The sequence below is a fragment of the Pinus tabuliformis genome, chromosome 1_2 (genome assembly GCF_031772625.1).
Source record: "Pinus tabuliformis cultivar Carrire ecotype Pingquan chromosome 1_2, CPIR1, whole genome shotgun sequence".
In the NCBI taxonomy this organism is placed as follows: Eukaryota; Viridiplantae; Streptophyta; class Pinopsida; order Pinales; family Pinaceae; genus Pinus; species Pinus tabuliformis.
In genome coordinates, this window is record NC_142298.1 from 816,552,638 (window position 1) to 816,696,816 (window position 144,179).

General features: G+C 38.5%; 1 protein-coding gene across 1 annotated transcript; it reads right to left on the reverse strand.

Annotated features, from left to right (window-relative positions):
* Positions 1-85,129: 85,129 nt before the first annotated feature.
* On the reverse strand, positions 85,130-85,660 carry LOC149208409 (uncharacterized). The gene has a single exon (XM_089398332.1). The coding sequence runs from the start codon at positions 85,658-85,660 to the stop codon at positions 85,130-85,132; it is 531 nt and encodes a 176-aa protein (XP_089254458.1).
* Between the last annotated feature and the right edge of the window lie 58,519 nt (positions 85,661-144,179).

Genomic DNA, 144,179 nt, shown 5'->3' on the forward strand with positions numbered 1-144,179 from the left:
TAACAACCGTGTAGAAGATCTTGCGCATAGGTTTGTGGTGGCCAATGTTGCATAAGGATTCTAAGGCTTATTGTCGAGCATGTGATTCTTGTCAGAGGACAGGAAAGTCATCGCAAAGGGATGAACTGCCCTTAAACCCATATATTTCTTTACAGGTGCTTGAAAAATGGGCGATCGACTTTGTGGGTCTGATATAGCCACTAGGGTAAAACACAGGCATGCGAACATTATTACTGCAACCGAGTACTTGACGTGATGGGTAGAAGCATAGTCGGTCAAAGATTGTAGGGCTACTACAACTACGAAGTTCCTTTTCAAGTTTTTCTTAACTCAGTTCAGTTGCCCAAAGATATTAATGAGCGACAGGGGTACACATTTCTTGAATGAAACTATTGTTGTGATACTGGACAAATTCCAAGTTTATCACCAGAAGAGCACACCCTATCATACTCAAGCTAATGGTATGGTTGAAGTGTTCAATAAGATCTTGGAAAGTGCATTGGCAATGGTCTGTAACGTGAAAAGGAATGATTGGGATGTATGCATACCAATAGTTTTATGGGCATATAGGACAATGTGTAAAAAGTTGACAGACCAAACTCCCTTCAGGTTGGTCTATGGGATAGAGGTTTTTATGCCCATGGAGTATATTGTACCGAGTATGTGGATTGTAACACTCACTAATATGCTTGATCGCGACACGATGGAGGAGCGTCTCGCGCAACTAGTAGAATTAGAGGAAGATAGGTTTTTGGCAGGATTTCACCAACAAGTGCAAAAGTTGCATGAAAAGGCCTGGCACAATCAACATATTAAGTAGTGCACCTTCCAAGTAAATGATTTAGTGTTACTTTATGATAGCAAATTCACGAAGTTTCCTGGAAAATTTCAAATGCATTGGTTGGGGTTGTATGTCATCAAAGAAATTATAGATGGTGGCACAGTTCAGCTCGCGAAGATGAATGGAGAATTGTTTCCAAGAAGAATCAATGGAAGTCGATTGAAGTTATACAAGGGTGATCCTACCCCTTCGCAATGACTATAAAATACACTGCCCAAGAATTAGGAAGACAAAGTAAGGGAGTTGTGCATAGGAAGCAAGAAGGGCGCCAGCAAGAGCTATGCCATGGAGGATGGTGCTACATAGCCAAGTCCAAAAGTAGTCGTTGGAGGCACTATAGATGATTGGATGGAAAAATTTCCATTAAAAGGAGTGAGGAGGCCGCATTTATGGGGAAAATATTTGGAAACCTACCACCAAAGATGCATTAAAGATCGGAAATTGGAGGGAACAGTCAAATTCAAATTTGAAATCACCTATAAATTTGGCATGCCACCCTGTATTAGAACACTTTTCTCTCTGAAAATTAATTATGAGCTTTCTCACCTTGTGTTGCGCCAAGAGTTGAATTCTATGTCTGAGCCTGATTGGGAAGAAATTTTCTCACATCTAGGATTAGCTAATGTGTCTGAAAATTTTTGTAAGGCCTTCTTGGACAAAATGGCTGAAACTTGCCCCACAAAAGTCGTCAGTTCTGAAGTTGCAACCCCTAAAGTCGCACCGACAATGGAAGCAACACCCTATGTACCTATGGTGCCGAGGTCGCCTAGGCCTAAGTTGTCTTCCACTGAGAAGAAACAAAAGAAGCCACAACAAGTTATGATGAGACAGTCACCGTGGAAAAACCCCACTGAGGTTCGCCAAAAGGGGAAAATGGATAAGTCACAGCAACCACCAAATTCATGGTTTCTACACCACTACTACTAGAAAAGGTGGTGTTTGAAGGCACGCTATTCGGGCGCATTCACTCGCTCAAGCTAGAGGATTAGGATATGGAACACCATGAGAAGTTCCCACAGCTTGCACTGAATAAGTATTTGGCGAAGATTTATTATAAAGAGACCAGGGTAACATGACTGGAGCCAATGAAGTGGGTCGCGGGGGTTGAGAAAGTAGACCTGTTGAACATGCTTTGCAACATCAACACAATTTGTGTTCAACAATTGTTCACATTGGTGCATGATGGGTGTCTCTAGTTTGGAGAACCCATTCCTATTACTGATACATTGATCCACCAGATCACTATGTTTCCCCATCAAGAGGTGGATCCAGCAAAGGCAATTGGAGGAAAAACTAAAGAAAATCAACTCATAGACCAAATGAAGAGTGAGTTCCGCTTGGTGAAGAAGTCGCGCAGATATTTAGTCTACTCAATTACAGACAAGGCAGTGCAGTTTGCCTCGCAGATTTTGGCCTGCAAGATTAGGAGGAAGTGTCGCGTGGATGAGTTTCCAGCGCTGGTAATTCCATTAGCTACCCAATGTGCTAAAGGTGTCTAGTACAACTGGGTGCATTACCTCTCCAAGGAAATTTTGGCCAACTATCGGGAACACAAGATGAGGGCAAGGCATTTCACTATGCTTGGCTATTGCTATTAATTGTGCTAGTCACATGGAGGCTGCATGAAGATAGTCAATTCCCTCCACAAGAACCTGATTTACCAGGAGTCATGAATTTCTCTTCGCTATGGGCGACAAAGGACCCTGCGCAGGTCATGGAGACTAAAATGTTTTGGGTGTTGGTTGAGATGGATCTCTACATGGTGATCAGCGAGAGGCCGAGGCTATCACTGACTCTATATGAACAACTGGAAGCTTATGCAGAGTTCAAGGCGGACTCTCGTAATGTGTCTATTCACTTGAGACGAGATCTGAAGAAAACGTGGTACAAGTTACCCTACCTGGTGAGTGAGGCTGATGTGCAGGAGGTCATGGGAAATGGCCAGGGGAGTGGTTACACCTCTCATATCTCGGTGCAGGTACAAGAAAGGATAGGTAAAGTTCCTCCGTGCACACCACAACAACACAAAAGCAAAAGGAGGTTGAGTTGGTTGCAGCTCGAGAGAAAGTTACGTAACAGAAAAAGGAAGCTACTGCCAAGGTAGTTGTTGAGAAAGAGTGGGTGGATAAGGAGACTACTATCGACATTGAGGAGTCTGCGTCTCAGCACACCAAGGACCAAGAAGAGTTTGATGTTGAAGGAGGCAAGGGCGTGGAGCAGGGCACCCCCTTTAGAGTACATAAGCACTCCAAGGAGACAACTTCAAGACCTAGGAAGAAGAAGAAGTCTGACAGGCATGCGCATGTCGATCCAATGGTCCTCATTAAGTGGGACTTAGATGAAATCGGGGATAAGGTCCGTGACACCATAACATAACTATGGACGCAATTCAAGCATCAATACCAGCAGGTGCTGGGAAATGTGCAGAAGGATCTGCATGATATGTAGATCCAAACGGGGTGAATGCAAGCGATCGTTGGCCAGGCGAGCGGGATTCAGGTGAGCCTGTAGCAAGCGAGCATGACCATCCTAGATACAAATTGGACTCTAAACCCAAGAGTCATTGAATTGTCGGATGGAGCCCTACACGCCCAGTCAGAGGAAGTAAACACCCAACTCTCACACCTTAAGGATCTGGGTGTCAATCTCATGGTAATCCCTATCTAGACCTTCCACGAACTGCACCAAGGAGTATCCGACGAGCTAAGTGTTAGGGAGCAGTGTGTGCTGCTGGTGATCAGTGAGGTCAATACAAGAAAAGAACAGATATTCGTAGAAAAGCTGCAAGCAGTTAGGAGAAGGAAGAAATGGCCACGCATAGCTAGAACTTGGAGGTAACAATTACATAGGCATGCAATGCACTGCCCGAGCTGAACATTCCCACAGAAATAGAGTCAGCAACAAAGATTCAGAAGTTGGCTACAATGGTCTAGGAATCAAAGGATGAAATTGGTCACGTCTGATTTGAACTTCAGCTGCAGATCTCAAAGTTGCATTTGAAGTTGCATCCGATCACTCCGACAGAAGTCTGGGAGCAACACGGAGTAGCAATTAAGGAGGGGATGGCCACATTAGACACAACAGTCAAGGACTGTACAGATTGATTGGAGCAGGCCATGGAACTATGGATGTCTTTGCAGGAGGACTCCACTCTGCAGAATATCGGTACTGATATTAGGGAAAAGTAGCAACAGTTTGATGAAATTGGGTCGACTGCGTGCACTTTGACGCCAGTCCAGCGCTTCGCATGACTATAGGAAGGAAAACAAGTGCAGATAGAAATTGAAGAATTGCATCGTAAAGAGGCCATCTTAAGGGCCAGAACACAACCATGGAAAAAGGAGGCAAGCCAACTCACTTTATTAGTTCAAGACAAGTTGAATACCATCCAGAAGACACAATGGACAATGGGCTTCATGCTGGAAGGCCCTACTATAGAGAAGCTGGTCGAAGAAGTACAGTAGGCCACAGTGCAGGGTACTGCTAATTTGTAGGTTTTGAAGATGGAGTTCCGTGAACTCCAAGATAAGATTGCAGTGCCAGTCAAGTGACTCGAGGGTGAGTCACCCAATTTGTGTTGGGGGCCTGTTGGGATAGGGTCCCTGGGGGTTAAGTTTTGGTCAAATTTTGTAAATATGTAAAGTCTCCATGAAATGTGGAAGTGGAGCGTGAAGATGGTATGAGTCAAAGGGGCTTTAGTCCCTTTGGTGGGTAAGTGATAGGGAAGTTTTGAGACCCGCCCACGGTCCGTGGACCATGGTATTGTAAGCAAAATGTTATATAGATGAGTCATAGCGAGTCTAGGGGGTATCTAACTAAGATAGAAGATCATTTTTTTGGGCAAGAAGCTAAGGCAGGAAAGGTATATTTCCTGTACTTAGGCGAAGGGGAAGGCTCCTGCAGCTGAGTGCGCAGAGACCTTGGTAAGTCCGCAGGCTGATTGTGTGGGCCCCTGCAGCTAAGTGCATAGGGAAAAGAAGTATGTACTTGAACGATTATACTTAATAAAGACAGTTTTGAGCCAATTCTAATACATCTGTATATTATTTCTTATTTCTGCAGTATCTATAATTTCACTCTATGTTGAACTTTATATGAATTAATTCTTATCGGGTGCGTGAAAATAGTATATCAGTACTATTTATTCATGTTATGAATGATTAAAAGTCTTCATGAATCTCTGGAAGTTGTTTAAGTACATTTAGAGTAATTGACTATTCGGAAGGGTTAAGGGTTCGTGAAGGTATATCTAAGCCCTAGGAACCACATGGACCTATCACACAGGCCTCTAGATGCAGAAACATAGTTCTGTCATCCCCCAATACTGCTTCGGGTGAGACTATAGCCTGTGCTATGTAGGTTGTTTCCAAAAGGGCTAGCAGTTAGGGTTTTTTTTGTTGGTGCAGATAACGCTGAACCTAGGTCAGGCCTGATCAAGCCAACACTCAACCTTCATTCGTACATCTAGATTGTATCTATTTTTTAATCTCTAGTGCATTTGGATATATGGTCTTGGAATATGTTTGAATGACACTTAGTATCATGATTAATTTCATGTGAATATTAGTTGGCTTAGTCACATAATGCAGAATAGATTCTTTGGTCACCTTGAAATCATCCTAGATGGTTGTCTATTTAATGTTATTCATGAAATATTATATCTCTTCTTCAATAATACTCCTACTCTTTAGCTTCGTAAATGTACCAACATATGGCATATTGTGAATCCTCACCAAGGAATCCAATCCATTATACAATCGATAATATGTTGTTAGGGTATTCATAGCTGAAGTATGGATTTTCTCACAGATCTGTATAAACATCCTGATTTCTACCCTATCCATTTCAACATCTTGCTTGCTTTTCTTGACCAACACTGCAGGTATATTGAGATATTTGGTGCCCTAAACCTAGATTACGTCTATGGATATATAAGTTGTCTTTAGGACCTTTACCATCTTTATTTACCCTTTCTTCACTTCATGCAAAAACACCACTACTTCATGAAGAGTGAACATCTCATCATATAGTTGTGTCATAGTGTCTTCCAAAGGCTTGATCTTTGCTAGTATTATTGCCTTCAATTCCATCCTATTAGCACTAATGGAAGACAACCTTTGATTGTTAGTTGTGATATGGTCAACATGTTTCCTTGCCAAGGCCAACTCTTTTTCCAATGTTACATTTTCTCTCATGGGATAATCAATGTTTTCCTTAGTGGATTCACTAAAGGTCACATTTGTTGCTGCAACTTCTCTTGGATTCTTGAATCCTAGTAATGAGAACAATCACCCTTTCTATATTGATGGAAACAGGGTGATGGGGATAATTTGGGAAATACCTTCTTCTCTCTTGTATTATCCTACTTTTTAGTTGGTCGAAAGTGAAGTTTGAAATGTCCATAGACCTCTCATCTGGTGGAGGAACTAGTCCCATCTCACTAAATGGGAGGTGGCCACTAGTAGGAGGATTTGGGGGATGATAGCTTGAATGTTCTGCAAATGGCATACTATTTAATCTTTTCTCATCCTCATCTTCTTCATCATCAATCTACTAGGCTTGTAAATCTTCCTATTTTCTCTTGCTTTCTTCTTCTTCTAACAAATTTTATCGTTCTTCTTCCTCCTTTTGATTTTGCATGGCTTCTTCCTGTTGTTTCTTCTCGGCTTCTTCTTCTTTTGTCCTTTTCACCTCTTCCTTTATTTTTTGTGCTTCTTCACTTTTCTTCCTCTCTTGTTCTTATTTATGTTTCCTTTCTTCCTCTCACTTGTGTTCCTCTTCCTATTTTGCTCTACTTTCTTATTTCTACTCCTTTTCCTGTCGCTTTATCCAAACTTCTTCAAATTCCTTTCTTTGTTTTTCTCCCTCAATTGTTCCTTTGGTGGTCATATTTTCTTTGATTTTTTTGCTCCGCTCGACTTCAAGATCATGTAAAATCTTCATCGTAGACTTGACAATACTATCCTAAGTAGGCAGTTCTTGTTGGTTCCCTTCTTGCACAATGTCTATTGTATGAGACGTGTTAGAAGGGCCTGCTTCATCACCCGATCTAGTTTCTCTAGAATAATTCTACCAATTCTTCATTTTTTCCTCATCTTTCAGAGACATGGAAACATAAGGCCAAGAAAAATGAAACTTCGCATAGTGATGTTTGCATAGTCCCCTAGGGTTATATCTATGAAAACTCATTTCACCAAATTTGAGGCAAGATAGTTCTTCAAATTTTTCTTTCATTTCCTTCAAAATCTTCAACTCATAAGGCCGCACTTGCAGGGGAAGGAGACGCCATGGTTTCTTCTTCTTCTTTTACAATAGCTATGAGAGCCTTGAGAAAATATGGTATGTAATTTCCTACATGATAACCTTATCAATTACATACTTTAGTAAGAGATGTGTTGGCTTTTGAGAACTAAATACCCTAATACAAATTCCCTTATGAGAAGCAAACCAATCTGCAACTTCAGTAATCACTTCTTTATCTTTCTCAAACACACAGAGTGCCTCTTTGTTAGGTTCCTATAATACTAGTGTATTCCCTTATTATTATTGTCATTGTAGCCCCTTATTGTTATTTTTGTGCCCATGTTGTCCCCATATTGTTATTATTGTGCCCTATAGAAGCCCACGATTGTTATTGTTATGCACTTACATTATTATTGCTGTTTCATCTCTGATTATATTGTAACCACTTAGAATCCTATATATAGAAAGGAGGTCTTGTCATTTGTATCATCCAATAATTGTTCATTTGTGTAATGTAAAGGAGGTTTCCCCCTCAAAGAGGATGATTTTGAAGTCGTTGATCTCTCTTTTCTTCTATTTTGTGAGTTGGTTGCATAACATTTGGTATCAGAGCTTTGGATTATAGGGTTTCACTGCTTCAAACAAGTCATCATGGCATGTTCTCTATAACTTCTTTTCTACGAAGTTGCAGAAGTGTGGTGCAGATAAATTCTAAGTGTGGACACAAACAATTCCTCTAGCCCAAGAGAGCGGGTCTAGCCACAAACAAACAATCTATGGAAAATCTCCTTAAGCTAGAATCAAATAAGAGGGCCTACCTCTTAGTACGCTATTCCACTTGCTGATGATCCTGCTTCCTTACTCCAGCTATCTTTTGTTTCCTTCCTTCGAATACTTGAAACAAGCAAACAACAACAAACAACAAATGTGATAACATACAAATTTCATTCAGCCTACTTAATAGGTCAAGGAACATTAAGCCATAAAGATGTAAGATAACACTTTCATGTAGGAAATCAATCAATAGTTGTATTCATATAAGTTCAGAAAGAGATTACAACCAATGCCTTGACGTTGCTGGTCTCCTCCAACGTATTTGGGTTCCCAAACTTCTGCTAGCATCTCATGGATAGACCCAACAATGGAAGTTTTAAGGCTTCTTCTCTTTAGTCTTCAAACCAAACCAAACACACAATTCTCCCTCAAACATAAACTAGAGAGCTACAAGCTATAGATGTCTTGCTGATTATTACTCCAAACTAAAAACTCCAACTACAAAACTAGTTCTTGCTTGGGAAAAAGAGAGGTTTATATAGCTTGGATGGATGGGAGATGGTTCCTCTTATCATGGGAGAAGGCCTTATATCTTGGGTTTGTTCCATCCTAATAGGGGAAAGGAGCCCAAACTAACTTCCTTGGCTCCATCTAGCCCAACCATTTACCAGACTTCCGTTACGAAGCTTCTAGACCTGGAAGCTTCGAATCCATATTTAAAAAACTTGCCAAAAGAGGATCGACATGACTAAAAAAGGGCTCAGTCACTCTGATTGGCACGAGGAAGACACAGGTCACTAGCATCAGTCTTGTAAACTGGGGTAAAAGGAATATTTTTTGGAAATGATGCAAAAGGGAAATGTTCTGCTCATGAAGAGGGACATAATGGGAGTTTCTTCATGATGGGAAAGCATGTAGGGTTCACTGTAAAGGTCCTCCAGGATCGTGGAACGGGGAGTACAGGGACAGTGACAAAATGTTGTGTAACAAGAAGAGGAAATTAAAGCCCATTTGATCTTAAATCATTATGAACCTCGGGTACGAATTTAAAATATTGTATTGCTATATTTGCAAAGATATGATCCAAGGAAGTTAGGGTGTTTGCAGGCTCCCGAAATATATCTCAAACAGGTGACCTGGGGAAAATCGTCATAAATTTCTCTCTGAGAATCAGATTGAAATTTCGTAAAAAGGTATAAAAATAATACGGACTGTATTTTTCTGTTTATCATTTCTAGGTCTGAAGGTCGAAACAGTGACACGTGGCACTTCATACAAGTTCGCTCTACTGAACCAGTCTATAATTAGGTCATTGTGGGAGATTTGGAATAACTCTTTCTTGGAGAATCCAATCTTGATCAGATTTGTGGGGTTCGAAAGAGCACTTAGAGGGCTACCGTAGGACGAAATGTTAGACCATTTAGATTTGAAATTAGAGAGATACGACAGAGTCAATATCAAGCTCCTACAAAGCGAAAAAATGTGTGTAGTCTTTTTAAAATTTTGCATAAGTTAGGTTTGAAAAATTAGTTTGAAGTAATTCAAAGGGCATAGTGAATCATAATTATCATTAATTGATGCCTCGAAGAAAGAAAATGGAAACACCTAGTAAGCAACCTGAAATCTCTAGCATGACTCATGAAGAAGAGGAAGAAATGCAACATGATATATGAAAATTACGAGACCCAGTGCAACAAATTTCACTCTCACAAAAAGTAACAGAAGCTAGATGGATGGTTTAAAGAAAGGCGTGGAAGCTAATATGAATGGTGTGGAATCTAAGATGGATGTCATGGAAGCTAAGATGGATGGTCTAGAAGTAAACATTGAAGATTTGAAGAAAGACATGGAACATTTGAAAGGAGGTTTGGAAAAGTTGCTACAAGAAATGCTTCCTAATGGCGAAAAGGTAGTAGAGGAAACTCATAATGGGAACAAAAGAAATTTTAGTCATGATTTCATAGACTCTAACATTGGATTGAAGACCCGCCATGTTACAAAGATCAATATGAGGAAGTCTGATGGAAATGATCCCGTAACATGGATACTACATATGGAGCAATATTTCGATCTCCATAATGTGCCAAACACACAAAAGGTATGCATTATGACTTTATATCTAGAACCCAATCAGTTTGTATACTATCGATGGATTTTCTCTCGTAAACAAATTGTCACTTGGGAAATTTTTTACGAAAGAAATGATAGCACATTATGAGGATACAAAAAGCAACACTTTTTTTAGCCAATTGATAAATCTCAAACAAAAAGGTTCAATGGTGGAGCACATTGAGGACTTCCACAAATTGAATATAAGGGTAAAAGATATTCTAGAGGAGCATAAGATTGATGTTTTCATAGGGACTTTAAAGGATAACATCCAACATGAGGTTCACCTTTGGGAACCTGATTCATTGGAGAAAGCATTCAGGTTGGCAAGAAAAATTGAAAGGAAAATTATGGAAACAATGAAGCCTACCAATCAAAACTATAAATATGTAAGTGTTGTTTCCCCTAGCCTTCCACAACCTACAAGGTTGACACCACAACAATTGGAAGAAAAAAGAATAAAATGGATTTGTTATAGTTATGATAACAAATACACTAAAGGTCATAAGTGTGCTGAGAAGAAATAATTTTACATAGATTTTGAAGAGGAAAAAGAAACATAAAAATAAGAGGATACACACCAAGAACAAAACCTAGAGAAAGAAGAAATGAATTCAACCATATCTTGTAATGCATTGGCCGCAATTACTACTTCTCAAACTATCAAGATAGAAGGACATATCAAGAAGAAAAAGGCAATAGTGTTGATTTATTCGGGCAATACCCATAATTTTATTCATTGTAAGATAGTGAAGGAATTGAATTTCTTCCTATGTCCAGCACCAGAGTGTTAAGTGATGGTTGCAAATGGAGGAACCATAAATTTCTCTACAAAGTGCCATAATATAAAGATATCCATGGGAGACTATGTGTTGAATAGTCCAATGCTTTCCATTCCAATGGGTGGTGTTGATGTTGTACTAGGAGTCCAATGGCTACAATATTTGGGTATGGTAGCTTTTAATTTTCAAGGACTTTTCTTGAAAAAAAAATTCAGAAGGAAATTAAGTTGAATTAAGGGGTATCGCAGAGAAACCGGGAAATATAATAAACTCTAACGGCATGACAAAGCTTCTAAAGAAAGAACAATGTGGCGTAATTGCACAATTATGTTCACTAAAGGTTCCCACATCGAAATCATCTATTTCTCCAGATATCCAAAAAGTCTTGGACAATCATTCCAAGGTATTTGTGACTCCCAAAGGCCTCCCACCTATTCGTGATCATGATCATGCTATTCATTTGATTCCAGGAAGTGTTCCTCCAAACATCAAGCCTTACAGATATCCCTATGCCCAAAAGAGTGAAATTTAATGTAAGGTTGCAGAAATCCTAGAGGCTAGTATAATTCAACCTAGTCAAAGTTATTTCTCTGCTCCAGTAGTATTGGTGCACAAGAAGGATGGATCATGGTGCATGTGTACGAACTATAGGGAGCTCAACAAGATCACTATTAAAGATAAATTTCCCATTCATGTCATTGATGAATTATTGGATGAATTGCATGGAGCAATTTACTTCACCAAGTTGGACCTTCATTCATGATATCGTCAAATCAGAATGAAGACTAAAGACATTCTAAAAACAACATTTAGAACTCATGAGGGTCATTATGAATTTTTTGTCATGCATTTTGGCCTTACCAATGCACCTTCTACATTTCAAGGTTTGATGAATTCCATTTTCAAAACCTTCCTTAGAAAATTTGTGTTAGTATTTTTTGATGATGTACTAATCTACAACAAGTCTTGGAAGGATCATGTTCAACATGTTGATATTGTGCTCAAACTATTGGAGGAGAAACAATTATAGGCAAAAACCTCCAAATGTTTCTTTGGAGTACAAGAGGTGGAATATTTGGGTCATATTATATCTCATGAAGGTGTTAAGGTAGACCCTAGAAAAATTAAAGCCATTAAGGAATGGAAAATCCCCACATCCATAAAGCGTCTGCAAGGATTTCTCGGGTTAACAGGGTATTATCACAGGTTTGTTAAGAATTATGGGAGAATAGCAGCACCTGTATAAACATTACTGAAGAAAGATGCATTTTCTTGGACTCCAGAAGCAACGAAAGCCTTTAAACATATTAAAGAGGCAATGTGCCAAGCACTGGTCTTAGCTATGCCAAACTTCACAAAAACCTTTATTGTGGAATGTGATGCCTCGGGAAATGGAATTGGTGTTGTTTTAATGCAAGAAGAAATACCCATTACTTTTGAAAGTCGTCCAATCAAAGGAAAGTATTTACACAAAGCTATTTATGAGAAGGAAATGTTGGAAATACTACATGCACTTAAGAAATGGTGACCTTACCCAATGGGAAGACACTTCAAGGTAAAAACAAATCATGATAGTATTAAATACTTTTTATAACAAAGATTATCTTCAGAAGAGCAACAAAAATGGGTCGCAAAGATGTTGGGTTCTGACTTTGAAATCATCTACAAAAAATGGAAGCAAAATGTTGTTGCAGATGCACTTTCAAGAAAGGATGAGGATGTGGAAGCATTGCTTTGTGCCATTTCTATTATCCAATCAGATTGGATAACCGAAGCAAGGGATGAATGGAAGAATGATGAAGAAGTGTGGGAACTCATTCAAAAGTTGCAGCAAGATCCTAGTACATCTGATACATTTAGCTGGAAAAATGATTCGTTATGGTACAAAGATTGCTTATACATCTGTAAGAATTCCCAACTCAAACAAAATATTCTTCTGGAATTGCACACTTGTCCCTTAGGAGGGAATTTAGGATTTTTTAAAACTTACCACAGGGTTAAGATGGAATTTTTTTGGGATGACCTTAAATCTAATATTCAAAAGTTTGTGGTGGAATGTTTGGTTTTCCAACAAAATAAAGTTGAGACAATTAAGACCCTAGGTCTATAACAACCTTTATCCATTCCAAGTCGACGTTGGGAGGAGGTTTCAATGGATTTTATCACAGGTTTACCCAAGTCTGAAGGAAAGAGTGTCATCATGGTGGTAGTTGATAGACTTACCAAGTATGAACACTTTTGTGCATTAGCTCATACATTTAAAGCCAGTACAATTGCTACTGTATTTATGGAAATAATTCAAAAGATACATGGAAACCCAAAGATTATTGTAAGCGACAGAGATCCTATTTTCACGGGCAATTTTTGGACGTAATTATTTTTTTGTCTTGGTACTCAGTTAACTCATAGCTCATCGTATCATCCTCAATCTGATGGGAAAACTAAGATAGTGAACAAATTTTTGGAAGGATATCTTCATTGCTTTGTATCTGATAAACAGACACAATGGGCCAAATGGTTGCCTATAGCAGAATGGTGGTATAACACTTCCTTCCATACTGTAGCAAAAATGACCTCATTTATGGCACTTTATGGATATCATCCACCATCCATCACATCAAATTTAAGAGAAAATTCTAAGGTTCAAGCAGTGGAAGATCACATCGAGCATCAACATAAATTTCTCCAACTCTTAAAGGATAACTTGCATTTAGCGCATAATAGAATGAAACAACAGGCAGATCAACACCGTAGTGGAAGAAGTATTGATGTAGGTGACTGGGTATTTCTACAACTACAACCATACAAACAAATGCCCCTCCAGCAAGCTAAGAAGGATAATAAATTATCACCAAAGTATTATGGTCCGTACAAGGTGTTGCAAAAGATTGTTACTATTGAATACAAATTGGAACTTCCTACATCTTCCTGAGTGCACCTAGTTTTCCATGTTTCATGCTTAAAGAAGGTTATAGGTGACAAGCTCCCAGTTCAAACAATATTTCCAAAACTTGTCGAGGAAGGAAAAATCATATTGGAACCTACAGTAGTCACTGAAACAAGGACTTGGCAGCTACGAAATCGACCAATTTCAGAGTATCTCATCAAGTGGAAGAACTTATCCACTGAAGATTCCACATGGAAGGATAAGACTCTTATACAGAGGCATTCAAAACTACTCAAGCGTTGAGGAAAACAATTTTTTGAAGGAGAGGGGCATGTTAGGTCCCTATAATACTAGTATATTCCCTTATTATTATTGTCATTATAGCTCCTTATTGTTATTGTTGTGCCCATGTTGTCCCCATATTGTTATTATTATGTCCCATAGAAGCCCAATATTGTTATTGTTGTGCCCTTACATTATTACTGTTATGTTAGCTTGACTATATTGTGACCCCTTAGACTCCTATATATAGAAACAAGGTCTTGTCATTTGTAGCATCCAAGAATTTTTCATTTGTATAATGTAAAGGAGGATTCCCCCTCGAAGAGGCTGATTTTGAAGTCGTTGCCCTATTTTTTCTTTTATTTTGTGAGCTGGTTGCATAGCAATTGGTATCAGAGCTTTCTAGTTTATTACTAGGTGTTTCCATTTTATTTATTTGGGGCATCAATTAATGATAATTATGCTTCACTATGTCCTTTGAATTCCTTCAAAATAAATTTTCAAACCAAGCTTATGCGAAATTTTAAAAAGACTACACACCCTTTTTGGCTTTGTAGGAGTTCGATTTTGAATTAGTTGTATCTCTGTAATTGAAGATCTCTAAGGTCTAATTGTGCCATGTGTTATCCCTAAAACAACCCTAACTTCCTTGGATCATATATCCGGAATTATAGAGAGACACGATATGAAATTCATGCCCATGGTTCATCAAGATTTCAGCTCAAATGGGTTTTAATTTTAGCTTTTGAAACATAATAGAAAAAACTTTATAGCGAAAATTCCACGATGACATGTTTGAAGTAGCGAAACCCTAGAATCCAAAGCTCTGATACCAATTGTTATGCAACCAGCTCACAAAATAGAAGAAAAGATAGAGAAACGACTTCAAAATCAGCCTATTCAAGGGGGTAACCTCCTTTACATTACACAAATGAACAATTCTTGGATGCTACAAATGACAATACCTCCTTTCTATATATAGGAGTCTAACGGGTCACAATATAGTCAAGCCGACATAGCAATAATAATGTAAGGGCACAACAATAACAATAGTGGGCTTCTATGGGGCACAATAATAAAAATATGGGGACAACATGGGCACAACATGGGCACAAAAATAAAAATAAGGGGCTACAATGACAATAATAATAAAGGAATACACTAGTATTATAGGGGCCTAACAAGTTTTGGTATCCATGGTACATCCATGTGTGTTTTTGGTTCTCTTGCTATTATTGGCATGGGTTTTACCAAGTGTGGCGATGGTTTTCAACCTTTCCTTGACATTTTCGGATAGCCATGGTGTGATGGGGTTTTCTTACTTGTTTGATCTGGATTGCTAGATGGTTTCGAACCAGAGTGGGGTGGTCTTGGAGAAAACACAAGGCCTACAAATCCCTGGACCAGTAAAGATGGGATTGTGGTAAAGCATTATTGTGTATGCTCTCGTTGCATCTAGGAATACTTTACTGATGAATGGAGGGATATATGGTAAATCCTAGAGGGTGGAGATGGAAAACTCATCACAATTTAGCTAGAGATATCTAGAGGCAATCATGCTTTGTAGTGGTGGGATTGCAGTAAAGCCTGGTAGTGTATGTTTCTTGTTTGGGCCTAGGAATCCCTTGGCGTGATTGCGGTAAAGCCTGGTTGCATAGATGAGGGTTTCGGGCCTAGGAATCCCTTTGCAGGATATATGGTAAATCTTGAGGAAGCCCTGTATGGTTTTGTTGTGAGATCCACATTCATGCTTAGAATATGGCACGAGGGTGATTAGCTGAAATAAGGATCTGGTTTAGCCTAATCTATGATCAGGTGGTACGTGGAATTCCATGACTTGGTTGGATTGTGCTTATGTTAATAAGAGTTCTTTTCCTCTAGTGTTCTATGTGTAAATGTATTGGTTATTATGAGTCTTTAACAGTTGTTCTATTATTGTTATTATGTTGGTTGTATGATGGTTATAAGCATGGTTTTTTGGAAATACTTAGTAATGGCTCTTATCATGTTTTGATTAATAAATGAATAAATAATGAATGTATGACCTAATAGATGACAATGAAGCTATTTTAAGAAGGCATCAATCCTTCTTGACGAATCTCAGATAAGTATGAGACCCCTATGTTCAGATTTGTTGTTATGACCTGTAGATTAATTGTTTATGATGTGTTCGACAAAATCCCTGTCATGGATGCTAGGGTCCAGGTCAAGTCCTTGTTCAAGTTGTGCATTAGTAGTCTTGTTTTAGATATTATTTATCATTTTTGGAAATTTCATGATGTTTTGGGTAGAGGCCTGAGTACCAGCCCTGAAAAAGTGGCTCATAATTTAGGGTCATTGGCATAGAAATTCCTAAAAAGGATTGTCGTCGCATGGTTAGCTTGTCATCAGAGTGACTTGAGGCTTTCACTCGCTTGGAGGCCTTGTCATGGAAGTGACCGGGGCTCTGGTTCATTGAAAATCTAAGCTGACTCAGGGATTGGGTACCTGGAGTGTTTGGTTGTCACTTGGGGGTCCAGTAACACCAGAGGGAGGTATGTAAAGTGTTAGTTCATCGGTTCCACTTCCTTAAAGTGATATAGGAGATCGAATCATATCACAATAACTCTTTGTCACATGTTTACCCTAGCAAGCTGGTAACTTGGGTAAATGTGGGAGGAGGGTGTTACAAAGTGGTATCAAGGCGAGTTTCATTCTCTTTGGGTGATGTATAGCTTCTGTTCTCTTTTGGGTGATATCTAATACCACAGAGTGGTATCAGATCATGGTTCACCCCTTGGTCTCGATGGGTGAAATTTGTTTGTCATGCATACATGTCGGTTGCATATGTGTTCATTATGCTTGTGGTCTATGTTCTTGTTGTGTATGCATGGTGCTCGTCATTGTTATAGTTGCATTGTCATGATGAAGTTGATGGTGTTTTGTTGGAATGTGGTCATCATGAGTGCATGTCGTCTATGAATTTGTTATGCATGTCAATGTTCATATGTTGTTATGCATGCATTTTCATGGTTATGGTTGTCGTGCATGGGGTCATGGTATGAAGTTGGTATGGTCATGGATGGTAACTAGATTATGGTTAAGATGATGTCTATATACTAATATGATTATGATTGTACATGTATTGTGATAATTTGGTTGATCTTGCAGATGAGACATCCTCCCCTGAACTATACTGATGTATGTTGGTTATGTTTTTGTTTTGTTTTATCTGACATATTATGTTTGTAGGAAGAAGATCAGAGATGACTAGCAACATGGTACACTACAGTTCACGAGATTCTCCCTATATATCAGATGAGCAGCATGGTTATGGAAAATATCCTGATGTAGCACACACATTAGGAAGTTTGAAGGTAGAAATAAGAATTTTCAAAGAAGATAATGAAAGAATCATTTAGTCACAGGAGAAATAAGTAGAGGTTAAGGCATTTATCCTTAAGAGTTTTTCAGATCTATAGAGACAAGGACCACTTAGGATCATCCATGGGTAGGAGGATAGGACCAATGGGGCATATGGCAATAGATCTCATTATGGGCACAGGTCAAATACAGATGACATGATCATAGGTGGAAGGTTCTTGGATACACTGGATAGGAGAGGTGATGGACACAGGTTCTATTCTAGTTCTGGTTATGACAGGTATCATGATCATCATCGTTATCATCCTTACAAGAGGAATGACAAGGGATATTTTACAAATGATTTCAAGAAATCTAAGCCACCTATATTTTATGGGGATTTGAATAATTCAGAAGATGGAGAGGCATAGTTACTTTGGATGAAGAATTTCTTTAAGTTGCATGATTACACAGAGAATATGAAGGCCAAAATAGTTATCTTCAACCTCAAAGGGAAAGAAGACATCTAGTTGGAAGATGTGAAGTGTGTCATAGACATCAGGACAAAGGAGTTGAGTTTGCATTAATTTAAGAGAATTTTCAGGAAGAAATATTTGTGAGAGAGGTACTAAGATAGTAAGGCCAAGGAGTTCTATGAGCTAAAGATGGGATCGATGATAGATGAGGAGTATATGACTAAGTTCTTGGAGTTATTGAGGTATGTATTGTATCTTAAGGATGAGAAGGCCATGTTCAAAGATTTTTTAGTGGATTTCCATTAGTATTTAAAGATCGGATTGAGTATGATGAGTCTTGGTCACTTGAAGAACGCATTGGGAAATTGAAGCACTGTTATGAAAAATCAAAGCATAAAATGGAATCTCAGCAAGTTTGGAAAGGGAAAGACAAAGCTAAAGGTAAATGGCAGCTGAAAAGAGAAAGACCCCAAGATGTAGGTGAGAAATAAAATGTTGGGCCTTACAAGAAGTTTAATGGACGCCAGGTTGGAGAACAACAAAATAGAGGTGATGGTAGGGGAGAATTGCAGTGTTGGACATGTGGTAAGGAGCATCTTAAGAGGGATTGTCTACAGAATCAGGGTGGTAGGCCTTGGATTTACATTGCACAGGAAGTGCAGACAGTTAGGGATGTTGGGCAGACCATTCCATGGATCTATGCAACATTAGATAACAGACAGACAGATCATGAGGAATTTATTATCAAGATGGATGGTAAGATTTGCGATCAATTTGTTTCTATTTTGATTGAACCTGGATCTAATTATAGTTATGTTAATCCTGATTTGATGGATAAGTGTTCTTTGAATAAAAATTTGCATGCAGATTCTTGGTTAGTATAGTTGGCTACAGGTACAAACAAGAGAGTTCATCATTGGGTAAAAGATTGTGCATTTGACTTGAATTGTATGACTACATTAGCACATTTGAATAAACTTCCATTGGGATCATATAGTATGCTTCTGGGTATGGACTAGTTGTATCTTCATAGGACCAAAGTGGATTATTATGACAAGGCCATTGAATTCTTGAATGACAATGGGGAACAGAGAATATTGCAGGGTAAGAAGAAGGCTACATCGATTAGAATGGTGAAAACTATGAATGCGAAGCGTAGTCACAGGAAAGGGTGTGTGTTATTCGTAGTGCATATCTCTAGTGATAAAGGTAAGGATGTTGAGGATGTGGAGGCATTGAGCAGGTACCCGGTTTTACACTAGTTTCAGGATGTATTTCCTGCATAGATTTCAGAGTTGTCACCTCACAGGGCAAGTGGAATTTTCCATTCAGTTGGTACCAAGGGAAACACCATCATCAAAGGCACCCTACGGGATGATCACATGATAGTTAGTGGAACTGAGGTTGCAATTGAAGGAAATGTTTGACAAGGGGTGCATTAGGACAAGTTTATCATCTTGGGGCACACCAGTATTGTTTGTGAAGAAGAAAGATGGTACTCTCAGGCTATGCATTGATTACAAGAAGTTGAACATGGTAACCATCAAGAACATGTATTCATTGTCGAGGATTGATGATTTGTTTGATCAATTGAAGGGAGTAGTAATGTTATCGAAGATTGATCTGAAATCAAGATACCACTAGGTACACATTAAATAAGGGGACATCTACAAGACTTATTTTTGGACCAGGTATGGCCATTATGAGTTTGTTGTAGTTCCATTTTGTTTGACTAATGCTCCAACTAATTTTATGTGCTTGATGAATAATATTTTTCATACTTTTCTTGACAAGTTTGTTATCATGTTCATTGATGATATATTGATATATTCTAAGAATGAGGAAGATCATGTCAAACATTTAGCAACAATGTTGAGATTGCTAAGAGAGCATCAATTGTATGCCAAACTTAGTAAATTATGTTTCTTTCAGACAAAGGTACATTACCTGGGGCATGTGGTTGCCAAGGAAGGCATAGAAATGGATCCAGAAGAGATAAGAGCTATCATGGAATGGGCATCTCCTAGAAATGTGGGTGAGGAAAGATCATTCATGGGACTAGAAGGTTTTTTTAGGAGGTTCATCTAGAAATTCTCTCAGATTTCCTATCCTATTGCGTCATTGCCAAGGAAAGGTAAGAAATTTGAATGGACAAAGGAATGTGCAACAAGTTTCGAGCAATTGAAGCAATTTCTTACAAATGATCCATTGCTAAAAATCACAGATCCAGACAAAGAGTTTTTAATGTGTATAGATTCTTGCAAGAGAGTACTTGGTGGAGCCTAAATGTAGGAAGGATAGGTAGTGTACTATGAGTCACAAAAACTAAATGAGATAGAGAAGAATTATATGACACATGATCTTGATTTGGCAGCGATCATCCATGCATTGAGGATTTCGAGGCACTATCTTCTTGGTAGGACATTTTTATTGATGAGTAATCATAGTGGATTGAGATACTTGTTTAACCAACCTAATTTGAATGTCAGGCAAGATATATGGTTGGCGATGATCAGTGAGATTGATTTCGAGATCAGGTAAATTAAGGGAAAGAAAAACAGAGTTGAAAATGCTCTTATAGAACAGTGCAGGTGAACCACATAGCCGCTATGAGTTCATATGCGACAGATCTACAAGGTCAAATCTTACAAGTTAGTCAGCAGGATGACATGCATAGCAAGCTTATGTGTAGGTTACAAAAGGGTCTAGGTGATCAGGATAAGGACTATCATCTCAAAGAAAATGGTTTGGTCTGATTTAGGATAGAATATATGTGTCAAACAACAGTGAGCTCAAGAAACTTATCTTAAGGGAATTTCATGTTAAGTCGTATTTAGGTCACACGGGATATCAGACGACATTGACAGTGGTGAAGAAGTTCTACTACTGGTTGAATCTGAAGAAAGAGGTGGAAGATTTTGTTGTGAGATGCTTGGCTTGTCAACAGGTAAAAGTAGTGTGTAAGCATCCAGGTGGATTACTACGACCGATTATGATTCCAGAGTGGAAATGGGAGTTCATTTCCATGGATTTCATTATAGGTTTGTCGAGGACATCCAGACAACATGATTCCATTATGGTTGTGGTTGACATGTTAACAAAGGTAGTGCACTTCATTCAGGTGAAGTCTACTTATTCAACTAATGATGTAGCATAGGTCTTCATCAAAGATGTAGTGAGGTTGCATGGTGTTCCTAAGATGATTGTGTCAGACAGGGATTCTATGTTCACTTCCAGGTTCTAGAAAGATTTGTTTGCAGGATTGGGTACAAAGTTAGCCTTCAATACAACTTATCATCCATAGATAGATGGACATATAGAGAGGGTCAATAGGATTTTGGAGGACATGTTGAGAATGTATGTGATGCATCAACAACGAAAGTGGGAAGAGTATCTTCCACTGGTTGAGTTTTCTTACAACAATGAATATCAGGAGTCACTAAGGATGAGTCTATTTGAGGCACTCTATGGTAACAATTGTAACACTCCCATCCGTTGGAGTGATCCAGTGAATAGGGTGTTGATAGGACCAAACATGTTGGAAGAAATGGAAAAGGAAATGTTGGTTATTAAGCAGAATCTAAAGGAAACATAGGATAGACAAAAGAGTTATGTAGATCAACACAGGGAGTTTAAGGAGTTTAAGGTTGGGGAATAGTTGTAATTGTGCATCAAGCCCATGAAGATCTCCTTGAGTATTGGATCATATGAGAAGATGGCACCTCATTTTTGTGGACCTTTCATGATTCTTGAGAGGATTTGACCAGTAGCCTATCGACCACCACTGCCTCCGACAGGGAAAGTCCATGACGTTTTCCATGTGTCATTTCTTAATAAGTATGTTAAATATGTTGATCATGTGATTAACTAGTCTATATTGTAGGTGGATCCAAAAGGAGAATTCCATCCAGAACCTCAGTGTATTTTGCTAATAAATATGCTCATGCCCCAAAACCAAGAAATCAAGCAAGTTAAAGTGCAGTGGAAGCACTTTGGCCCCAATGAAGCTACTTAGGAGATGGCTAATCAAATGTGGGCTATGTATCCTTCCCTATTCGATGGTTGAGTCAATGTGTTTTGATATATGATTTGGTGTGGTGTTTTCATATATGTATATATGTATATGGATGTAAATACTTTCATGAGTTGTGTTATAAATCTCCAATAAGAGGTATGATTTTCATTTTATTATGATTGTCATTTTTGTTTGATTTTCAGCTGGTTGATCATTGTAAATACTACATTGAGCTAAGTTATAAAGCTCCATGGGTAGTATGTTTTTCTTTTCAGCGGTCTTGCTGGTTATGGGTGTCATTGAACACAAAGGATGACGTTCCCCCAAGGGGAGGGTTTTGCAACAACCCTGGTAAAAAATCCATGTATTAAAGTTAATAAAAGAAAAATAATAGCCAATATCATGGGACACGTATTCCAAGTTGAATGTTGGGCAAAAACATCCTAGTGTGAGTGTTCATTTAGTTTATTATGGCTAAAGGAAATTGGAAAAGGTAATGGCAAAGGCTTTGGAAAGGCAAAGTGGCAATAACTGGCATTTTATTTATGAAAATAATGGAAAATGGGAGAAAAGGAAGGTGAAAGGTACCAGGTTTGATGTGAGGTGGAAAATGAAGGAAAAATAATGCAAATTGAAGAAAATAGAGGCCTCATTAATAAAAAGGCTTATGAGGATCAGTTCATAACCTTTTTTCAGTTCAGTTCTGGAGCTTTCTCTCTTAGTTCTCTCTACTCTCTCATACTCTTGTACACTTAGAGACTTATTGGAGAACTCTAGCATTGGAGGAAGGAAGGTAAAGGAAGAACAAGAAAGCAAAGGGAAGAAAATATCAAGCAAGGAAGAGCGGTATTAAGCAACTAGAATGGGATTACCTGTAGGTATCGAGTTGTACATATGATTTCCTTGCTAGTTTTGGCATGAATTGCACATGCATGTGTGTTTTTTGTTCTCTTCCTATGATTGGCATGGGTTTTTCTAGGTGTGACAGTGGTTTTGAGTCTTTCCTTGCCATTTCTAGATAGCCATGGTATGATGGGGTTTTTCTTACTTGGTTGAGCTAGATTTATGGATGGTTTCAAAACTGAGTGGGGTGGTTTTGGAGAAATCACAAGGCCTAGGAATCCTTGGGCCTATAAAGGTGGGATTGCGGTAAAGCCAAATTGTGTATGCTCTCATAGGGCCTAGGAATCCTCTATCGGTGAATGGAGTGATATACAGTAAAGCCTAGAGGGTGGTGATGATAAATTCCTCATGGCTTAGGTGGAGAGATATGGAGGCATCCATGCTTGTATAGGCCTAGTGATCCCTCGACTAGTATGTGGTGGGATTTCCATAAAGCCTAGTAGTGTATGTTTCTTGTTTGGGCCTAGGAATCCCTTGGCAGTATTGTGGTAAAGCCTAGTTGCATAGATGATGGTTTCAAGCATAGGAATCCCTTGGCAGGATATACGATAAAGCCTGAGGAATCCTGGTTGGTTTTGTTGTGAGCCCCACATTCATGCTTGGAATATGGCATGGGGGTGATTGGTTGAAAGAAAGATCTGGTTCATCACAATCTATGGTCATCACAATTTGCGATCGGCCGGTATGTGGAAGTCCTTGACTTGGTTGGATTTTTCCTATGTTAATAAGAACTCTTTTCCTCTTGTGTTATATGTGTAAATGGATGGTTTATTATGATTCTTTAATGGTTGTTCTATTATTTTTATTCTACTAGTTGTATGCTAGTTATAAGCATGGTTTTATGGTAGATCTTAGTCATGGATCTTATCATGTTTTGATTAATAAATCGATGAATGATGAATGTATGACCTAATATATGATAATGCAGCTATTGTGAGAAGGCATCAATCCTTCATTACAAATTGCAAATAAGTATGAGACCCCTATGTTCAGATCTGTTGTTATGACCTATAGATTACATGTTCATGATGTGTTTTACAAAATGACTGTCATGGCTGTTTTGAAGAATTTGGTATCTACGGATAAATAATAATTCCCTAGATAAGTAGCCATATTTAGAACAATAGTTTAAAGCACTTTAGCCTTTTCCTATAAGTAATAGATAAGACAAAGAGGATGAGAAGACCTACCTGTAGTTTCGCTTTCCTCTTGTCTCCTTTGTATTGATCTTGTCACTCCTTCCCATACCTAACATGCTTGAGAAGTACCTATAAACATCAACAGAATACAAAGAACTGATCAAAGAAAAATATTTATTGATTACAAGTAAATGGAATCAGATACATTCACACATATAAGCATCATATAACAAGATAAGCATATGTGAAAAAGGTTCAAATACTTTATTGAATAGAAGGAAGAATTACAACCATAAAGTCTGATTCGAAGTCACTCCTCCAGCTTTGATCCCATACACATCACATCAAAAGCATGAAACTCTGACAGCATAACAATACTTGTCTCAATGTCAATTCTCATAACAACATTATCTCCTTAAAATTCATCAAAGTCCATCCCTTGATCACTTAGATGAGTGCTCAATTTATAGGAAGATGGAGGAGGTTATGTCATAAATGGTGGTATTGAATGGCCTTCCATACTTAGAATTAATTCCATGGAGGAAGGGATGAGAGGATAGGATGCATCTTAACTCATTCCTCATCCATTTTCGAGCTCATAGGAGTTGATAAGTGAGGGAAACTGCTAGAATACTCCAAGAGATAAGAATATTCCCCAAACCCTATGTGAATTTCGTTCAATCTCGCCTAGCGTAGGTCAAAGAGGGCCTAAGTGCTCTGCAAAGTACCCTGGCATGGACTTAACTGCTCTGCAGCGCACCCTTACATGGGCCTACATGCGCTGGTCCCTTTAGAGATCATTTTAGGATGTCTTCAAGTCATGAAACTGTCTAGGAAGGTGGCATTCAAAAGGTTGACTTGTTTAGGGCATGTAGCAGCTTAAATTAGGGTTTGATGAGCCCTAAAACATTGATCTAGATGATGGTAGTGATATGCCCAAATGAATCTGTAACATCTCCCCCCTAAAGCATGAAGTCAAAAAATGTAAATGTTGAATGAAATGCTTTACAATGTAATGAGGAGGTTTCGAGGTGGAAGGTGACCTGCATCAATTAAAATACATATATCATGATATTTTGATTTTTTTCATGAATCAATGAGGGAAGTCTTACCCATGTTCAACATATAAACTTTCATTACATGTACATAGACAGTCGTCTACAGATATAGACCCATGAATGGATGACCATCAGTGTAAGGCCATTATACATATGATTTAGTACTCCTGAAATCGCAGCCTGGATGGATGAAACTAGATTTGGGGTCTTCTATCTCATTCAATCGTTTGCTCAAGTATAAGTCTAACCATGTGAATGTGTAATCTGAAGTTGAACATGGGAAGACACCATCTGATTACTAGCCAATGATGTAAATTGTTAACAAACGCGAGAGAAATCACCGATAATGATAATGATCCTCAAGGTACTGCAGTACATTCTGCATGGTGTGAATAGATGTTTTGATGTCGAACACCATACAAAGTATTTCAGTTGAAGGCCAGTGATGTCAACCTATCGCCAAAAGCGAGAAACTTTCCATTGATGTATGCAAGCCTCAAGGTACTAGAAGGGTGTTTATAAGTCAACTTCTTGGATAATGTGCTGATGTTGATAAAAAGCAACTCGTCGCAGGAGGGCCTTGATGTATCCCACGTCAACGACATGAAATGAGTTTATTGATTTCAGAGACAGAATTTGACTGACGACACAAGGTTTAGGAATGGCGGTCATGAAAATGAAGGTTTATAGTATTGCAAAGGATGAATTTTAACTGAATGACTTCTCTTGGACATCTCGGCGACACTGAAATGAATTGGTAGCATTGACCCAAAACAAAGTGATGGATGGTATGGTAGAACAACGGTATGATAACCATCAAGCTGATAACCCAATGCAAGTAGTCACAGTGATCAAGTAAAAGTGTCATGTTCAAGAGCGACCTACGACCATAAAGTGTTTTTACCTCTTTTTCCCATTTTCCCCAGTCATTGCTGACCAGTACCTCTTTATTTTTTATCAAGCTTGAGGAGGATAACATATGCTTGTTGTATAATTCCACCCTTCGGGTGAATCCATCGCTATGTGATGTTTTAACGAGTCTAGCGAAGGTGAAACTCAGTCTTGTCTAGATGGACAAGTTTGTCGCTATTTGATGTTTTAACGAGTTTAACGACAAAGATAACTCGGTCCTTTTCATGTTTAGAGAGTTTCAAAAGGGACAAAAAGAAAACTCCACAAGTTATTTTTTCGTAAATTTGTATCTCAAGTCTGAAAAAGCATAAAACAATATGAGAGAGAACCTATTGATCATGTTTGATCAACGTATTCCTTTTTCGTAGTTAATATATCTCAGCCCAAAAAAGGGTTAAACTTATACTGAGTAGATGTCGTTTCCAATCCGTTAATGAGCTGAAAAGGACAAGCGCTTGACAATCTTTTCATATTTAGAGAATCTGAAAAGAGCTCAAATAGGACTCCAAAGGGGTTCCTTTTATGTTATTTAATAGAGCTCAAAAAAGAGATAAAAGTATGTTGTGTGGTCAAAGGTACAATTTATAATCGAGCATGTCAAATTCTATAAGTCAACAGTAAAACCTACTTAAAACATCACCAAATGAATTAAAAATACCTGTTTCATAGGTAAAATTAGGTAAATACTAATGTTTACTTGATTAATGAACATTAAATAAACATAAAACAATATTTTACCATGTAATTTTTACCATTTGATACTTACCATTCAGTTTTGTGCTTTGGGCTACTTTTTCACCTCAAACTTCATTAGCTAATTGCGAGAGATTCTGTGGACCATTTCTCGTGCCATCTAGACTAGGTAGGAGATCTATCCCTCCTCTTTCTTTTCAGGTCATTCTTTTACTATTTCATGCAAGCTTTAGGGTTTTTTGGGGCCTTTGGGGTTTGATTTTTTTTTCCCTGGGATCAGCTCAAGCTTTCACATCGAAAACTGTGCTGAAGAGCACCCTGATAGAAGGTTTCCTGATCTACAACACACTGTCTTTGTGCCTAGGCTACGCTGGGTGAGTTTCACAAACTTGATTTATCTGTTTGCTCCAAAAATTGTCATGTTTTTTGCATGGAAATGATCCTAACTAAGCTTATGATTGGATTTCAGGATTTCATTGGATCAAAATGTTGATTACATGGAGAGAAAAGAAGCATGAAGAACAATACATGGTTGCCCTAAACAATATGGGTACAGTTGAGGCCCTAAAAAACTGTGGGTTACTCAAATACTTCAGGTTGTCCGGAATGAGGCAACAAATAGAACTATTGCAGTTCCTAGTTTATGCATGGGATCCGACAGATCAGACTTTTCACATAGGGGACAAAATGGTCCCTATCACTATTGATGATATTTACTTTCTTACCGGACTGTCGAGGCGAGGTGCCCCCATCTCACATTCTGGATTTTCCCGTGCAGGTGAATCAGCGAGGGATTACATTCAAAAGTTTTGTCGGCCAGGTACATAGCCTAGCAAGGATGGGAAAATAAAGATCAGATATGTAGGTGATTTTCCTTTGAGAATGATGCTCTTCACAATCACAAAGTTGGTTTGCAGTGTGACACTTCATCTAGCGAACAAATCATATATGCAGTATGCACTTGAGTGTCTAGAGCCAAAAATATTCAACTGGTGTGAGGTCGTACTTCCCTCATTGAAAGAACAACTAACCAAGGTAAAAAGTGGTAAGACAAAAAATTTCTACTATGGTTTGATCTTAATCACTTTTTCCTTAGAGAGAATTCCATTGATGCAACCACAGCATGTATCACTGGGTGTAGCTAGTCTTAGAGATCCACAGATGCAACGGTGGGTCGAATTGATGGCTAGACATTCGGGTCAGTCAACAATCATTTTTTCCACTGCATTCTTCAGTTGGCTTGATCGACAACACATTGTCATCGAGGAGCATCCATACTCAGGGATGGATTTTCGTGGAGATCCAGACTTGATTCTACCGGTTGGAGCACAATGGGGTGCTATAGGTAAATTGTTTGACCAAAGTGTTTTTTGATTTTCAAGTTTCTACATGTTTTTGTGTTTTTAATGTTTCCAAGACTAAACTAAAATCATTCTCATGCATGCAGATGTGGGTACTGTTCGACCTATGAGACACTAATAGGAGGTAGGTGGGCCAACGTGGAGAAATATTGGGAGAGCAGTTATCATGAGTATCACTAGGTCTACTTAGGATGTTTTTTGCATGCATTTTGAGTTTTTGGGTCAGATGACGAAACTTGTCTTGGACACAAATTTTGTAAAAACTTTTAAAACATCTATCTATTTTACTTTCATATTTTTCTATGGTTATGTGAAATCCTATTCAACCAATGATGTGAATTGAAAATGTTACTTTTACATGTGTCGCAAATGTTTGTTTAACACATAATTCGCTGGAGAATTAGTTAATGTATTAAAGTTTCCGGAAATATGTTGATATTGAATGTATTCAAAATGGCTTTCCAAAATACGAACTCTAAGGAACATACGAATACTTGTTGGGTTTCAGACGGTACACACACTTATAAGTTGTAGTACAACAAGTTGTGAGTCCAGCCTAATGATGATTCAGTGAATGCCAAGTGAAATGGCATCAGAGAGAAGTTTGATCAATGCATTATACTCAGTGATATTTTTCATTGAACGATCAATACAAATCCCTTGAAAACTCACTAACTCGCCACTTGGAGAGAAAATAGCCCATGCTGCAAAAGATAGGTTCAGCGTACTACAACTAGCACCATCGGTGTAACCAACAAATGGTTCTGAAGATTCCGACATTTGCAACAAATGCAAAATGGATTACTAACTAGATAAAAAAGCTCTAAAATACATACTAACACACACACGTGCAATGAAATCATATATACAATGAGTTTTACTACACTCAATTAAGAATAGTAATGTTTGAGGTACAACCCATTTCGAGGCTGTGACAATGGAATCCCATCATAATCCACTAACTCGTAGGCACCTTTTGCCAAAAAACGCTTAACAATGTAAGGACCCATCCATAGCGGTTCAAATTTCCCTGCTCCAAGTTTATCAAATTCCTGATCATAAAGTAAGACCAGGTCTCCTTCTAAGAAGATACGAGGCTTGACATTTCTATCATATTGCACCTTGATTCATTTCTTATGCACTTCGTTAGCCAATACGACATCACGATGGGTTTGATCCAGATGGATAAGTTCCAAGAAACGTGCTTCTTCTTCAAAAGTGTTGGGTAACAGGTCAATCGCGAGTTTGAGAGATAAAATTTCACATTGTATCGGTAAGATTTCTTCCAAACAATACACCAACTGAAAGGGTGTGAATCCAGTTTCATTTGTCACTGAGGTTTGATATGCCCACAAGGCAGAGTACAGGATTAAATGCTAGTTTCGTTTATGAACCCCTATCATTCTTTGAAGCATTCGCTTCAGGACTTTGTTGATGGCCTCAACTTGTCCATTCGCTTGCGGATAATAAGGGGTAGAACTATCATGTGACAATCCTAACTTAGCAGTCAACTCAGCCATCATGTGATTGCGAAAATGCAACCCATGATCTGTAACTATGGCCTGTGGTACACCAAACCAAGCAACTACATGGTTGAAAAAGAAAAGAGTAGTCGTTTTGCCACTATTGTTTAATGTTGGCATCGTCTCGGCCCATTTGGTAAAACAATCAACTGCGACTATAATATACCCATGCCCCCCAGCAGAGGCAGGGTTACATGTCATGAAGTCGATGCCCTATTTGGCGAATGGTCTAACAGAAACGACTGGATGCAATGGTGCAGGTGGTAATCTATCTTTGTGGTCATAGATCTAGCATGCATGACAGCTTCTGACGACAATAATACAATCTTTGAATATAGTTGGCCAGAAGTAACTGGCACAGAGAATTCTCTATGCGGTAGCATATCCAGATAAGTGTCCACCAAAAGCACCTGAATGGAAATCATTCAATGCTTTCTCAGCTTCCTCATGTGTGAGGCACCTCCGTAAAATTGTATCAATACCACAACAGTAAAGAGTGTCGCCAATGATCAGATAATCTTTGGCTTGGTATCGGATATGTCACTGTTGTGAGCGAGAGGTATTTGGCTGGAAAGTTTGGGTCTAGAGATAAATCAGTATATCTCCATACCATGGGTCAGATGACGATATCAGGAAAAGAGACTCATCCAAAATCAATGGTTCAGATGTTGAATCAATGGAGGTCAAGGGAAGGTCACAAAGTAGGTCAGCGAAAACAAGAGATTTCTTTGATTTGGACTTCATTAATTCCATATCAAACTCCTGCAAAATGACTATCCATTTTTAGTATTTCCCCCTAGTAATTGACGTGACAAAATATATGTCATAGGGTTGCAATCCGAAATGACAGTCGTCTTCTGGAGCAGGATGTAGTGGCGAAATCTCTGTACAGCTTGAACAGCTGCCAATGCTAACTTTTCGACATAAGAGTACTTACTTTCTGTATCATTGAGATTGCGCTCAAATAATATATAGGATGTTCTATCCCATCTTCCTCTTGGACTAAAACCATGCCAATGTTGGTATCGGCAACAACGAGATACAGGTAATAGTCATTTTGATAATTCAAAGAATACATTAATGATGCTCTAATCAAGGTATCTTTAAGAGCATCAAACGAAGCTTGCGCAACTTGATCCCAATGGAAGGGTATCCTGTTTTTCAAAAGACGTGTAAAACCTTTAGCCATTTTAGCATAATTGGGAATGAACCTCCTCATAAAGTTAGCCTTCCCTTGGAGTCTCTGTAACTGTAAAAGATTTGAAGGTGGAGGCAAGTCAAGAATTGCCTCAACCTTTAAAGGATCAATTCAAATTCCATCTCTAGAAACTACGAATCCAAGCAATCGACCAAAACCAACACAAAACACACATTTGTGTGGATTGAGTTGTATCTTGTAGTGTCGGAACCGTAAAAATATAGCTCTCAAATGTTGCGGGTGATCAGTTCGCTTTCGTGAATGAGCAGGTAAATCGTCAAGGTAAGGTTGAAAAATATGCTTGATGTCATGGAAGGCATAGTTCATTGCCCTCTAAAATGTGGACCTTGCATTCTTCAAGCCGAAAGGGAGTTTCCTATAAGCGAATGTGCCCCATGGACAAATAAAAGTTGTTTTAGATTGGTCCTGTGGGCGGATATTGATTTGATTGTAACCGGAAAAACCATCCATAAATGAGAAAATTTCGCATCCGGCACATTCATCAATAATCTGGTCGATAAAAGGAGTAGGATAATTGTCTTTTGGACAAGCCTGATTAACATCCCTATAATCGACACACACTCGAATTGTCCCTTGTTTTTCATGAACAAAAAAATGTTGGAAACCAAATCAATAAGAGGTACAGGGTAAATGAAACTAGCATGCAAAAGCTTTTCAACTTCTGCTTTAATGGGGGAATCTTTCTTGGGATGAATAGGTCGAAGCCATTGTCGTACTGGTTTGACATCAGGATACGTTTTGATTTCATGTTCAACAATACTAGAGTCAATGCCTGGCACCTCCTCATATGACGATGCAAATATATCTCCAAATTCATGAAAGAGAGTACGGTAAGTATCAAATTCTAATGGAGAACAATATTTGCCAACATGAATGTTTTCTAGAACATTAGGTTTGGTCGAAATATTAACAAAAATTGTTTCTTCAATATTTGACAGGTTTCGCTCGGAATCTACTGTATCTATGAAAACAAAATTCGAAAGGAAATCAACAACTGAAGGGTGGTTAAGTTCATTTGAATAATCTTCGATGTCATCTGGAAGATGGGAACGATGATGATAATCTTCCTAAGGTTCTTCTCCTATCATCATTGATTGGACAATTCCTTCATCCGTAGAAAATATACGTGAAAAAGGATCTGAAGAAGTACCATATTCTAATGAACGGTCTACCATACAATTGGTGAAAGTGGATTTGGGTTTGCCGCGCAAGCCAGAAAAATTGATTTCTATGCAAGTTCAATGGGGCTTAGCGGCATAACTTTAGTATTACTATCAACTTCAGAACCATTGGTAATCCTCCTTAAATCAGATGAGGTGGAGGAAATCATGTTGCAAGTCTCTACTCTTCCAACTTCCACCAAATCAGATGGTGACGATAGCATAAAAGTACACATTAGGGAAGGATATTTAAAGAGACCTACACCAACATTTTGAAGTGATAGCAGGGGCTCGTGTACCAACAGAATGCTTCTAGTAGCCTGCGAACTAGATGCAAAGAAGGCAAACTGATCGATAATTGTGATTCCACCTTTATGAGGGAATGCAATTGTATGAAAGTACATGGAAACCACAAAAGCCATAGCATATACCCATGTCCTTCCAAGTAAAATGTTGTAGTCGAGGGGTCTGTCAACTACCTCAACTTCAACAGTAACTGTTTTTCCCCCTAGTTCAATTTCCAGGTTACTCAAAATCCCACAAGGCGTATATGTGCATCCGTCGAAAGCTTTTAATGTTGTTGGTGATCATGACAATGACAGTGAACCAAGTTTTTATATCATCTCATTGACATAATTCAAGTAGATGCCCCCTCGTTAATAATAGTTTGGTGAACATTTTTATTGAGAGATTTTACTTGAATTAAGAAAGCTAATTGTGCCGGTAACTGTGGTGTATATCCCGCATGGTTGAAAACCACAAGATTGGAATCCGTAGGGTCTATTCCACCAATTTCTAACAGCAAAGCCTACTTCTAGGAGGTGTTAGTGTCAGTCTTTACAGCCTTCCTCCAGTGATCAAATGTGCTCTTACATAGTGATTTTGAAGTGTCAAGGTCAAATTTTGTCATTTCAGTGAGTCTTCAAGCAAAATTTGGTCACTAGGCATTAGGCCTAGGGTTTGCCCAAATGTCAGTCCATGTCATCATTCAGCTGAGCTTATCATCATTCAGAGGTTTGTCATCGTCATGTCAGTGTCTAATGGGTCATTTTACACCATGTTCATGCTTCAGTTGTGCCTAGGCAAGCTCATTTCCCTCTCCTAGGGTTTTGAAAGCCAATTTCTCTTGGGCGGCCAAATCATCGGCAAAACTTGTTTCCTGATGTTAATACACCTTCCCCTATCCTTCATGTACCTTATCAAACACTTCCCATCCCTTAGATCCGCCAAATTCCTCATTTTTGCACAAACCCTAGTTTCTAGCTACAACTTGGCAATTTTCTAGGTTTGGCCTGTGTTTTGCCCTTTTGGACCCCTTCCCCTCTCTCAATCTCTGAGATTCCACTTTCCCCTACTTCCTAACATCCCTCCCCATTCCCAAAAATTTCCCCAAGAATTTAGAAGCCCTCTGTCCCCTTCATTCCGCTTCATTTCGACAAAATTCCTTGTTTCACACATCGGGACAAGTTTCACTCAAAAGCTGTTTCAGAGCAATCAAAGATGAATTTTTCAAAACTGAGAGAGTTTTTTGTCCACAACATGCCAAGGAAGAAAAACCTCCTTCATTTTTTACACAGGTGTCATGGTTTGAGATAAATGTCAAGAATACCGTTGCCTCAGGAGAATCAAAGGCACCTCTGAAGTGACCTTGGAAAAATCAAGTTTTCTCCTAGCTTGGTTGGCCAAATGACTTTCTTGATGGGTAAATTGATAACTAGACATGAAGATCTTTCCAATGAGCTATCCTGCGCTCAATTTGGGGTTGAGGAAGGCATTCAAAAGTTGACTGCAACAGCACTCTTCCTTGAGGCAGCCTCATTGGACACTTTTTGACCAGTCTTGGGAGATTTGCTTTTTGATAGGTCAAATCAACTCCAAATTGAAAAATTCTGGTTGGGTTGGAAAGTAGACTCAAATACCTTTCCAACGAGCCATCCTGCGCCTGATTCGGATGCCGGGAAGGCCCTCAAACAAGGCTGTGAACGTGCGTGACCAAACGGAGGTGCGCGACCAAAAACAGGCCAACGCACTGTGTTAAATTACACAGGCGCGACCAAACGGAGGTGCGCGACCAAAAACTCTGTCTGCTGTAAAAACTCACTCAAACGCCAAATCTCCCTCAAATTTGCTCAATTTTGTTGAGGTATGTCTCTTCCACGTGTTGTGTGATGGTTTTGTGGTTGCAAAGGAAGGTAATGCTCATGATTTTATGCAAGGAATCAATAGAGAATAAGCTAAATGACTTGATGTTTTGCAAGCAATATGCATGGACAGTTTGTTTGTTTTCAAGGCAATTTTTCCCTTATGTCCCTCCTTTCATTTTCCCATGTAAATTACATATGTTAACATGTCATATTTATTGATCTCATTTGCAAATTAATCATACCAACCCTACCCCTAAATCCTATCAAACCCTAGTCCCCTCTAATCATTTCAAACCCTACCTTTTCCCCATGTTATATGCTCAAAACCTAAACACTAGTATACACAGCAAATTATATATCAAATGCACAGCAAAAGAATGAACAGAAAACATTGTAAAAAAACAAATAGAAAAGTGATGACAAGGCATACATTCAAGAATTGTAAAAAACAGTGAAAATTGCTACTTGCATAGCCTTAGAAAAAATAAAGAAAAATGTCATCTTGCTGTATGATGTCAAGGACTTGAAAGCTGAATAAAGTCATGACAAAATTCATTAAAGGTATCAGCTGCATAGCTATCAAAAAAGACCAGTTTTGCTGTGATTAGGGTTTTGCATTAACATGGTATTCTTCCCCATCCTTAAGACTCTGTTTTTCCCCACCTATTCCCTATATTAAAACCCTAATTCAATTGCATTTCCCTTCATTAAAACTCCTTATGCAATTGAATGTCCCTCCCTATGATCAAAGCACACAGTGAAACCCTAATTCCCCATGGTAAAAGCAAAATGAAATGAGCTGCCTGTTACTTGTACATAAGTGATGCTGCCCTATCCCCCTATGCCCATGACATCCTCCCCTCCATCATGAAGATTTTCATTGTCCTTTCCCTTGGTGCTTAAAAAACACAGTTTCCCTAAATAAAGTATTGATTTGCAAATGGTAAGAGATGGAATGACATGTTTAGTATTATGTGATGTTTTCCTTCAGAATTCCCTGCTTATATATATTTTTCCCTTTCCAATATGTAAATTCCCTCCCCTAACATGTCCCTCATGATGTTTCCCCTTGAAAACAGCATACTTCATAGCATTTTGCAGGCAGGGCAGCGGTCATTTTGACTTGTTTATTCCACCTTGCTCAATAACACCATGTCAACCACTGAGACTAATGAGCAAGGTGATGACCGGTCTTCTTCTACAGAGGATTGAGACACAGCAGAGGCCTCGTAAGGGTGGCAAAGGTGGTCATCATAGTGGTTACATGTTTGCAAGGCTAAAATGAAAATTCTCCAAAGGAAGCTGTCAGAGGCCCAGAAGAAGAAGAAAAGGACAAACCCACTCCGTATCTTGGCTGAGGCATCTCTCACTCATCATGGTACTGATCAGCCTTGATCTAGCATCAAAATGTGAAAATTTTGAGAATTTTGGAGCATTTTGCAAATTTTTGGTAAAATTACAGGTTTTGCCCACGGTTTGGTCTCACCCCGGGTGAGACCATTTTGGAGGACTGCTCGGAATTTTAAAAACTTGGCATTTTTGGAAAGGGCATGAAAAAAGAAAAATTACCAGTACTTGGGAGCAGCCTAATTTTGAGATTTGAGCCTCCAAAAGCTCAAAATACATCAAAAAAATGACTTTCTGCCCACTTTTTGAGTTGCAGAAAGTGACCTTGGGAGAATCAATTTTTGAGGGGTCAAATCAACACCAAATTCAGAAAGTCCACTTGAGATGGAAAGTAGACAGGCCAAGCTTTCCAATGAGCCATCTTGCACCTGATTTGGATCAGTGGAACCCACTCAAAAGTAGCTGCAAAGGGGCGCGACCAGAACTTCCAGATTTGCCAGTTTTTGACTAGTTCGGCCAGAAAAGCACTATTTTCACTTTGGTTGACTATTTGGGCATGTAAATGATGGATTATTGTGTAAATTTCATGGCATTTGATACTTTTACTCTTCTTTACCACTTCTAGAAGCTTCTTTGATGTAAATAGTGAATATTTAATGCATAGATAAGCTTCCTAAGTTTTAGAGGTAAGTTGTTGAGTTGGTCTATTATCTAGTGACTGATTTAGAATTAGTTGCGACAGCTCCTAGGAAGCTGAGCTCGACCCCTAGAGGTGGGGAAAGAGGTTTGACCTTCTATATTATGCCTTCTCTTTCTCATTTTGATGGTTGGACTCTAGAGGGAGAAGTGCTATTGTATTTTTGACTTGTATTTTCTGCAATTTGAGGAAAAGGAAGGCCAAGGTTTTGCAGACTTCATTGTGGATTCTTGTGGATTATTATGTTGATGGTGTGTCTCCTACTGTTATTGTAAGTGTGTTTATGTGTTCCATTTCTTAATCTCTTGCTGCTATTTAAACAAAAGAAGTGATAAAGTTTGAATTCATGCATGCCATGCTCAGCTTTCAATTTTGTTTAAAATTTATGTTTTCCACTGTCTAGAGAGGATTCGAATTCGTTGTTTGCCCTCTTTAGCCTCTCTTCTTTCTTCCCTGATCATCTCTTTCAGTTAAAGGCATAAGCATAGACTCCTACCTTGCCCCAAAGACCCACCTGCAAAAACTGAGCTCAATCCCCGCACCCTAAATTGCACTCCCTCCAATTGCCACCAAAACCCCCAAAAATCATTAAATCCAAACCCCCTATCAATTTACTAGCCTAAAACCCTTATTCTTAATTGGTCAGCCTAATCATATTGAAAGATCTATCGAATCTGACCCGAGAGAGCCTTCTCATACCTCGTAGGGCTAGCTACGAGGTGAAATGGTTTGATGTAGCCTTGAGAGTTTGTCTATCTCAGCCTAGGTGAATTCCAAGCGCTAACAGGAGGGACAATTTTGTAACACCTCAAGCGTTGACATAGCAGAAGGTGATTGAGCAAGGTCTTCTACTATGTTATAATTCTAAGCTACTCGAGCTCGAGGGTTAAATGTCGATTTATGTAAAACTCCCTTTGGTGGTTTTATTGTCAATTCTGGCGCAATAGGTGGTGGAATATTTTCAGATGAAGTCGAAGTCAAAGGATTAGGTTGAGCAGTGGCCTGATTATTCGACAATGACTGTGGATTTCCATAATCTTTATTTCGTGTTGACACCCTTTAGACCAACTCATGCCATAAAGCAACTATATTGTGAAGTTATAGCATGACAAGGGAATGTCATGGACATCAATTATGCATGGTCATGGATAGATTACTAACCAACATAGATCCATCTTAAGCACAGATCTAACATGAGCGGAGAGGGATCAAATTTCTTTAGGTGCAAACTTATTTTAGAGTGCAAAATATATTGTGTAATTTTTTATTGTTGAAATTGTATTTTTGAATGTTATAGAGATTACATAACATGTGCATTGAACCATTTTATCAGTGCACATTAAACTTGTTTTTTAATTCATAACTCACATTGGATATTTTATTCTATACAACATTAAAATATATCATTTTAACATTTTTTGTATATAGATATATATGAAGTTGTTATCACGTGTTAAAATATTTTTAAAAAGTTTAAGGTTTAAACATCTTACTCACATATTTTTTTACTTCTAATTACTTCAGATGAAATTATATTAGGTCATATGGACAACTAATTAAATATTCATAGCACTTTTTTTCTTTTTTTATTATAGCCAACATTGTTTTTCTATTTAGAGAATATTTTATTTTTATTTTTATTTTTATGTTAAGACGAATGGACATGTTTACACATCGCCTTCACACTGGGCTGAAGAATGAGCCTCACGACTCAATGATAAACACGCCTATTTTTTTTAATTTAATTATTTATATTCTTTACATATTTTTTTAAAATATTTTTTTCCTCTTATTTAATTTTATTAGTTATTTAAAAAGTTAGAAATTATATTTTTTGGTATTTTTTAAAGTTTTTATTTTAGAATATGTTTTTTAAAATTGTATTTTTGTTAGAAATTTAATCTCCATAAAATATATCAGAATATTTTTAATATTAGTAATAGATTAACTCTAAGTTAGTTATTTCTTTTCAATTATTTTATCTTACATTAATTAATTAAAAGAAATGTCATATCAATATGTGTCATATTGAGTATGTAATATTGATAAATCATAATATTGTAACAAAATGTTATGTACAAATTAGGATTTTTCATGGTAAAGTAGGGTTAAACCTCTATTGTTATATGTTTTTTAAAAAGTATATACATTTAATTCCTATGTCAATTTATTTTTTATAACTTTTCGCACCCCTCGTTACCCCTCTATACATCTCAACAAAGTTAAAATCAAAGGAAAGTGTTTTAATCTCATAATTAGTCATATACTTAGAATACACATTATTGGTTGCTCATGTATTCCTGGGTAATTATTCTTCCAGTGTCATAAGAATATTTTCCACCTGATTGAACTTAATACGAAATATTAACTTCATATTTTCCACTAGTAATGTTAGCCATCATATAATAGTATTGTCACCTCTTGTTGGGAACCTTCCAGAGACTATGTAGTATGTAGATTCCCACCACCTATCTTGATCTTTTCCTAGAGATGTGGGAGAGGATCTACGATGGAGAGTGGCTCGGATTGATTGAATGATCGGCTGAGGCAATAACAGTTACCAAGTAACTAACCCCTCTCTTTCCTGACGCTCACTCTGCGCATCCATCTTCTTGTCTCTGCAACCCTAAGGGACAACACCATTAACCGTACCTCTCTTGGTGGAGTTGGTCTTACCAGGTAAAACATTGCACTGGTGTACTCTTTTTCTGATCACCCAAAAATTCCCTTTGCTACCTTGACTATAATCTTGGTTGCCTTGATTTGTCAGCTACCCATTTAATGATGCTTTAATGCCTTCTCTAAGTGGGTGTTTCTCCTTATTTGTGAGGCACTTGGAACTTTGGCGTACATGCAGCCTCTGGTTATCAGCAAGGTACAAAATCTCCTGGTGGTTTTCTAACCTTAACACCTCCCTGTATTTCATTCTTACACTCAAATCTGAACTCTTTGACCTCTATGGCCAACAGGTTGGACATATGGGGACTCAATATCAATTTTTTAGGTTTCTTACTCGTTATTTCCTATTTCTACAATTAAGGAAACTGAAAAAATGAAAGAAACAATGGTGGGGGTCTACGTGGAATAGGTGGGTGGCCACCAATATCCACCTTGATCATTCCTTCCCCCTTAGGAAGCAATGGTCTCCATTGCATTGAGTTCCTCCATGAGATGAGGAAACTTCTGTTGAACTTGGTCCCTAGTGAGCCATTTTCCTTGGTGAGGGAGTTGGTCGGCTTTGACAACTCGATACAGTTGGATCTTCTGTTGGTGAGTGTTCTTGATCTGCATGTCCATGATCTAATCAGTTACAGCTTGTTCCATGCAGTATGGATTTAACTCTGTTGGTGTGAGTTGTTCTACAATGTTGGATGTGTCCAGTAATGGTGGAAAGTATGGCCGAAGGTGATCCACATTGAACACTGGGTGCAGGTAAAGGAATGGAGGAATGCTGAGCTTAAAAGCATTATCTCCCACAACCTTGGTGATGGTGTATGACCCATATTGAAGCGGGTGAATTTTGCGGTGGGGCCCAGCAAGGCACTCCTTCTGCAAATGTAGCCAAACTTTGTTGCCCACCTGGAACTTGTGTGGCACCCGATAATGATCATGCTGCTGCTTGTACTTAGCATTGGCTTTTTCCAATATGTCATGGACCTATTGGTGGATGTGTTGAATGTGCTCAATGAAGTTATTTTCCTTATCGGCTTCGGACTGGACATGAGCTGAATCTACCAGAGTTGCTGCAAATGGTATGGCCACATCAATGGGACATAGTGGTTGGAATCCCAAGCCCACTTGAAAAGGGTTGTGGCCAGTCAAGCTATGGAGAGCCCAGTTATAGTTGTGCTAGACATAGGGGAGGCTCTCATCCCATGTGCGTGGATGCTTTGAGGTGTACATGTGCATAATGTGTACGATCATGTTGTTTATGACCTCTGTCTGGCCATCAGTTTGGGGATGGAAAGTTGTGGACTTAGTGAGCTTGGTGTCCAGCATCGACCACAAACTGGACAAAAATGTACTAAGGAACCTGTTGTCCCAATCTAAGATGATAGACTGTGGGATCCCAAAGTGTACCCACACTCGTTCAAAGAAGAGTTTAGTAGTGGATTCTGTTGTGATACTCTTCTTGCAGGTTGCCATAATGGCCATCTTCGAGAATATGTCGACGACCAAAAAAACACAGTCATTGCCATGCTTAGTAGAAGGAAGGCCTGACATGTAATCCATGGAGATGGATTCCCAAGGTCGACTAGGGGTAGGCAGCGAAGTATAGAGATCTTTCTTCTTGATTGTCGGTTTGGCAATGGCGCAGGCAGTGTAGGATTTGATGTACTTCCCGACATCCTATCGAATATTCGGCCAATAGAAATAATTCTACAGTAATGCCACCTTTTTCTTGACCCCAAAATGCCCAACACCCAACTGTAGTGCGCTTCCCAAATCATCTTCGCATGCTTGCTTGAAGGAACACAAAGGTGTCCCAGGTGGAATAACAAAGCATCCTGGAGGTGAAAATATGGAACTTGCTGACCCTCCAAGAGCATATGGTATGTGTGGCTGAATTCTAGGTTGCTTTTGTAGAGAAGTGGCAAATTAGAAATCTCGTGCCCACAAGAGTTGAGCACGGTGGTTAACACCATGATCGGTGGTCGGCTCAGGTAGTCTGCAACAATATTTTTGTTGCCCTTCTTATACTCGATATTCAAATGGAACTGTTGCATTATGTGGACCACTTCTAATGGAAATCATTTTGCAACTTCCCTTGCGCCTATATGAACTGTAGGGGTCGGTGGTATGTGTGGATGATTGTTTTCTTCCCCAAAATGTAATTCTTCCATTGTCGGCAGGCCTGCACAATGGAATACATCTATTTTTCATAAGTGGGATACTTTCGGACTGTTTCTGAAAGTGTCTCACTGTGATATGCCACTAGATGCCCCTGTTGAGTAAGGACTGCCCCAATAGCATAGTCAGAGGCATCTATCTCGATCTCAAATGGTTGTTGCAAGTCTGGTAATGTGAGCACTGGTGCCGAGCAGAGGTGACATTTCAACTCTGCGAATGCCTTCTATGGAGATTTAGACCAAAAGAATTTTTATTTCACTCCTCCTCTGGTGACTGGACTCAAGGGCCAAGTAATATGAGAGAACCCCAACACGAACTTGCGGTAGAAATTGGCAAGACTGAGAAAGCTGCAGAGCTCTGTCAGAGTGGTTAGGGCTGGCCAATCCCGAATGACTTGGATCTTGGCTAGATCCACATGCAGCCCCCGTTCATCAATAATGTCTCCCAAATACTGAACCTAAGTCATGCCAAATGTGCATTTCTCCAAATTGGCACACAACTTGTGTTGTCGTAATGTTTGGAGAACTTGCCAGATGTGGTGAAGGTGCTCTTCCCAACTCTCGTTGAAGATCAAGATGTCATCCAAGTATACCACTATAAATGAGTTGGTGAATGGCTAGAAGATGTCATCCATAAGCCTCATGAAGGTTGCAGGAGCATTCGTCAACTCGAAAGGCATAACCAACCATTCAAAAAGTCCCTCCTTGGCTATGAAGGTAGTCTTCCAAACATCGGAGGGTTCGATTGGTACCTGGTGATATCCAGACTTCAAGTCGATCTTGCTCAAATATTCCCCCCCCTTGAGTTGGTCCAAAAGGTCATCAATCTGTAGGATTACGTACCTATTGCGGACATTGATCTTGTTCAACACCCAATAGTCAATACAAAGTCTCCAAGTCCCATCCTTCTTCTATACCAAGACGATCGAGCTCCCACATGGCGATGAACTCGGCTGAATGTGACCTTTTTGTAGCAGCTCCTGGATTTGCCTCCTTATTTCATCATTCTCCAGAAGGGAACACCGATAGATTGGTCCATTGGGTAATGACGCACCTGGGGTCAGATCAATGGAGTGCTTGACCTGGCAGTGTAGAGGCACCCCTACAGGGGAGGTGAAGATGTCCTCGTAATCGTCCACGACCTTATCCATCTATTGTTGTCGTGCAAAGGGGCCCTATCTGGAGGTCATGGCCATCGTCTTCTTCTTTCCTTAAGGGTGTATCATCAGGAAAACAAATTTCCTAGTTTTTTAAATGAGCTTACTACATTTTTTTGCAGTAACCAGAGAGATGGTAGTAGGCGGTGCTACCTCCAGTATCTTGTACAACTTATTTCCCAATGTAACAAACAACACGAGGCCTTGAATCATACACAACATGTCACTTCCACAAGTATGGTTGGCCTAATAATAAATCACAAACCTCAAGGGGAGAAATGTCACATAATACCTCATCCGTGAAGGGCTTGATGCTGTATGGAAGGTGACATTGTTGGCTCATGCGCAGATCCCGTCCTTGGTGAAGCCACCCGATGGTGTATGGTTGTGGGTGTGTTGTGGTCGGTAAGCCCAACCAATTCACAACCTCTACTGCAATGAGGTTCTTTTGGCTCCCGCTGTTGACAAAGAACTATAGCGGGGAATACTTTACCCACATCTAGGAGTGGAAGAGACGCTCCTCCTCCTCTGGATCTTCGTGTTCCTCCTTATGGATCTTTATGGTGGCGATGATGGAATTGAGCTCCACATAAATAATCTTCTTCCCTTTTTCATTCCCCTTATCAGGTTCTGACTCTGAGTCAGAACATACATCTGATTTTGAAGCCTTCAGGTCGGCCACCAATCACTGCTTGGCCCGACACTCACTTCTGTTGTGGGTGGAGCTCTTATGGAACTCACACCACTTTCCCATGTCCTTCTTAAGCTTTGCAGTGTTTTCCTCTGCTTATGGTCTTGGCAAGTTTTCCTAGGCCATCCCACCTTAGCTTTTTCCTTTATTCTGCAGTTCGGGGGCACATTTCCCTTGCTTTGGATTCATAGACCAAAGTCTCACTTCTTCTATTTAAACTTCTACTCGATCTTGATAGGGTATCATTACATCGTCCCGAGTGAGGAGATGTCAAGGAACTCCATCTCATCCTGGGTGTATCTATTGCGTTTGCATCTATTTGGCCCTCAAATATGGGAATGTCAAAGTTTACTTGTACCTTAAAAGGTGTGGAGCCTCCAGAGTGGCTGTTGGATGTGGATGCGCCACCGATGGGCAAATGTTGAAGGATCTGCGCAAAGTTACCCATCATTGCGTTCCTTTGTTTCTCGAGCACCTCCTCGAGCAATATTTTGATAGGATCTCCTGCTCCCTCATCTTATGAATTCCAAGTGGGAGCGGCTAAAAACAGTGAGGTCGTACTTTCATCCTTTTGCTCACAATAGGTTTCCCACCAGTCCTTGACATGGGGGGCGGCTTTGAGAAGAGCAAAAGTAATATTTTCTCGACTGGAAAAATCATGAACAAAAAAATATCCTTCTAGTAGATTCAACCATTTATCTACTACGTTTGCATCTATTTGGCCCTCAAATATGGGAATGTCAAAGTTTACTTGTACCTTAAAAGGTGTGGAGCCTCCAGAGTGGTTGTTGGATGTGGATGTGCCACCGGTGGGTAACCGTTGAAGGATCTACACAAAGTTACCCATCATTGCGTTCCTTTGTTTCTCGAGCGCCTCCTCGAGCAATATTTTGATAGGATCTCCTGCTCCCTCATCTTTCTTTTCTTCCCCCATGGGAGGCCATCGGGATTTCCGAGGTTGGTCTTGCAAAGGTTCGACCAGTTCGAGCCCTAACTCCTTATATCCTGATCTCGTTGGGGACATGCAAAGAAAAACAGAGAAAGAGCAGACCGCTCTGATACCACTGGTCCGAATTTAAACAAGAACACAAAAAATTATAGATATAACCATAAATATAGAGATGCAGCAGAAATAACACTATCTTTCATTAATATCAAATAATGAAATATGCTTACAAACAGAATGAAAATGAGACTAGCTTGGGTGATGGTAGCTTATCTTTGAGAAGAGATGTGGCGGCTACATGCCTCTGAACTAAGTTACAATGAGGCTCAAGGGCCTTTTTATTATTGAACAATAAGAGAAAACCCTAAACAACCAAAACTCCAACCTGAGGAGATGTAACACCAAGAGTTTATGGGCCCCGTTGGGGTTAGTTGGGCAACCAACTTCCTGGGGTCGTAACTTGGTCATATTATCTACGTTTGATGTGCATGATACCTCGTTGGAAATATCTCTCTGAGTACTACAACCGAAAATGTGATTTCAAAAAAATTGCTTGCAGGAATATTGCCAAAAAAACATCGTTTAGGGCCTCAAAACGGCTCCGAAAGTTCAGGACCCGAAAAACTGCCAAAAATAGTAAACTATGCTACAATTAAGGAAACTGAAAGAAACAATGGTGGGGGTCCATGTGGAATAGGCGAGTGGCCACCAATATCCACCTGGATCAATTCTTGTTTTAAAATGTAATTTATCTGTTCAAACATTTGTTGAATTGTTAAGTGCCAAGACTATGTATAGTTTTAGAGTCAAGGGTACTTCTTTCCAATGCATACAACCCCAAATACTTCAAGAGAATCATATTTCATAGACATTTTATTTATCTCCTAAATGACAGTTCTATTTTGATAGTTTTCTTATTTCTGTTGCATGAGTCCCATTTGGTCATGTCGGATACTACTCACCCAATACTCTTCCTGTCAGTTATTTTAAAGGTTCCCGACAATCCCTTCATGGGGCGAAATTATAATACCCTCTTAATTGCAGTTTAGGTTTCTAGTTCTTCTATTTTTCTTGCCATGTAATATTATTATTGATATGAATAATTCCAACATTTTCAGAAAGGTTCTGTAACTATTACCACCTGAAATTATTGCAATATATTTCTGTTACAATAATGGTCGAAGAGCATATGTTTGTAATAAGTTTAATTACCGTTCAATTCATATTCTAGAATTTTTGGGTCGGGTTAAGCTCTGGCCGAGACCTTCTTATGACACTTATCATTTAAACACGAATTCCATCCAGTCACCCTGCACAGTGTCTTTCTTAGAATTTTTGTGCATTTATGTTTTCAATTTGCATGCAAATGTTTATTCGGAAGGAATTGAAAGACAATAAACGGTTGGCAGTAATCTTACACTGTCAAGCTCTATTATTTGGGCTTAAGTCCTAACCCATAGTTCTTCTTTTTAGAAAACTAAGCAATGCTTATTTCTGTCATAGAATATCACTATGTATATATATACATATCCGTGTACACAGTTTCCTACCATAGCTATTATGAGACCATCAGGTATTTAGTTTTACACAGATATCTCATAATTTAGGGAATATCAGTCTACACAATTTATTGTTTCAACAAACATATCTACAATTCACTTGTCAGTTTACTTTGCTCTCTCGAAATTGATTAGAGGTGTTGCTACCATAAGGAAGGCCAATCCCCTTTCTTATTATTTTATTTCCATAATTGCAACAACAATGCATAGATGTATATTCATGAAATATTTTTCCTATACCAACAACAATTTCCTAACATGGAATAATTTATTTAAGTCCTAATTTTTGTTTTTAAGTATTATGATCGATCTTCCTTGCACTCATAAAGTGATAATATAAGTGTGTTTTTTTAATTAATTAATTTCTCTAAAGTTAGTGTAAAATTATGTTAGTTCATATGGACATCAAAATATTTTACTTGTGTCCTAGAATAAGAGTCAACTATTTTTACCACAACTCCTTCACAATGAGTTATAATGTCAAAGGCGAGAGAATTGAGGTTTTATATATTTTTAATTAAATCTAACGAAATTTGTATATTCATTTTTGTATTTTATTATAGTTGATATTACTTTTATTTATTTAGAGAATTTTATTTGTTATTTGAAAAATAACATGTGTTAACTCTAGGTTCATCACATAAGGATTTACACATCTCCTCCATACTTAGCTATGTAATACACCAACACAATAAAAATAAAAATAATAAAAATAACAATTCACCTCAATTCAATTTGTCATATTACAATTTTATTTTTACTAAAAAACCACACACACACACACATTAAATTCATAATATAATTCAATTTATTATATTACAAACTTTGTTTTTATTAAGAAAATTACAAATATTTTTTTATTTTTAAGTAATAATATACATATTACATTAAAAAAAAAATAGAGATGATTCATATATATATATATATATATATATATATATAGATATAGATATATAGATATATCCATTTTATCATTTTTTAGTGGGGTAAATTGTACTGCCTTCAAAACTGGAAATTACAAAATAAAATTGAAAGCCTAAGTCAATCTCTCACAAGGGAGACAAGACCAAATCAAAAAATTGACACTCCATAAAGAGGTGAGAGGTAACTAAGTGCTCAGAGAAACACAATTTATCATATGAAAATTGGGAGTCTAGCCTAAGTGGCGATGTAGAAAATCAATAGAAACACAAGAGCAATAGAGCATAGACATGAAATACCTAGGCATAATGGTTAGAGTTTTTGGCAATGACCTAGATGTTCTCTTCGTTCTCTTCGGAGGTTCCTACGGACGTGGGGGGGATACTAAAATGTTGTTCAATACACTCCATCCTCCGAACAAGTCCTTCATATGTTGATGAAAATGTTCAAGAAAATGAAGAATATCTACTCTATGCTCATGTCGGTCCAAGTCAGTGTGCCCCTGGAGGAACTTCATGTGCTAGTAGAGATAAAATATGTGCATATATTGATTAAATTATCGTCTAGTATGCCTTGTGTCTAGAATCCAATATGCTAGCTTAGTAGGAAACTATGTATCTCAGAAGAGAAGCCTATGAAGGGAAGCTTATCCCTCAACATTGGTTAGATATTCCTTAATGGGACCCATTGTGAAGTCATGAGACCGGGAGGTGGCTTCCTCCAAATGATGATGCATATGTGTACTACCCTTATGGGTCCACTCTTGGTAGTATTCAGTGCCCCTATGAACTTGAGATCGTTGATGAGGTGGAAGAGGAGTTAAAGGATAGAGAAGGTCCAAGAAAGAGATGGAAAAGAAGCAAGGATTCATAAAATCAGGAAGAGCACCACGTAACTCAGGCATCGAGAAGTGTAACAGCCCTAGTTAAAAATCCATGTAATAAAGTTAATAAAGGAAAAAATAATAATCAAGGTCATGGGACACATATTCCAAGTTGAATGTTGGGAAAAAACATAGTGATGGGAATCACTTGTGATTAGTTAATGGCTATGAAATTTGGCAAAGGCAATGGAAACAGAAAGTGGCATCAATTGGCATTTTATTTATGAAAATAATGGAAAATAAGAGAAAAGGAAGGTGAAAGGTAATAGGTTGCATGTGAGGAGGAAAATGAAGGAAAATAACAGAAAATGAAGAAAATAAATGCCTCAATGATAAAAAATCTTATGAGGATCAGTTCATAGATTTTGTTAGTTTAGTTTTGGATCTCTCTCTCTCTATTCTCTCTCTCTCTCTCTCTCTCTCTCTCTCTCATACTCTTGCACATGTATAGTTTTCTTGGAGCACTCTTGGAGGGTTTTGTGTGTAACACCCTCCTCCCACATACAACCAAGTAACCATGCCAACAGGGGAAAACATGAGACGAGAGGCTACTATGATCATATTCGACCTCCTAGGTGACATTAAGGAAGTGGAATCAATAGAACATCACACACAGTCATCCAACATCATCAACATAACCCTCAGGAGACAAGTCAGCCACTCAGATAACCTGACCCTGGGTCTCATTGTTATTTTGGACCTCTGAGGCCATATTCACTCTCATGCTATTGGGAAGGGAGCAACTAGAAACCCAAAGTCGCTCTCATAGGCCTACCTGCCAGTGACTGTGGACTAAAGTTGTCAGTTCTGTGCCAATGACCCCAGGATTTAAGCCACTTTTTCAGGCCCAGTGTTGTCGTTCTATATTTTTGAGGTTGAGGGAGTAAACACGTAAGACAACATCAAAACCACTTTGGAAGCTGGGATCTAGCTCTGCCAGCTTCAGAGAGGGATCTCTCTGTAAAATTTAGCTATGTTTTATGTGAATTTTAGGCTAGTTATTACTGTACTGATTATTTTTTATTGGATTTCTTGGTTGATTAAATTGTTATAATTCCATTGGGCTATGGAGTCTAAATATTAACTAGATCTACATCAAATTTTGAAGGAGTTTCATAGGGCAAGCTAGGTTGCACTAGTTGGATCTTTCAGAATTTTAAATGGATTATGAAACAGAAGAAATGTAAGATTCAGTAGAAACTAAGGAGCAATGAAAAATTCCTTAATTTGACTTCAGAAGAAACCATATAAATTATTAACAACCAGAATAGGGTGTTCTGTATAACATATCCTATTCATCACATATTCTATTATGTAATTAAGCTTTTCAAAAATAATACAGAAAAAAGACAATGATTAAACACATAAACTGAAGAAGAACATCACCATTTCGTACACCACATGAATCTTGTGAAAATGTCCTTGTATTATTGATGCTTCCAACAACTTTGAAAATTTACAATTTGTAGAGGAAAATTATATTCAACAATCAACCCTTAATACTTCAAACAGTGAAGTATTTATAAAAATAATTACAAAATAATCACAAAATCATTGTCTCAACTGACAGTGTATTATTAGCATTATCCTAAATAATAAAATCAATCTTTTGTAGAATGATAGGCAAGGTGGACAACTACTTGGAGAGGTGGCTATGTTTTGGAGGATTCGGTTGATGAATCAGCCTATAACTGTGTTGCGCTATCTTTTCTGATGGCTGATGTGTTGGCTGTTAGTTCTTATTGCATCTGAGTTACTTTAATCCAATAAATAACATAGTTCCTCCCACCTTTTTTCATCTGGAATGGTTAATTTAATTACCCTTCGGTAAATCTCATCAACCTCAGTATAATTTTCAAATGTTGGCTTTACTATGAAGACATGTTTTACCTCATTCTGGATGAAGAAGTCATTTCCCATTGTCTCCAAGAATGCTCTAGCTGTCATGCTTCCTTTTATACCACTAAATTTAACACTTCTTTTGGCCCCTTCCTTCATATTTAAAGAATAATCTTCATGAGTAATGAGTTTATCATTAATGACATATATGCTTGGAAATCCTTTTTGAATTGAAGCTTCAATCCTATTGAAAAAACTGTTCACTCCAAGCTCTATTGTTTCACACCTTTCCTCCAATTCATCAATGAGATTTCTTTTAGTCAAAACTTTCTTGACTTCCAAGATGGTGGCAATCCTGTCACTAATTCCTAACTCTTCAAGTTCATATTTAGTCTTTGAATTCAAGAATTTGATGATATTGGAGCCTTCTGTAGGCATGTATCCCAACTTCTCTCTTACTTGAACAATGGTTTCAGTGGCCTTTTGTATTAGTTCTTTCTGTTCAAAGATGATTTGGATGCATGGCCAAATCTCATTCATGGAATCCAGAATACCCATCCAAATGGTTTCCTCAGCTTGGGCCAAGGTCTGACCAATTGATGTATCCTTCTCCACCTTTTGTAATCTCTCTAGCAGCCTTTGTGACTTCTGCACTTCAACTAGACGAGAAGCTTTAGTTCTAACTTTCTGTTCTTCTAGAGCTTTGAGCTGCCCATGCAATGTATTAATTTCTTCTGACTGGATTTACATATTTTCCAGTGTCTTTGTCACTTGTTTAGCACTTGTAGTTTGAGTTGAAGAAGTTGTTGCAGTTGATGTTCCTGTAGCTGGGAGATGAGTGATGGGTATAGCATCTAGGGGGACTATGGCCATCCTTTGACTCTGTTCTTTCTCTTTAATCATTTTCTCCATTTCTGCCTCCATATGTCTGATATGAATATTCTTCTCTATGATCAGCTTCATCATGTCAGCCTTCTGTGTTTCATTTTATTCAATGTCTTTAGTTAAGGGATCCTCTATGGCTGGCAGTTTCAGTTGCTTTCTTAATGCTGCAATATCCAGATTTTTCTTCTTGGTGATCTTCTCTGCAACATTTATATCTTTAGGATCATATCCTATCTTGACTACCAAATCTTCCAAATATTTGATCTTGTTATATTTTGCTAAAGAAGATACCTTTTCCATTTTCAACTGGGACTGAATGTTTGCATATGAAACCTGCAACTTAGACAATGACATGGCAGTATTAGTTAATGTAGAGGAAATCATCTCACCAGTCTATTTATGCATCTCCATTTGATCAATGGGATGGATATCTTTGGTGATGAATTCAAATGATGTGCTCTTGTAGTCTGTTGGTGTCTTTGGATGTGGAATTTGGGCCTCAAGGAAGGCCATCTACATCTTTCCCTGCTTTGTGTCAAAAAATGATAATAATTTTCTCTGTGAGCTGGAAGTTTGCTTCCAAAACTGATTATAGGTTTTGTTCTTAATAATTTCATTCTTAAGTTTGATCTCTCGGTACCTATCAAAAACACTCTTTTCCTTTTCTCCTTGGACATATTGAGAAGATAAATTTGTTTCCTTTTGACCATGTGAAATCGAAGGTCCATTAGGATATGCAACAAACTTGCCTCTTGTAGGTGGTGAGTCTCCAATTATGATGGCAGCATGATCTTGTCTCCTTTTCTGCATCTGTTCTAGGAGTCATCTTTTGTCTTTTCATGTAATTGATCCTGAACTCCTTGGCCTCACTTCCTATTGTTGATGATGATCCCTCCTCTCTCTGTCTTTTACTTGTTTTCTCTTGAGGAGTGGGAGTCGGTAAATTCGAAGTAGAAAACAATTTTTCTTCAGCATCTTGCAATGTATTCTCTGCCCATTCTGACTGGTTCACATATTTTTCTATCTCAAACCTTGAGATATGAATATATGGAGTAGTTTTGTTTTCTACTCTCAACTTGGAAATGATACCCCAAGGGTCATAAGACCATGTAAAACTCAGGCTTAATTTCATCTCCTTAAGAATTTTGTCTGCTTCTTCTCCTGCTGACCTAGTGTTGCATATGAAAGGACCCACCTGTGTCTTTATCTGAAACTGGGACTTCTTCTTTGCCACCACAAAGTGAATATCATCTAAATTTAACATTTTTCTGAAGTATTCTAGGGAAACAATCCTCATGGGGAGGTATTTTAGGAGCTTATATGGTGGTAATTCACATCCATAAACTCTCATTTCTGTATAGTTTTGGTATAAATACCAATCTCCAGTCTTGGCCTGATTTGTCAAATGAAGAACCCTTTTGATGTCTTCACTGATTCTGGGTTGTGTTGAGTTGTTTAGGATGTTCATAGCTGGATGAAAAAACTCTTCAATGAACTGTTTGTATGATAATTCTTGCTACTCTTTCATTACTAAAGAAGTCCAAATAATCACAGGTTGCTAATTTCCCTCTTCATCTAGCTTCTGCATAAAAAAACTGAACTTGTCTGCTTGATAATAAAGAAACATATAAATTAAAATTGAAGTGTAACTAAACACTAGTTCTGTTGGAAATTTCAGAAACTGTTCATGGATGTTATCAGCCAAGAATTGACTGAAATTAAACAAAATGGATGCTTTGCTATCTATGGAAAATATGGAAAGGAAGCCTAGAATGGGTTCATCTACCCACTGATCAGAATAATAACCCAAAATGTATGAAATTATGGATAAAATCTATTTAGCTTGATCAGGGAAGATTGAGGAAGGGTATGGAGGATTCTTCTTTGGTAATTGGGCATTTTCTGGTAGAAAGATCTCAAAAATCTTGGCCCTGGTGGCGAAATCAAGCTTCTGATAGAGTTGGGTGAGGGATTTTAAGGAAAATGGGGTATTGTTTTCCAGAGGGGGTGCTAGCATCATCTGGTTTATGGATTGGATAGTAATTGTAAAAAGGATATCACCAGACGGGGTCATAATGGCTCTTTGGCTGGAAATATAGCGCCAAGCTTGGAATTTCCTGGTGAATTCAGGGGCATGGAAGATCAGAGGGAGAATATAATGAGGAATATTGGACTCCTAGAGTCAAATTTCATCCGTTTTATCAAAATGTTTGTCCTCCAACCAATAGTAGAGCTCTAAAAATTCAACGTCGCACTATGTTTCACTGATCTTATAATCCCTATCAGCTAAAGGAATTTGATCTAAGTCTATGGATGGAGGGATTAATGGATTAACAGGGTTCTCCTGGTTCTTTCTCTTTGGAGGCATTATTAGATCAATGAACAATTAATAGGGATTTAAGGGAAAGCTTACCAGGAACAATTTAAGGTTATGAGTTGTCAAGGGAAAGGAGGCAGCGCGCTGACAATTCCGATCTAGTTCAACAAATGTTTTGCAACTAGTCGCTTTGTAGAAAATTGTGAATTAAAGAGAATAAGCCAGTGAAAGGGATAAATAGGATGGTTCTAAAGCTTTTAAAGTCAGAAAGGAAATTTTCGTTGGAGGTTTAGTGCAGGACCGTTAAAGATTGAATGGTTACCCAGGAAGGCAAATTGAATGCCCAACGGTAATTTTGTCAGGAAAGAATTTAATTGGGCAACAACTATGAAATGTGGTTCGACATGAGTGGCGGAGGTGTCAGGGTAGGGACACGGTAAAGCAGATGAGGGGAAGACAATTTTCGGAGGGGGTAGAAGGTCGTAAGCGGTATCGGTAGGGGGGGTGCGAAATGAGGGGAAGGTGACACGTATGGATGGGGCCCGGTGCAGAATACTGCCTTTTCGGACCCCCAAGATAAGGGTCGTCGATCATGGAGATTAGAGGATCCTAAAGCTTTAAGTGTGAACCCCTTTAACCATATACGACAAAACAAATTTTTTCTATATGCGCCTTTGATTTCTTGCTTTTGAACTTAGGATAAAGTTTGAAATATAAAACATGTAAAAAAGAATTTATCCCCATCGTGCCTTTCTTTTACATAATCACTAAAACTTAGGGCAAAGGGCACATAAGTATATTTATAAAACCAACTATTTATGCCTACCTTAAAGCGGTGCATCTAGACTAGCAAACCCACAATTATTTTCTTTTATGAATGTCGTGGTTAACACTTGGTGTAGATCAAAATATTGCTCCATCTAGAATATCCATGTTATAGGATCTTTACCATTAAACATCCTCATATGGATCTTCGAAATTATGAAGTATTTTTTGAGTGCTAACTCAAATTCTTGATGATGTGGATCTTGGAGTGAAAAATCAGGTTATGGTTCTATGATTTAATATTTGTGCTCTTCAATTGTGATAAAATACTCCTCATATATGATTTCTTCCAAGAATAGTTGTTCTCCTTATTTTCATTCATCCATCTCTCTCTCTCTCTCTCTCTCTCTCTCTCTCTATCTCTCTCTCTCTATATATATATATATATATATATATATAGTATGGTCGAAATACATAGAAAAATATAATTATACACCATGTACAAAATTGTGAGTATAGAGCACAACTCTAATATTGATAAGAGAGCTAAGTTAAACAATAACTCCTTAACAAATAGGAGAACCTCCTAAACACACACACACACACATACACACACACACACTTATTCACACATTTCACATGTGGCCCCTTCATCCCTAGGTCAATCCTATTACATATACATTTACACATTACTAATATACATTCAACCCCATATATGCACTCCATCCACCCCACTTTGGGTCATACCATATACATTTAACCCAATATATGCCCCCATTGGGGCTATAACACTTTTCCATTTCATCCATCATTTTCCTTTTAAGGTTTTCCTAAAACCATGATAAATCCTCTTATTTCAACATACTACCATTCAATTCATCAACATTATTCTTTAATAGGGAGAACTTGTATTCTAAGTATTCACTTTCTTTATATTTCATGTTTGGGTTTTTATGAGAAGTACAAATAATATTTCTTAAATACCCCTTTTCCATATAAGAAAAAAATAATTCTCCTCTTTATCACAAATTTTCAATAACCAATAATCAAAAGTTATATGAATTGTAAGTTTCATATTTTTCAAGCCCTGATTTGAAGATTGTTTGGATGGATAATCTGTTCTTGACATAAATATGAAATTTGGTGCCTTATGAGTCTAAAATTACAATGTGTAGTACTTTGATATGTTTTCTCTACAATTCAATAGGTTTGATAAAGATTTGATGTGCCAAGTTGAAGTTATGATGAATTTCCCAAAGCTTGTTGATTTTTTTCCTCTTCCCAAGAGTGAACTTGTACAATGTGCCATGTGTTCAATTTTTCAAATATGATTATGAAATTTTTACTCGAGCTACTTTAGTATGTCTTTTTATATCCCTAATAATTCACATTCTGAAACTTCTCTAGGACAATGTTATAGTGAACCTAACAAGATGACTAGTTTAAAAAATTATTTTTGGACCAAGCATATGTGATCCGTAAATTGCAATGGATATTCCACTTAACAGTTCGTCACAACAGATCTGATAATAATATATTAAAATACTATATTTTTACACTATTACAGCTTTATTTAAATTCTAGATTTGTAGATTTTACTATAATTAGTGCATGCATGCGAATGGAAATTATGCAGAAAAGTAGAGAATGAAAAAATAAGTTCACACACACATAAGTGTATATTCTGGGTATATTTCTTCGCATATTTGGTATTCTGGTATCGTCTTGCATGTTAAGAGCATAACAAGTGGTATCAGAGCTCTTTCTAGGGCAGGTGGGATCTCCATTTCTTAGCGATTTTTTCTTTTTGGCTAGAGACGTGTTCCGGCGTCTTTAAACAACGGGATCTGTCGTTGAGCGCATAAACCTGTGGATTTGGGGAGGCATGCATGCAGGAAATACAAGAGGTGGTCACACTTGTTGGACTCCCTTGTAACCCCTGTGGGTACCCCTTCGAGTAGTAGCGCATTAGATAGAACCGTGCACGGACTATCTTCCAAGTACCCTCTGGGTATATCGAAAGCCCCTTAGCTCCTTTGAAACCTCGCCATAGATAAACCGTCGGCCGTCTTGCTGCTACAGTACACCGAGAATAGCACTCGGAGAGATTACTCGCCCGTACGATAGGGTAGTCGGGTTGTACAGCTAAGGGTACGGTTGATCCTCCTTAGTTAGAGCCCTGAAACATTGGGCCGAGTACTACTGTCAGACCCTTATGTATATTGTGATCTGTAGCACCTGACACTCCTCGAGACCATAGTTCCCTTTTCTATCTTGGGATCACGCATAATCTCTGCCAGATCAGATCTCGCAAGGGGGTTTGCAGCAGCAGCAGACATCAGTCTCGCAGTTCCGAGTTAGCAAACCAGCCATTCTGATCTATTAGATCCATTAGATCCGCAGCAGCAATCTGTTCCGCCGATCAGAGCTATCCGATTAGCCATTCAGATCTCTCAGTTCCACCAGATCTGAGTAGTTGTGTGGGGTTCCTATACCGGGGCATGATTTTCACAAAAACTTTTGGCAGCATTGACATTTTGAGGATTCTGCTACTGCAGTATTCCTAAGCAAGGAGTAAAACTCCGTTAGGAGTTAAAAAAACAAAAAACAAAAAAAAAAAAACTGAGACCCGCCGGGGTGCTTATTGGTGATCTATCCCATAAGAATCGGGACGACGAGCTGAGCAAGGTGGTACCATTCAATTGTTAGTGCAAAAAAACTCAGCCGGTCCCAAATTTCAAGTACACCGGGTCGGTGCATGGTAGCAACTAGAGCTCAAGCTATGGCCAATGAGAAGATCGACAAACTTGAACAATCCTTGCAAGCCATCCAAGCTCATCTTGACAAACTAATTGACGCACTCTCTAAGGGCAAGGAGGAAGCCCGCAAGGAGGCGTATATTGGCAATGGACATAGTGAGGGTGAGTCTAGCCACTCTCTTCACCTCTGGGGCACCCACCAACAATCCCGTCTGCGACCTCCCAAGCTGGATATGCGTAAATTTGATGGTTCTCACACGGCCGCATGGGTAGCACAAATGGAGCAGTATTTCAATCTGAATAACATCTTAGATAATGAGACTCAGCTTATGGTGGCGAGCATGTACTTGCACAATGAAAGATGGCAATGGTGGGAATGACATCAACGTGGCAATGGCAGTTTTTCGACTTGGGCCGCCTTCAAAAAAGCTCTTACAAAGCGTTTTGACCATGAATCTACTTTTTTGGGTCATCTCACTAAGCTCCGACATATTGGCACAGTGGATGAATATGTTACAGCCTTTGAAGCCTTAGCTTTCCGCACTAGGGATCTCCCAGATGTGTTCTACACGGAATGTTTTATCAGCGGTCTTAAAGAGGCCATACAAGCCCACGTCCGACTGCACCACCCTCCCACATGGTCGGAGGCTTGCAAGGTAGCTCGTAACGTGGAATGTGCGTTAGCGGCCCAGTCCATTCGCCCAAATTTCACCGCCAAGGGTCGCCCCCCACAGGCTCACAGCACGACTCAAACACTTAAGGTTCAAAAGGTGTCACCTGCAGAAATGGCCGAAAGAAGAAAGCAGGGATTATGTTACTACTGTGATGAAAAATACTCCCCTAGTCATAAATGCAAGGAGCCCAAATTTTTTCAAATTGATGCCACTGATTACAGCTCATCGGAGGAAGCCCCACCACTTGAGGAACCTGAGGAGGCAGAAGAGGACAACCAGAAGGACAATGTCCCTGACGAACCAGTTATTTCACTGCATGATTTGGCAGGGATTTCTTCATCTCAAACTCTCAAAATCAGAGGTTTTATTAAACATCGCCCAGTAGTAGTCTTGGTTGATAGTGGAAGCACACATAATTTCATCCATCAAAAAGTCGCAGAAGTAGTGCATTGTTTTGTACGAGCAGTTTCTAACTTCCAAGTCCAAATTGCGGATGGGGGAACAATGAAATGTGAAGGCTGTTGTGAAAATGTCAAACTTCAAATGGGGGATTATCAGTTGAAGACCCACATGTTTGCCATACACATGGGAGGGTGCGACATTGTCCTCGGTGCTGAATGGCTTCGCACTCTTGGGCCAATCACAATGGATTTCCAGGAGTTATATATGAGCTTTAAGCAGAACAACTCCACACATACCCTCCGCGGACTCCAGGCGGGAGCTCCCTCTATCATCAGCTCACATAGGATGGAAAATTTGCTAAAAAAGGGCCATCATGGAGTTATAGCTAAATTTAATGCCATCCAGGCCGTCGAATCCAATTCTCTGCCAATTCATCTTGAGATGCAACAGATTTTAAATAACCATCTGCCAGTCTTTGACAAGCCTCATGAGCTTCCACCCTCGAGAGGGGAACATGATCATAGCATCACCTTGGTTCCAGGGTCCCAACCACCAAATGTGCGCCCATACAGATATCCGTTCAACCAAAAGAATGAAATAGAAAAAATAATTAAGGAACTTTTGGAAGTAGGTGTCATTCGTCCCAGCATTAGTCCTTATTCATCACCGGTGGTCATGGTGCTCAAGAAAGATGGGGAATGGCGGATGTGTCCAGAATTCAGGGCCCTCAATAAGTTGACAGTCAAAGATAAGTTTCCCATCTTGGTTGTTGATGATTTGCTGGATGAACTCAATTCTTCACTAAGCTGGATCTTCACTCTGGCTACCACCAAATTCGCATGAAGGAAGTCGACATTCCAAAGACTGATTTCATAACTCATGAAGGCCATTATGAGTTCCTAGTCATGCCATTCGGTCTTTGCAATGCCCCCTCTACTTTTCAGAGCCTTATGAACCACCTTCTCAAACCATATCTCAGGAAATTTGTCCTTGTCTTCTTTGATGACATCCTCATCTATAGTTGCACTTGGGCCGCACATCTTCAACATGTAGATCTGCTCTTGCAACTGCTCCGCAAGCATAAATTATTTGTTAAGATTTCCAAGTGTTCTTTTGGCATGGAAGAAGTTAAGTATTTGGGCCACATTGTGGGGCGTGAAGGTGTCAAGGTGGACCCCAAAAAGATCCAGGCAATGCAGGAGTGGCCTCAACCTAAGACCTTGAAGAGCCTGAGAGGATTTTTGGGTCTCACAGGCTATTATCGCAAATTTGTCCACAATTATGGTCACATTGCGAAGCCCCTCACTCAACTCCTCAAGAAAAAATCATTCTTGTAGAATGATGACGCACAACAGGCATTTACAACTCTAAAAAATGCCATGTGTTCCACTCCAGTCTTAGCACTACCTGATTTCACCAAATCTTTTGTCATTGAATGTGATGCTTTGGGTACGGGTATTGGGGCGGTCTTAATGTAGGAAGGTCAACCCTTGGCCTTCACAAGCCAACAACTAAGTGGGAAGAATCTGGGACAATCTACCTATGAGAAGGAAATGATGGCTGTTATAGACATTTTTGTGCCTTACAACATTGAGCATGAAATCTCCATAATCTAAGGGATCCAAAGTCCCTAAACATGTTGTTCCTACTCCTAGAGGAACAAGGCTAACAAACCACAGCAATTCTCAGAGGTTCTCCATCAGAAACTGCTCAAAAACAAGTCAATTCAGGATCATGTCAAGAGCTCTACTAGCTGTCTGCGCTGAATGTCAAAGCCTACACTAGCTACCTGCACTACAACGCAGGTAGAAGCACTACCCAGGTGCGTTGAGCGAGAGATGCCAAATGGCAATGTCATCTAGCAAGGTGTCCAAGCACTGGAAGCTTCCAGAATCTTCCTCAATGACACTTGCCTCAGTGAATTCGACTATTGATGAGTAAGAGGCTCTTAGTCTCCAAGTGGAAGCAAGAACCTCCAAGTGGAATGAAGAACTGATAGAGGGAGAGGACACTAGTCAGATCTCAAGCTGACTCATCCTCTCTCCAAACATCTATATATGGATCTCTCCTCCATGAGATCTAGAGGCTGGAATTTTGTTATTGCAAAGAATTGTTGTTGGTTTGAGATTGGAATCATTGGGTGCTTAATGCTTTGAAGGGGGTCAAGATAGGAATTTCATTTGCTGGGAAGGAGATGCTGGATTGGAGCCCTTTGGGTTGTATCTCTTCCTGAACCTTGTTATTCATCAATAAAGCTATCTTGGTTCCTCCTATATGCTAATGTATTCTTGATGTATGATTGCATTAGTATGTTTAGTTTATTGCTAATCCATAACTATTTATGAATATGAATCCATGTCTTTGTAGTGTTCTCTTCTTGTGATCTTGCAGAAGCCTCTTGAAGCTGGGCGAGCGAGAAGGCAAGTAGCTGGGAACTCCCAAAGAGAAGAGAAACCGGATCGAGGGACAAACGGAAGACACCGGTGAGTCCATCCATCTCTCTTCATTCTTAATTCATAAAGGAAGAATACTAGAATAGCTGTCTCTGTTTGTTGCTAAGGCACTGTCACACCTTAGGTGGATAGGATCGTCCTGCATAGGCGTTTTTCCCCACAAAAATGGCCATCTTACATGCAGTAGATACCTGGCGACCTTACTTACTGGGGCGACGTTTCCAAATCTGCACAGACCATCACAGTCTTAAATATTTTTTGGAGCAATGCCTATCCTCCCCACAACAAAATAAATGGCTCACCAAAATGCTGGGATATGATTATGAGATCATTTACAAGAAAGGGCACGAAAATAGTGTAGCAGATGCATTATCTCGCCAATTTGAGGAGGAAAGTACCCTGCTCACAATTTCCCTTCCCATTCCAGAGTGGATTGAAGAGGCTCGCAGGGAATGGTTTTCACATCCCTGGCTCTCCCAACTCATGACTCAATTGCAGGCGGATCCAAATTCCACCAAGGGCTACTCATGGCAAGATGAGATTCTTCACTACAAGGACAGAGTTGTAATATCACCAACATCCACCCTAAAAAGCCGCATTTTGGCAGAATTGCACTCATCCCGCATTGTAGGACATTCAGGCTTTCAGAAGACGTATGCTCGCACTAGAAGATCATTTTTTTGGATAGGCATGAAAAAGGACATCCTTACTTTTGTAGCGGAATGCGATGTCTGTCAATGCCACAAAGGGGAGACAGTCAAAGCACCAGGCACATTACAACCGTTGCCCATCCCCGCATCAATATGGACGGAGGTTTCTATGGATTTCATTACAGGTCTTCCAAAGTTAGGAAACAAGTCAGTCATCATGGTGGTTGTGGACCGACTTTCTAGGTATGCTCGTTTTTGTGCCCTACCCCACCCATTTACACCCACTTTGGTCGCTCAATCTTTCATGGATCAGATCTTCAAATTGCTTGGCATTCCCACTTCTATTGTGTCTGATCGTGACCCGATCTTCACCAGTAATTTTTGGCAGGAACTCTTCAGGCTACAAGGCGCCCAACTAAAACTCAGTACTTCCTATCATCCATAAACAGATGGTCAAACTGAATCCGTCAACAAATGTCTGGAAACCTACCTTAGGTGTTTCACTTCAGAAAAGCAACATCTTTGGGTACAGTGGTTACCTCTAGCTGAATGGTGGTATAACACCAACTATCATGCCACCACCAAAGTGACTCCCTATGAAGCAGTTTATGGTCAACTCCCTCCTTCCCCTACTTCTTATATCAAGGGGTGCTCAAAGGTACAAGCAGTGGATCAACTCCTACAAAACCGCACAACCATGCTCACCCATCTTAGAGAGAATCTTCATCAAGCTCAAAACCGCATGAAGCAACAGGTAGATCAGCATCGCTCAGAGCGCCAATTTCAAGAAGGGGATCAGGTATTTTTGAGGCTGCAACCATATAAGCAAACATCACTCAAAGACAAGGGTTTTCAGAAACTATCTCCAAAATTCTACAGACCATATCAAGTACTTCAGCGCATTGGAGAAGTGGCCTACAAGCTAGCTTTGCCATCCACTGCAAAAATCCATCCAGTTTTCCATGTCTCATGCCTCAAGAAAGTGATTGGGAACAATTGCAAAATTCAAACCAGTCTACCTGAATTGGATGAAGAAGGGTCAATCGGGCTCCAACCTAAACAGGTCCTAGACACACGAGAACGGCACCTGCGTGGCCGCATGATCAAGGAAGTCCTCGTCAAGTGGAAAGACACCTCTCCGGAAGATGCAACCTGGGAACCAACCACTATTCTTCAGTAGTTTCAGCAGCATCAACCTTGAGGACAAGGCTATTCTTAAGGGGGAGGGCATGTTAGGGTCCCACCCTAACCCCCTTATTTATGTAGTAGGATCGAGTCATAGTAAAGAGTCAATAAAGCCCATATTAATAGTTGTAAGTGGTTAACCCGCATTTAATGACGGGGCCACAGTTAGTTGCAAATGGGCCATGGTATTAGATAGATGGTATTAATAAAAACCATGGTATTGATCCATGGTATTGCATGTATGAGTCATATATAAAGGATAGAGACTCCCTGCGAGGAGCATCGTGTCTTATTTTGTCATCGAGCTCTACTCTATTGGAGGTTTCCCCCTTGAAGAGGCAACCGAACATTGCTTTCTGAATAATAAAATACTTGCTATTTTTACTTGCTATTCTATGTTTTGGGTATATTTCTTCGCATATTTGGTATTCTGGTATCGTCTTGCAGGTTAAGAGCATAACATGTAGAATATCATGGAAAGGTGAAACACTAAAGTGGCAAAGTTTTACCCCCAAAAAACGTCGTTTGATGCCTCAAAACACTCATAGAAGGTTTCAGACCATGTTTTGCCAAACTGGGTTCAGCCAATAAAAATGGTATTATAAGCTTATTCCTCCACTTTTTCCACTCCAAATGCATCGATATGGATGAAAAACAATATAATGATCCAATTCAGATCAATATGCCTTAAATTTGGTAGGGTATATGTTAATTTTAGGTATGTTCTATGCTTAGAGCAATTTATTTCAATTTTCACAGTTAGCTCCATAACTTTTCCAGATTAGCAATCACATCAGCATTAAAGTAAACTACAGATAGAACATAAACATAAATCGTAGAAGACAAGTAGAGAGAGGAAGAGATCCCAAGTGTGTTGAAATGACTTGAAGGCCACCTCTATTTATATTAAAACGTTGAACACATGTGGGGTTTATTTGGTTGCTGGCCGACCTTAACAAATTGTCTTATAATGCAAATAAATTCATAACTCCATGAATACTTATGGGAATCAAATGATCTTTAGATCAATCCTACGCCTCTCGATAAGAGGGATCTAAGAAAAATATCAGCTGCCATAAATAAGATGACCCACATGGATTTTGGCCCTAGTTACCAATTTTAACACTCCCTCTCAACTAGGGGAACTCCATCCATTGATCCATATGTCTGATTGTACTATCTCTGCCATCAATGCCCTGCACTGCTCTGCTCTACTCTGCTCTACTTTGATTTGCTGAGATCTGCTCTACTGAGCTCTTCTCTGCTCTGCTTTTCTCTGCTCTGCTGAACCATGAAGAAGAAGAATTGATCAAGAATGTCTCATCTGACCTGAAGTTAGTTTCATCTGAAGAGAGTGTGTAACATCACTCTTACTGACCCGAAGTCAGTTTTATTGATCCTAGATCAATATCACAAGAGAGTGTCTCAAACTACTCATACTGATCCCAGATCAATGTCCCAAGAGAGTGTCTCAAACCACTCATACTGATCCCAGATCAGTTTCACTGATCCCAGATCAATGTCACAAGAGTGTGTCTCAAACCACTCATATTGATCCTAGATTAGTTTCATTGATCTCAAATCAATGTCACAAGAGAGTGTCTCAAACCACTCATACTGATCCTAGATCAGTTTCATTGATCCCGAATCAATGGAAGTCATCCTAGCATAGGGAGTACGGTAGATATAGAAATGCGTCCATAGATAGTACTACTATGGTCCCTATCCTCATTTCCCTGCTCATTGATCAGATGAGAGGTACTTCCCATGAGTCCCAAACTGCATGGGTAGGATGCCTCGACAAGAGAACTAATCATCCTGTCCACAGGAGAACGAATCATCCTATCAGTGGATACCACGGAGAACTAATCATCCTAGCCCACAAGAGAACTAATCATTCTATTCCATAGTTGCCAAGGAGAACAAATCATCTTGGCCCATAGGAGAACTAATGATCCCGTTCCATAGTCACCATGGAGAACAAATCATCCTGGCCCACAGGAGAGCTAATCATCCTATTCCACAGTCGCCAGGGGAGAACTAATCATCCCAGCCCACAGAAAAACTAATCATCCTGTTCATAGCGCACCACTAGGGGAGGGTGAGTCACCCTGTGGTCGTATGTTGCTCCAATAAGTACCCCAAGCCCCCCAAAGCTCCCAAAGCTCAATGCATGCAACATGTAGGACCCTTATTAGAAGGTCTCTCAATGACTCGAAGTCATTCAGGAAAGTCATAGATTTGACCTTTCCCCGAGGCTTTGACAAAATGTTTGCGACCTGTACATCAATCTCAATGCGATGGAACCTCCTCACCCTTTGACTTACCATATCACAGATAAGGCAGTATCTGATGTCTATCTACTGGAGCAATCATCGAATACGAGATTCCCAAATAATCGAATCCCCCCTCTAGTTGTCACAAAGAATCACAGTGGTATTCATCATGTGTACAAACAGCTCACTTAAGAGCTTCTGCAACCATGCAGCTTCACATGATATCATACTTGTAGCTATGTATTCGGTCTTGGAAGTGCTTATAGCAACTGAATTCTGCTTCTTGCTCATCCATGATATCGAAATAGAATCCAAAGAGAACCAGCACTGAGAAGTGCTCTAGTGATCCTCCACACTGCCTACCCAGTCAGCATTCAAATAATCATGCAGTTTCATAATTCCGACAGTGTATCTCAATCCATGAGAGATTGTGCCTTGAAGATATCTCAGAAGATTCTTGGCACTAATATAGTGAGGTGGTGGGCTCCAGTATTGCAGCAATAATGCTACAACTCCTAGGACTCCCTTCTTTACTTTTATCAACCCGGTAGTTCGTAACAAACTTGGAAGCAACGGTGCTGTATGCACAAGTACTAGCTCTTGCCATGGCTGTCACTTGGTCAGCTGGCACAAGTCCGCTAGGAGCTTAAGCCAACTTCTATGAGCTCTTAGAAGAAGCTTTTTAACTGATGGATGAAAGCTAACTCAAAGAAGGCTAATCTACTTGCAGAAAGAAACTGGAAAGCTGAAAGGAAACACAAACCCTAGCAAACCCTAATTTTACCAGTTAGCCCTACTGATGCAAGAAAGAGGATGCAAGCTACTGAAAGAGATGCCATTGACTTCTAGGAAGGTAAAATGCATGTGTCTAAGCTACTTCTACAGTAACATCTGAAAAAAACATCTTTTTGTATTTTTGAATAAGTTGTTAGAATTATCATGCATGCGATTTAACTGTTTTTTACTGTGCAGAGGTGGATTGGTGAGAGGAAATTCTTGGAGGAGGTTGGGAAGGTTCAGAGAGGGCCTAAGGGGTCCCTAACACCCTTCCAGAGAGTTTCACAGAGTTTGGCTATCAAGAAAGCTCATTCGTGAGCTTCTACAGGAAGTCTACAGGGGTTCTACAGGATGTTCTGGAATTTCTATAGGATATCTGTAATTTTCTACAGGATGTTCAGAAATGGGATTTTGGAGGGTGGATGGAGGGAGAAAGGTGAAGAAGTGAGTATGGAGGTAGGATAAGGGTGTGAGGGGGTCCAGGACTTGGTGGATGGAGCTGAGGAGAGATGAATATGGCTGGATTTGTTCAAGGAGGAGTGAAGCAATGTTGCACAAAAATTAGGGTTATGTGAGAAAATGTGGCAAACGTGAGGCAAGAATATGCGTTAGGGGATGGAGCAGATGGGATTGATGGAGTATGGGCAGATAGAGAAGTGGTACGGGTGCTCTGCAAGTTGTTTCTCCAACTGAACCAACGAAGACTTGGAAAATCAGAGACCTAGTTACGTTAACCTAATCTGATCTAGCTAACAGTAAAGAGAATGAACAGAAGTTTATTTGCAATGAAACCATGTATAATAACTATGCAATGAAGCAATCAAGAATCTGAACATGTAACCAACTTCTCCAAATAAAAATCGAACACTAATGATTGCATGGCAAGGCAAAGACAGTGTTTTTGGTGGCAGCAATGTCACCTTTGTCCCAGTTCACGATCCCACTGAGGGAGAGGTGAGATCAGAGATGCTTGATGGCCTTTTTCTTAAGATATTCCCTGTTATTAAACTATCAACTAAATCTGAACATGAAAAGCCTATCTAATTATCAACCATGACCTATGTAACCAGCAAGATGTTAATCTACTTAACAGAATTTATTTTGCAAAGACATAAAAAGAAAATAATAGTACATAAAGGAAGCCTTGGCACTTGGGTTGGGCCCAACCCCAAGAGCTACAGGCTCCTATAAAGAACTCAGAGTTGATGCCAAATAGAGTTGCTTTTCATTACCCAAAAATAATCATGTCACAAGAAAGTTATACAGCAGTAGCTACAAAAAACGAGCTGAGACAATGAGAGCACTATAGTGCAAAACCCAACAGTTCCAAAAGTAAACTACGAAGGCTGAAGCCCTCCTATTTATGCACTACGAGGGTCCTAGCAGCCCTCCTTAACTCAAGGGACTCGGCTGTTCAAACTGCTAGTGAACAATCACTCTTCACAAAGCTGCTCGGTTGCCTTTAGGATTCGTTTTGGTGGCCTATTGAGCTCCGAGTTGAGGGTGGAGATTTCAAGGAAGGGCCATTTAATGCAAGAGACAACCTCCCTACGAATCCTCACCCCTGTTCCTTCATGCTTGGCTATCATCTGGCTCATAATTGCTTGGCTTTGTTCCAAAATTTGTCCAAAAAACCTGAAATAACCACGTATTAGCCATCTTGGTAAAGTGACCACCCTCATTCGTTCAACTAACATAAACATACTCAAAAAACATGCATAAACTATGAAAAATGGTGGATTGATCAAGAACAATTAGGCAAAATGAGCCCAATATGTTACCCAATTCGGGACTCATCATGAGGCTCAACCAAATATGAACTCACCATGCTAACTGCAAAACATATGTCCAAACGAAAGTTCACCAAGAACATCAATGCGAATGAGTTTATGAGACAGAGGCATTTCCCAAATCTGGTCCGACATCACTACCATATAACTTCTGAAAGTTAAGATCCTCGAGGTAGTCACAGGCTTGTAGTTTATCATTCCACATCCGGAATCCAACTCCCTCTTACTTCTGCAAATGAGAGGGTCTGCACCTGTCAGAAATAAGTCGCCCTCATAAGGTGTCGGTATGAGAGGTATATCATCCACAACATTCGGGTAATGGTTTAGATCGGTTTCACTCCTAGTGAATCTCGGCTTCATCAGACAGTTATCAATCCTCTCATACTGTGTTTGGGGTGTTTTGCTTCAAGCCATAAAGGGCTTTCTTCCACCTGTATACATGAGATTCTTGATCATGAATCTCAAACTCCTCGGGTTGGTCCAAACCCGTGGACCTGCTGCATGAGGGGAATGGTCCCCTTATAAGATTTTCCTTCGGTACATCTCAGACATGTACCTTCATGCTCTACTTGAATTCAGACATCCCTATCACCATTTGACTCACATCAGGTAGGGCCCCATAGGTAGACCTTCGGTGTTATAGATGCGATATGTCAATTTACATGATCCCCAATGGACCATCCTGCAACTTGATACAAATTGCCAACCCTGAACCCATGAGAAAAAGCATCTTTGAAAATTCTATTTTTTAACACGTACCTTTCCATCGATGAATGCCACCCTGAAACCTTTGACTTCCATTTCCGAGATGGACACCAGGTTCTTCTTGTGATTAGATACATAAAAGAGATTCTTGTAAATGAATAGAGTTACGCTCATTCAATTGAGGGGTAACATTCCCTACACCCTTTCCGAGATTGGTGGCATTGACTCCAAGTATAATCCCATGATTTTTTCCATCTCTACCAAATTAGAGAGTGCACCCATCTATCTGATGAAGTGCCTTGAAGCACTACAATCTATAAGACAGATTCCCAAAGAATCTAAAGGAGAGGGCCAATACAAGATAACGCTTCTTTATCTTATCAGAAACAACATTTAATTCTTCATACCTTTGATAATTGAAGATGTCCGTGGAATTATTGTTATCTTCATCAAGAGATGTGTCTCTGCCATTCGGACACTCCTTCGCATAATAGCCGAACTTATTGCAGCCAAGGCATCTTCCTTTCCTTCCACCCTTAGATCTGGACTTCCCAATGAAGTGATCTTTAGGTAGGTCATCAGAAACTTTCGCTACACCATTCTGATAATATTCTCTGCTTCGACTTCACCCTCGGTGAGTTTGAAGAGGGATGAGGAATCCATTTATCCTTTTTTTCCTTTCCCAACTGTCTTCAGTGATTGCTCTTTCACTCTTTCTTGGGTGTTGTCTTCACCTCAACTCTGATACCATGTTAATTTTAGGTATGTTCTATGCTTAGAGCAATTTATTTCAATTTTCATAGTTAGCTCCATATCTTTTCCAGATTAGCAATCACATCAGCATTAAAGTAAACTGCAGATAGAACATAAACATAAATCGTAGAAGACAAGTAGAGAGAGGAAGAGATCCAAAGTGTGTTGAAATGACTTGAAGGCCACCTCTATTTATACTAAAACGTTGAGCACATGTGGGGTTTATTTGGTTGCTGGCCAACCTTGACGAATTGTCTTATAATGCAAATAAATTCATAACTCCATGAATACTTATCGGAATCAGATGATCTTTAGAACAATCCTACACCTCTTGATGAGAGGGATCCAAGAAAAATATCAGCTGCCATAAATAAGATGACCCACATGGAGTTTGGCCCTAGTTGCCAATTTTAACAGTATATCTCTAAAAGTATAACAAAACAGAGTATCAAAATTCTTATTGTCTACACCGTATATCCAAAATATAGGGTATCTCTCCTATATATCCAAAATATTTTGTAATCTAAATGTTCCCATAAAAACATTTATAGTGAAAATTCCAAGATGGCTTGTTTGAAGTCAATTTCAAAATCATTCACAAACCCTCATTCCATAAGGTTCATCTTTGAAAGTATAAAAAATAAAAACTTAAAATTTTGGCTATATGTGCTTCACTATCTCTCCTCAATCTTCTCAAGATTTTGTTGTTTGAAGCTTCTCAAAGAACATTTTAGAAGGGAAAAAATAAATCTTGATTGAAGTAGAAAAAAACCCTAGGATCATAGCTCTCATACCAAATATTATGATCTAAGCACCTTAAACATGATAAGAAGTGAAAACTACACTCAGAGGGTGGAACCTCCTTTTAAAATGAATAAACTAAAATAAAAAATATGATGATCCTAGGACTACATCTCCTTCGTATATATAGATATAAGAGATAAAGGGTAAAATTACAATGAAAGAGGCAATGAAAGGTTCTAGCCTACATAATAGTATAATAATAGAAATTTAATAAATCAATATCTAGGGCTTAATAAGGCATTTTAGGGTTAACATTGGGCTTGTCTATGGCTTAACATGTTTCTATTCCAAGGGCCCCTTGAATAGCCATTTGCTTTCTAGGCTAGACTTCTCTACCTTCTTATTTATTCTCTTGAGAGAGATAAGATTTCCTTCTAGGAGTACCATGGGAACTAATGTAATATGCCTATAGCTTATTCTACTCCCTCATCCTCCATTATTATTCTCTTTTTCTTAGTTGATTTCATATGGTATTTTTTAAGTCTAGCAAGAATATAATCTTCATTTTATGAGTACATAATATTAATACCATATCTGAAATGTACTTCTTGCTTCATTGCAATGATATTTCCCCATCTTCATTTGATGAGTACATAATATTAATACCATATCTGAAATCTACTTCTTGCTTCATTGCAATGATATTTCCCATCTTCATTTGATGAGTACATAATATTAATACCATATTTGAAATCTACTTCTTGCTTCATTGCAATGATATTTCCCCATAATAGAATCTACTCCCCCATATTGAGATGAAAAACATTCACGAAACATTTGATCTTTTAACCTCTTTCCAAATGGCATACTCTTAAGAAGGATATCTTCCCTGCATGAAAAGTTCCCACCTTTGTTAAGTCCTCATAATCATCTATGTTGTCCAAATCTACTAATGGAAAGGCCTCTTGTGAGGGTTTTTTTCTTTTTCTTGTTAGACTCCATGTTAATCAGATCCACAAACAATAAGGGCTTCTTCTAGGTAGAGGGAGTAGGACCACTAACAAAACCACCAACTCTACATTTTTATGAGTCAAACTTTGTAACTACTATTTTTCAAGCATTGGAGGCCATACTTTTAGCATTGGCTATTTCTTGTAATATTTTTCCAACAATAACTAAATAGAGTTCCTCACAGATGGAGCTACCTTTTGATCAATAGGGATTAAAATTCTTTCCATATATGACTATGCCTATTAGGCATATCCTTTTTAGCACATATTCAAATGAAGAGGGCATACATATGACAAATAGAGCATGTGCAGGTCATCTCATCTCATGTGATCTCCTATAACACAATATTTCCTTCACTTGCCAAGACTCAAACTATATATATTTTTTTAAATATCACAATTACTAGGATAAAAAATGATTTTTTTTTTTTGTAAAGCTTGGCAGGTCCATCCATTTTCTATTAAATATTAGGCAAATTTACACCACACAAATTTACCAGGTGGCCTCAACTTGCCCCGAGGGGAAACCAAGTCTTTTAGCCACCGGTCAACATTATACACCATCCAAAAACTAATTTCTTCAGTCTTTCTAGCAGAGCTAGGTAAGTATCAGTCTCGTGTCCAAATACCATATAACTATACCAACTAGCATATGCAATAGAAAATTTAAAATCTACCCGCATAAATAAAAACTAAGCATAATGAAACTAGTCTTTCTGAACATTCTTCTCATTAGAGACAGATGTTACAGGAGCAAGATCTTAGCAGTTTCCCGTGGCATGTCATACAACTCCATGATGCAAGGGATGTGACGGTCAATACGATCCATCTTGATGTCTTGTTTCTGTAACTGAAATAGGATTTTCTCCATGTATTTTTTATAATTGGCCAGGCCCTACGTTATGACTGCCATCCCCACAGAGATTTGTTCCATCGCTTTTCCAAGCAAACTTTTCATCAAGAAGTACAAGTACAGGGTGTGTTTAAATTACGAATTCAGCCTCGTGTATTCCCTAGATCAGGCACCAACACCCTCTAGTCTTCTATCTCCTTGTCTGGTTCCCTTTCCTATTTGATCTCAGCTTCCCAGTCGTTAATCAGCTTATGGACTCCTTCATATGTTTCATCCCAGTATGTCGTAGCTACCTCTACTATGAGGTGCTTAGCAAGCTTGCGGCCCCTACGACCTTCTATCCTGCTTAGTCTCTTGGTTGCCCAGTGGGCCAGGCCCCTGCTGCCATGACCATGCCCTCTCTTTGCTAGAGCCATACCCTGTTCCTTGATGCTCTGTAGATAGTCAAACAACATTAGTGCCATTAGTCCATTCACATCATCCAAACACAACTGCTCATACCATGCCTCTCTTCCCTGCTTCGCCTTCCACGGGTTAAGGTATCCCAGTGCCCACAATCGGCCAAGGGAATTGGGTTTCGAGCACGGTTCCCCAAGCTCTTCACAATGCCCCTCCCCCTTTCCATGGTGCAATTGCATGTCACCCCACTGCAACTGGAGCCAAGCCTTCAAGCCCGTCCAGATTCTAGCTCTACGATTGGTATCATACCCACATGCAGCTCCAACAGCCAGCATTTGCCCATCATGCTTATGCTTTCCCCTCTATCCCTTACTGCCCAGGGTCCCTAGCTGCACACGTGCTGCCATGTGTATGCAGATGCCATGATTTTCTCAGCAAATTACGGACATAGCTAATATCTTTCCCCCTTGCCCGCGACTCTTTCCTACCTCTCCCTTCACCACTCAGCCCCCCAGACATGGCATGGTCGTTATACCCTATACCCCTAGTCTAAGCCACTAAGTATGGGCCTGTATCATTGCTCGACCCAACATTACCAGTCGTTGCCGAGACTTCGACTTAATTGCAATAAAAACAATACGCAGCGCTTGGCCACGAACCTCCCTTTCCTCCCCTTGTTTCTCTCGGACGGTATTGAGCCCCAACGGGGAGGCCTCGTGCCCCTCCCTTACCCCCAACAAAACCCCCACCAGCTCATGTAATTGATGCAGGAACCCAACCATATCATTGAAACGAAGCAGGAACGAGACCGAATTACATACCAGAGAGTCGTTGCGAGCCCGCTGCCAAGGTGCCTTCCCCTCTCTTCTGCTCTGAGATGCCTTCCTTCTCCACTGCAAATTTCTCCTGCCCGGCACATCGAATGCCCTTCCCATCTCTGCCACCCCACCTTATTCTTCCCTCTTCCACCTTGCCAACCCACTGACCATGCATTCATGGCTAAGGACACTACACCCCCTACCTTGAGCATGTGGGGGATAGGCAGTAATTATCGTCCTGGTACAAACCATGTCACTTCGAAGCCTATCGCCTCTGACACCCTCTCCATCTCGATCAGGAGAGGATAAAAATGATTTTAATCCATTATCATTGACAAAGTAATTTTAAAGAAAAGTTAGTGCTCTACAATCCGGAGAGTGTATGTAAGTGAGTATGTCAACATTTTTCAAATCTCTCTCTCTCTCTCTCTCTCTCTATATATATATATGTGTGTGTGTGTGTGTGTGTGTGTGTGTGTGTGTGTGTGTGTTTGTGTGTGTGTGTGTGTGTATAAATTTTTTTTATGAGAGTGATGTTGTAGTGCGGTAAATATTTATAACATGTAACATTTACATGTTGGCTCAATTTAAAAAGAAAAAAGATTAAAAGTAATATATAACCTAAGAGATCTTAAAGTATGGGTAAATGAGTATAAATATTTCAATGTTGTTTCAATTACTAATAAAATAAAATGTTTAAGGTAATCAAAATAATAAAATTCATTTTGTTAGATTGTAATTTTATTATTTTTAATAAAATTATTAACAATTTTTCACCAAAACATAATATACATATCACATTAAAAGGTTATAAATTCAGATCTATTTGACCATATAAATTTAAAAAAATTGGTAAAGGAGCTAATAATTGACATATAAATTTAAAAAATCCCTAAATGAAGGAATAAATTGACATTTACAATTTTACTACTACAAAAGTCACTCATAATAAGTATATGTATTTGCATCTATTTCTACCCATTTTTTATGCAAACACTTGCTTAAATTATGGTAGGAAATAACTTATGGTATATTTTTAAGTATTTTATTTTTGCATTAAAAAATCATACACAAATATGTAAAGGTGGTGCATGAATATTGAAACTATATCCAATGGTAGGAAATAACTTATGGTATATTTTTAAGTATTTTATTTTTGTAATAAAAAATCACTACACAAATATGTAAAGGTGGTGCATGAATATTGAAACTATATCCATAAATTATGACATAAAATATGTGATGCATTTATCCATATGGCATTACATTATCCAGAAACTACAATAAGGCCTTCAATTATGGTCTATTCAAATGTTTTAAAAACAGTTTTTTTAATAATGTTGAAATATAAATATTCATCTTCAAAGTTGAAGATTATAAATTTTCTCAACTCAAGCTTCTATGATTCATAATTTTTAGAGAAATAGGTCTTCCTAATGTTAGGAAACAATGGACTAATACCATGGCTTGTCAATACCACTTGCCCAAAAATCATAACTCATTTCACAATCAAAATTTTTTATTTTAACTTAATTTTATCACAATTTTTTTAATTAGATCTAAATAACTCCAAATCTACCAAGATCCTAGAGCAATCAAATCTCTTTTTATTCCATTAGTAGATAAGGAGTTAAGATAAATCTAAAGTGGTAATAATCATTGGGCCAAGAGGCGCTCTACAACCAAGTATATGAGGGAGATGTTGTCACATAACATAACATTACATTAAAAAATATTAAAAAAATAAGAGGGAGATGTTGTCATGTAATGTCAAGTATATGAGGGAGATGTTGTCACATAACATAACGTTACATTAAAAAAAATTAAAAAAATAAGAGGGAGATGTTGTCATGTAATGTAACGTACAAAAAATATTGAAAAAATACGAGGGAGATGTTGTCATGTAACGTAACATTACATTAAAAAAATATTAAAGAAATATGAGGGAGATGTTGTCTCTTAACGTAACGTTACATTAAAAAATATTTAAAAAATACGATGGAGATGTAAATATGAGGGAGATGTTGTCACATGACGTTACATTAAAAAAAATATATTAAAAAAATATATGAGTCGCCTAATATATATTGTATATGTGGAAGATATGTGTATCGTTTTTTTTTTCTACGTAAAGGCTAAATCTATTAAAAAGAGAAAAATATTTACAGAGAGGTTAAGACCTCAAAGGAGGCTGAAGCCATCCAACAACCAGATACCTTGATAGACATATACCCCTGTGACAACAATCCCGGGATTGAGAAAACTCAAAAACATGTTTTCCAGAGCCCTTACAGACAAAAGTGTGAATCGACGTGGTGAACATCACTACAAAATAGTCGAGGACTATGGCTTTACTAATAACCGTTCTGCCCTGATAGCCATATACAAAATTTAGCAAAAACAATGGCTTTCTGAGGCATGACCTGATACAAAGCATTAGACTATAATGGCTAATATCGATACCCAGCCAGGTCTTGATACAGAACAAAATTAACATAATCCAGAGAAGCATAGCAAAATGATATATAGACCAGAAGGGAAACTGCCATCAGTAGGCGCGGTACCATAAAAATCAAGCATGTTTCAGAGAGTCCGGAGCATCCTTTTCCACCTGGCAAGGAGAGCCCATCCACATGTCAATGGCAGTGTCCCCATCTCCCATGTCGCCGCCACCTGGAGGAGCTACCAAATTCAGATTGCCGCCAGAAGGGTGCACCGGCTCGACCGCAGGAAAATTGCGTTGAGCAGAATCAACTGGAGGCTGAGGTACCTCAGGCAAATTCCCCGCTTCCTGCAAGTCTTCATAATTAAACACAATTCCAACCATGTCTCCCTGAATCACACTGTCGTCCTGAGACTACGACGGTGAGGTATGAACAGAGCTGTTGGGATTATCTTCTTCCTCAGCCAAAATAACTGTAATGCTGGCTGAAAGAATTGGTTTATTGAGCCGACTGTGAAATTTGAAATGGGTGGTTTGAAAAAAGTTGTGCGGGAAGGGCCTGCCATGATCAGAGGACGGGGAAGCCGAAGCCAGCAGAATGATATTCTGGGGAGCAGGCTGAGAGCGACCACGATTGCCACTGGTGCCTCCACGGCGAGAAACACCACGATGTCGCACCATCTTCAGAAAGATAGAGAGACCTGAGAAGGGGACTAAACAAGACCAGACAGAATAGGGCCAAGAGTGGGCAAACCAGGTGAAGAACAGACTCCGGATAAGCCCCCAAGCTACTAGAGCAAAACAGGGATGTGGGAGAAATGGCAGATGGATATGGAGAGACCCGATGAGAGTGATAGCCAGAACCAGAAACTGAGCCATGAATAAAACAGCCTACACCGGATCTCGAACAGGGTGCGCATTCATTGTCGAATGCTTAACGATCATCCTGTACCTCAACACATTCATATCAATCGCGGTGAGGTTGTGGTAGCCGTGTCAGCTCGCCAGGTGCGAAGCTAGCTGCCGGCGGAGAGTTAAACCGCCTTAAATGCACCTCGGGAGCACCCTGCGATATGTGTCATTACTATATGTGTCGGCTAATATATATTGTATATGCTGAAGATATGTGTAACGTTACTTCAAAAAAAAAAAAAATTCAATTTTGAAAACGATATATATACAACTTAAAAAGAGATCGATTAGCTTATTCATTGAATAACAAAGAAAATCAGGTAAGGGAAGTGGAAGATTCAATTGAGCATATCCTGTAATAATAACGTGGTAAATTTCGTGGCGTTTTTGTAATCAAGTAAATTGATATTTCATTTTCTTCAAGTTTTCAGTTGTAGGAAGGTAAACTCAATAGAATGGAAGGTGCTCGATAAAACTAGTAGGAGTGAGGGGAAATATTGAGTAGAATGTAATATTTAGGGTGGGGTGTGACCTGAAATATTAGGTAAAATTTAATAATATTACATTTTTATTAGTATTTCTCCCCACCCGCTGGCCACTATTTATTAGGTCAATATAGATATGTTCCATCTATAAATTTAATTAATAAGTGGATAATAACTTAATATTTACAATATGACAAGATTTTTAATCATGAATATTTACCATGGATATTATTAACTTCTAAGTAGGTTTTTTTACAATACCATGGGCCAATCCCCACAAGAGAAAGATAGAGAGGGAGGGGAGGGAAGAAAATTATAATACCATGGGCTACTACCATGGTTTATCAATACCATGGGCCATCTAGACTTTTGATTATTATGTTATGGATCTAGGCTTTTAATTGCTACAATACCATGGGCCAATACCATGACTTATCAATACCACATGCTCAAAAACAATAACTTATTTCAAAATAAAAATATTTTAATTTAATTTAATTTTATAACATTTTTTAATTAAATCTAAGAGAGATGGATTTGGAGGGGGAAAGAGAGGGAGAGAGAAAGGTGGAATGAGGGAGAGAGGAGATGAGGGAAGAGAGAGAAAAGGAGAGGAGTAAGATAGGGAAAGAAGGGGAAGAAAGAGACAGGGACACATAGATATGGAGGGGGGAGAGACAAGGAGAGAGAGAAGGAGAGAGGGAGGGAGATAATAACAGAGTTGGAGGGTGTAGAGAGAGTGTGTGTATGATGGGGGGAGAGATAAAGGGAGGTGGGATAGAAGGGGAGATAGAGGAAGGAAAAACAGAGGACTTGAGAGAGAGGGGAGAGAGAGAGGGAGAGAGAGCTGGAGTTGGAAGGGGAAGAAGGACATAGATAGAGAACGGTGGAGAGGGAGCGACAGGGGAGAGATGGAGAGTCAGTGAGAGAGAGAGAAAGAGAGAGAAGGCATAAAGAGAGAGGGAAAGGAAGAGGAAGGGAGAGAGAGATAGATAGATATGGAGAGAGTGTGTGTATGTTTTGTCGGTGAGAAGGAGAGACAAGGGGAGATAGATATATAGATGGGGTGGGGGAGGGCGTAGAAGAGAGAGGAAAAGAGAGGGAGGGAGGAAGAGGGATCGATGGGAGATGGAGGGGGTAGAGAGAGAGAGAGAGAGAGAGATATGGAGAGAGAGAGAGAGAGAGAGAGAGAGAGAGAGAGAGAGAGAGAGAGAGAGCATGATGTATGTTTAGGGGGTTGACATAAAGAGACAGAGAAGAGAAAGATAGATAAAGTTAGGGAGAGGCAGATAGAATGAGAGGGGGGAGAGGGAGGCAAAGAGAGAGAAGGAGAGGGGAAGGAAGGTAGACACATAATGGAAGGTGGAGAGAGAGGGAAGCAGAAAGAATCTCACAGAGACAAATACAGACATAGATGTTAGATCTAGAAAGTCATGAATATTTAAGATTTTCAATGTGGTTGTTGATTTCTAATCCTATTTGATCACATGAACTATATGCATTGATTTCAATGTAGATGTCAATTTATAATTCTATTTAATACCTTACACTAGATGCATTGATTTCAGTGTCGATGTTGATTTCTACTCCTATTTGATTGCTTGCACAGGATGCATTGGCTTTAGTGTAGATATTGATTTCTAGTTTAAGCACATAAAAATTATTCAACCATAAATACAATACTTGAATTTTCATCCTAAATAAAATGTTTCCTTACCCCAAATGTTTGCTTCTTGAAACTATAAACTATTTATAATTGGGTACATTCTTATTATTCCCATTTTCCATCATTCAACAATGTTAATTACTTTGCATTCAAATGCGGTAATAGAAAATAACTACCAAAAATTATTTGGGGTTTAACACTCCATAAGTCACAATGATTGAATTTCGAGAAAACTACTATTAATATTGGAGAGGAACAGAGAAAAGGTATGTTGTTTACTATAGTAGCTCGAGTTAAATATTTGAATGGTCTATGATTCCAACTACACTTTTCATATGATCCATATGAGAAAATGGAAAAACTAACAGGTGTGACAATAGGAACTTTCAGATTGATTGCAATGAAGATTGTTTGTAATTGACTATATTCTTAGTATTCACATTTTCTATCTATCAAAATTGTTACATTGACACTTTGCACTCAAAATTTGTATTTCATCATTGAAGTTACTAACAGTCTCTCTCATCTCAACAAACTGAGGAAACTAAACAAATTTGAAATTAAATTGACCAAATTAATCTTAGACATATTTAGCATATTTAAAATTATCAAAATAATTAGATGTTCAACAAATTTTGTATGACCGCACATGATTGAAACCAGCCTAGATCCATCTTAACACTAGATATATCAAGCGCCGAGAGGGATCAAATATCTCAAGGTGCAAATCTTTCCTCAATTTTTTCACTCAAAAAATAGGTTTGCACCTTGAGAGATTTCATCCCTCTCGGCGCTTGATAGATCCGGTGTTAAGATGGATCTAGGCTAGTGGTAATTTTATAGTACATCTATTTGGAATTATTTATTTATCTTGTATATAATTATTTTACTTCCATTCCAAATAGAAAACCTAATTCAAATAAAAAATAAATTAGATTTACTATTTTATTTATTATGAAGTTATTATTATCATTATTATCCAATTTTAAGGTCATGGCCAAGCCAGACACCAAATTGGTGTATGAGATCCCCTTGTTTGTTTGTGCTTGTTTGTATTTGCGCCATTTGACTGTTAAGTCTACAAAGGCATACATACTCTACCCCCTTTGATTTTGAACCTGTGATGTCTTAGGAGGAAATACATGTTCTTAACTATTAGGCCCATTCAAGTTGTATTAAAATAAAAAATAATAATAATAATTCAGCAAACCTATGTTCAAAAACAAAAAATTATTTGTTTTTATCGAATAAAGAAGAATCTGATTTCCTGTGTGTGAAATATGAGCATTACGAAAGCAAAAATTTTCTATTAATTTCCAAACAGATTTGTCATGATAGGGTGAGTGTGAGATACAGAAGAAAAAATTCTCAGAATTGTTGACTTTATTGCAATTTTTGTTTTCCCATGTGAAATAGGAGCATTACAACAACAACAAAAAATTGTCATTGGTTTTCAGAGATATTTCGTGCAAAATATGAATGAAACACATCTTCTAAATGTTAAAGACCATAATAAAAAAACTTACTTTATCGAACTTTACTATAACATGGTTAACCAATTTAATACGTTTAACTATATATATATGGTTCTTGATTCGTTAATGATTCATACAAATATTTACATACAAGTTCGAATATATATATTTCATAACATTAATTCCTTCTCAACCCGAGAGGGTCACTGTACAGATCCTTGCTTTGGATAATACATTGCCTGTTGAATTAAATAAGTGACACTTATCCTGCCACAAGAGATTCATGCATTGATCTTTTCGCTACTTACACGGTTGTCACGTCAAGCTGCTCCTGTGCGTCCTTATTGCCTTAATGACTGTGGTTGCATTGAACTAGACGACTGTGCTCACTCACGATTTTTTTTTATGGCGGTACTGCAATACTCCCTTATCAGGATTTTCTCCTAGATCAATGGTTTCTATGCAGATTCGAAATCAAATGGTGGAGATGAGTCCACCAAACCATTTTCTTTTGGGTAGAGGGTTTTTGTTACTCATTTCTCTGTTGATGATCGGGATAACTGCGTTGGTTGAGGGAGCTCATCTCCTCCTCTGTTCCTCCATTCGAACGGGATCTCTAGTGCCTTGTTGTGAAGTTGAACGCTGGTACAGGTTTTCACCCAACTCTTACAAGTCTTTGGTTACGATTTTGAACTTAATCTGTTACCTTGTATATAGGGAGCTATGCTCTAATGTTTTACTATTTTGTTTAACAAATTTGTCCTCCAGGTCCACCATCAATTCCAGCAGTAGGCTTCCTCAGGCTGGCCTAACCAGGTAAGGACCTATTGTTTGCTCTTGTTCCTCTGATATAAGCATCGTTATTTTGGTTGTATGGCTGAGGGGATGCTCATTCCGAGCACGGTTAATATGAGAGGTTCAAGAGGCATAGGTGGTGGTGGCCAGATGGGGCTCTCTCCTGGTTCTATCTTGCGGCGGTCTCTGGGTAATACTGCCCTAAGGGTCATGCTCATTGTATGGGAGTTTCTTTCTATCTTTGCTTTTAAATTTTTGGAGTAGTCGAAAGACTTGTTGAGCCCTAAACTTGCATCTCTCCTACACACTTTCCTAGACTTTTTCCACCCACCTGGACCTCCTAAGCTATCAAAATCATTGCATATTGATTCCAAAAGAGTATTAAAATGGTTTTCTAACTATGTTTTGTGTTTGCTGTTTGAACTAGATTTTTGCTCATTAGTTGCGGAATCCTGTAACTTTCCGCAGCCAGTTCAACTTTCCGTAGCTATTTTTGTTAAACTCTACATTGCAGGTGTCATTAGGCAAAGCAAGCCACATGGGTAAGTTGGAAATGACCTGGACATGGATCAGGTCCTATTGGTTCAGCCGAATTCATGAGGGAAAGACGTGGTCAACGGTGGTCAAGCGATGGTCAAACAGAGGAGTCCTATAGCAACAAGAGACCGTTTTCAAACACGTGAAGGATTTTCAAGGCCATTTCTAGATCCCTGGAGGCACGTTGACACCTGTGGGCTCCCCACAATGTGAATCCAACAACCGTTTTCAATAGATTGCATAATCTCGGCAACCATGATGCTAAATCCATGGACGTTGTCTTTTACGTGTCCTCTGCCAATGTAGTTTCACAGGAAAACAGTTATAGAGCTTTTGTTATAAATAACGTGTTTCTATACGCTTAGTAGTTATTCTTTTTGCTTATGTAATTCTGCTGTAAAAGTTTTGGTGCCGTGACACTAGTCCCACTGTGATAACTCTGTTTTGATATATAAAAAAGACTCTGTTTTTATCCATGATTGCGTGAGCATAATTTTGGACTAATAGCCTATTGACCGAGGCTGTGCAGAGGGCCCCTGCACACTGAGGTTTCGTTTTCTTGTTACTGTAGAGTTTTATGCATTGTTTCTCATTTCATTTGTATATATTTCATAAGTTATCCACTTGTGTATATTTCATTTGCTATGATGTTAACATTTCATGATTTTACATGCTTTGTATATTACTGTTAACGCTGATCAGTGTGTGTGTATGTTTCAGGATAGAAGTAGGCCCGGGCACTTTTTCACATTTCCTTTTTCAAAAACTAGTGACATGGAATCAGTCTTTCTGCTGACTTGCTTTCCTTAGCTTTTAATTCCAGTTCTGCTTTGTTGATTTCAGTTTAGTTCATTTGCTTTGTTAGATAGTTTAGAAATCAACTTACTCAAGTTATTGATGATTACCTCCGAAAGCCATAGCTTAGACTACCTGGCGAGGGATCAGACTATGAATTGATGTGATTTGATTTTAATTTTACTTTTCTGCAAATAGATATCAGATTACTCAAGTTGTTGATGATTACCTCTGAAAGCCATAGCTTAGACTACCTGGCGAGGGATCAGACTATGAATTGATGTGATTTGATTTTAATTTTACTTTTCTGCAATTAGATATCAGATTTCTCAAGTTATTGATGATTACCTCCGAAAGCCATAGCTTAGACTACTTGGCGAGGGATCAGACTATGAATTGTGTGATTTGATTTTACTTTTATTAGATTGCAACTTTTGAATCGTTTGAGTACAGTAGCTTAATTCATTTTTCTATTTAGATAGCAGCAGGGATAATGGTTTCATGATCAATAGTTCATTTCTTGTCTGACTTAAGTAGCAGCACATTTTCATTTTTGTTCAGATATTAAATTTCATCATTAGTATGTTCTAAGACCTTCTGAAGTGTTAAGTTCTGGAAATCATTATAGAGGACATAATTGCCTTAAAATCCATATCCACACTTGCCTTCTAGAGACTTAGGAATAGGATTTCCATTCACATTAGGAGATAATCCAAGATAAAAACCCCCAAAACAAAATAAAAATAAAAAACGACAAAAAGTAAGAAAGAGGTTATCTTGCACATATAGTGCGCCACACTTCATCAACTTACGAATCTAAGATTGATGATTAATGTAGCAATTTAGGACACACTAAATTGACCAAACAAGACTTGCCTATAGATCCAGTTTTCTTTCTTAGCCCTCTCAGTTTTTGTCTGTAATTTATTTTGCTGGCCTCCTTGGCCCTTGGTCTATATTTATAAGGACTTTAATGGCCTCTGGCCATCGGGTAACAATCTTTGTTAAGAGGGTTTTTCTCGGAAGGGTTTTAAGGAGGGTTCGAGCCCTACAAACCCTAGACTCTATTTGACAGTTGTTATAAAACATTCAGTATTAATGCAGTTATCTTGTTGTTCTGTTATTCTGGTTCTTAGATCTATTTTTAAGGCTAGGAGGAAACATGACCTCCTCTACACTGTTTTCTTGTATGTATATCTATGTTTGGATTCCGTCATGCGTAACTTCCAAGCCCTGCCTGAGTTATAATAATACATACATTGTTAAAGTGGAAGCAAGGGAGTCTTGTTCTACTATTTCGACATTTTTTTCTAAATTCTATGGATTACTAAAAGCTTGCCCTTCGTGCTTGTTTAAATACTATAAAGTTGTTTCTATAACGTTGTTTAAAGAAAATCGTTCGGCTATATTGGTATTTTACGACTGTAATATTTCATTTTATAATGCAGAATAATTATCTATTTAGTTCTTTACAGTTTTACTCTTGTATATTTCATATTACATGACACTTGTGAAGTTTACCTGATGTGGCAGTTTTCGACTTGACTGGCCCTTCTTCTATTGCTTCTCATATATTTATTTAATTATACTAGGGTAGATAATGTTGTAATGGTCAAGCTTTTCGTTTTGGGCCCTTGGCACTTACAGAAGGAAGAGAATAATGCACTATTATATAATTCTGTTACGCAAAGATTTGCTTATCTCTGTTCTTCTAATATTTATAACACTCTCTTTGATACCTGACTCTTTAAGATAGATCTAGATAGTCTATTTTGCGGAAAGACTATTAAATAAGCATATTAATACATCTATGTACTGATTCTAATAAAAGAAAGAAACTTATTTGCTAGAGATTGGTACCTACATCAATCATATATCGAATTATCTATCGATTTCAAAAAAAATCTATCTAGCACATAAATAGTTTTCATTTACTTATCTGGACCATCTTTCTCCAGATTATTCCATACCACAATTAACTTTTGGTTTTTACTCTTCCTCCCAACATTGAGACTATTAATCCAACAGTCTCCCCCCGAGCTGTTTCCTGTAAAACTCAGGAACTTCTGCTATGAGAACCTCTAATCCTCTGTGTTATCTGGTCCTAACCAGACTTATCCATTTCCACACTGCCTGACCCTTCAACATAGTTCCTCCTTCCTCCAGATCTCAGATTCCTCTAACCCTCTTGATCCTTGGAATAAATCTTTTTAGAAATCAGTTTCTACAGGTAACTGTTTCTCAACTGATTCTCAAGTAAAAAAAAATATATTTACCAACAACTGTATGTTTTTATTACAGCATAATAAAAATACTCAAAATAGTAACTTTTCTAGATAAAATTAAATAGTCTGTTTGTTCTGCAGTAAAAATAAAATATTAACAAGATTTGGGGATATCACATCTTCCCCCCCCCCCCAAGATGTAACATCATCCCGATGTTATCCTTATAAAACAATCCCGGAAAGGTTTCCTTCATAACCTGCTCGTCCTCCCAGGTGGCCTCGTCGGGGCCAAAGTGCTGCCATTGCACTTTAACCTGGGTGATAGCTCATTTCTGCAGCATTACTTCTCTCCGATCGAGTATACCCTGAGGTTCGACTAGGAACTCGCCTTCCGATTGACCTACACATATCAACAACAATACCAGTTATTATTTAATTTTGTTTTTAATAAACTCATAATAAGAGAAACTTCCACAAAAATCTTACCTAAATGTCTTGCCAATTGATAACGTGTTTAGGGTCATAAATGTATTTCTTACGTAAAGAAACATGAAAGTCATTGTGCACATGAATATAACTGGGTAAGGCCAGCTGATAAGCTACTGGTCCAATTCGAGCTAAAATTTGGAAGGGCCCGCAAAACTAGGGTGCTAATTTAGCACATCTGGTCCATTGCAAGGTGCTCTTCTTTGCTCGAACTCTAATATAAACATGGTCTCCCACTTGGAATTCTCGGAAGCTTCACTTCTGATCCAAAAAGTTCTTTTTCCAGTCTTGAGTGGCTTTCAGATTAGCTCTAACCTCTTTCACCATTCCCTCCATTTCCTCCAACATATTGGGTCCTAGCATCAACTTGTCTTTTGGTCTGCTCCAACTTAGGGGTGTCCTCCATTTTTGGTCATACAACACTTCAAAAGGGCTCATCTTTAAAGATGTATGGTACCCATTGGTATAGGAAAATTCTACCAAGTGTAGGTAGTCCTCCCATTTTGATGGTTGTTGCATTACATAAGTTCGTAACATATCTTCAACTACCTGATTCACTCGCTCTGTTTGTCCATCTATTTGAGGGTGGTAGGCAGTGCTAAAGTGTAGCTGAGTACCCAATCCTTCAAAAAGAGCCTTCCAAAAGGCAGATGTGAATTTCACATCATGATCAGAGATAATCATCTTGGGGATCCCATGCAATTTAAAAATATTTTGCATAAAAATATTAGCAATCTGCACTGCTTTATAAGTAGATTAAACTGGTATGAAATGGGCATATTTGCTCAGTTTGTCTACCACCACCATAATGGAGTCATTTTTCTTCTTGGACCTTGGTATTCTAGTAATGAAACCGATGGATATGGTTTCCCATTTCCATTCTAGAATCGGCAGAGGGTGAAGTAATCCTGTTGGGTGTTGGTGCTCAGCTTTTATTTGCTGACATTCCAGGCATCTGGATAAGTATTCTGCTACTTCCTTCTTCATACCAGGCCAGAAAAATTCTTTTCTTAAAGCAGAAATCATTTTTTGGTATCCTGGGTGGCCTGCATAAGGACTCTTATGAAATTCATCCAAGATTAAATCCTTAAGCTATTTTTGGTTAGGTACATATAGCCTTTTCTTATATACCAACAATTCATCAGAATTTACCTCATATCCTACTTTCCATTCACGGTTGTTTGGGGTCCTTGCTTGCTGCCATATTTGCTTGTATGCTAAATCTTGCACAACACATTCACAGATCTGCTCATGAAAGGTTGTTCGAGATTCACTGAAAGAAATTTCATATAAACAATGCACTTTGCGACTCAAAGCGTCCGCAACCTGGTTTTCTTTACCCTTTAAATGTTTTATTTCAAAATTGAATTCACTTAGGAAGTCTTCCCATCGAGCTTGTCTTGCATTTAAGGTGGGCTGCCTGAAATAGTTTGTTAGACTATGATGGTCAGTCATTAGTAGGAATTTCTTACCCATTAGATAATGTCGCCACATTTTTAAGGCGTGAATTACTGCTGTCAATTCCAAATCATATGCCGAATATTTTTGTTCATATTCTTTAAGCTTTCTTGATTCATAAGCCACCACCCAGCCTTCTTGCATTAGTACACTGCCAACACCCTCCTTGCTAGCATCCGTACAAACTACGTATTCTTTATTGGGATCAACAATGCTCAAAATGGGTGTGGTGGTTAGTAAATGTTTGAGCTGATCAAAGCTCTGCTGACAGTCGGGGGTCCATCTAAAATTTTTCCCTTTTTTTCTGAAGAGAGGTAATAGGATATGCCACTCTAGAGAAACCTTCCACAAAACGTCTATAATATCCAGCTAGACCCATAAAGGATCTTATGTCAGCTACATCCTTTGGTACTGGCCATTCCATGATGGTTCTTATTTTCTCTGGGTCTACTACGATTCCATCCTTGGTGATGACGTGTCCCAGGTATTGGATTTGCTCCTTAAAGAAGTCACACTTGTTGTATTTGGCATACAGTTGGTGTTCTCTTAGGGTTTGAAGAACAACACGAAGGTGCTCCTTATGTTCTTCTATGCTCCTAGAGTATATCAATATGTCATCTATAAAGATTAATACAAACTTGTCTAAGTATTGATGAAAAATATTGTTCATGAGACACATGAATGTCACTGGGGCATTAGTCAATCCAAAAGGAAAAACTACGAACTCGTAATGTCCATAACGAGTCATGAAAGTTGTCTTTGCTATATCCTTCTCTTTTATTCGGATCTGATGATACCCAGAGCGGAGGTCGATTTTTGAGAAAACAGTTGCTTCCTTGACTTGGTCAAACAACTCATCAATACGGGGCAGAGGGTACTTATTCTTAATGGTCATCTTGTTTAACTGACAGTAATCCATGCACATACGCAGGGTTCTGTCCTTTTTCTTCACAAAGAGAACTGGGGCTCCCAACAGGGATACACTCGGTCGGATATATTTTTTTATCTAGCAGCTCTTGTAACTGCATTTTTAATTCAGTTAGCTCTGGAATTCTCATGCGGTATGGGGCTCGGGAGACTGGAGCAGCTCCCGAGATCAACTCAATGGTAAAGTCAATGTCTCTTTTCGGGGGTAGACCCGGGATTTCCTCAGGAAATATATCTAGGAAATTTTGTACCACTGGTATGTTTTCAAAGGAGTCAGACTTATCCTTGGAATCAGCGATTCCTACTTGTATTGCATAAATCTGGCACCCATTCCTGATGCATTTTGCTAACTGGGAAGCTATTATAGGTCTTATCTGTAGAGGTTTTTGAATACCTTGCATTTCTTGTCTTTCACCTTTCTCATCCTGATAATTGATGGTTTTAGTTTTACAGTTATTAAGTGACCAGTGCTTTTCCAACCAATCCATGCCTATAAGAATATCATAGGACCCTAATGGTAATATGTTCAAATCTGCTATAATAGACTGACTAGCTATCATTAAAGGGCAATTATCTATTTTAGCCAAAACTCTTCTTTTGGCCCCTGTGGCTAGTTGTACTAACCAAGGCTTTTTAAATTTAACAGTCTATAATTTACATTGTTCCACAATCTTGGGGCTAATATAACTTAAAGTAGCCCCAGGATCAATTAAAATGGAAATAGGGCAGTCAAAAATTTTACCTTCAAATTCAACCATGGTTGGCTGAAATTCTGCTTGATGGTCTTCAAGGGCAGCATTAATCTTAGGAATTCTTCCTACTACCTCCCCCACTATAGATGCTTCTTGTATCTATGAAATTTGATCGGCTCCCCTATGTTGTGGGCATTTTTTGACGTAATGAGGGCCTCCACATCCCCAACATTGTACCGATGGTCTATTGGTTGTCTTTGCTTCAGTTCTGCCAGCTTGTTCATTCATTCTCGTTTCACCAGGTACTTTAAATTGAGGCTGACTCTTATTTGCATTTCTGTTGGCCTGTCCTTTAAATACTCCTTTGTTGCCTGGACCCTTATTTCCCTTGTAATTGGAAACAAATTTACTCCCCTTTTTATCAGTCCACCTTTTGCTCGGGTCCCCCTTTGGTTTGTTCTGCTGGTAACAAATGCGAGCTTTACAAATGACCTCATCCATGGTTTTCAGATTGTCAAACTCCAGCCGTTCTTTCATGAACAATGGAAGGCTACCGATAAACCACTGCACCTTTTCTTTTTCCTTGCGTATGTAAGGAACATACCGAAGTAATGATGTGAATTTAGTTATAAATTCATCCATGGTCATTTGGCCTAATCGGAGATCATGGAACTCCTTTGCCTTCTCGTCGTAAAACCTCTCTGTTAGATATTTTTCCTTAAAATATCTTTGAAACTTTTCCCAGGTGATACTTTGTTCACTAACTCCACGTATTGTCTTTACTTCCTCCCACCACAATGTAGCCTTCCCCTGTAACTGGAAGATGGCCAAGCGGGCCTTCAAATTATGGTCGTATTCATACAGCTGGAAGTATTTATTCATGTTGATGAGTCATGCTTCTGCTGCTTCTTCCTATTCCCCATCAAAGAGAGGAGGCTTAATTTTCTGGAACTCCCCTTGAAGTTCCACTTTCTGTCTTTTCGGTATATTGTGATTGGACACATTATCTGATTCTTCTTCGTGATTTCCTTCTCCCCCCTCTGTTTCCACATTTTTAGTCTGAAATTCTTGCTCCCCTATCATATTCTCATGTTTTGGGCTAGGAAATAATGGCTGATGGTTCTGTCTATTTGATAGGCTCTTCGTGATTTTCTCTTGTTGCTGCATCAATCTCTCATTGTCTGCTCGCAATCGAGCCATTTCATCCTTTAATTCTTGTACTGTTACTATAATATCTAGATTGGTATTTCTGGGTTCGTCGCCCAGCTGCACCCACACTTCAGGGTTGCCCTCTTGAAATGTTGTGGGTCCGGTTCCTATTACAGACCTATGAGGTAGACTTCCAGTTCTCCTCATACTTTCAGCTTCCTTCTTCCTACGTGCATATTACAGAGTATTGTTATTACTTAATTCCAGAGGTCTCAGTTTAGCAACCTGAGTCGCTCTAATACCATATGTCACACATCTTCTAAATGTTAAAGACCATAATAATAAAAAATTACTTTATCGAACTTTACTATAGCATGGTTAACCAATTTAATACGCTTAACTATATATATATGGTTCTTCATTCGTTAATGATTCATGCAGAGATTTATCTTGTTTGAAATCACCTATTTCTCTAGGTTCTGAGTAATTTCATGGTTGGGGGGACATCAACTGAGCGATGAGGGTTTTGAACAAGGGGCGATAGAAGCGAGCTAGTAACTATGGAGGGGCATGGAGGAGGGAGCTCCACTCCCTCCTACAGTAACGTGGTTTCAAATAGAGGCAGAGAGATGAGTCTGAATAATCTCTGATATCCAATGGAGGCAGAGACAAAGAAAACTAGCACCCAAAAGCCGGAAAGCAACAAATCCCTTGATAAGGAAGGGGCCCACAAGGAGGCTGGGAGGGAAACAAAATCTGGAGACAATAGTCAGAAAATGGAGAGTATATCTACAATGGGACCCTGCAAGCCCAAGTCTAATATCAAACCCCGGGTGGTCTTAAATGATCCTGCACTACAGGTGCACAGAGATCACATGGCAACTTATGCGGTCATATGCAAGTTTATGCGTATATGGCCTACAGAAAAAGCGCTATGCACATGGATAAGAAACAACTAGAAACCAAAGGGAGAAATAAATATACATCTCGGGTCCAAGGGCTTTTTTACAGTGGTTTTCACTAACCTGGAGGATAAAGACAGAGTTATTGAAGGAGGACCCTACTTCTATGATGCTGCTGGCCTTTACATGCGACCTTGGATGATGAACTTTGTTCCGGAGCGAGAAACGTTCACATCGGTCCCGGTATGGATTAGATTATATTCCTTACCTTTAGATTATTAGCTGCCAGAATCCTTAAAATCTATAGGTAATAAATTAGGGCATTTTATAAAGATATCAGAGGCGACTCTGCGAGGTAAATATACCTCCTTCGCCCGCATATGTGTAGAAATGGGCTTATTGGGAGCACTCCCAAATGAAGTCATCCTAGAAGTATATGATGAGGAATGGGTATAGGCAGTCAACTATGAACACATCCCATTCATATGTCGTAAATGTGATGAACATGGGCACCTCTTCAGAGACCGCCCACTCAATAAAAGGGAGGACACCCTGAAAACCAACATAGGAAAATACCCTGAAGGTTTCACCAAAGTGGGAGGCAGAGGGAAAGGAGGGGGGAAAAGTACCAAAAGAAACCTAGCGAGAAAAAGCTTCCAAGTCATAATAGCTTTGAGATTTTAGAAGAAGAGGTGGGAAGAAATGGAAACAATAAGGAACCGGAGGACATTCATACAGAGAGAGAAACATAAGACAACATGGAAATCATACAGGTAGACAATGAACAATATGAGGACCCACCAAGCAATATGGGACTAGGTAGGTACCAGGATATGACCCCAAGCGAAGGCAGTATGGAGGACCAAGACCTACAGGAGATTCTCGAGAGGGAGAACCTTGAACTAGAAAAGTTTCTAGAGCAGGGAACTAACAAAGGGATTGACTCTCTGCCTCAAGAGGAGTTTGACAGAGTACAACAACTATTCCTCCAAAGGTCTCAAACAAAGGCTACAGGAGTCAAAAGGAACTACGACAGCTAGGAGAATAAAGGGGTTAAACCAATGGAGATTGCATCAGGATACTCCACCAAAAACCTAGGCAAGAAAAGAGGAAGAAGGAGACAGAATGAACTCCTATCAGAGTGTGGGAAACTCATGATTAATTCAGGTAAGATGAAAGATCTCACCAGTTACTCTTTCACAAACACATAATTATGAAGCTTACAACCTGGAACATTAGAGGACTAGGAAGTAAAAGAAAACAAAGAAATCTCAGTAACAGAATAAAAGAAGAAAAACCAGACATGGTGTTTATACAGGAAACAAAATGCTCAGTAGACAATATCCAAGAACTACATAGCAATTGGCTTAACAAATATGATTACCTAGAAGTCAAAGAAAATAGCACAGCAGGGGGAATTCTAACTCTATGGAATCCTCAGAAATTTGAGATCATGGATGCTGAGGCAACCAGAAACCACCTTTCAATGGTTATACAACCTTTGGGGGACAAGGATTGTTACATGATCACAAATGTCTATGGTCCTCAACTTCTAGAAGAAAAACTCAGGCTCCTCACCTCTCTGGAGGAGCTAAGAGAGAGACACTCAGTAATCCCCTAGATTCTGGGAGGGGACTTTAACATGATCAGATCTCTCATAGAGAAAAAAGGAGGGATCAGAATGCTTGGACGAGACTCAATTTCCTTCCAGAACTTCATAAACAACATGAGACTAGTGAATATGGACACAATAAATGGTACCTTCACATGGAATAACAAGAGAGGAGGAACTTCCCAAGTTGCCTCGAAATTAGAGAGATTCATAATCTCGGAGGATATCATTCTCTTCGATCATACTATGACAGCTTTTATCCTTCCTTTTGGAGGCTCAGACCACTGGTCCATACATCTGGAAGCTTCTTTTATTGACACCCTGAGAAACAGAACTTTCAGGTTTGAAAATGCCTGGCTCACTCACCCTAACTTCATCACTAATAATGGAAAATGGTGGGCAGAAGACATGACCACCCAAGGCACAAAAATGTTCCTTCCGCAACAGAGACTCAAACACATCAAGCTAAGGCTCAAAGAATGGAACAAAAATGAGTTTGGCAATATTTTTAAAGCCAAAAAAGAGGTGGACAGAAAATTACAGGAAACTAATCAAATTCTCATCAAATAAGGCTTCCCAGAGGAAAGGAAAATGCAAGCAGACTCTCTTAAACAAGAATGGGACAATAGATGTCAGCAAGAGGAAATGTTCTGGAGACAGAAATCAAGGGTACAATGGATTAAAGAAGGGGAGAGAAATACCAGGTTCTTTCACAAGTCTACCATGAAACATAGGGCACATAATCGGATCACAAAACTCATAGATCTTCAGGGGAAAGAGTTAAATACTCACAAGGAAATGGAATATGTTCTAGTACAACATTTCCAAAACATAGCAGAGGAGACCATTGCAGACAAATCTCAATTCACCAAAAGCTTCACTAAGCATATTCCAAAACTGGTAACCAGGGAAGATAATTATAATCTCAACAGGCCAGTAATGAAAGAAGAGGTCAATGAAGTAATCAAAGAGATGCACAATGGGAAAGCTCTAGGCCCGGATGGTTTCAATGTAGACTTCTTCAAAACATGCTGGGAAATAGTCAAACATGACATCCTTGATGTGGTGGAGGACTCGAGAAAATCAAGAATAGTTCTAAGAGCACTTAATGAATCCTTCATAGCATTAAACCCTAAATAGGAAAAAGCCATGACACCAAACAGATTTAGACCCATAGCCTTATGTAGTGTGGTGCACAAAATCATTTCCAAAGTTATTTCTAACAGACTCAAACCTCTACTTCCAATGCTCGTGTCAGAGGAGCAGACTAGATATGTGGAAGATCGACAAATTCTCAATAATATCATCCAAGCTCATGAAGTGGTTCATTCCCTCAAGGCCAATAAGCAAGCCGGCATGATAATACAACTGGACATAGCGAAAGCTTATGATAAGCTAGGCTCGTCCTACATAAGGGAAGTTCTAAAAGCTTATGGCTTTGACCACAACTAGATAAAGTGGGTCATGGCCATGGTTACCACAGCTAGTTTCTCAATCCTTCTCAATGGCTCTCCATCCAGAACCTTCAGGTCATCAAGGGGCCTCATGCAAGGAGATCCTCTCTCCCCATTCCTCTTCATTCTCATGATGGAAGGATTGGGCAGAATGATCAATTCAGTCGAGGAAGGAAGAATCAATGGACTAAAACTGACTCAGAATGGGGATACATTGACTCATCAACAATTTGTGGATGACACTATGCTACATGGCACACCGACAATCAAGGAAGCCAAATCCTTCAAACAAATCCTGCATGATTTCGCGATGGCTGCTGGCACGGAGGTAAGCCTCACAAAATCAAAAGTTTTCTTTTTTAATACGAATATTTCCATTCAAAGAAATCTCTCCAGAATTCTAGGCTTTCAAAGAGACCATATTCCCTCCAAATAGCTGGGAATGCCTCTCACTAATAATCCTCTAAGTAAGGAAGTTTGGGAGTCAGTGACAAATAAACTGAACGAAAAAGTCAACAACTGGACTAGAAGATCTTTGAATTTAGCAGGGAGGCTAATTCTTACAAAGGTTGTACTACAAACCATTCCAATTTTCATGTTTTCAACCCTTCCTATCCCAAAAGGAGTTTTACAGCAAATCAAGAATATTCAAAGAAATTTTCTTTGGGGTAAAGGGGAAGAGAAAAAGAAATGGGCACTGGTAGTGTGGGACAAGCTCTGCAAACCTAAAACCCATGGGGGTTTGGGTCTCCACGACCCGGACACTTTAAGCAAATTTTTGGGGGAAAAACTTTGGTGGAGATGGCTAAAGGAAATGAGAAACCCCTGGGCTAAGCTTTGGAAACAAAAATATGCAATGGATTGGCAGGAAAAGGACCACATTCGGATGACAAGACACATTAGGGGTTCCCATATTTGGAACAATGCTTGGGAGAACAAAGCCTTAGTTCAGAAACATAGTTTCTGGGAGATCAGAAATGGGAATCTAGCCTAGTTCTGGGAGGACAACTGGCAGCAGGAACATAACCTTTGTAGAGAAGGTCTAGACATCATCAAAAATGACACCATTAACAAAGGAACAAAAAGCGTAAGTGACTTTTGGGATCAGTCAAGAGACACAGGAAAATGGAGAATTTTAAAGGTACCATATTACACTGAAGAGACCCCTTTGAAAACCCAAGCTAAAGTTATTGAAGCAATTCTGGAAAAGAGGCAAATTTTGACTTCAACCTCGAATGATCTACTAAGATGGGGGAGTAACAATGAGGGCATCTTCAACCTCAAAGAAGCCAAAAAGAATAGTCACTGGACTTAATCATCCAAGCCTTGACAAGACTTGGAAAGACCTCTGGAACAACCCACACTAGATGAAAATCAAATTGTTCATGTGGCTAGTAAAGCATAAAAAGATACTGACTTGGGAAAATCTCAGAAAAAAGAGGTTTTGCCAGTCCTTCAAGATGCCAGTTATGTGGTCTGCAGGAGGAAACCATGGATCACCTTCTCAACCTATGCTCTTTAACCTCCACCTTATGGAATTGGGTGGCCTCCATCTTCAACCAAACAGTCAAGAATGAAATTGACACTACTGAAATTCTAAAGAATTGGAGGAAAGACTTCTCAGATAATGAGACAGTCAATTTAGCTTGGACTCTGATTCTAGGATTTATGATCTAGGATGTCTGGAAAGAACACAACAACAAGATCTTCAAAGATAAATCTGGTTCAACACAAAGCATCATGGCTCAGATCCTAAAACAACTCAAAGAAATAGTTAATTCCCTTCTGAAGCAACCTCCTGAGAAACCCCCTGGTCAAAGGGATGCTCACATTCTCGAACTATTGGGACTCCAGTCACATGTCCCTCAGGGAACAAAAAAGAAAGAAAGGCACATATCAGAAGGAAAGGCTTTCTGGCAACCCCCTCCCCATGGCTTTTGAAATTCAACATAGACGGAGCCTCAAAAGGAAACCCTAGGGATGTTGGTTACAGAGGAGTCATAAGAGATGAAGAGGGAAATATAAAAGTCTTCTTTCACAGTCATTTTGGGAGGGAAACCAACAACATGGTAGAACTAATGGCCATTGAGCAGAGCTTAGAAATCCTGATAGACTACAATTTACATAACACAATCATAGAGGCAGACTCGGAATTAACAATCAATTCGGTCAAAAGGATAGGTACTGGCACAACACCAGACAAAGTTTCAAACCACTGGAGACTTTCGCAAGTCTATCACCGAATTCAATCTCACCTAAGAATACTGAGAACTCTAAGCTTTGTTCACGTGCGCAGAGATGCCAACAGAGTGGCGGACCGGCTAGCTAATGAAGGGGTGCTATGCACAAGAGTAAACAAGTGCTGCTTGTGGGAGTTGGTTCACGCAGGACAACTGCATGAGGACTGCAGCACTTTGGCTCGCGCAGATAGAGAGCATTATTAGCACATGAAGGGGAAACAGTCAGTTGAATATTAAGAAGATGGATGTTAAGGGTTTACAAACAGGCGGCCCAAGATTCGGTATATTTGGGTCTCGTAGATGGATGGAAGGCAGAGGAGAAAGAGCGCAAAACCAGAAGGTGGCTCCAACAACTTGGCTACTATATAAGGTGGTTTTGCTACAGTTACTGTGGTTATCGGGCGTCTGCATTACCATAAGTGGTTTTCCAGAAAAGCTTCCGATGCCACAAACCTTGCAACACGTGGCTCAAGGAAGAGAGAGAATACCACCTTCGTCAGATGAGTATTCCTTGCCCTTCTTTCCAACCCGATATCCTTCACAGCTGTTAGATCTTGTGGCAACAGATCTATGGTTGAGGTTTGTCGTGCTTGTTGGTGGGACCGTGCAACATCTGGCTCTAGGAAGAGAGAGAATACCGCCTTCATCGGACAGGTATCTCTCACCCTTCTTTCTAGCCTGATATCCTTCATAGTCGTCGGGTTTTTCATGCTTATCGGTGGGGCCAAGATTTCTCACTTGTACGTTATTTGGTGGAACAACTGCTCGATGGTTATCTACCTTGCGGATCCGAAATATTTTCACCGCAGTCTCTATTTCACCATCAAGTCCGCTCAATGACTTCTTGATTTCACCTGGTTTGGTTTGAATGGTTGTTTGGTTTTGTGGGCCCTTAGCTTGGTTCTCGAGCAGTTGGCTTAGTTCCCTAAGCATAGGGTGCACGTTAACTCTTTGACACTCTGCTCCTGTGGGGGTGATGTATTTTATGTAACCACTTTTTAGCTATAGATGATAGAAGGTCTGATTCTTGCTTGAGCAAAAAAAAAAGATTCATACAAAGATTTACATACAAGTTCGAATATATATATTTCATAACATTAATTTCTTTTTAACCTGAGAAGGTCATTATACAGATCCTTGCTTTGGATAATACATTGCCTGTTGAATTAAATAAGTGACACTTGTCCTGCCACAAGAGATTCATGCATTGATCTTTTCGCTACTTACATGGTTGTCATGTCGAGCTGCCTCTGTGCATCCTTATCGCCTTAATGACTGTGGTTGCATTGAACTGGGTGACTGTGCTCGCTCCCGATTTATTTTTATGGTGGTACTGCAATACTCCCTTATCGATATTTTCTCCTAGATCAACGGTTCTATGTAGATTCGAAGTCAAACGGTGGAGATGAGTCCACCAAACCATTTGCTTTTGGGTAGAGGGTTTCTGTTACTCATTTCTTTGTTGATGGCCAGGGTAACTGCGTTGGTTGAGGGAGCTCGTCTCCTCCTCTATTCCTCCATTCGAACGGGATCTCTGGTGTCTTGTTGCGAAGTTGAACACTGGTACAGGTTTTCACCCAACTCTTACAAGTCTTTGGTTACGATTTTGAACTTAAATTGTTACCTCGTATATAGGGAGCTATGCTCTAATGTTTCACTGTTTTGTTTAACATGTCTATCCTCCAGGTCTGCCATCAATTCCAGCAGCAGGCTTCCTTAGGTCGGCCTAACCAGGTAAGGACCTATCATTTGCTCATGTTCCTCTCATATATGCGTCGTTATTTTGGTTGTATGGCTAAGGGGATGCTCATTCCGAGCCACGGTTAATATGACAAGTTCAAGAGGCATAGGTGGTGGTGGCCGGATGGGGCTCTCTCCTGGTTCTATCATGCAGCGATCTCTGGGTAATACTGCCCTAAGGGTCATGCTCATTGTATGGGAGTTTCGTTCTGTCTTTGCTTTTAAATTTTTGGAGTAGTTGAAAGACTTGCCTATAGATCCAGTTTTCTTTCTTAGCCCTCTCAGCTTTTGTCTGTAATTTATTTTGTTGGCCTCCTTGGCCCTTGGTCTATATTTATAAGGACTTTAATGGCCTCTGGCCATCGGGTAACAATCTTTGTTAAGAGGGTTTTTCTCGGAAGGGTTTTAAGGAGGGTTCGAGCCCTACAAACCCTAGACTCTGTTTGACAGTTGTTATAAAACCTTTAGTATTAAAGCAGTTTTCTTGTTGTTATGTTATTCTGGTTCGTAGATCTATTTTTAAGGCTAGGAGGAAACATGACCTCTTCTACATTGTTTTCTTGTATGTATATCTATGTTTGGATTCCATCGTGCGTAACTTCCAAGCCCTGCTTGAGTTATAATAATACATATATTGTTAAAGTGGAAGCAAGGGAGTCTTGTTCTCCTGTTTCGACATTTTTTCTAAATTCTATGGATTACTAAAAGCTTGCCCTTCGTGCTTGTTTAAATACTGTAAAGTTGTTTCTATAATGTTGTTTAAAGAAAATCGTTCGGCTGTATTGGTAGTTTACCACTGTAATCTTTCTTTTCAGAATGTAGAATAATTCTTTGTTTAGTTCTTTACAATTTTATTCTTGTATATTTCATATTACATGACACTTGTGAAGTTTACCTGATGTGACAGTTTTCAACTTTACTGACCCTTCTTCTATTGCTTCTCATATATTTACTTAATTATACTAGGGTAGATAATGTTGTAATGGTCAAGATTTTCGTTTTGGGCCTTTGGTACTTACAGAAGGAAGAGAATAATGCACTATTATATAATTCTGTTACGCAAAGATTTGCTTATCTCTGTTCTTATAATATTTATAACACTCTGTTTGATACCTGACTCTTTAAGATAGACCTAGACAGCGTATTTTCGGAAAGACTATTAAATAAGCATATTAATACATCTATGTACTCATTCTGATAAACTTATTTGCCGAGATTGGTACCTACATCAATCATATATCGAATTATCTATCCATTTCAAAAAAATCTATCTAGCATAGAAATAGTTTTCATTTACTTATCTGGACCGTCTTTCTCCAGATTATTCCATACCAGAATTAACTTTTGGTTTTTACTCTTCCTCCCAACCTTGAGACTATTAATCCATAGTCTCTCCCCGAGCTGTTTCTTGTAAAACTCAGGAACTACTATTAATCCAATAGTCTCCCCCTGAGTTGTTTCCTGTAAAACTCAAGAACTTCTGCTATGAGAACTTCCAATCCTTAGTGCTACTATATGGTCCTAACCAGACTTAGCCATTTCCACACTATGTGACCCTTCAGCGAACTTCCTCCTTCCTCCAGATAGAGATTCCTCTAACCCTCTTGATCCTTGGAATAAATCTTTTTATAAATCAGTTTCTACTAGTCACTGTTTCTCAAGTAAAAAAAAGATATTTACCAACCACTGTATATTTTTATTACAGTATAATAAAAATACTCAAAATAGTAACTTTTCTGGATAAAATTAAATAGTCTATTTATTCTCCAGTAAAAATACAATATTAAGAAAATTTAGGATATCACAACAATAAGAAAAAATTCTTGGGGTTTATATCACATTAGTAAATGGTTTTAGTAAACACTTAAATAAAAGTTACAGAACACTTTTTAAAATGTTATTGTTGATTTTATCGCTATTTTTTTCTCTTGCCGTTTGAAATATGCGCATTACGAAAGATAAAAATAGCCAGTCGAAATAAGTAAGAAAAAATTCTAATAGTTGTTCACTTCATCTGTATGTTATATACGTAAAATATTTTTATAAACTATGTGAGAGATGTTTTATTATCCAATGTTGAATCATGAAACTATTTTACATAATTCAGTTACAGAAGATTCAACATCAAAAACTTTTACATTACAAATTTATTACTATTTTTATTTTTGACATGACAAATATTAACATTACTTTAATAAAAAATGTCACTCGTTTACGAAGAGATAGATTTACAGTAATATGTTGAATGTCAGATACTGAAGAAAAAAATTGTTAGAATTGTTGACATTATCACTATTTTTGTTTTTGGTGCGTGGAATATGAGCATTACGAAACGAAAAAATTGCCCAAATACATTTACCGTGAAAATCTTGAAATTGTTGACTTCATCAAACTTTTTGTTGAAATCAGTACTAAAGGGAAAAATTGCTCCGCATTTTCCAAAGAGATTTCTTGGGAGTGTGAAATACAGATGAAATTGTTTCTAGAGTTGGTGACTTCATCAGGATGGTTTAGAATAGGGTTGTCAACTTTATCCCTATAGTTTTAGAGGTAAAATGTGTATGATGTTTTTATTATAAATTAGATTAGAAAACATTTTATATGGTTTATCTTTATATAATTCTTTTTTATAATGAATAACTTTTATAATAAAAATTTATTTTATATTTTGATTAAACTAGTCATATATTAATATTAAATTTTTTTATTGGATAAAAGAAAACTAATTTATTCACGATGAAATGTTATTTATCAAGATTATGTGAGACTTAGTTAAATTTTTTATACCTAATTCTCTCAAAATAAATTTCATTTTCAACCTTCTTATTAAAATAAAATCTTAACCTCTAAACCCAAACATGCAACTAAACCCCGACAAACTCACTAGACTACACCTCATCAATTAAAATATCAAATATTTCTGCACCATATGGATTAAAATATCAATTTTTTACATTTTTTTTTTCTCAGTACGAAAAAAAGCGATATTGTATTATAATGATGTAATCCAAATTACATAACAGTAAGTATAGAGCTAGTACAAACAGCTCGAAATGAAGAAATAACCTGCATAGTGCAGGAAAAAAACTAAACCATGTAGAATGAAGTCACAAGTATTTTGGAAAGATGATAATAAGCAAAATGGGGCAATACTTACAAATCAGAGGAGCATGTGCAATAGAGAAAATCAAAAAACAGGTGCATGGTACATACCAGGGCCAGATGTATGGAAGAGTGAGTTATGTACCCGGAAGAGCGAAATCCTGAATTTGGTACTTTACTTCCCCCACTGTAATAATCATTTCCCATTTACCAACTTGTGATTGGAGACCTTTCTTTGATAGTTCATCTGCCTGAGTATTATGAGACCTGTTCACATGATTTATAGCATAATCCTTTCTTGTTTTCCAGAGGGACTCAATTCTGTTCATCCATCCAGATAGATAGTGATTTTTTATGGAAAGCTTGGCATTTACATGATCTATTATGATTTTGGAATCACCATAGATCTGCAGGGATTCAATATTTAGGAATATACTGAACAGAAGAAGTCCTGAAAGTTCCATAGTTTCCGCCTTGTTGTTTGTTCCTTCTCCCTCATTCCAATAAATGGCTATTTGCTGATCCTCCTTTGTAATAATGTAGACTCCGCAAGCACAAATTCCATTTTAAGCAGCCCCATCAAAATAAGCTCTAGGAATAGCCGACTGGCATGGAGAATAAGATTGTTCCTTAGCCTTTACTTTCTTCTGCTGAGAGATGGAAGGAGAAAGGGAGTTGTACTGAGAGATAATGATTTCAAAAACAGATTTAAAACTTTCCTTGCAGTTTTGAAATAGTGCCTTATTCCTCCATTTCCAGATAGACCATAATACAAGTAAAGGAACAGGCCGCCAAATCTCTTTCTGATTACTCCACCAGATTAATGCTTCTTTTAGTGATGAATGAGATATATTTATGAAACCAAAGAAAGTGGCCAGGTTCCTCCAAAGCTCCTAGGAGTGAACACATTTTAGGAAAATGTGAAGATTGTTTTCTTCCTCCGCTTTGCAAATTAAGCAGATAGCAGGTCCATGCCAGTTCCTCTTTTGTAGGTTGTCCCATGTTAAATTTTTATTATGAAAAACCAGCCAAGCAAATATGATAATCTTATATGAAGTCCCATATTTCCAAAAGGAAATGGGGAAAATGTTTTCAGGTTGAGGAATATGAGCCTTTAGAAGAGATAAATAAATATCTTTCACATAGACATTCAGCTTACCCTTGATCCCCTTCCAGATAAGAATATCTTCCGATTCAGATCTACAAATTCCCCTATTCCGCATTGACCAGATTAACTGATTCCACTGATGTGCAAGGAGACCATTTACGCCTAATACCGAGGAATTTTTCCATGTGGGGATGGGACCCTGCCAATCATTAATCATCTGCCCCCAGTAAAAGATACCTTTATGATGGAGAAACTATAATAGCTGTTGAGAGACAGATATATTGACTTCGCCACCCACAATTAATTTTGTTTCCTGTTTGAAAGCTCCACCCTAAATTATTGAGGAAAAACTGCTCAATCTTACGGAAGTTTCTCTAGATAGCTGATCCATGAGAAGATCCAATCGTACTTTTCCTGTACCAATAAGAAATATCTCTATTGCCCATAGACTTCATTCTTATGGCTCTGCTCCATAGACTATCCCCTAACAGCCCTCTCCATATCGATTGGCATAGCAAAGCCAAACCAAACTTCCGGATATCCATGATACCCCAACCCCCCAGCACCTTTGGAAGAGTTAGATTTGATAGCTTGGAAAGGTGAAATTTGCTTCTTTCATTGCTTCCCCCCCCATATAAAATTTGTTGTTAATCTGTTTAGTTTATGTATTATACTTGCCGGAATAATAAATAAGTGGGCCCAATAAACCAATAGCTGTGCCAGCACTGATTGAGTTAGAATCATCCTCCCAGCCATTGATAGACATTTATATTCCCATCCTGCTATCCTCCCAGCCATTGATAGACATTTATACCATGGTTTAAGGTGATACCCCAAGTATTTCATGCCATCTTTAAACGGTTTCGCTTCAATATTGAATAGCTGGACTAGATATTCAATATTTTCCATATTCACATCACCATGGTAAAAGGAAGACTTACCGCCATTTATAATTAAACTTGTAGCTCTTTGAAATCTTTCCAATATTCCATGCAGACAGATCCAAGAATTCCGACAAAGCATAGCAAAAATCAAAATGTCATCCACAAATAAGTTATGAGAGAAATAGTTTCCCCTGCTGAGTTTTAGAGGACGACACCTTCCCTCACTGACAACTTTTTTAATATGGAGACTTAAAGAGTCCATAACCAATATGAACAGAAGGGGAGAAAGAGAGCATCCCTGTCTCAGGCCCCTGGCAGCCGAGAAAAAAGGGGATAGGATTCCATTGACAAGAATGGCATAGTTAACGTTTTCCACACAAGCCATTATCAATTTTTTACATTACTAAAGCAGAAAATTACAACTCGTTTTCAAACGAAAATTTCTTAAAATTGTTGACTTTACTATTGTAATTTTTTCCTTGTGAAATACGAGCATTACGAAACGAAAAAAACGCTACTCGTTTTCAACGAAAAAATTCTTAAAGTTGTTGACTTTACTAGTTTAATTTTTGCAGTGTGAAATATGAGCATTAGGAAATGAATTTCATCATTATTTTCGTCTTTGTCGTGTGACATACGAAAGGGAAAATGGCTAGTCAAATCCAGAGAAATTTGTGGTGATGGATGCATGTGAAATACTGTAGAAAAAATTTCTACTTGACTTCGTCATAATTTTGTTATTAGAAATTATTTATATTGACAAAGGTTGGAATAAACTTTGTCTAACTAGGAATAGTTTAAGGATTTTTTTAAGTACATAAATTTTACCCAATTTTATTTATTTTTAATATGAAAATTTAAAATATTTTATCATATTTTTATAAAATGGGTAGTTTAAAAAGTAGATAAAATGATTTTACAAATTTTTGAAGTCACAATTTTAAGTTGTTTAGTTAGCACAAATTAAGTGTTTCTTTTTAGAATGAAGTATCCTCTTTCTAGAAAGATTAATAATTCTCTTGCACCACTTAAATATCTAAGAAGATTCATCTTTCATCATAACCAGTTATAAGGAGGCATTCCTTCCAGCTTAGGAAATTGTATAAATTTGGAATTGCTTCTTGTCTCATAATATGTGCACTGGAAACATACCACATGACATGTTTGAACTTTCTAATCTACAACTCTATTTGAATTTGTCATGGAATTTCTTATGAGGCTCCTTGCCCATGGTGATTAGTAAATTATAGTGCCTCAAGCTATAAACATTTCTACCAATCGTTTAATTGAGATCATTCCACCTATACTTAGAACATGTAGTGAACTACAATAATTGAATTTATCTAGAAATTCCTTTAAATGATCCATTCCAGATTTACTTGGAAATTTGCAAAGCCTTATGAGCCTAGATCTATCTTCCAACTCCTTATCGATTGCAATTCTAGTGACACTTAAGAACTTGAGAATGCCTCAGCATTTGAATGTGTCTTTCAACAATCTCACAGGAGAAATTTGAAAAGGAGTTCCTTTTGCAAATCAGACAATTGTGGTGTCCTTCATTAGAAATCATGGACCACAAATATTTGAATTACCTACATGTCCAACACCAAGAAGCAATTTTGCATATGGGAAAAAAGTATTACTACTAAGTGGTGGAGTTGTTGCTTTTATACTATGTTGTCTAGTTTTGGGATTCATTTGGAGATGGTATATGTATATGGGAAACTTTGACTTCTCATGAACCATTTTTCAAAAGTTGGAGCATTGATGATCTGAAATCTACCGGATTGATTATTTGCTCATTTTCACCAACATTAACTAAGATTTCATATGTGTGAATGAAAGAGCGAAATTAAGCTGTTAATATGCCTTAAACATCAAACTTTGAGAACTGAAATGAAGAATAAACAACAACAATAAAAGATGCAAACACAACAAACATTGTTGACAGAGTTTGTCCCTCAAAAATAATGCAAACATTGTTGACAGAGTTCGTCCCTCTAGTCAGACTTCCCTTGCGATTTTGAGAGTCTTAATTTCGAATTCTATCGGGAAAGTGGGTTCCTTCCCAAAAACGAGCTGGTATGGTGAATAACCAGTAGTGTTGTGACAAGTTGTTCGGTAGGCTCATAGGGCCTCAGGAAGCTTGGCAGCCTAGTTTCGGCAGTTGGTGGATACAGTGTTGGTTAGAATCGCCTCCAAAACTTTATTGGTACTTTCTACCTGCCCATTTTCTTGCAGATGGTAGGGGCAAGTAACCTTGCGTGTGATGTGACACTTTTGCATTGTAGAAGAAATCTTGTGGGTGGTAAATCGTTAACCTCCATTTGTGATGATCTTCCTGGGAAATCCATATCACACAAATAGTTCAAACATGAAGTTAATAATTGCCTCTTCTGTGGCTTTTGAGAGAGGTACTGCTTCCACCCATTTAGTCACATAATCTCTCCAGACAAAAATATATGTCTTTTGGTTCTAAAGAGGATTAAAGGGGCCCACAAAATCTAATGCCTATATTTCAAAGGGTTTGAGTACAACTTGAGTTTGTAGGGGAATTTCATCATATTGAATGGGATGACCCATCCTCTGACAGCTATCACAACTCTGGACATATTTTTTTGCATCCTTAAATATCGTGGGCCAGTATTAACCCATCTGCAATACTTTATGCCTAGTCCTCCAATCAGAAAAATTCCCTCCACATGTTTCGTCATGGAAAGCCTTAAGGATATCATAAATCTTGTCTTCCATGATGCATCTGCGGATTTGAAGATTTGACCCCGTGTAAAAGAGATATCCGTCAATCCAGGAAAATCATGCACTACATTGAATAATAAGCTTCCTTTCCCGAGATGGTAAATGTGCTAGAAGTTTTCCTACTTCCAAGTACTTTGCCACATTTGCATAGCATGGTGTTTTGACTATTACTTCAAACAAGTATTCATGTGGAAACTGATCTTTCATAGGTGAAAAGTCAGTTATTGCAAGGATTATAGATAAAAATTCTACGACCAGGTTCTCCTTCCCTGGTCGATCTTTTATGGTAATGTCCAATTCCTGTAATAAAAACAACCATTGTGTTATTCGACCATTAGTAACAGGTTTATTGGCTAAATATCTAATGGTCGAATTATCAGTGCATAAAAAAACAGGATATCCTATTATATAGTGATGGAATTTATTGATAGAGAAAACAATAGCTAAAAATGATGTTTCCGTCACTGTGTAGTTAAGCTCTTCTGGTGTAATATTCTTACTAATGTAATAGATAGCATATGGATTTTTATCTTCTTCTTTCCCAAATACAGCTCCTATTGTCATATCAGATGCATCCACTGAAATATGGAATGCAAAGCTCCAATTTGGTACTCGTAGCACAGGGGTTGTTGAGACCAATTTCTTAAGATCTACAAAAGCAACATCACATTTGTCATTCCATTCAAATTCCACCTTTCCCGTTAACACATAAAAAGGTGTTGCTATATTTGAAAAATGTGCTATAAAGCGACGATGATAACCAGCATAACCAAGGAAATTGCGTACCTTTGTATGTGTACACGGAGTAGGTAGGATAAGATTACCTCAATTTTTGTTGGATCGACTTGAATACTTGCAATGAAGATTTAATGCCCCAGAACTATGCATTTTGTCATCATCATGTGGAATTTTTCATTGCTAAGTAATAATATGGTGGCAATACATCGTTCAATAATTTTTTCCAAATTTTTTAAGGCTTGCTCAAATTCATTGTCGTAGAGGGTAAAATCATCCATGTAGCGTTCAAGTCCTTCATTGATTAAATCAGAAAAATGCTCAGGATTGCTCTCTAGAAGGTGGATGGTGCATTACACATCCCAAATGGTAAAACAATGTATGAAAAGTTTCCCCATGGATAGGTTAATGTGGTTTTGTCCTGATCTTCAGGAGCAATTTGGATTTGATTGTTTCCACTGAAACCGTAGAGAAAAGAAAAAAATGTCTTCCCAGCAAGAGTATCAAGGACCTAATCTACAAAAGGAAGAGGGAAATGATTTTTTTGTGTAACTTTATTCAATTCCCTATAATCCACTCAAATTCTCCATTTTCCATTTTCTTGGGGACCATAACTAGAGGTGAAACCCATTGGCTCTCAAAAATAGGATATATAAAATTAACATCAAGATGCTTTTGCAGTTCCTATTTTACTATGTCCCTAAGGTGTGGATTTAATCTTCTTTGTGGTTAGCGAATGGCACGGGCATCTTTCTCAATGTAAATATGATGTGTACATAATTGAGGTTTGATGCCTTTCATGTCAGAATACTCCCAAGCAAAGTCATGTTTATATTTCTAGAGAACCTGAATCAATTTTTCACGTCGTCATTCATCCATATTAGCATTGATGTTTAAAGTCTTCCCTAGTTCAATTTCAATGGGAGTACAGTTGTGAACCGTAGTTGTGAGTATATGATCATCATTTTGAACATTTAATGGGTCTCCCTAGGCCTAATTATCAAACATTTATTTTAACATTTAGCACGTTGGATTCCCAATAGTAGATGGATGGTTAATAAAACCACTAATCAGATCATCCTCAGTTTTCCTTTTAAAAGTAAGAGCTTCATCTAAAGTAAGAGGAGGACGCATATTTTCTTCTTGATATTTTGGAGGAGATGGTTGGTAATTATTAATGGATAGGCTAGGTCTGGCAGGTGGATATAGGATAAGGTTTTTAACAACAATATCTTTTTCAATTATCATATTTCATATTTGGCACCTGATATATGCATCAACAGTTGCCACCCATGGCCTTCCTAGTATCATAGGGTGTCCATCCAACTCATTTCTAGGTTTAATGACCAAGAAGTCTACTAGATATTCCCAGGAATCCACAGAGACAATAATGTCTTCCAGGGTACCTTCTGGTCTGACTATCGATCTGTTGGCCAATTCCAACATAATGGTGGTCAGTTTAAATGTTGTAATCCCAAGGATCCCACAAGTTTCTACAGTTAAGATATTTATTGCAGCTCCTATGTCCACAAGGGTGTTTGGAAAGTTATGCCCCTAAATTTGAATGGTAACTATTGGGTTCCCAGGGTCGTCATACTTAATAGGTACTTGCTTCCCTAGGATAAGGTCAAAAAGTGTTCCCAACACATGGACTGTAGGAGGGTCTTTTGGTTTTCTCCCAAGATTATTAACACACAGTTCCTTAACCATTCTACCATAAATTGGAACATCTCGAATGGTCTGGAGAAGAAGAATTTTAATACATAAATTTCTCAGTTCCCCGATGAGATAAAAATCAGAATAAACCGATAGTTTAATTATAGTAAGTCTCTTGGGGTATGGTGTAGCAACATCCATAGTTGTAACAGATTCTTGTTGTTTTGCTAATTTATTAGGCGCTTCTGTTTTAGTGACAACTACGAGTGATGAAGAGTGTTCTGTTAAAGGCTTATCTTCAGTCATGTTTTCAATGTCTCCCTGCTCCCATTTCCTTACAACATCTTCTGAGAAGATCATCCATCCAGATCTTAACCACAGCTCATTTCATTCGAAGGGAGTGGATTCATACTGTGGATTTTCGATAAGCTCCACATACTAGATAGGTTTATTATTAGGATTAGCATTTGGTTGGGCAGGTAGCTGAGGGCACAATGGAGGTGGAATATTTGGGGGTAATTGGAGAGGAGTTTCTAATGGTGCTTGTGACTGAGGCAATGACCCGACGGATGGGTTGACTGGTCTCGTAGGGCATTGCCAATTCTAGGACCACATTGGTCCCTCTGAGGAGGAATTTTCCTAATGGGACTAGTATGGGTTATTTGAAGAATTTTTCCATGGGGGTGTAGGATATTGTTGATTAGGCCATGAAGGTCTAGAAAACTGTCGATGTGCCCATGGCAGTGTAGAGTATGATTGGGATTGCCAAAAAGGTTTCTGCCACTTTGATCCAGGAATCTGTTATTGGATATATTGTCCAAAATGAAATAATGTAGGATCTTATATCATACATGTGTTGGCATTATGATACAGGTATTTTCCTTGATGGCAACTCGCTTAGATGAAAGATCACAGTATAGCAGGTTAACAACAATTAATTACAGATCAGTCTATACAAAATGAAGAAAGGGAGGTATACACAGGTTCACCTTGACCAAGATGCGTATACACGCAGGTTCACTGACAAAAAGTAGCGTATACATACACATGCACTTTCACAGAAGGAAAAGCGCATATACCTTGGAAAACTAAGTTTTTTTTCCAAAGTATTTGGTCCATGGTATTTTGATCCATGGTATTGGTCCAAGGTATCTGATCCGAGGTATTGACCCTAGGTATTTGGTCCAAGGTATTGGTCCTAAGTGGTTTTGGTCCATGGTATTGAGAAAGGCCTAAAACTATAAAAGGAGGAGAATATCATTAGGCCAATGTGTGCAAGTATCGAATATCTGATGAAGTGTGATATCTAGTATGTAGGTTATTGCCTTATGGTGCTATGCTTGATCTGAACCAGGGATGAACCTTAGCAGTTGATGGAGGATAAGATCTAATGATAGATCGAGATCTTAAGGCCTGAAATGAATTATCTTTATATGGTTTGATCATGTTTATTCTAGATCTGTATACTAATGCATGTGTTGATCTGTAAATATTATGATCTGGGTATAACTGAAGTTTGGAATAACTGCATAATTATGAATTAATATTTGCAGATGTATACGCTAGTTGGCTTTGAGAAAAGCGCGTATACACACAGGTTCGACACATGGAAGTAGCGTATACCTTATAAAATATGTTTCAGTTGTTTCTGTTTGTTGTTGTAGAGTTCTAGGTTCTCGTTTGGGTTCTGGTTACTCTATTCTGTTGACAGTATTCTGAATGATCAGATTGATGGGTTGACAAAGTAATTGATTTATTCAATTGTGGTTGGTTCAGAAAGTGATTGGTTGATGCAAATGTATTTGATGTTATGATGTTGTTGATGGATCCAGTCTGAAAATTTATGAAATGTGGTCTGTGGAGGAAGAAAGAAGGTCGTAGCTTTCTGTAGGTCACAGCCTACGTACTAGTAAACATATCGGCTAGTACAAGAGTTAGGGGGTTGTAGCTACCTTCCAGGAGAAGCTAGAGAATGAGAGAAGGTTGTAACCTTTTGCAAGTAGAAGCCTGCGTACTGGTATAAGCCTGCACCAGTAAAAAATTGTAAACAAATTTTCTTATTATTAAAAGAAGATAGAGACAACAGTAGTAGGTGGTTTTCAACCACATTGGGTTTCCACCTTATATCTTGGTGTTCATGTGTGTTGCTTATGTGTGATGCTTTATTCTGCTTTTACTGCACCGTCTAATAAATCTCTGATATACTGGTTAAAGTTCAATGCATGATAAATTGGGTAAATCAAAGGTTCTCTGCATATACGCTGGTTGACTTAAGTACAATCGCATATACAAGCTAGTTCCCTTAGCTGAAGTAGCGTATACAAATCTATTTGGAAAATTAAATTATTGATCTTATAATACTGATTCACCACCCCCCCCCAAAGTATTTCCAACAATTAGTATTAGATCAGGTCCTTCAGAAGAAGCTTGATTGCTTGAAGGGAGATCCATCATCATGAGTAATCAAGAAAGCATGGCATCCATCAGACCGCCAATATTTGATGGGAGCAACTTTGTTTATTGGAAGATAAGAACCATGGCCTATCTACAATCACTTGGAACAGATGTCTAGGAAATCGTGGAAGGAGGATATACATTTCCATCAACAATTCCTACAGATACGGCAGGTAAAAAGCAATATGAAACCAATGCCAGGGCTGTCAATACATTATTAGAAAGTCTGTCACAATCAGATTTTGTCAAAGTTATGCAACTCAAATCAGCCAAAGAAATATGGGACAAAATTGTTCTAAGCTACGAAGGAGACTCTCAGGTAAAACGTGCTAAACTGCAAACTCTCAGAATTCAATATGAAACTCTTAAGATGCACAATGATGAAAGTATAGCTAGTTACTTCTTACGTATAGATGAGGTTGTTAATTGCATGAATAATCTGGGTGAAGAGATAAAGGAAGTTACCTTAGTTGAGAAAGTTTTAAGATCCGTGTCTGCTAAATTTGAATCAAAAGTATTTTCCATAGAAGGAAAACAAGATCTACAGACTATAACTATGACACAGCTTCACGGAATCTTAACTACCTTTGAGATGAGAAAAGGAGGCCCATCAGATATGATAGAAGCCGCATTTAAAGCTTCAGCAAAATTAAAGGAAGAACTCAATGAATCAGGACATATTGCAGAAGAAGAAGATGAAGTAAACTTTGTCAAGAAGCTTCAACGCAGTTCCAAAAGATTTATAGGTAAACTACCTTTCAAATGTTTTGCATGTGGTAGAGTCAGTCATTATGCTACCAAATTTCCTCATAAAGATAAATATGATAAATGGAAGGAATCTGCAAAATGGAATAGGAAACAAAGTGTAATTAAAATGAGTTACTATACTCATGAAGATAGCGATGGTTTATCAAATAGTGATGAAGATGAAGATAGTAATGACTATAGACTTCTAATGGTTTATGAAGATGATAGTTTTTGTGATGCTTTAGAAGAAGATTAACTTCATGAAGAAATCTCTAAACTCAAAATCTGTTTAGAAGAAAAGAATATGATTGTAGATACCTTGACATACCAATTTGCTGAAAGAGAAAAACACAATGAAAAACTAGAATGTGAAATTGTGGGTCTAAGAAAGGATCTTGAGAAAACAAAATATCTCAATATTAGATTTGCTAAAGGATCAGAAACCTTAAATTAAATTATCAAAGTGCAGCGTTCTCCTCTGATAAAGACGGGTCTTGGATATACTGAAGAGGCATCTCAATAACAGAAGCCGTCAACCTCCACTAAAAGCTATCTTGATTCAGCAAAGAACAATAAACAGTATGACAATCTTCAGCAAAGGCATGAAGCAAATCACCAAGTAAATCAGGCTCAATTTGCTTCAAGGATGAATAGAATCCACAGCCAACCTCAGGTAAATCATACTCAATTTTCTTCAAAGAAGAATATCAACAGAAACTACAATCACCAGGTCAATAGATTCGATAATCGCAGGAACTTCTTTAATGGTCAATGTTTCTCATGTCATAATTTTGGACACAAAGCTGCTCAATGTGTTGCTTACAAAACCATCATGACTAGAGAAGCACGAAATCAAAGGAATGTGACAAGGATCAAGAAAAGTTCCTATAATAACTTTTCTCTTCTTGAAAATGAAATAGAATGCTCAATCTGTAACAACTTTGGCCATGAAGAATCTGAATGTAGGAGTAAATTTTGACAAATATCTCAAAAGGAGAAAACTCCATTAAATCCCAAAATATGGAGAAAGAAAGAACCGCAAATAGAAAGATGTGGTATAGCCTTGTATGTAGAAGGACAAGAAAATCAATGGTACATCGACAGTGGATGCTCAAAACACATGACAGGTGACAAAGAAAAACTTCACTCATATAATGCCTTAGAAAAAGAAAAGAATGTCTCATTTGGAAATGACACTCCTGCTGTCATAAAAGGTAAAGGCTTTGTTTTCTTGAAAGAAAAGGTTAAAGCTGGGAATGTTATGTATGTAGATGGTCTAAAGCATAACCTGTTGAGTGTCAGTCAAATGTGTGATCAAGGAAATGAAATGATATAGGAGAAACCATGATCAAAGGTACAAGAACTCCAAACAACTTATATATACTCAAGGGAGGACAACAATAGTGATATCTAAGAAAAAATGATGAAAACTAGCTATGGCACAGAAGATTGGGACATCTAAGCTTTTCTCAAATAAGAAAAGCATGCATATTCTAGGTTGTTCGTGATCTTCCAGATATCAGCATTCCTGAAAATACAATATGCAAACCATGTCAATTCGGTAAGCAAACCAGATCTCACTTCATTGAAAAGGAAGGGTCAGCTAGTAAGCCTCTTGAACTTGTTCATACTGATTTATGTGGACCATCAAGGAAAAAGTCACCTCGTGGAGAAGAATACTTTATATTGTTCATTGATGATTTTTCTAGAATGTGTTGGATAGGTCTTCTAAAGCATAAAGATGAAGCATTTGAAAAGTTCAAAGCCTTCAAAGCTTTGGTTGAAAATGAATCAGATCGCAAAATCAAATGCCTCAGATCTGATCAAGGAGGGGAATTTACCTCGGATGAATTCTTTGATTTTTGTGAACAACATGGAATAAAAAGGCAGCTCTCCACCGCAAGGACTCCTTAGCAAAATGGAGTGGTAGAAAGAATGAACATAATTGCTCAACAAATGGCTTGAGCTATGCTAGATGAATCTAGAACTCCTGCAACCTTTTGGGATGAAGTTGCATTCACCGCCGTCACTATTCTCAACCAAGCAAATGTTTGGGTAAACAACACTCAAACTCCACATGAACTTTGGTATGGTAAGGCTCCTACTGTAAAATACTTTAAAGTTTTTGGAAGAAAATGTTACATCAAAAGGACTGATGAAAAACTTGCTAAGTTTGAACCCAGAGAAGATGAAGGTATTCTTCTTAGTTACTCTTCCCAAAGTAAAGGATATAAATGTTATAATAAAATACTTGAGAAAATTATTGAAAGTATTGATGTTGTGGTTGATGAAGCATGCAAAAATCCAAAACAGATAAAAACCGAAGATTATGACAGTGAAGAAGATGGGGATTATTTTCCCACATCAAATCACACTAATTCCGAAGAAGAAACCAATGAAGCACCAAAAGAAGAGATAACGGTAGAAGAAAAGACTTTGTCCAGGTATGTTCAGAAAAATCATCCAGAAACTCAAATTTTAGGGGAAAAAGAGGCAGGTGTGCAGACAAGAAGAACTATTACAGAAACCTCAAGCTATCTAGCATTACTATCCTCCACCGAACCTCAAAATGTAAATGAAGCATGCAAAGATGAATGTTGGGTCAACGCCATGAATGAAGAACTTGAGAAAATTGAAAAGAATAATACTTGGGAATTAGTTCCTAGACCTCATGATAAGAATATCATAGGAACTAAATGGATATTCAAAAACAAGCTGAATGAAAATGGATAAGTTATTAGAAATAAGGCCAGACTTGTTTGTAAAGGATATGCTCAACAAGAAGGTATAGATTTTGAAGAAACTTTTGCACCTGTTGCTAGACTTGAATCCATAAGGATGTTTCTTTCTCTTTCTAGTTTTCAGAAATTCAAAGTATACCAAATGGATGTAAAATCTGCCTTCCTTAACGGAGACTTAGAAGAAGAAGTCTATATTGAATAATCAGAAGGTTTCATTCTTGGAAATGATGCAAAACTTGTATGAAGACTTAGAAAGGCTCTTTATGGTCTAAAATAGGCTCCAAGGGCCTGGTATTACCATCTTGACAAATATCTCCACCAACAGGGTTTTTCAAAGGGGTCAGTGGATAGAAATCTATATACAAAGATTGACACTGATAGATTGTTAATAATTGTTGTTTATGTTGGTGATATCATTTTTGGCAACAATGAAGAATCCATGAGTCAAAATTTTTCTTCAATAATGCAGCAAGAATTTGAAATGTCCTTGCTTGGTGAGCTTACCTATTTTCTTGTTCTACAAGTTCAAAAAAATAAAGATGGTATTTTTCTTTCACAAACCAAATATCTCAAACATATCTTGAAAAAGTACGACATGGAAGATTCTAAACTTGTATGTACCCCAATGGTAACAAGATGTAGTCTCAGTTCAAATTATGAATCAACAGCAGTACATCAAACAACTTACAGATCCATGATTGGCATTATGCTTTATATAACAGGTACTCGACCTGACATCATGCATGCAACAAGTATAGTTGGAAGATTCCAAGCAAATCCAAAGGAATCACACCTTCAGGCAGTCAAAAGGATTTTCAAATATCTTCAAGGAACACAGAACTTTGGTTTATGGTATCCTAGAGATACAGATCTTACTCTTCATGCAGGTACAGATGTAGATTGGGTAGGAAGTGTTGATGACAGAAAAAGCACTAGTGGTGGTGCATTCTATATGGGTTCTAGGTTAGTATCTTGGTTCAGCAAGAAACAAAGTTCAATTGCATTATCTACAGTTGAAGCAGAATATATGGTTGCTGCATCTTGCTGCACACAACTACTTTGGATGATGCAAACCTTGCAAGATATTCAGATCACATGTACTCCACCCATCTCCATTCTATGTGATAATACAAGTGCCATCAGTATTTCAAAGAATCCAGTCATGCACTCCAAGACCAAGCACATACCCATCAAATATCATTTCCTACGTGAACAAGTGCTTGAACAAAAGGTCAAATTGGAGTATGTTCTCTCCAAAGAATCGGTTGTTAATATATTCACTAAACCACTACCCAGAGAGACATTTGAATATCTCAGACAAAATCTAGGAGTAGTTGCTGCATCATCTCACTATTAAATCCTATTCTTCAGAAAAAAGTTGTTATACGCAAGTTTCATAAAGCGTAGTCGCATACATACACAAGTTTCTGTGGGCACAGTCGCGTATATGTTGCTTTGAGGAAAAGCAGTGGGCCAAACTCAGGAACAAGGGGTCTGATATGGTTCAGTCAATTATCTACTCGGTTTGCTGATGGTTACAATCTGCTGATAACATGTGGAAATATGTTGGTCCTCATAAAGTTGTTGATAACTTGATGTATATCTTATTGATGATGATGCTTTGATATTTCTTACTGATATATGCAATAATCAGATTTGGCAGTGAACATTTGGCACAGGTTCAGGGGGTGCATATGCTTCTAATAAAGCATTGTTGGCATTATCTTAGAAGATCTTGGTACAGATCAGCATAATTGATTTGATTTAGGTGACTCTTTTTGATGATGGAAATATACAAGCTATTAATCCTGATGTTGCTAATGGTGCATATCATATATGGTGTATGATAGTTGTTGATGACTATCATGGTATTGTTTAGATCGGTTGTCCCTATTATAAATGCTCTGCATATCATTTAATGTAAAAGTCATGAAAAGACCTAATTTGTAACCCCACTATGCATGGGATGGATGATGTAATATTTCTTTTTTTTGTCATGTATAAACAATTGGTATATCCCCACTTGGTTGGGAGATGGATGTATGTATGAGTCAATGGTGATATAGAGTCATGTTATTCTTTTAGAAAATATTTTTGTAGACTTTGCTTATGCTCAGGGGGAGCATGGACTCAATCATGGGAGCTCAATTAGTACACTTCAACATATCAAAGAATTCAGCATGTACTCAGGGGGAGCATGACCCTTTGCCCTTGATGTCAAAGGGGGAGAGCAACTTGGTGTTGTTTCCATCAAGTCCAAAGGGGGAGATTGTTGGCATTATGATACAAGTATTGTCCTTGATGGCAACTCACTCAGATGAAAGATCACAATACAACAGGTTAACAGCAAAGAATTAAATATCAGTCTACATAGAATGAAGAAAGGGAGGTATTTGCATCCAATAAATATGCAGACATGTAGAAGCTTGCTTTCTCACCATCAGGAGGACTCCGAGCTTGTGCTACATGGGCTCTCAACTGTCGAGCCAATAGATCTGACAAGTTGAATGACTTCCCCTCATTCACAACCTAGTCCAATAAGATTGCCCACTCTTCAAGAAAGTTTTTCATGCTCTGCTGACCATGGATCCTGCAAGCTAAGATAACCAAGAGTTGGTAGGCCTTCCTAAGGGACATTGTCTTGTATACATGAGTGGGTTTCTATCAAAACTTCGATGGCACTTTCACCCAACCTTTAACAATGTCTTGTGTATTCACATAGTTGTGGGTGGCATAGAACAATAAGTTGATGAGCTTCACTAGCTCGGGAAAGTGATAGATGCTCTGATAATCTTTTGCTCGAAAGGTAGAAATATTCTGTCTGCTAGCATTGCTCAATGTCATAGTCTTCTCATCATTGTGTGAGATAATCTAGATGATGACATCTACATGGGAAGGTCAGGTACCTGCATGCAACCTTATGTAGTCCTGACTGCCGAATACTGAGATACACCTGTTAGTCCTCTAGATCTGCCTCAAGTCTCTTTGCTAAAAGGGCTTCATTAAATTGTTTCCATGTTAGCGTTGACCCATTTTCTAAAAACAACTTAGTGTCTGCATATACTCGCAAGTCTACTGGTGTTTTCTTAACTAGTTCCCATGTACTTGTTTTAGTGGTCTCTTTTGAAGAAGATCTCTTTGGTGCCATGGTAACAGTGACTTCTGGAGAGAAGTGCTCAACAACTGTGGTACCTGTGGGACTGAAAAGACACTAATGGAAAGAAAATATCAGTCTTTAGAAATTCTACTTACAAGGCATGATCAAGCAGCAAACCAAGCATCTCATGGGAAGGATTGCACAATTTTCATTTGCAAGAGGAAATGGCTTCCTGTGGGAACTCTGCCCTGGGTAATCCTAGTAGCTAAGGATGAATCTTGAGGCTTTGGAATATGCAATCCATAGTCCCATCCTGGGCAGAGACTGGGAGAGACTGCACATTGTGCAGTCTCACTAGACAAGGTGACAGGCTGACCCCTAGAACTACTCAGTGTGTAGTTGGGGCCAGCCTGTACTGCACATTGCGCAGTTCCAGAGGCCAAGGTTGTGGATTGAGCCTTAGGATTGCGCTGTGCCCAGCTGGGCAAGACAAGATCTGGCCAAAGCAAGTGCAGGTATGCCCGATGGAAGTGTGAAAAATGAGCAGAAGTGAGTGATGATGTGAGCTTGATTTCAAAATTGACTAAGTATGAGTGAATCAATGTAGATCAAGTGTAGAAACTGATCAAACAGAAAGAAAACCAAGTATGTGAGGAGAGTCACTACAATGGCAACCATCGGTGCAAAAATACGAAATTCGATGCGACACTTGTGAAAGGAAAACAAAAACTTAGAACAACGCTTTGACAAGTTAAAATAAGTTGAAACACTAGCAACCATGAAGAGAAATAAGTAAAAAAACACTCACACAAGTGAAACAATAAAAAGTGATAGAAAAAGCGGAAAAAGATGACAAAAGTGAAACTCACCTAGAAAAGCGACGACGACGGCACCAAAGGTACCTTAATCTCCTTGGGAATGTTAGAGCTCCAAGATGAAATGTGAAAATGAGCTCTAGAGGCATCGATTTAATAGATTTGAGCAAATGAGGGTTTATGACGTGCATGCCTAAAATCAAGGAAACACGACACTTGGCAGAAACTTCTAAAACAACAATGTGCCACCTTCAAGAAATTAATAATAGATCCCTACTTCCTAGGGATGATTTTTCCCTTTATTTTTCTTTCTTTTCTGGGGAAACTTGCCATGCATGCTCTAGGGAAAAATTGTGCAATTTTTCCAAACTAGGCAACTTTCCTACTCAGTGAACTGTGCAGGTTTGAGCTTAGTGAGGGATTGCGCAGTTTCTGGGCTCAGTGTTGGGTTGCCTTCCACGACTATGAAGTTTCTTAGCTCAAGGTTGACTGCTAGTCTGAATTGGAAATTCCAATCATCAAGGCTATCTACCTTCAAGGATTGTGTAGTTTATTGAGGTAAGTCGAGAACTATTGTGTGACCAATTCAAGAGGTTAGCTTGTGACTTAGAAAGATCAGCTAAGTGTAGAAACAAGAAAACACAAGAAAAAATGAAAAATATAAGTCTCAAACAAAGAATGAGTACCTAACAACAGTGCAAGATAAGCTCATGTGGATAGGAAGGAAGTCTCCAAAATCAAAGCATACGCAAAAATTTGGAGGGTGGTTGTAGCTGCTACAACATATTCATTGATGATATATTGATATATTCTAAGAATGAGGAACATCATGCCGAAAACGTAGCAACAATATTGAGATAGCTAAGAGAGCATCAATTATATTTCAAGCTTAGTAAATTCAGTTTACTTCTGACAGAGGTACATTACTTGGGAAAGGTTGCTTCTATGGAAGGTATTGCAGTCGATCCAGAAAAGATAAGAACTATCATGGAATGGGAAACTCCTAGAAATGTGAATGAGGTTAGATCATGCATGGGGTTAGCAAGTTATTACAGGAGATTCATCAAGAAGTTCTCATGGATTTCCTATCATATTACATTATTGCAGAGAAAGGGGAAGAATTTTGAATGGATAGAGAAATGTGCAACAAGTTTTGAGAAATTGAAGCAGTTGCTTACAAATTTTCTAGTTCTAAAGATGCATACCAAGATAAGGAGTTTTTGGTGTGTACAGATGCTTCCAAGAGAGGAATTTGTGGATTCTTGATGTAGGAGGGACAGGTGGTATGCTACGAATCAAGGAAACTGAATGAGAACGAGAAAAATTATGTGACCCATGATCTTGAGTTGGCAACGATTATTCATGCGTTTAAGATGTGGAGGAACTATCTTCTTGGCAGGAGGTTTGTGTTGATAAGTGATCACAGCGGGCTGAGATATTTGTTTGAACAACGAAATTTGTATTCTAGGTAAGCTAGATGGTTGGCCATAATCCTTGAGTTTGACTTTGAGATCAGTTATATTAAGGGTAAAGCGAACGGGGTTGTAGATGATCTTAGAATGAGGGTGAAGTTAAATCATATTGCAACTATGAGTTCTTATGGGACAAATTTATAGGATCAGATCTTGCAGGTGGGACAACAGGTTGGAAATTACTAACAACTTAAGCACATGATACAACAGTAGGGTACAAGTGAACAAGATGTGGAATATCATCTCACGACAGATTGTTTGGTCGGATTTAGGGATAGGATCTATGTAGCTGACAATGGTCAACTCAACAAGATTATATTGCAGAATTTCATGTCAATCCATATTCAGGTCAGCGGAGATATCAGAAGACATTGATAGCATTGAAGAAGTTCTACTATTGGTCGAATATAAAGAAGGAAGTGGCTGAGTTTGTGGCTAGATGTTTGGATTATCAATAGGTAAAAGAAGAGTGTAAGCATCCATGTGTTTTATTGCATCCGATTATGATTCCAAAGTGGAAATGGGAGGTCATTTCCATGGATTTCATCACAGGTTTGTCAAGGACATCTAGACATCTTGACTTTATCGTGGTCATGGTTGAAAGGTTGAAAAATGTAGCGCACTTCATTCCAGTGAAGTCTACGAATTTAGCTAGTGAGGTAGCATAGGTTTTCATCGGGGATATACTAAGTTTTCATGGTGTTCTGAAGAAGAGTGTTCCGACAAGATTCCAAGTTCACTTCTAAGTTTTGGAGGGAGTTGTTTGCAGGTTTGGGTAAGAAATTTTCCTGCAATACAGTTTATAATCTGCAGATAGATGGAAAGACAAAGAGGGTCAACAGTATTCTATAAGACATGTTGAGAATGTATGTTATGCATCAACAGTGGAAGTGGGAAGAGTATCTACCACTAGTTGAGTTTTCTTACAACAATGGATATTAGGAGTCACTGAGGATGAGTCTGTTTAAGGAAATTTATGGGCAGAGTTGTAATAATCCCATCAGTTGGAGTGATCTAGTGAATAGGGTGTTTAAGGAGTTTTAGGTTGGGGAACAAGTGTACTTGTACATCAAGCCCAAGAAGAGATCCTTGAGGATTGGATCATGTGCCAAGCTGGCAGCTCGGTATTGTGAGCCTTTCAAGATTCTTGAGAGGATTAGACCAGTAGCCTACTAACTTGCACTTCCTCTAACAGTGAATTTCCATGATGTTTTCCATGTGACATTGATTAAGATGTATGTGAAATATGTTTATCATGTGATTGATTGGTATGTATTGCAAGTGGAACCAGAAGGATAATTCCCGCCAAAACCTCAGTGCATTTTACAATGAAACATGCTTATGCTCCAGAATCAAGCAATCGAGGAAGTTAAAGTGCAATGGAAGCACTTTGGGCCCGATGAAGCTACATGGGAGATGGTTGATCAAATGTGGGTTATGTATCCTTCTCTATTCAATGGTTGAGCTAATGTCTTTTGATATATGTTTTGATGTTATGTTTTGGTTATCTCTATATATGCATATGTATGTTGTAAATACCACATCGAGTTGTGTTATAAAGCTCCAAGAAGTAGTATGGTGTTCATGATATGTTGTTTATGTTTCAACATATTGATATGATGTAAATGTGTATCGATCTATATTATAAAGCTCCATAGGCAACATGCGTTTGTTGGTTTATAAGTTTCATTCAAAACCAAAGACAATGTCCCCCCCAAGGGGGAGGGTTTTGTAATAGCCCCGGTTAAAAATCAATGTAATAAAGTTAATAAAGGAAAAATAAGACCAAGGTCATGGGACATGACTTCCAAGTTGAATGTTGGGAAAAACATCCTAGTGGGTGTTCAATTGTTTTATTATGGCTACGGGAAATTGGCAAATGCAATGGAAAAGGCAAAGAGACATAGGTTGCATGTGGGGAGGAAATTTAAGGAAACTAGAGGAAATGGAATAAAATAGAAGCCTCAATCATAAAAAGGCTTCTAAGGATCAATTCACAACTTTTAGTTGGCTAACCTTTTGTCAGTTTAGTCTTGGAGCTCTCTCTCTATTCTCTCTACTCTCTCTTACTCTTGTAAACTTAGAGCATTCTTGGAGCACTCTAGCATTGGAGAAAGGAAGGCAAAGGAAGGACAAGAAAGAAAATAAAATAAAATATCAAGCAAGGAAGAGTTGGATCAAGCGACTACAATGGGATTTATTTGCAGGTATCAAGTTGTATGTATGGTTTCCTTATTAGTTTTGGCGTGCATGGTACATGCATTTGTGTGTTTGGTTCTCTTGTTTTCATTGGCATGGGTTTTTCCAGGTGTGATAGTGGTTTCAACTTTGCCTTTCCATTTCCAGATAGTCATGGTGTGATGGGCTTCTTTTACTTGTTTGAGCTTTGGATTGTCGGATAGTTTTAGAATTGGGTGAGGTGGTCTAGGGAAAATTCCTAAGGGCCTAGGAATCCCTTGACCAGTAATAACGGGATTGCGGTAAAGCTTGAGGGTGGAGATGAGAAAATTCCTCAAGGTATTGGTGAAGAAATCCAGAGGAATCTAAGCTTGTTTAAGGCCTAGTGATCCCTTGACCAATTTTGGTGGGATTGCGGTAAAGCCTGGTTGTATAGGTGAGAGTTTCTAGCCTAGGAGTCCCTTGAACAGTTTTGGTAAGATTGTCGGAAAGCCTGAGCAAGCCCTTTTTTTATTCTTGTGAGTCCCATATTCATGCTTGGAATATGGCATGGGGATGATTGGATGAAACAAATATTTGGTTCAGCCCAATCTATGGTCGGCTGGGACGTGGAAGTACCTGACTTGGTTGGATTTGCATATGTTAATAAGAGATATTTTCCTCTTGTATTTTATGATTAAATGTACTTGTTATGATGTGCCTTTGATGTTTGTTCTATCATATTATTATTTTGGTTATATGTTGGTTGTAAGCATGGTTTTATGATAGATTCAAGTTATGGATATTATCATGTTTTGATTGGTAAATGAATGGTTATTGAATGCAAGACCTAATAGATGTTATTGAAGCTATCATGAGAGGGAATTAGACCTTATTGATGATTCCCAAATAAGTTTCAGACCTCTATGTTCCAATATGTAATGATGACCTGTAGATTACATGTTCACTATGTGTTTGATAGAATGTCTGTCAACGTTAGGCCTGGTTAGGTCAAGTCCTTGATCAAGTTTTATATTAATGGCTTTGTCTTAATTCTATTTATCATTTTGGAAATTTTTGTCAATTTTTGGGTAGAGGTCTGGATCCTAGCCCTGAAAAGTGGCCCAAATCTCGGGGTCGCTTACACATAAATGGGTAATTTAGACTACTGTCACTGGGAAGCAGGGTCATCCATGTGACTGGAGGGTTACAGTCACTAGCTATCCTTTTTATGCAAGCATCTGGGAGTCTGGATCACTAGAAAAGTCAAGTTGGCTCAAGGTTTTGGCACTTGGAGTGGTTGTTTGGATCCTGGCGGTCTTGTATCTCTTGAGGAAAGTTAGTAAGGTTTTAGTCTGTCAATTCCAATTCCTTAATTGTACCTAGGAGGATGAGTCATATCATAATAACTCTTCGTCACATATTTACCCCGGTGGAATGGTGAACCTAGGTAAGTGTGGGAGGAGGTTGTTACAATTTCTTGCGCAAGACACATTCATTCCGAAAGAAAAACCATTGAAACTACCATATTTTAAACTAAACTAGCACTTTAACTATGATATTTGAGCATGTAAGTTCATATTCTTTGTAACATCCCTGGTGGAAAATTTCATGTAATAACAGTTAATAAAGGCAAAATAAGTCCACAGATAAGGGATACTTTTTCGAAGTTGAATGTTGGGAAAATATATCCTAGTGGGTATCATTGAATGTGTGTTTTTCCTAAGGAAAATTGGCAAAGCCTAAGGCAAAGGCGTTAAAATGAAAAAGGCATTTTGGCACATTTATTTATGAAAATAAAGGAAATTAGGAGAAAAGTAAGGTGAAATGTCATAGGTTGCATGGGAGGAGGAAAATGAAGGAAAATAATGGAAAATGAAGAAAATAGAGGCCTCGTGAATAAAAAGGCTTCTGAGGATTAGTTCATGACTTTTGTCAGTTCAAGTTTGGAGCTCTCTCATTATTCTTTCTCTCTCTCACTCTCTTTGTCACTTACAGTTTTCTTGGAGAACTCTGGTATGAAGCAAGGAAAGGAAAGCAAGAACAAGAAAATTCAGTAGGAATACTTGCAAGTAACCTTTTGCATGTGTGATTTCCTAGCTAATTTGTACATGCATGGTTTTACATGTTGGTGTATGGTTATGTTGTTGTCGGTGGCATGGTTTTGCCAGGTTATGGCAGTGGATGTCAGCTTAAACTAGCCTTTTACTTGATGCCTTGGTATGATGGGATGTTTATTTCGGTTTTTGAGCTTTGGTTTTTCGAATGGATTTCAGAATCTGAGGTGGAGGTGGTCTCAAGGTTCATTCCCAAAGGCCTAGGAATCCCTTGACTAGTTTTGACAAGATACACGGTAAAGCCCGAGGGAGCAGTGTTGGTTTAGGGCCTAGTGATCCGATTTTGGATTGCAGTAAATCCTGAGAGACAAGGAGATGGAAAATTCCTCAGGGATAGTGATGGATTCTGGATGGAATTCCAATTTCTATTCGGTGTGATTGGAGCATTGGTTTTGGTGTGATCACAGTTTGGTGAGGGTGGAGGTGGTTTAACCTTTGGATTCCCTTAGTTGTTCTTGGATTGGTTGTTGTATGATATCCCACATTCATGCTTGGAATATGGCATGGTTGTGACTGGTTGAAAGAGATATTTGTTTCAGCCATGTCTATGGTCGAGTGGTACGTTGAACTCTCGAACCTAGTCGAATTTTCCTATTATTAATAAAAGCTAAGTTCTCTTAATTTTGCTTTGATTTATATGTGGATTTAATGGTTGTCGTATCTCTGATATTTATATGGTTTTATGTTGGTTATAAGCATGGTTGAATGACTGGTTCATGTCATGGTTATTTTATATATTTACTTGTAACTATTAAATGGATGAATGCAAGACCTAATTGATGATGTGGTAGTTCAATGGAGAAGGAGGTGATCCTTTTGGTTATGTTTCATAAGTTGTTTCAGTCATTTATGCTTTCTCTTGTATCCTATACCTATAGGTTTCATTGATGCCAAGTGTTTGATAGAATGTCAATCTCAGCTGGGGATGCTCAAGCCTAGTCCTGAGGGTGATTTTTGATTGATCAACATTGTTATTATGTTTTTAATGAATTCTGGAAGTTACAACAAGTTCTAGGCAGAGGCCAAGATTCTGGGCTAGAAAAGTGGCTTAAATCCCGAGATCACTAGCATAGAAATGGTAATTCTGGTCCACACTTGCTGGCAAGTAGGCCTATGAGAGTGACTTTAGGTTGTTGGCCACTACCTTGCCTATAGCATGAGAGCGACTATGGCCTAAGAGCTGCAGAAGAGTAGTGGGACCTAGGGATAGGTTTTCTGAGTGGCCGACTTGTCTCCTGAGGGTTCTTTTCATGATGTTGGATGCCTGTATGTGATGTTCCATCGATTCCACTACCTTAAGGTTACATATGAGGTCAAATCAGATTGTAGTGGCATCTCTCCTCATGTTTACCCCGGTTGGCATGGCTACTTTGGGTATACCTGGGAGGGGGTGGTACAGATTGGTATCAGAGAATGGTTACGCTCTCTTAGAGTCATATTTGCTGCTACATATATGGGTGAATGTGTTGGTCATGCATGCATGTCAGTTGCGTTTGTGGCTCTTACACTTGTGTTCCATGTTCTTGTTGCATTGCATCATATTGATCATGGTAGTAGTAAGGTTATGATCAGGAGCTTGATGTCAATTTGATGGAATGCATCGTCATGAGTATATGACTAGTTATACAATTATATGTAGCTTGATTACATCCTTGCATGTTGGGTTGCATTCTTGGTTATTTGATTACATGCATCAGTCTTGTAGGTTGATTACAATAATTGATCAACTATACTAGGCTACATGCGGTTATACATATGTGTAGTTGATTAGAAATTTCTTATGCAGGTGGATAATTGCATGAGGAAATGTGTATAATGGAGTAATGGTTGTTTTCATGCATGAGGTCATAGCATGCATTGTTGATATGGCCTTGCATTGATGACTGGACCCTAGTTAGTATGATGGTTATTCGTTGATGAACTTATTGATATGTGTCTATATGTTATTATGGTTATGTTGTATATGCATCATGTTGATTTGATGATCTTGCAGGAAAGGTATCCTCCCCAAGTTATGGTAAGGTATGTTGATTTATGTTGATTTGGTTTAGCTGACATAGTATGTCTTGCAGGAAAGAGATCAGATGGCTATAAGCAAGGTGGTAGACTACATATAATATCCCTATGCATCAAATGGGCAGCGTGGTGTGGAGCACTCTTCTGACTTGGAAGACACATTGAGAATCCTGAAGGAAGAAAATAAGGAGTTTCAAAGTAGACAATGACAAAATCATACAGGCACAAGAGAAACAAGGAGAGGTGAATGTGATATTACTTTAGAGTTTGTCAGATTTGCAGTGACAGGGATCTCTTTGGTTCATCCATGGACATGAGGACATAACCAATGGGGAATATGGTAGTAGGTATCATAGTATACATAGGTCAGATAGATATGACACTATCAGAGATGGTAGGATGTTGGACACTCCGGATAGGAGGGATGACAAACACAAGTATTACTCTAGTTCTGGTTCTGATTGACATCATGATCGTCATCATTATCATCTGTATAGGAGGAATGATAGGGGATACTTGTTGGATGAGTTCAAGAAGGAAAAGCCACCTACCTCTAATGGAGAGATGAAAAAGTCGCAAGATGCAGAGGCTTGGTTGATTGGCATGAGGAAATTCTTTAGATTTCATGATTAATCAGAAAACATGAAAGCAAGGATAGCCCTTTTCAGTCTCAAAGGTAGAGCAGATATTTGGTGCGAAGACGTGAAGAATGTCAAGGAAATACATGAGGATTATATGACTTGTCATGCGTTTGAAAGGCTCTTCAAGAAGAAGTACTTGTCTGAGAGGTACTATGATGATAGATCTAAGGAGTTTTATGAGTTGTGGATGGGTTCTATGACAGATGAGGAATATACTAGCGGATTTTTGAAGTTGTTGAGATATGTGCCTTACCTCAAAGAGGAGAAGGCCAAGGTTCATATATTCATCAGTGGATTTCCAATTGCATACAGAGACCAGATTGAGTTCGATGAGCCTAGATCATTGGAGGAGGCCATCCGAAAGTTGAAGTAATTTTATTAGCAGTGGAAGTGAAAAGTTGAGCCAAAACATGACTTGAAAAAAATGACAAAGCTAAAGTAAAATGGCCACCAAAGTGAGGAAGACCTCAAGATGGAAGTGAGAAAGATAATGCAGTTCCTTACAAGTTATTCAATACAACTAAGAAGGGACATGGAGAGCAACAGGCTAGAGGCGGTGGTAGGGAACCATTGCAGTTTTGGATATGTGGTAAGGATCATCATAAGAGGAATTGTCCACAGTATCATAGTGGTGGTAGACTCCATATCTACAGTGCTCAGGAGGCACATACAGTTGGTGATGTTGGTCATAGCATTCCTCATATTTATGTAGCTATGGAAAACAGGCAAGTGGATCACGAGGTATCGATCATTGATATGGATGATAAGCTTTGTGATCAAGTTGTTTATATTTTGATTGATATTGGAACTAACTATAGTTATATTAATACTGACCTGGTGGATAAGTGTGGTTTGAGAAAAGAAGTTCATGCAGAATCTTGGTTGGTATAGTTGGCTACAGGTACAAAGAAGTGAGTTCACCATTGGGTAAGAGATTGTGCATTTGAGTTGAATGGTATGCCTACAAAAGCACATTTTAATGTATTTCCATTGGGATTATATAGTATGCTTTTGGGTATGGATTGGTTATACCTTCACAGAACCAAAGTGGATTGGTTCGACAAGGCCATTGAGTGTGTGGATGATAGTGGGGAAAAGAGGATATGTAGAGAAAGAAGAATCCTACATTAGTGAGGATGGTTACCGCTATGCAGGCTAAGCGTAGTTGCAAAAAAGGTCGTGTGATGTTTGCAGTACACATTTCTAGTGACAAGGGTAAGGAGGTTGAGGATGCTGATGTGTTGAGCAGGTACCCAGTATTGCATCAGTTTCGAGATGTATTTCTGGAGGACATTACAGAGTTTCCACCTCACAAGGAGGTAGAATTTTCTATCGAGTTAGTGCCAGGGGCAGCTCCAGCATCAAAAGAACCTTACAAGAAAAGCACGCCTGAGTTGGTAGAGTTGAAGTTGCAGCTAAATGATATGTTGGAAAAAGGACACATCATACCCATTGTATCACCTTGGGGCACACTAGTGTTGTTCGTAAAGAAGAAAGGTGGTACCCTTAGATTGTGCATTGACTATAGGTAGCTGAGAAAAGTGACCATTAATAATGGATATCCATTGCCAAGGATTGATGACTTGTTCAATTAGCTAAAGGGAGCAGCAGTGTTCTCTAACATCGACTTGTGATCGAGATACCATCAGGTACGCATCAAGGAAGAGGATATCTTCAAGAATGCGTTCAGGACCAGGTATGGGAATTATGAATTTGTTGTTGTTCCATTCGGTTTGACTAATGTTCTAGATACATTCATGTGTTTGATGAATAGTGTGTTGCATCCATGCTTAAGGAGTATATAAAGGATGTTGATCATGTTATTGATTGGTTTGTATTCCAGGTGGAGCAAGAAGGAGAGTTTCAGCTGGAGCCTCAGTGCATATTGCAGGGGGAACATCTCATGCTCAGGAACAAAGCCATAAAGCAAGTTAAAGTGCATAGGAAGCAATTTGGGCCTGAAGAAGCTACATGGGAGATGGTGGATCAGATGCAGACCCTATATCCTTCATTGTTTGTCAGTTGACACAAAGCAATTTTCGTTTGATGTTGGTTTATGTTTGGCATATGTGTTGCTGATTTTTTTATATTTGTATATGTATATGTATATGGATGTAAATACTGCCATGAGCTAAGTTATAAAACTCCAATAAGTGGTATGGTTATTATATTGTCATGTTTTCATGATGTTTTGCTTTTGAGCAGGTCCTTCATTGTAAATGCTACAACGAGTTAAGTTATAAAGCTCCATAGGTAGTATGTTTTCTTTTCAGTGGTTTTTCTAAGGTCTTGGTGTGTTTTAACACCAAGGAAGGTGTTCCCTGTTAGGGTCCTATAATAATAGGATTCATAATTTTGAATTGACTATGATTAAGTCTTGTAATATTGTACATACTTTTGCTTTCTCCAAAATGTTTTCCCATATTAGAAATAAAAAATGTAAAGAGGGTAAGTCCTAAAAGAAAAATAAAAGGACTAAAAGAAAAGGATCAAAAAATAAAATAAAATATGAACCCCACCGAAAAGAGATGATGCAAATTCAAATGCCACTACTTTTTACTTTGCCTTGCAAAATAATATTGTGTGCAGCTTGTCAAAAATGCCACAATCCATGATGGTCAAATAGTTTAATCTTGATTCATTCATGCTTTAAATTTCATGCTAATAGATAGAGAATAAAGATCTAGCCAAACTGTTTAATCTTGGCAGATCAGTAGTTAGGTAGAGAATAATAATGAGCTCATCAGCTTAATTTGAGCCATTGGAAGTTATAAGATTAGAATTAGATAGTTTTCTTATCAAAGAAAGAGAAATAAAGGGTCAGCAAGCTCAAATGCACCCAATAAATGATGAGAAAATGCTAGGGTAAATAAAGGGTAGGTAAAAGAGGTTTTGGAATGCATAAGGTTGCTAGCTCAAATCCACCTTCATCATGCTTAATCCTATGTTTCATGTGTAGGAGGAATTATCAAAGAAAGAGGACATTCACAAAAGTTGTATATTACTTTGGGTATTTATCCTAAAAGTTCTATATAATTTTAGGCCTGAATACTAAAGCTCATTCACTAATTTCCTCTCATTTCACTAAACCCCTTACATGTCTAAATTATTAATTTCCCTTCATTACCCCTTCATTACTTTTCATTCCCTAATATTTTTCCCCTTCTTGATTCCAAAGGACCCTTCCCTCTTCATTTCCCCTTGTAAAAATATCCCTTCCCATTCATTTTGCCTTTTCCATTATTTCATCTCATTTTCCCTTGTAAACCCACTAAAACCCCCTTATCCTAAGTTTAAAAAGTTAAAATGTATCGGGCCCCATTGAAAAACCCTCCCTGATACCCTTTTAACTCATCCCAAATGTTTTTCTAAACACCCACTCTCGTATTCCCCAAACCCTTTATATTATTCTAACCTATAGTCCCGCTTTATATATTTCACCTTCCCACTATATTATACCCCCGATCCCTAAAAACCTTAGCATATGGGTTATAACTCTTCAACGTATAACCCATGGTCTCCACTTCTATTTTAATACCTACCGCATAACTTATCCCCGGGCCCCACCAATCAACACCTCGACTCATCCCTCACAACTCCGCCACGCGATAACCCTCTGATCACCCACCTCCAGATCCAATGGACCACATCCCATATCGCGCACTCTGAAGTCTAATCTTTAACATCTCAAAAGCACGTGAGATTTGCAGTTTTCCCTGCCCACCTTTTTTCTACATGGAAACCCCACGTTATATCACGTCCTTAGAAAAATACCACCTACCACTCAGAAGCGGTGTGATGAACCACAATACCGCCTCCTCACATAAGATGAAACCGCTTGCTATTCAAACTTAACCCCGCGCCCAAAATTTAACCACTGTTGGTTAAAAACCAAAAAGCTGCCCTTTCCATCCTTTTCAATGTTATTCTGTTGCAAAGAACCTCTGCCAACCAATTCTAAAGCCCAAAAACTCTGCTCAACTATTTTAACCCATTTACAACTAGAAGACGTTGCAAACTCCGATTTGAAGTAGCATAAAGACCATTGAAGCCTCAGAAAACCTCTGCTTCCCCTAGAGAGCCCTTTTGCATACCAAATCTTCGTTTTTTAATGAGTTAATCAATTGAACCAATTAAAAGCCTAACCAACCTAAAGCAAGCCACTGTTGCATTCCAAACCCTTTGTTGCAGACTGTATTCATCTTTCCAGAGGTCCTAAGCCTACTCCTTAAGCCAGATAGTGATTAATTCAATAAAATAAACAAATCTATGGCTTCCCAAAGCATTCTGAATGAAAAACCCCTACAAACTCCTCACCTGAATATTGACCACCTCCCATTGACTAACAAAGATTTCCAAATCAAAGACACAGCCTCCCCTAGCCATCTATTGAAACTCCACTGCTGGAGTAAAGACAAATTCCTCAACCTAAATGATGATATTCAATTATGGGAGTCTAATTTACCCAAATACTTGTTCCCACAGGTATACCAGTTCCTTGAAATCATCCACCTATGCCAACTCTGTTATATCCCAAGTCAAAGAGCCATAGTCTCTCCTAACTAGCAGATTTTATTCACAATCACTACAAAGTCAATAAATGAAATGTTGTAGATCCAGCCAAAGCCTAATGAAACCCCATTTTCTATTGAAAACCTACTTGATCTGTACTTAAAGCTGGACCTTCCCAAGAGATCTCAAATTTTTCAAACTTTCATCCTAGAAGAGGCTCATATTCCTACAGACAGTCCTCCATACTCTGCCACCATTTTCTCTGAGAGGGCTAGACAGATTGTAACCATGTTGTCTTGTATTCTAGGATATACCACTGATGAACATGTAGATGAGCCTATACTTGGTTTCCTTTCTATTTTTTGCCTAGGAAAGCCTCCAGCTACAGTTTTCAATTTTGCCCAGTTCTTAGTAGACATAATCCATGATCAATTGATTAGATTGCCAGATGAAAGAGTATTATGTTAGAGCCTAGATTGACCTCAGGCTGAATTGAAGCAATTCTAGGGTAACCACAAACCACACTTAACCTGGTAGCTAGCCCTACCAGGTTGGGAGAGGGCTCTCTCCTTGTCAATCTCAATCGAGATGACTGCAAATATGGATTTTAGGCTAGGTATAGTAGCTCTAGGGTTTTTGATTGATTTTTATGGTTTTGTTGCTGGATCTAATGGAGCAGGCAGTTTTGGATCCAGGAAATGAAGTCAGGAAAGCAGGGTGTTCTATGGGGCGAGGTAGGTAGGTATTCTAGCACTTTAATTTGAGTGAGATGGTAGGTTTAAGACTGGTGAGGAGCTGAGGAGGGCATGAAGGGATCATGAGTCCTCTTCAAACTGTAGAAAACATAAAAAACTAAATGGATTCCCAAGGCAGAGCACTGAAACCAATGTATTATACCTATTTATCTTGATTTCATTTAGCAAGAAGTACGAATTAGATTTTGGCACACATAACACATGAGAAAAACTTCGGTGATATGTTTCCTCGCTTTATTGCTGATGATGGTTGAAGAGAGAGAGTCAAGATGCGGTCTTCCTTGTATGTGCGGCTTTGCCTTCCTTCCATCTGCCCAGAAACTGCCCAGAAATCACATCTATTAGTAGGGTGAGCACTCCCCGCTCCCGCTCGTACTAAGGGAAGGGAATAGATCTCTCATTAGTATAACAAGGATTAGCAAGAGGTGTATAATTACATAAGGAAGAACTATGCAAAAACACTTTACCACAAGAATCCCACAAAAACTGTTGCAACTCCTGGTTTATTTCCTTGCCAAACTGTTGTAGAGATGTACAATGTAGCTCAAAGCTTCCCAAAGTGTCCAACCTTTGCTAATGACTGAAAAACACATGATATAGACATCCAAACCACCTGTGCTATCCATCAAAGGTCGAATCCAAGAGATAAGGGACTGTTTCAACCATATCTAAACTGGGAACAAGAAAATAGGTAGTGGAACAGCTTGCCTCTAAAACCATGGAAACTGATACATTCACTTCCAAACCACTTTTAACTGATGTATCTACCCCCTCAAGTCATTTTACATTCATATTTACATTGCATTACATCATTTACAATCATAAATTTACCAAGGAAGAGAGAAAAAGTCAACTGGTAGTCAAACTAGGTGAAATTCGAAGTTATGAGCAAAACTGGCAAAATCAGCGCAATGCGCAGCACCGCTTCAAGCCTACTTTTGGAGGGCTTCCACTTCACCAAATTAGGCCCAAGATAGATTTTTGGAAAGTTCTGCCTATCTAATTTCTGGAACATCTTGAATTTCTTGATTTGGAGGTCATTTTCCCCCTCAAAAATGGATTCTCCCAAGACTGCTTCCTGTGTGTGCAAAAAGTGGCAGAGAGGGCATTTTTTGAGTGTTTTTTGCTCTTTAGGTGACCCATATTTGCTCCAAATTTGATGAAAATTTCAAGGATTGATGTACTCTTGATGCTAAATCCAAATATATAAGCCATTTCTCCAAAATATGTCCCAATCAAAAGCGCAGCGCCAGTGGCGCTGTGCATATACCACAATTTCCTGTGTTGCAAAAATTCAAAAATTGAAAATGAAAAAATTTGCTCAAAACTTGCCCAGATTTGGCACAAGGGTCCCTCATTTGTTGCTTTTTTGGGCTAGTGTGACATCAGCCAAGATGTTAAGCTTATCATCCCTCTTTTTTCTCTTCAAAACCCTCCTTAATCTTGCCTTAAGCTTCTTTATCCTCATATTGCATATCTTATTCCGGGTCATGAAATGGTGGGCCATGTGACGAAGCATCTTCTTGTCTCTATTTGCCTTCTCAAGAAGTCCCTCTAGGTGTATGTTGACCCTCTCAAGCCATGTTTCTCGGTCATGCTCAATTTCTTGTTCAATAGGAGTCAAGGTGACCGGATTCTCTTTGTTGTTTTGTCTTTGTATTTTAAGCATCTCTAACTCCATTAGGATTTGTTTATCCTCCAATCTCTTGCTCTCTTGTTCTAGATAATTAATAATATATCTATCTCTAGCCAAATTCTCATCTAACATGTGAATATGGGCCTCTTTCTCCTTCAAAAGCAAGCTTTGATCTAATGATGGGCTTTCAAGATCAATTACCTAAGTGTGATAGAGCTGTCACTAAGGGTGTCCTCCTCATAATCATATTCATTGTCCCTCTCCATGTCTCTCTCTCTTGGGATGATTTGATGAGTGGTGTATAAATAGGTGAGGGAAATATGAGTATGAAGAGTTTTATAAAAGAAAAAACAGTGAGGGTGTGAGATAAGGGAATGGGTAGGGTTTATATAGAGGCTAGGGTTTGTGATATTGAGGGTTAGGGTTTGATATGTGAAGGGTAGGGTTTGGGAGATAGGAGAAGGGAAAAGGAGTTAGGGAGGATGGGGTTTAGGAGATAGGTTTTGGGCAAATGAAATTAGGGAATAGGGAATAAACAACTGTAATTTGTAGTGTATGAGGTAGTTTTAGAGACAAATTAGGGTTTGATATTTAAGAGGTATAAACCATTAAACATGCATGAAAACCCTAGCTTAAACTGGAGGAGAGGGTATACTTACTTGAAAAGAGGTGAATGATGCAATGGAAATGAGTGAAGATGATTTTTTAGGGTTTGAAGGCTTCACAGACCAATGTGCAGCGCCACCAGCCTAATGCACAGCGCTAGCTCAATGCGCAGCGCCAACTGCCTGATGCGCAGCGCCTTTTGTAGACCACTTTTGGAGGCCTTCCTGGTGTCCAAATTGGGTGTGTGATAGCTCCTTGGAAATAGTTTCGAGTCTACATTATAGATCATCTTGAATTTTCCAATTTGGAGTTCATTTCCCCTATCAAAAGTCAAATCTCCCAAGACTGGTCAAAATGTGCAAAATGAGGTTGCCTAAATGCAAAGTGTTGTTGCAGTCAACGTTTGAAGGTCTTCCTCAACTCCAAATTGAGCTCATGATAGCTCATTGGAAAGTGCTTTGTGTCTATCTATCATGTGATGAATCAAGAAAGTCATTTGGCCAACCAGGCTAGGAGAAATCTTGATTTTCCTAAGGTCACTCTAGAGGTGTAGCAACTCTCCTGGGGCAACTGTATTTTTGACATTTCTCTAAAACCATGACACTTGTTTAAAAATTGAAGGATTTTTTTCTTCCTAGGCCTATTGTGGACAAAAACCTCTCTCACGTTTTCCAAATTCATTTTGCCTTTCTCATAAACAAAAACCCTAGGAGAGGGGAATGAGCCTTACCTGAGCACAACTGAAGCACAAACAAGGTGTAAAATGACCCATTGGGAACATGAAATAATGATGACAGCTCTTTTAATGATGGTGCACTCATTCAAATGGTGATATGGACCAATACTTGGAAGACTTTTGGAAGGAGTGAAAACAAATCCTAGACCTAATACCCAGTGACCAAATTTTACTTGAAGACTCACTAAAATGACAAATGTTGACTTTGACACCCTAAAACCATTTTGTAAGAGAATTTTTGATCACTGGTGGAAGGCTTCAAAGACTGACACTAACATTGGCTCCAATGGGGATGGTAGCTCCTTGGAGGTGCCAAGAACACCGTAGACGTAGTAGCCTTATCCATTGGGCATGGAGTCAAAAATTCAAGCTGAAATTACATGACTGAAATCTGATGACTCAAAAACAAAAACTGACTTGAAACTGACTCAATGCACTCGACTGACAAACTAGAAAATATGCTCAAAATGGAACTTATTCAATAAAACCTACTCTATCTGTTCCATTCATCACTTGATCAAGTGAAATGAAACAACCAATGCAACCAAGTAAGCATTCTAGCTGTTGTTTGAATTCTCTGCAAGCACTTTCTTATGAACAACAAGAGAGAACTATTGAAAGGCAACTTCCATGAAAACTTGTAAACAAATCCATTGAATAATATGGATTCTCTATCTGACTCCAAAAACACTGCATAAGGATCTTGAAATTCATGTGCACTGGGGCTTAGCTCATCCAATGGATTACTTTGCTTCTCCTCATACCATGAATGCAAACTTTCATCTAAGCTTTGTGACGAGACTCCTGCTAAAAATGACAAAGAAATTGGCTGTCGAATCAAGTTTGTATCAATACTTGTTTCAAGCTCACAACTAGCTAGTGGAGAAGGACTTTGATTGCAGACATCATCTAGCACATTAGCTATTGGATCGCGAAAAACTTGAGAAGACTGTTGCGACCCATTTTTTATTGGTTCCAAAGAGATTACATGATCTTCTACAGGCTGCTCATTTGAAGATATACTATGCAAATTTCCCTTCAAAAACTGAAATGTTTCAAAACAGAATGGTACAGAATCATCTTGCATCATTTGATCATATGTTCTAGCTTCCAAGTTTTCATTTGCAACCTGACATTCAATGGCATTTGGTGGCTGCAAATCTAGATATGAGAATTCATTGGCATTTGGGGGTTGCAAATCTAGATATGAAAAATCTTGAACAAGGATTTCATTTCCCTCTAGATGGTCAAGATCGAAACTTATTGACGGTTGTTTTTTGATAGCACGAAACTTTTCTCTGATGATCTGAAATGAAGCAAAACAAAAAGGCAAACATCCTTCACTTACTTCAAAATTTTCTACACTTTCCTCCTCACTTCCATAGCTGATATGCAACAACTGATCACTGTACTTGAACTGCTGAAAGTGAACTTCCTCCTTCCACAAACCAGCTGCTGATTTGTCTGCAAGACTAGCTTCTATTTGGAGAACATAATCATCATCATACTGATCAAACTTATGGAAATCATCAATATAAAAGACATCATCAAGCATACATGTCATATCAACAAATCTCTCTTCTCCAAGATGATCTATAAAACAATCATTACCAGATCCATGACAGCTGGGATAAGAAAGAAAATGATTTGGATCGGCCACTTGTTCATCTTCAATCAGTGAGCCATGGTCTTGAACATCATATGCATTCCTTGTGGTGATCTTTTGCATCATCTCTTCCACTGCACTTACCAAAATGTCGAGCTTTACCTGTAAAGATGTCGTTTCCTCTAGATCTATGTTCTTCATCTCTTCTTCCTTCAACTTTGCCCTCCTGATCAGCAAATTAGCCTCTACATCTACTGCACTGTTCTACATCTCTTCGAGTGTTTCAAGGTTCCTTTCCCTCAGCTGAAACTCCATTTCCGGATCAAACGCATCCGGGTAGTGCAAAAGAGTGAATCCAGGATGAGGCCTTATATTAACCAGCATCAAAAAATAGACTTGGTTAAATATAGCAAAAAATTGTTGCACTCTCCCCTGGTTGTCTTTTCAACTGGTTATACTCTTCCATAATCAAGAAAGGGTTCTGTATGACAACCCACCTGTCGAGGAGAACTTTGACGAGCTGATGGAAATCTAAGATGCTCGCATCAGGCAAGGTTTTGAACCAACTCTTGACTTTGCCTTGCAAAGAAAGAGAAAAAAGCCTAATACTGACATCCTCTTCATCAACTTCAAAAAGGTTGAGAAAAGACTCAAAATTCAATACATGTCTATCAGTAGTGATGTTTTCACAGTCACCATAAAATCTTGGTAGATATAGGTAATGATTTTTAGGGAAAGCATGGGATATGGGAGATAAAATCAGAGGCTTGTATCTATCTAGAATTTTACAAGGTATAGGAATATGTACAGAGGGTGTAGAATCAATCTTGGTCTCTTTAGGCTCATCAGTTTGAAGACGATCATCACAAGATTTAGAAGAAGAGTCTTGATCAAGATCAAAGGCATGCGAACATTTTGTATTCAAAATCTTCAAAGGGAAGGAATCAAATGCAGGTCTAGGATCTTTTCTCAAATACAGTATACTTTGTAAAGCCTTCTTCACATTCTCGGGAAAAGAGAAGAAATAATTTATAATGAAGAACATAATGTCTTAGATGAACTTCCAACTTGAATACCTTATCTTTCCATATTGTCCTTTCATGTTTCTGCTCGTCAGGTTCATCCTCCAGTGGAGTCCTTGAATCTGGTCTCGAAACTAATTTAGAGTCGCCAAGTGAATGATTTCAGCGTTCTGGTGTCTGATCGTTGTCCACCATCAACAATCAGATCTAAACTTGATACAATTTGTTGAGGAACATAAAACTACATTCCCCAGTATGGTCGCCACTATGTTAGAACCCAGATTGACCTCAGGCTGAATTGAATCAATTCTAGGGTAACCACAAACCACGCTCAACCTAGTAGATAGCCCTACCAGGTCATCAGAGGGCTCTCTCCTTGTCAATCTCAATCGAGATCACTATAAATATGGATTTTAGGCTAGGTACAGTAGCTCTAGGGTTTTTGATTGATTTTGATGGTTTTGTTGATGGATCTAATGGAGCAGGCAGTTTTGGATCCAGGAAATGAAGCCAGGAAAGCAGGGTGTTCTATGGGGCGAGGTAGGTAGGTATTCTAGCACTTGAATTTGAGTGAGATGGTAGGTTTAAGACTGGTGAGGAGCTGAGGAGGGCATGAAGGGATCATGAGTCCTCTTCAAACTGTAGAAAACATAAAAAACTAAATGGATTCCCAAGGCAGAGCACTGAAACCAATGTATTCTACCTATTTATCTTGATTTCATTTAGCAAGAAGTATGAATTAGATTTTGGCACACATAACACATGAGAAAAACTGATTACAGAAGGAATAACTATGCAAAAACACTTTACCACAAGAATCCCACAAAAACTGCTGCAACTCCTGGTTTATTTCCTTGCCAAACTGCTGTAGAGATGTATAATGTAGCTCAGAGCTTCCCAAAGTGTCCAACCTTTGCTAATGACTGAAAAAACACATGATATAGACATCCAAACCACCTGTGCTATCCATCAGGGGTCGAATCCAAGAGATAAGGGACTGTTTCAACCATATCTAAACTGGGAACAAGAAAATAGGCAGTGGAACAACTTGCCTCTAAAACCATGGAAACTGATACATTCACTTCCAAACCACTTTTAACTGATGTATCTACCCCCTCAAGTCATTTTACATTCATATTTACATTTCATTACATCATTTACAATCATAAATTTACCAAGGAAGAGAGAAAAAGTCAACTGGTAGAAATTCGAAGTTCTGAGCAAAACTGGCAAAATCTGCCCTATGCGCAGCGCCATCAGCCCAATGCGTAGCACCGCTTCAAGCCTACGTTTGGAGGGCTTCCACTCCACCAAATCAGGCCCAAGATAGCTTTTTGGAAAGGTATTCCTGTCTAGTTTCCGGAACATCTTGAATTTCCAGATTTGGAGGTCATTTGCCCCCTCAAAAATGGATTCTCTCAAGACTGCTTCTTGTGTGTGCAAAAAGTGGCAGAGAGGGCATTTTTTTACTATTTTTTGCTTTTTAGGTGACCCAAATTTGCTCCAAATTTGATGAAACTTTCAGGGATTGATGTACTCTTGATGCTGAATCCAAATATATAATCCATTTCTCCAAAATATGTCCACAATTTCCTATGTTGCAAAAATTCAAAAATTGAAAATGACCAGATTTGCTCAAAACTTGCCCAAATTTGGCACAAGGGTCCCTCATTGGTTGCTTTTTTGGGCTAGTGTGACATCAGCCAATATGTTAAGCTTATCATCCCTCCTTTTGCTCTTCAAAACCCTCCTTAATCTTGCCTTAAGCTTCTTTATCCTCATATTGCATATCTTATTTTGGGTCATGAAATGGTGGGCCATGTGACAAAGCATCTTATTGTCTCTATTTGCCTTCTCAAGAAGTCCCTCCATGTGTATTTTGACCCTCTCAGACCATGTTTCTCAGTCATGCTCAATTTCTTGTTCAATAGGAGTCAAGGTGACCGAATTCTCTTTGTTGTTTTGTCTTTGTATTTTAAGCATCTCTAACTCCATTAGGCTTTGTTTATCCTCCAATTGCTTGTTCTCTTGTTCTAGATAACTAATAATATATCTAGCTCTAGCCAACTTCTCATCTAACATGTGAATATGGGCCTCTTTCTCCTTCAAAAGCAAGCTTTTATCTAATGATGGGCTATCAAGATCAATTACCTAAGTGTGATAGAGTTGTCACTAAGGGTGTCCTCCTCATAATCACATTCATTGTCCCTCTCCATGTCTCTCTCTCTTGGGATGATTTGATGAGTGGTGGATAAATAGGTGAGGGAAAGATGAGTATGAAGAGTTTTATAAAAGAAAAAATAGTGAGGGTGTGAGGTAAGGGAATGGGTAGGGTTTATATAGAGGCTAGGGTTTGTGATATTGAGGGTTAGGGTTTGATATGTGAAGGGTAGGGTTTGGGAGATAGGAGAAGGGAAAAGGAGTTAGGGAGGATGGGGTTTAGGAGATAGGTTTTGGGCAAATGAAATTAGGGAATAGGGAATAAACAACTGTAATTTGTAGTGTATGAGGTAGTTTTAGAGACAAATTAGGGTTTGATATTTAAGAGGTATAAACCATTAAACATGCATGAAAACCCTAGCTTAAACTGGAGGAGAGGGTATACTTACTTGACAAGAGGTGAATGATGCAATGGAAATGAGTGAAGATGAGTTTTAAGGGTTTGAAGGCTTCACAGACCAATGTGCAGCGCCACCAGCCTAATGCGCAGCGCTAGCTCAATGCGCAACGCCCGTTTAAATTTCTAAAGGGAAAAGTGCTCTGATGCGCAGCGCCTGCCCAATGCACAGTGCCTTTTGTAAACCACTTTTGGAGGCCTTCCCTGTGTCCAAATTAGGTGTGTGATATCTCGTTGGAAATCTTGTCAAGTCTACTTTCCAGATCATCTTGAATTTTTCAATTTTGAGTTCATTTGCCCTATAAAATGTCAAATCTCCCAAGACTGGTCAAAATGTGCAAAATGAGGTTGCCTAAATGTAGAGTGATGTTGCAGTCAACTTTTGAAAATCTTCCTCAACTCCAAATTGAGCTTCTGATATCTCATTGGAAATATATTTGTGTATAGCTATCATTTGACTCATCAAGCAAGTCATTTGGCCAACCAGGCTAGGAGAAATCTTGATTTTCCTAAGGTCACTCCAGAGGTGCAGCAACTCTCCTGAGGCAACTGTATTTTTGACATTTCTCTAAAACCATGAAACCTGTGTAAAAAGTGAAGGAGGTTTTTCTTCCTGGGCCTATTGTGGACAAAAACCTCTCTCATGTTTTCCAAATTCATTTTCCTTGCTCAGAAAAAAAAACCCTAGGAGAGGGGAATGAGCCTTACCTAAGCACAACTGAAGCACAAACAAGGTGTAAAATGACCCATTGGGAACATGAAATAATGATGAAAACTCTTTTAATGATGGTGCACTCATTCAAATGGTGACATGGACCAATACTTGGAAGACTTTTGGAAGGAGTGAAAACAAATCCTAGACCTAATACCCAGTGACCAAATTTTACTTGAAGACTCACTGAAATGACAAATTTTGACTTTGACACCCTAAAACCATTTTGTAAGAGCATGTTTGATCGCTGGTGGAAGGCTTCAAAGACTGACACTAACATATTCAAATACTCTTCAATATTGTTGCATATGTTCCTATACTTCTAGTCAGAAAGGTTTACAGTTAACATCCAAAAACGGGACACTAAGGGCCATCCTAGATCTGTTATCTTTTGGACACCCTTAATCCAAAAATATTCCATAGTTTTCAACTACAAGGAGTTCATTGATTCATTTGTTCACCCAGTGGTTAACATGCTAAGAAGTAGCAATCAACCCAGGGCCAGTGATGAGATAAAGAGAGTTTTACAGTTGTCCAAACACAGTAGAATAGGGGACTGGTATTTATACCAGAACCACACTGAAGTAAGGGTGTATGGATGTCAACTCACTCCATATAAGCTGCCCAAATATCTCCCCATGAGGATATTTGCATTAGAGTATATTAGGCAGATCATAAATTCAGATCATGTGAATTTTCTATCATCCAGGAAGAAAACATAGTTTAAAATTAAAAACCAGGTTGGTCCTTTTATCTGCAATAATAGGGAAGTTGGAGAAGAAGAAGAAAAATGTTTACAAGAAATGAAGTTTAGTAATATTTTCAAATGGCAATATGATCCTTTAGGTGTCATAAACAAACTGAGACTCAAGTTTAAATTGAGCCCTTTTATGCATGAGTCCAAGGAAGAGATTGAAAAATATGCCAACTAGTCAGAGTGGTTGGAAAACACCTTAATGGATATGGAGAAACAATTGAATACTAGTTCCATTCTACATACTTCATCCCTACATGACAGAAATGCAAAAAGGACTAGGGAATAAGGTTCTTGCTCAAACAAGGATACAATAGATGACAAATTTGAAATTATGTAAGAAGCCCAAGCTAAATCCTGTAAATTAGCATGAAGAGATAGTTGAGACAATTGAAATCATTGGTACTGACATAGTGGTTTAAGAGAATACAACTCCAGCATTTTCAGAGGAAACTCATCAGCCTTCAACCTCTAATACTCAGATTATTCAAAAGCAACAAAGTATTGAAGTCTCTTCATCAAGCAAACTAGTAGATAAAGAAAAGGACATAAAGGAGAAATATAAAGAAATCAAGTTAACAAATGAAGCATTGAAAGCTGAAACCTATGCCCAATATTTCAAACAGACTCATAGTGATCAGAATAGGTTACTTTCAAATTTTTACCTTAAAATAGGGAAAATGCAGATGACCTTTTTGCAGCCCACAATACAACATCCTAAGTCATCAACAAATTACAAAAAGATAGAATTTGAATTTTTGGCCAAGAATGTTCATCCTATATATCAAATTGAGTTTCATAAGCAAGCAGAAGAAATGATATACTCAACTATGACCAACAAAGCTATGAGTGTACAAAAACTTCAAAATTCTCTAGAGAATATCACAACACAATTTAGACTAGAGAAGGCATCCTCACAAGCAAAAGATAACCTAATTAAATCACTAGAAAACTTGGTTATTAAGAATGGCTACAATCCAAATGACATCAAGGCAGTAGAAAAGCTCATAAAAAAGAAGAATGAAGACATTGCTGCATTGAAGAAGCAGCTAAAATTGCATCCTTCTGAACATCCACAGATCAAGGAAGTTCTAGAGAATCAAATCCAAAAGGATGAGATGATGGACCTCATTCTCCAGTTAAATGCTCAATTAAAAGAAATGGAAAATGAGATCGATAAGTTAGTGCAGGAGAAACAGGCCAGCATGGAAGCAGTTATTGTCACTACTATTCCTATAGTTACTACAACAATTTCTTCTACTTTGGCAGCTTCAGTGGCCACAACAGCTCCAATAGCTACATCACTTCCCACTGCATCAGCAACTACATCAACAATAGGTTCAACAACAGCAGCAGCTCATCCTAGCGATGAAGCAGGTAAATTAATCAAAGCTATGCAGGATATGTCCATCCAAACCAATGAAATAAATAGACTTAAGGAACAAATAAAAGGTCTAGAGGATGAAAAGGAGTTGGCACAAATCATGCATAAAAGTGAAACACAGAAGTCAAATAGATTGACTGAGAGAATACAGAAGTTAGAGAAAGAGTTGACATTGAAAGAACCACTTTCCCAAGCAAAGAAACAGCTATGGGCCAATATCATTAACTCTGTTAATGATATTTTGCCTTCTATACAGGTGATATTTGAGCAAAATGATTTGGTCAAAGAGGCTGGTGAGGCAATTCAAAGGGTAAGAGCTGAACTTGGGAATAAGCCAGAAGAAGCCTCAAGAATTAAGACCATACTAGAAGTAAAGAAGGTAATCACCAAGAGGAACCTAATGACACAACTTGAGGAGAAATGCCAAACAATGGAGCTAGCAATAGCCAGGTTTATGGTGAAATTTGATGCTTTGAGGCAGAAAGGTCTGCCTAATCCATTGGTGATTAATGACAAGTTGATGGCACATGAAGAGTATGATATGAAAATCAGAGAAGTGGCAAAGGAACAAGCCAACAATTCCTCCATGAAAGGGATTCCTACAGGAAAAGTGCTTTATTAGACTTTTGAGAACCTCTTTTACCTACAGCATGAGGTAAAACATCTCTTTATAAACAAACCTACTTTTGCAAAATACACAGAAACTGATGGAATCTACATAAGAATGGTAAATATTAAATTACCATATGCAGAGTCTTGGGAAAAGATGAACGATTTAATATGAGGATGAAAGGTAAAATAGAGCAGTCCAGAGCAGTCAAGGTAAAACAGTAAAGAGTTGTTGTGGGGAAAAATGCCTATGCAGGACGATCCTATCCACCTAAGGTGTGACAGTGCCTTAGCAACAAACAGAGACAGCTATTCAAGTATTTCTTCCTTTATGAATTGAGAAAGAAGAGAGATCAATGGACTTACCGATGTCTTCCGTTTGTCCCTTGATCCAGATCCTCTTCTCTTTGGGTGTTCACAGCTACTTGCCTCCTTGCTCGCCCAGCTTCAACAGATTCCTGCGAGATCACAAGAGAACAGCTACTTGCAACAAGAGAAGAACACAACACAAAGACAGATATTCATATTCATAAATGATTTAGGATTAGAAATAAACCAAATACACTAATGCAATCATACATCAAGGATACATCAACATATAGGAGAAAACAAGATAGCTTTATTGATGAATAACAAGGTTCGGGAAGAGATACAACCCAAAGGGCTCCAATCCAGCACCTCCTTCCCAGCAAATGAAATTCCTATCTTCACCCCCTTCAAAGCATTAAGCACCCAATGATTCAAATCTCAAACTAGCAGCAATTCTTTGCAATCACAACATTCCAGCCTCTAGATCTCATGGAGGAGAGATCCATATATAGATATTTGGAGAGAGGATGAGTCAGCTTGAGATCTGACTAGTGTCCTCTCCCTCTGTCAGTTCTTGATTCCACTTGGAGGTTCTTGCTTCCACTTGGAGATTTGGAACCTCTTACTCATCACCAGTCGAATTCCCTGAGGCAAGTGTCATTTTGGAAGCTTCCTGGGTTCTGACACCTTGAGAAATGAACTTGCCACATGTCCACTCTCGCTCAGCGCAGGTAGCCAATGTTGCCTTTGACATTCAACACAGGTAGCCAGTGTTGGCTTTGACATTCAGTGCAAACAGCTAGTGGAGCCACTGAAATGATCCTGACTTGACTTGTTTTTGAGCAGTTTTTGGTGGAGAACTTCTGTGAATTGCTATAGTTTGTTAGCCTTGTTCCTCTAGGGGTAGGAACAACATGTTTAGGGACTTTGGATCCCTTAGATTATGGACATTTCATGCTCAATGCTGTAAGGCACAAAAATGTCTATAACAGTTGCCCCCTAAAGTATGAGGTTGTTTATCGGGCGAAATGCTTTATCAGGGGGATCTGAAGTTCATTCATTGCCGGGAGGAGACCTGTAATACAATACAATACAATACATTATTTTTCATACTGCTTTCATGATCTAGCTGAGTCGGGCATTCCCATGCTCAGCTTTATAAATTCATTTTTCTGTACATAGAACAGACAATCGTCTGATGGTAGACTGATGATTTTGATGAAATCATCATCCTTTTCTGTAGGATGATTATCTGCTGCAATGCTGTACATGTCAATTTTTTTATTTCCTGAATATATATCGCAGCCCGGATGGATGAAACTAGATTCGAGGTCTTCAATCTCGTCCAATCTTCACTCAATGTACAAGTCGATCCATGTGAGAATTTTCTGAAGTCGAACATTGAAAGACATCGCTTGATTACCAGTCAATGATGTAAACTGTTAACAAGCGCGAGAGGAATCACCGATAAGGATGATGACCCTCAAGGTACTGCAGTACAATTCACGTGGTGTGAATAAAGGACTTTGCGTCGAACACCACGCAAAATCTTTCGGTCGAAGGTAATTGATGTATACCTGTCGCCGGAAGTGAGAAACTTGCCATTGAGGCATGCAAGCTTCAAAGTATTGAAGGGGTTGTTCCTAGATCAACTTCTTGGATAATGAGCTGATGTCGACAAGAAGTAATCCGTCAAAGGAAGGCCTTAATGAATCCCACATCAATGACACGAAACGGATGTAATGATTTTGATGGAGGTGAAAACGATCTGTGACATATGATTCAGGGTGGCAGTCATGAAAGGATGAAGGATAATGTATGGCAGTGGATGGGACACGGTTGACTCTTCTGAACGACTTCTCTTGAACATATGGTGACACTGATGCGATGGATCGGTAGCATTACCCCAATATGGATGGTATGGCGAGACCATGGTGATGTGACCGATGAATGAAACAACCCAACCCGATTGTGGTACGGAGGAAAAGTGTCATGTTCAAGAGCGACTTGCTACCATCAAAGTTTTCTTGTTTCTCCCAATTTTTCCCCAGTCATTGCTGACCAGTACCTCTTTATTTTTGTCAAGCTTGAGGAGGATAACATATGCTTGTTCTATAACATGCCCTTTGGGCAAGCCCATCCCTATGTTTTAACGAGCCTAGCGATAGGGAAACTCGTTCTCGTATAAAGACAAGTTTGTCGCTATTTAATGCATTTAACGAGTCTAACGACAAAGATAACTCGGTCCTTTTCAATTTTAGAGAGTCTAAAAAGGTACATAAAGTTAACTCCAAAGTTCCTTTTTCGTCATCTAATCCCTTAAGTCCGAAAAAGTATAAAACAATACAGCAGGGATGAATTTTCGATAGTTTTAGCGAGCCGAACTAAACAAGCGCTCGATCTTTTTGTGCAATAATCCCTCAGGTCCAAAAAGATTAGAATCTAAAGGAGGGATAGCTCTTCCGGTCGTTTAATGAGCTGGTAGGCCAAAACTCGGCAATATTTTCATATTTTACGAGTCAGTTGAAAAGAGCTTAAAGAAGACTCGTCTTTTGAGGAACGAGTGATAAACAGGGAAGCAGCAGATTCCAGGTATGGCTTGGAATATTCCAATCACGACAGTGTCACAAGGATGGCTTAGTGAAATCATTCTTCGCAGCTGTTCCTCAAAATGGGTAAACAATCAAATGGAGGTGAATGATCGGCCAATAGAAAAGTGGAGGTGACGGTGCAAACACGACCAAGGCTTTAATGGCTGATAATTTTTACTTTTACAGTGGTTATTTACCGGAGGATAATTCATTTTTTAACGAGCTTAAACTTGCTCAAAGATTATGTTTATTTTTTAATGAGCATGAACTATGCTACTAAAACTGCTCAAAGCTTATGTTTATTTTTTAACGAGCACTATGCCGCTAAAACTGCTCGAAGCTTATGTTTATTTTTTAACGAGCATGAACTATGCCGCTAAAACTGCTCAAATATTGCGTTTATTTTTTAACGAGCATGAACTATGTGCTAAAAATGCTCGAATACCCAGTCATATGATAAGAATGTCTCCTTGAGATTCTATGTTTTATGGAGCTTCACCTCACAAAGCTATGCCCCGCATCCTTCCTTTATGCAAGTTAGGAAACGACTAATCCGAAAAACAGATAAATAACCGCTCTTTGCTTGCACTCCAAAAGGTTTGCATGCCCCCAGCTGTAAAATACAATTTCAAGGTTACCTCTACTTCTTTTTCGCCAAAACAATTGTTTTACCGAGAGAGGCTTACCTCTTTTAGGTTACCCAAAGATTGTCCTGTTAATCTTTCAAACTGAACATTTCTTCGGTGATGTCTACTAATCTTTCAAATAGAACAAAGGTGAGTGACGATGCTCCGTCAAACACATAACTTTGACAAAAGAATCTTATTCTAGAACAACCCCTCTTCCAATCACGGACAGGGTACGAACTAG

Coding starts and splice junctions, on each gene's coding strand:
- LOC149208409 (XM_089398332.1), bottom strand. CDS start 85,660: ATGGATTGGTTGGAAAAGCACTGGTCACTTAATAACTGTAAAACTAAA.